A 144,179-nucleotide genomic window follows, 5' to 3' on the forward strand; every position below is an offset into this window, starting at 1 on the left:
ATTAACCCGGTAAATTATCTAATAAAGTTGAGATATAATGAAAATTTTCATTACTTTCTTATTTATATTGGTAAAAAAGTCTTAAGACAAGACTTTTGTTTAGAATTTATTAATTTTAAATGCATATTTATATTATTGGGGTTGGTGGGCATTTCTTTGGTATTTATACATAAGTGAAGTGATTCTGACCAGAGACAGCAATCATACATAAAACTGGTGGATATACTCAGTGAATCTTTGATTTGTGTAAAAACTTATGAAGGTCAAATCATAAGAGCAATTGAGACCTGGCATGGCCAAGTGCGTTAAGGCGATCGACTCGTAATCCGAGGGTCGCAAACATGTTCGCCCTCTCAGCCGTGGGTGCGTTATAATGTGACGGTCAATCCCACTATTCGTTGGTAAAAGAGTAGCCAAAGAGTTGGCGGTGGGTGGTGATGAGTAGCTGCCTTCCCTCTAGTCTTACACTGCTAAATTAGGGACGGCTAGCGCAGATAGCCCTCGAGTAGCTTTGCGCAAAATTCAAAACAAACAAATAAGAACACTTGATAAAATAGATTAATAAAGATATAGTACTTAATTGGTTCCGTACAGTCTGTTTTGTTCCAACACTTATGGTCTATTTTTAATACTTTTACTGTGGACATCGGCTAGAAGCGCTAATCACTGGCTAATATTTTTAGCAGTACTCTTAGCTTTGACAGCAAGAAAGCATTCCTAATAAAGTGGATGAAACTGAAGAATAAATTACAAATAAATAATCAGTTATCAGGGGTTTCCCCTCTATTATATTCAGAATATGTTTAATGCATGATATTAATATTGCAATGCCCCACATTATAGCACTTATAATGTTCACGTGTACCATGAAGTTACAAAGCAGTTCCAAGTTTTAAATAAAACAAACATGAATGAAAACCAAATACAGTTATGAAATATAAGGTTTTCAAAAGTACATAGAAAATGTTTAAGATACTTATATGAGAGAAATATAACTAAGTAGATAACTTTTAAGTTCTCTCTACACTTATATATATGCAAATCAAACACATTTATTTAGTGTATACACAGCAAACCTTTAGTCGGTTTCATAGCTTCTAAAATACAAGAGTTTTTTATGGGTCAGCAGTAAGTATACATACGGATTTATAACGTTAAAATGGGAGGTTTGATTACCCACGGTGGGCAGAGAGCCTGTTCTTTTGATTTGTGCTGAAAACAAGCAAACATCAGAAGAATAAAAATTTGTAATCGGGGTTTTGATTATCGAAGCAATAAAGTTTAGTTATTATTACTCTTTATATTTAAAACGTACTTTTATTATAAAATTTAGTAATGTTACAGGGGAGTTATGATAATGGAATCTCCAAATATCGTTGTTTTGCATTTATCACTTCTATTTTAAAAGAATGTTCAGAAAGCAAAAATCCAAAAAGTCTGAAGTCTGTAATATAGATTTTGGCATTATTATTTTTGTTTCCGTTTTTCTTTGATGACGACAAAATCTAATGAATTTATATCTTTAAAATCTCTAAGATCTGCTCCTGGCTTTATGGGTAGAGGGCGCTTTTGATAATTGATCCACTTGAGATGTGTTTACTTGTGACAAACAAAATCAGCCATCATTTGCTGATTCCTGACTATGTTGAGTGAAATTAGAAACTTCTCAGTTCATTTAAATGAAATGAGATGAATTTCTGAAATGCTAAATGATAGTGTTATTTTCACATGTTATAAAAACCAGCACATAATTTACAGAATTGAATAACTGCATTTTACCAATCGTTAGCATACAACAAGAACTGCGATTTTTGGGTTTTCTTATTGTCATTTTACAAAAGTTTGACACAACGAGCTGAACACTGGTATTAAGAGATTGAGAAATGATGCCCTAGGTCATATTCGAATACATGCGATTTAGTTGGGGATCTGAAATTCGCATGTTATTTTACCTTGGTTAAAAATCTTCTTTTAAGAGATTCAATACAGCCTTGTTGACAGTACGTACAACTAAATTTATAGACTAGTGTTGATGACTTTAATACAAGAATATTGTCCTTAAATCTAAAAAAAATAGAAATCGTGCGCAACATTTAACATTTAATCTCAGTTGTATTTGAGGGTAAACTTTATGATTGTTTGTTTGTTTGTTTTGGAATTTCGCACAAAGCTACTCGAGGGCTATCTGTGCTAGCCGTCCCTAATTTTGCAGTGTAAGACTAGAGGGAAGGCAGCTAGTCATCACCACCCACCGCCAACTCTTGGGCTACTCTTTTACCAACGAATAGTGGAATTGACCGTCACATTATACGCCCCCACGGCTGAGAGGGCGAGCATGTTTAGCGCGACGCGGGCGCGAACCCGCGACCCTCGGATTACGAGTCGCACGCCTTACGCGCTTGGCCATGCCAGGCCCAAACTTTATGAATTACATTTCTTTACCTTTTATTTTTTTTTTTTTTTTATATAAGCAAAGACCAATTACCCCTTTATAGCAAGGTAATAGTTAGTAAATTATCTGCGTGTTTTATTATAGCAAAGCCACATCGGGCTATCTGCTGAGCCCACCGAGGGAATCGAACCGCTGATTTTAGTGTTGTAAATCCGAAGACATACCGCTGTAGAGGGGCAGTAGATTATCTACCAAATGTGTTAGCATTTCCACTTGTTCAGTCAATATTGATAAAAACTGCTTCAAACTTGCCACATTAGGTTCACTAACTTTTATAGTAACACTGATATTTTAATACAAATTAATTTATATTTAACTGAATTTAAATTATTATTGAATTAATTACTTGATACAATGTTACTGCTCAACGTTTATGGAAAAGGGTTCTTGTTTGGGTGCCAATGTAAAGGTCTAAAATACGACGCTACTACCTACATGTCGGGTTCGATAACAACAATAACAACAACAAAAATATCACTGTGCAACAAATTTCAGGTTAAAAAAAAGTACAAGTTAAGTAAGACTTGTTTCTGGGTCACAAAATTGTCCTGATTCTGAATCTGACCTTTATTCCTCCAGATTAGGCACCGTTTTCCTGTACCATGAACCATATGTTTTATAATATACTGCAAAATGTCGCGTATTGAACACAACATTGCAAATACTGAAAGTTACAAAAAACAAAACAAAAATTTAGTTGGTATAACAAAACATTTATTGGTTATGAATTAAAAACACACACCTGTCAGTTTAAACAACTTTTGTTCTTCTAAGCCTCTTGTGTGGAGTGTGATCTTCTTTTTTTATACCCCAGCAGTAGTCTGCCAACATGCCAGGGTTCCATTTTCCTTTAAATCGTCGCTCCATCACTGAAATATCCTGATGGAATCTCTCGCCATGTTCATCACTCACATCACCAAGATTTTCCGCAAAAAAATCCAAATGAGAGTGGAGCACATGAACGTTTAGAGACATGTTACATCCAATATCATGATAATGACTCAGCAGATCATTCACAACTTGCACATAGTCTTCTGAACGATGGTTCCCCAGAAAGTTATCACAAACTTTCTTGAATGACTCAAAGGCAAGCTTCTCTTTTCTCTTGAGATGTGTGATGAAGGTTTCATCAAGTACAAATTTTCGAATTCGGGGACCTGTGAAGATACCTTCTTTAATTTTAGCTTGACTCAGGGAAGGGAACTTCTCTGCAAGATATGCAAATGTGGAGGATTCCTTGTCCAAGGCTTTCACAAATTGCTTAAACAAACCAAGTTTAATATGCAAAGGTGGTAAAAGAATTCTATCACTTTTCACAAGTGGTTTGTGCATGATGTTGTGCTTTCCTTGCTCAATTTCATTTCGGATCAACCAATCCTTGCGTACATAATGTTCAGTTCTTGCTCTGAAGTTCCATAAGCACAGGAAGCAGCAAAATTTAGTATAGCCAAGCTGAAAGCCAGTAAGCATGGCCACAACCTTGAAATCTGCATAAATATGCCAGTTATGGTCATCATACTGTATGCTTGTTAGAATTGCTTTCAGATTTTCATATGATTCTTTCATGGTTGTGCTATAAGCTATGGGAACAGAAGGCAGAGTATTACCATTGTGTAGCAGAACAGCTTTGATGCTGTCCTTGGATGCATCTATGCAGAGTCGCCAGTTGGTGTTATCATATGGTATTTCCAGTTGCTCAAAAGTTCAGTGATGTCATTACAAAGCATAAGTCATCCTTCATGGTGAATAATGCAAGCAGATCCTCTCTACGTTTCCTGTACAGTGTTATCTTCACTCCTTTCTCAAGAAGATTACGTTCTTGAAGCCTTGATGCCAGAAACTCACTTTTGTCTTTGGTCAAATAGAGATCCCTGCACAAGTCATTAAGAGCCTCTTGAGAAAATGGTATTGGTTTATTCTCGCTTTCTGGATGATTGGGCTCTACATATTCACCACTGGAATGTTTATCTGCACTGCTGGAACTCTGCATTTCTTGATCTGGAGGTTTGGGCACAGGTAAATTTTCTGAGTGCTCTACTGGGCGCATTGCTGATTGCAAATTTGGGTAAACAATGTGTTTCTTTGCTGTAGTACAGCCTGTAAAGTCTTGCTGACAGAAATAGCAATCATTAGAGTGATCTTTCTGCTCACGCCAAATCATTGGCATACCAAACTTCATGTGAACATTTTTCCTGCATACCAGGCACTCAATGTCTTCACACATGTAAGGCAACACACATGAGGAGCCCATGACTTGTCCTGGTCCTAAGTCATAAACGAAGTACGCCTTGTACATTTTCTTGATATGGCGTGTAATACTGCGCTTTTCTTTAGCAAAAGTTAATTCCCCACATATGTAACAGAATCTGTTTGGATCATTTTTGCACTGTCTTGCACTCATTGTTGAAAACAAATAAGATCTGAAAAAAAGAAAATAAATAACATTAAACACAAGCTTTGAAGTATAAAGTATTAAGTGATAAACTCAATTAAATATAAGCACACAATAATAAACCAGAAAATATGATTTTAAACTGTACTGTGCTATTTATCATATCACATTGTAGGTGTTACTAAGATTGGTTACTAAGATCTAACCCTGGGTTGAAAACCATTTTACAATGCGGTAGAGAATTTTATTTAATAATAATGACAAAAAGGGTATACAGTGACAATTCTGCAAAAAACATGCCTATCTCGTAACTCACTTTATGAAGCTTATAGCAGGGTATTTATTTATGGTGTTAGGTTATGAGAATACATCTCATGTTATTATAAATTACATAATATTCTGCTCGTTTGTTTTTGAATTTCGCGCAAAGCTACTCGAGGATTGTTTGCGCTAGCCGTCCCTAATTTAGCAGTGTAAGACTAGAGGGAAGGCAGCTAGTCATCACCACCCACCGCCAACTCTTGGGCTACTTTTTTACCAACGGATAGTGGGATTGACCGTCAAGTTATAACGCCCCCACGGCTGAAAGGGCGAGCATGTTTCAGATTATGAGTCGAATGCCTTAACCAACCTGACCATGCCGGGCCGTAATTTCGGAAATTCAAATATAAATGGCTTACTAAAACTTATTCAGATTGTTACGAAGTGTTCTATCGATAACATAAGCAAAGAAATAATGTTTGCATAAAAATTATTTGATTTCATTGAATTATTTATGTAAAGCTTCATAATATAGAGATATTTTTATATACACGATGGAACAAAAGTTTAATAATGTTTTGTTTAAAAACATTTGTTATAAGACTTGCAAACTTAAAGTACAAAGCAGGAGTCTTTAAAAGTATACTTCGCTTTGAGAGTGACCTTTAGAAATAAAGTGTCAAAAATGAAAATTTATTTATGTTTATATTCAACAGTGAATTTTGTAATTCTGAGTCTATTGTTCAAATACTCAATAAAATCGAGAAACCCCTTTTCCGTAGCAAAAACAAAGAAACAAAACACATGGGGTTATCTCCTATGTCCACTGTGGAAAGTCAAATCCTAGATTCTAATATTATAAGTCCGTCAACTTATCGCTGTCCCACCAGGAGACTTTGAAAAGTTTACTCAGAATTCCTAGAAATTGTGTCATCCACATATTTGAAACAGTGAAACGGTTTAAATGATTTTGGGCAGTCTTCCAACTATTGTTTTGCATGATAGCACAGAAAAGATTGATCAAAGAGGCGCTAGTCTAGAGGGAACCAATCAGAGTTTCGCCAACTAAACAACAGACGCCATGTTGCTACTTATTGCGAACGGAATCTCAAACGTATTAACGCGTAAACTATTTGTTTGCCGTAGAAATGAGTTTATTTTACTCAATAATTGAATAATTTTACTTGTTGAATTTAATTAAATGAATTAAAGTTCCTACCAATGGTCATGCAATTGTTAAAATAAGAATCTACTGCCAGTTTACTATAGTTTGTTTGCTTTTTTAATTTCACGCAAAGCTGTAAGAGGGCTATCTGTATTACCCGTCCCTGATTTAGCAGTGTAAGACTAGAAGAAAAGTAGCCCGTCATCACCACCTACTGCAAACTCCTGGGGTACTATTTTACCAACGAATAGTGGGATGGACTTGTTATATTATAATACTCCTACTGCTAAAATGACGCACACGTTCGGTGCGTATGTGGATTCGAACCCGGGATCCTGAAATTACGAGTCAAGCACCCCTAACCACTTAGCTATGTTGGGTCATTAAATAAAGAAAGTTTGTCTTGTGAATATAAACATTAATTAATTTACAATGAAATATCTTCCAACTGCTAGAAAATAACTCTCTGGCCCCGTAACTAAAATTGAACAAACTGTATATAATTTAGAAATCAGTAATTTTCATATACGTTAACGATTTATCGATTTTTTGTTTTTTTAAAATTCAAATACACTTTCCTTATGATTAACTTAGCAATATTGATAATTTAATTAACTACTACCATGAAACTGTGTTTATTTAATCCGATTCAAAACTGTAATTTAATTAATATCACAAGTTAATTGGCCCATATTTGGTTTTCGTCTACTATAGAAACCTCGACACATGAAAGACAAGAAAATTCGGCATCTTTACAAATTTCTAGCTCAAACATTACGAATACAAAACGTACAAATGTAATGATAATTTTTTTTAATTAACTAGTTTTTTACAAAAGAATTTCTTTCTTGTTTGTTTGGAATTTCGCACGAAGCTACTCGAAGGCTATCTGTGCTAGCCGTCCCTAATTTAGCAGTGTAAGACTAGAGGGAAGGCAGCTAGTCATCACCACCCACCGCCAACTCTTGGGCTACTCTTTTACCAACGAATAGTGGGATTAACCGTCACATTATACACCCCCACGGCTGGGAGGGAGAGCATGTTTAGCGCGACGCGGGCGCGAACCCGCGACCCTCGGATTACGAGTCGCACGCCTTACGCGCTAGGCCATGCCAGGCCCAATTTTCTTTCTTCCAGTCGTGATTAATTTAAATTCATCCCCATTGTTGCTGTTATTGAGCGTCTATTATCTTTAATGTAAGTTAACGGTAACTACATTCATAGATGACGCCACGTCTTAACACCAAAAACAAAACTATTAAATCCGTACATTATCGAAAAGATAAAAATATGTGTGTCTGTCTGTTTGTCCCTTATCTAACTACACTTAGATTGCTGGGCAAATCTCAACCAAACTTTGTGGTATGACAAGTAGAACGAGGGATGTGTTAATAGAAAGTTGACAGTTGTAACATCCTGATTATTGGTGTTACTGCTCATTTATTATCTTCCACTTAAGTTAACTATAATCATGGATAGCACCACGGTCTTACACTAAACAAACAACTTTATTAAATTTTCTATCCCCTAGCGAGAAAGCAGTAAGTCTTCAAGTTTATAACTCTAAAGTCCGAAGTTGGTTATCCTCGATGGACACAACAAATAGCTAAATGTCGCTTTGCACATACACATTATATTTTGTGTAACACAACATACATACAGTATAGAGGATGACAAACGAACGTCTTATATATTTTACGTGTGCATCTGTTCTCTCTATAGAAGAATGCAATGAAAAATGGCTTCCACTATTGCAATAATACATAAACTCAGAAAAATTGGTACTACAAAAGCCACCATAACGCTGATATGAAGAGCCGTTTCTTCAGTTATGCCCACTTCCTACCTTACATTTTCGGATTGTAAGACACTTTTGTGGCTTATGACCGTCAATAACTTTAAGTAATGTGTAATACATTAGAAAGTGGGTGTTGTAAGCAGGTAACATAAAGCACCCCTACCGCCAGTATACGTACAAAGTCACCCTGACCATCTCATAGTTTATACCATGATTTCTCTACATACCTATCGAATTTTCAAAGCTTAAACGAAACCTTTGGTAAGGTAATAATAAATACTATAATAATATGTTGTGTTATAAATAAATTGCGTGAAGGTTAAGACTTTTGTGTTATTTATCAAAGCAGGCACTCTCTACTTTTTTGACTTTATAACCTGGCCAAATCTTGTATTTAAATAGATTCTGAATGGAGAATTGAAACAAATAAATATACAAAGGTATAAATAATCTAATATATAAAAGAATAATAATGAATAAAAAGCTAGGCTTAATCACCGAACACATACACACACAAAGAGTTAGTGTTTGATTTCCAGTTATCACGACAAATTTTATTTCTCATTTTCCTCTGCGTTCTGGATCTTAAAGGAAAAAACCATGCAACATCTTTCCACAGCTATATCGGTGTCAACATCCTCAACCTGAGCAACACAGCACTTTTTCAACGGAAATTACATTAAATGCAAGTCATATATACTTATTACTTTCACTAAACTAGTTAAATAATGCCTCTTGCTGAGACGTGAGCGCGTCCTACTCAGTCAAAATCTTACTCGATTTAAACTAGGTTAATCAAACTATCTTTATTTACGACTCTAGAATATTCAGTGATACAATCTCTGATTGTAAAGATTGCAAATTTTCGCTAAAAGGTATTCTTTGTGTGGTGGTACAATACAGAAACTCAGTATGAAAGTTGGAACAGTGAACATCGCTACCAAAGTTTATTTGTTGTATCTTTGCAACAAGATACAGTCTGTGTATGTGTGTAGGGGGATCGCGTCGACTTGTATCTGTTCTGAGGATTACACAAAGGCAAAAGTTTCATCCTACCCTTTGGGGAACCCGTGAATTTCCCTAAGACCCTTTTTTCTAAACTACAAGACTCACCAACTTCTAAATGGTGTCAAACAAATCGTCTCGGCCTAGAAGTTTGCATAAAGTAAAGTTAAAACTCAACACCTTAGGGAACCCGAATATTTCATAAAAACACTTTAAAGGGAATTTCCCCTAAAGAGATCCCACATTTGAAATTGATTTACATTATAACACATAAATAAGTGAGTCTACTAATCATCTTGGATAACTTAGTTAAAGGAATTAAATTTGAATTGTTAGGGCCGGGTAACTGCGGGTAATATAGGTCAACCAACGATTTCGTTGGTTTCCCTAGAAAATTTAAATCTACCTTTCAACGTGCGTTCGCCGGTAGTGAAAATTTTCAACCCAAAACTAAAATTGTACTAAATTCTAATATTAAAAACTCTAGGTCGCAATGAAAACTTTTCTATATGAATTTTAGAAAGACCACAAATATATTTCTGGATGAATACCCTATAGTCTAATGTTCACGTTTAGTTTTTCATTTAAAATATTGTTATTTTCAGTTTTAATACATATTTTGGCAACTTTACATTTTTATCGGTTGAATCATGGTTTAGCTTCAAAAGTATAGTTGAATCATTTGAAATATCGTCAGCTTTACTTGAATTTTAATATTTGTTCAAAATAGCAATACAATTGGTTTTATCAGATTTAGAAGTAATGACACTGTCATTCCTGCTCAGGTTTTTAAAAAATTTTAACTTGTCTAAGCTCAAGTTACGGTCCAGTTTGGTCGGGTGGTTAAGGTACTCGACTCATAATTCGAGGATCGAGGGTTCGAATCCCCATCATACCAAATATGCTCGCCCTTTCAGCTGTGGGGGCGTTATAATGATACGGTCAATCCCACTATTCGTTGGTAAAAGAGTAGCCCAATAGTTGGCAGTGGGTGGTGATGACTAGCTGCCTTCCCTCTAGTCTTACACTGTTAAATTAGGGACGGTCAGCGTAGGTAGCCCTTATGTAGCTTTGTATGAAATTCAAAACAAACAAAAAAGCTCCAGTTAATTTTGTTATATTTATTCACAATTAGAATCATCGAAAAAATGTCACTATTATGCTATCACTCTAAGTTCCTACTGGTACATTAGTGAGCGATTGAACAGAAAACCAAATCGGTTGATGCAACAACAACTGCAAAAATTGTTAAATCTGTATGAGTTAATCTATAAATATGAACGTGATAGGAAAATTAAACGTTAAGCAAAGAGTTAAAAATTCTTTTCAGTGTCATTCAGAATTTACTTTTAATAAGTTAACGACAAAAATAATCAGGTTATTTTTAAACAAAGTTTTACCTAACTGTCTCTTTAAATTGGACAACTTAACCAATTATACATTGTAAAATAAGTTTATTACCTTGTGTTTTAATAATTTTTTGAAATATAAAAAAATCTAAAAACTCTTCTTGATTTTTCAGTAATTTAAACGTGTCTGTAAAATGTCTTGTTAAGATTTGAGGAACTAATTATTTTGTATAATTTAAAAATACACTGTGTGTTTTTCGTATAGCAAAGCCATAAAGGGTTATCTGCTCAACCCACCGAGGGTAATCGAACCCCTGATTTTAGCGTTGTAAATTGGGAGACATACCACTGTACTAGAGAGGGACTTCAATATACAAACATTCATTTTGAGTTTTGTGATCTTTTTTTATAATAACAAAAGTGCGGTATTTAAATTTTATAGTTCAAAAATCGATAAATTTTTAACCCTTTACATTAATTCAAAAATATATGTGTAGTTTTTATTTTTAGACAATTTCAGATGTAGTTTTTCGGCTTTTCTAAACTGAGTTAAAGATAGGTGTGTGTGACGTGTGCAAAGGTCGTATAATATGGACCCCAGCTCAGAAATCATAATAATATTTCCAGAAGCTTCTAAGGCCGAAAAAAAATTATTAATAAATTTAGCTTGCTACAAAGCACAAAATATCAGATGTCTTTTCGCTTCCCAGTGACTTAGCGGTAAGTCTGTAGGCTTACGAAATTAAAAATCAGCGTTCAGTTCTTGTGGTTGGCAAAGCGTTACAAACTCATTGTGTAGTTTTGTGCTTAATAACAACCAAAAAAAGAGAAAAAAAAACACACATCTTAAAACAGGAGAACATTTTGTTAGAAAGAAACACTTGTTTCTTAAAAAGAACGTTTTGATGAAAGAAACACAAAACACCACATGTCCTTAAAAGGAGCGTTGTGGCAAAAAAAGTACAAAACACGTCTTTTAAAAAGAACGTATTGCTGGAGAAATATATATATTTTGTTTAAAAAGGATCGTGTTTGAGGACTGAGTCTCAGTCAGTTGTTGTTTTACAATGTATAACATTTATCTACATGTTGTTTAGGGCAAGAGCGAGAAACTGTTACTTTAAGATTTATTTTTCTTTGTGATTTAAAAAAGAACTTTTAACGTCCAAACACATATAGTTCGAGTTAATAGTTTTCGCCGTACCAAAGGTCAAAACTGAAAACTGTGACCGTAGTTGTATAAGTAGCATAATACTTTCTTATTAGTCGCAAAACGTTTTTTTTATTTATTTTCAGAAAGAAAAAAAAACCTGAATAGTGAATTGAATGAAAAACTGCAAGACCAAACTTTTGATTTTCATTGTTTTTTTACGTAACTAGATGGTGTTCGACATACGCATTTTTTGAATAATGTGTTCTTTACATGATATCAGTTATATCATACGAAATACTTTAGGTACTTTCTAAAAATTTCGTTTGACAGTTACTGCTTCGAAACCACAACTACCTCTTTATAACAAACATATACTTTGTTCTCCTCTTAGGTTAACAGCACTTAAATGGTACACTTCAGTCTGTAATCCTGTTAACAGCAAGTTAACGCAAGGTTAAGAATAAGCTATCGCTTTCTTTATCGTTATAGTATCAATAGCTGTTGCGTAGGCGGCCCAGAGTGAGCGCAGTAATGTAAATTAATGAATCGTTAATAATTTATGACCTCTTTTTTTTTTCTAAAGCGCAAATAATTATTAATATAATATATATCAACATAATACGATAAATACATCAAAATTATTTAGATCCTGTTATAGTATAATCGTTGTTATTAGCTTAACAAATTTGAAAACGTGTAGTATTAGATTTTTAAAATTACTTTAATGAAACTGCAGATAGTGTAACCAAAACTGGAAACAAACTTGTTGCTTTAGTCATGTCCACGCAAGTTAAAATGAAAGAAGTTTCAGTTTTCTTCCTGTGGCCCTTAAATACTCCAATGAGTCTTGCCATAATGGTCGCACCGTCTATGTCAACTTCTATATATGTAACTAAAACTCCTACATCGTCTACTGAATGACATCACAAAAAAAATTTCCATAAAAATTTCGCACTTTGGGTATTCAAGATTCAGACAATTAGAGAAATAACTGTGCTATGTTCAACAACCATTTCTTTACAACACCTTGGTTTGAATTTCGCGTAAAGCTACACGAGGGCTATCTGCGCTAACCATCCCTAATTTAGCAATGTAAGATCATCACCAACCACCAACAAATAGTGGGAGTGACCGTAACTTTATAACGTCTCCGCGGTTGAAAGGGGAGCATGTTTGGTGTGACGGGGATTCAAACCCAAGACCCTGCGATTACGAGTCGAGTGCCTTAACCATCTGGCCATGCCGGGCCCTTTATAATAGATACAGTTTTAAATAAAAATACTCTCCTCAGAACAAGAACACAACGTTCAGTAGGACTATACGTGAGGGTTTGATTATATCTTTATTAACGTAATTTCTAAATGTAATACTGAGAACCTGTAGTCCTTTATTTTCTCAATAAAAGGTAGCACTTCCAATATATAAAAATATAGTTCATATCAGTAAAACTGATGACAATTTTGAGCTCTGTACATTGAATCATTTTGATGCAATGAGTTGCGTGTAGCTGACGAGCACAGTGTGAACACTCTTCCAATGCAATACTTCCCAGAAAAACACACACACCTTTTTCTTAGAAACTTTGAACATTTTCTAAGTTTTTTCAACGGGGTATGAATACTACGAATTGTAATTACCAGCACAAACTACCGCCTGTAGGGCGACGTTTTTGCTAGCACGACATACTTTGTTACTATATCTTTGCTATTCTCTTAATTCTCTGTAACACTGATGAATGTCGCACTTCCATTCGTAGTTTATAATACATTTTTAATCAGATATGTTTGTTATGCATGTACTATGACATTTCTATTAATCGAATATGGGAAAGCTATAAACATGTATGGTTGGCAAAGTCTGATAGCACTCAATTCGCAATTTACAGGTCATGGGCTTGAATCGAATCACGTCACCAAAAATGCTCGCCCTTTCAACCACTGGGGCGTTATAATGTTATAGTAAATCTCACTTTTATTGGTAAAAGCGTAGCCACGGAGTTAGCCGTGGGTGTTGTCGACTATCTACCTTTTTTCTAGTCTCTCACTCCAAATTTAAGAATGGCAAGTGCAGTTAGCCCTGAATTAGTTTTCACAAAATTAAACCAAATAAACAAACCATAAATATATTCAAAGTAATCCATTTACTTGCGTAAAACTTGCTATTAGAAGTTTTATCCGCTATAAATTCTAAGAATCCAATAGTAAAAATAAAGCAAAGTATGTTGTGATATGTCAACCACACTATTTCTGGCATATCTTGTGGTGACGATGTTATTTGGAATAGTCGGTGACGTATGCAGCGCGTGAATTCTAATACATCTACTTTAACATTTTTTTCTAAATTTGGATAGAAATCAGTTTTTATCTTCGTTCCATACGGATGTGGGTAGAAAATATTCTTCTGAATCCTAGCAGCTAGATGGTCTAGTCTGATAAATAGATGGTACACAGTAACTGTCCCAACATATTTTGCTTTGTTTGTTAACTCGTGTGCTTGTTTTTATTCCTGTTGCTGTTCGAATTTAAGATTATTCTCTGAAATATATTTCCTGAGCTTGCATTTTGCGAATACCCTTAAACATATTTGTTGGACATCAGTGTATGAGTACTCCTTTGTGTTGCTTTGTGTTTAACTACAAACAAACATCAGTGTTTTCATTATGAGTATGTTAATATCATGTATTACCTATGGGTGAGCAGCTCGTATGTCGCCATTGCCTAGCTTGTATTGCTTCTGCCGTTTGCTATTTGAAGGAAGTTTGTTTACACATTTAAAAATATTTTATTGACATATATTAAATAGCCAAATTAAAGCTACTGTGTTCCATAGCTAATAACTTGTTTCCTGTCCGTGGTTATTGAGCTTATTTCGTGTTTAGACATCTTCAATATGTAGAATAATAATAAGGAACAAAGAAACAGACTCAAACATGTTCCTCGATGACTCAGCTGTACAACTTGTAATACTAAAATTCAGTTTTTGGTTCCTCGGGCAGACACAGATATTTCTTTGTGCAGGTTTGTGATAAACAACAAAAAAACGGAACAAACTCAAACAAAATCCGTTAGCGGTAGTGTGCACAAACTATTGTTTTATAGATAATAAGAGGTTCTGAGTCACAAAATTAAATGTGGCATCTTACAAGAGTGGCCATCGTTATAGAACTATATTACTATGTTTGTCGTTTCGCAGCTGGCCTGATGAGCCTCGGCATTTGCGAAAGGCCTCATCGGTATTGTATAAGGGAAGCGTAGTATGGTTAAGATATTATTAAATATTTTTCTTTGATTTCTTTCGTAAGTTTTTTAGAATTAAAGGACAAACAATAATCCATAGGAATGGGCTTACCAAGTAAAATCCTCATTTGAGATTTAAAGTAACTTTATTTTTGCTTTTTCTGAAATCTTTTACACTAATAATGAATAAAACGAAAAAGAAATGCGATTAAAATTTATCAGCCGTACTCTAATGTGTCGTCCTTTACCTACTATTGATGTGATATCCCTTACTAATTATTGAAGAGCACTCCACCAGCTTCATCAGCTTACTAAAACCTCAATAAATAACGCTGAGAACCTTGTAATATTTAATATATGTCAATAGTTTTCTATGAGTAGTTTTGGTCTGACTATTGCCCCCTAATTTAATTCAATTCCTTTACATCAGAAATAATTTTTAAATCTCATAATTTTCAGATATGTTGAAAATAGTTTGTTTTCATACTTGTAACAAATTAAAATTGGAAAATCGTTCAGCAGACTATATATCGCCTTGTTCTGAAATGAACAAAATACTTTTGTTTTTGGTAATTCATCCATTTGAATATCGTTGAAATATAATGATATCGCAAACTGGTTATAGACTTCTGTATAAGAAGAACACGAATATCTTGTAAAATCTGTAATATATACACTATAGTCAGTCAAAGTGGAAACTGTATATCAGATTAAACAGTTATTATGATTACCGACCCCCGCTGGGACAGCGTTAACTCTTCGGATTTATAACTCTAAAATCAAGGATTCGATTCCCCTCGGTGGACACAACAGATAGCCCGATGTGGCTTTGCTGTAAAAAACACTCACACACACACACTTATAATTACTGTATCTATCTGTCTTGGTGTTTAAATTCGTATGTATGCTGTTACAAAAGAAATATTAATGATCCAAACCTGGTTCCAGGCAACAGTTCCTTTAACCATTTTCTTCAAATTAGTTACTTTCCATTGTGACTTTTATCAAGTGAATATTGATGAGAGTAGAAATGAAAGTTCATTTATTGATTTCTTGAAAAACCTTTCAAATCATATTAAAACTATTAAGAAAAAATCACACGTATAAATTGAAATATGTGCTATTTCTGACATAGTAAATTTAACTAACTCTCCTGAGGTGTCAAAACCTGGTCCAGTTCGCATTAGATGAAAATACACCAAAAACAAATCGAAATATACATTTATGCTTAACTACGGAAAAAACGTTTTTTAAGAAACAAAGGGCCTACAATGGTTGAGTCTGTGTTTGTGTTTTCTTATAGCAAAGCCACATCGGGCTATTTGCTGAGCCCACCGTGGGGAATAGAACCCCTAATTTTAGCGTTGTAAATCCGTAGACATACTACTGTACTAGCGGGGGGCTGGTTGATGTCAATAATACAATCCAATGACAGTGGTGTAGATACGAAGTTTTTAAGTTTTAGAAAACTTTAATATATTGCCTAAAGTTCATGAAATGTATGAAATATAGGTGAATCTTTATAACGGAAGCTTTCTGAGGTATAAATATCGACCTGCCACTCACCTGTTAGACGTGCATAATATGAAACCCAGCGTAGTGGTTTTGTATCCGTTATTGATCAACCTACTTTTGCAGCCATAGTACTTGGGAAGAGAATGAAATGTTGCAGACAGAATGTAGATGTTTCAAGTGTTTTTGTTCTTTTCAGTTCTCGGAGACTTGACACGCGAAGCCTCGTCGTCACGGGATATCAACTATCTGGAGATTCCAGGTGTTTGCCCTTCAAGGATAAAAATTATATTCAAATCTAAATGGACTTCGCGCTGTTGCTCATCCAAATCTCGCGTTTACTAAACTGTAGATGCTATTATTTCTTTTTAAAAATATACGTTTTTCATAACATATCTAATTTCTCGAATTAATGATTTAATTGGACAATTAGTATGTGTTTCGCAACAAGCTAATGAATATACGTGGAGAATGCTTTCATTAAAAAACTACAACCTGAACAAACAGAACACGACACTATGTAATGATAATGATACTGCGACTTAAGTAATCAGTTATAATAACTACTCTAAAAAGAATTCAAGTTCAACTTCGTAGGCGTATATTTTAGGTACTTATTATATTACATTACACAATACACTATAGAAGGTTTAGTGTATTGTAATATAACAACTGCTAAAAGAATCAATATTCCAGTGATAATTTATTTGTGTCATAAAACAATTCAAACATTTTTATTGCATGTAATAAATTACAACTTAATTTCATGAATTTGTTAGGTTTTTTCCACTTGGCCAACAGTATAAAGTATCGGAATTATCCAATACTAACAACTGTTGATAAGTTCTCAATTTTAAGACTGGCCGTTTAGTTATAATCTTTATGTTGCGTCATGGGGACCTTGATAACCTATAGACATACCTAACTCAATTGTTTTCGATTTAAAAAATCAAATCAAATCGTAGATATCTATAGTACGCATGTTATTAAGAACAATCATACGATGTTATAAAAATAACAGCGAAACTTTTCCTTTAAACGTGATTTCACATTTCTCATGTGATGACTGGTTGTGTCTTTTTTTTTAACTTCGCTGTCCTTAATTTAGCAGTATAAGACTAGAGGAAAGAAAGCTCTTTGTCATCACCCATTGACCAACTTTGAGATACTCCTTTACCAGCTAATAGTGGGATTGACCGTAACATTTTAACGCCACCAATGGCTGAAAGGGCACACATGCTTGGTGCCGCGGGGATTCGAGCCCGCAACCCTTAGGTTACGAGTGGAACGCACCTAACCACACCTAGCCATGCCGGGCTTATGCGGGTGAATGAGTACAATGTGGAATATTGGAATAATAATTACAAAAAAGATGTGGATTACAAAGGATTCTGGGATTCAATGATAAAACATCGCGTAAATAAAAGTGTTTCATTATTCAGTCGAGCAGTCTCTAAACTTGTATTTTCTCAAAAGTGGATTTGTCATCACGTTTTAAAATATGGGGCATTTCAATTTTCAGAAGGGTCACTGAAACGCAAATGAACTCCGATTTTCATTAAAAAAACAAACAAAAACTGCATTTATATGTTAGTTTAAAAGTCACACTACTAAAGTATTTTATTGTTCTTTACTACTATGTTGCCCAAATAAGGATACTATCTAATCAAATACCATGCTTAACATTTTACAGCTGTAGGATCTATCTACCTTGAAAACTTAGTAATTATTTGTTTTGTGTAAAAAGAAATAAGTGACTCAAATACTTCTTATACAAACAAAAATAAATACTAGAACTAGATGGTGTAAAGTATTGTGAAAGATAAACAGACATTCTGATAACAAACGCTTCCGCTATATCAGATAAAGTATTTTGTTGAAACGCTCCCTTTTTCTTCATTCTTTTAAAGGGCATTTTAATTCTACTTCTTACAACAACAGGTGGTTCTTAAGTATGACACGTAAAATGGAACATGATCAAGTGGCCACGATACCACCCTTTGGGTGGTTTTTCCAAAAAACGAGCGGAATGTTTTACGTAGACAGTGACGTAGATAAATATATTACCACTTCCGCTTCCGTTAATCTTGGGGTTTAGTGATAATAAGATTCCATTTTCGGTAATGTACGGTTTTTTAGTAACCATAAAAACTTCTCTTTACGTCGTCTCAAGTTTTGTTTCGATAGTCGCGTAAAGCTACACTAGGGTTATCTGCGTTAGTCGTCCCTAATTTTGAACTCGGTTTAAATGAAACGTAATTTGTCGACACCGTTAACATTTGTCTGAACAAATAGTGGAATTTAACAGTTAATCATAAAGCACTCCCATAATATTCCTCCCGATATATGTTTTAAGTGGGTTCAAACTCTGGATACTATTCGCATCGTAAGCAATCTTCGTTTGTCACCTAGAAATTAATCATGCCAAGTGCACTGTCATGGGAAGTTTTGCAGTAGAAAACAAGGAAGTCTTACGATTATTTCGGCAAGGTCAAGTGCTTTCCAAGTCTCATTATGTTGCAAACGGCACTTCCTATTTCCAAACACCCCTGCAACACTCTAGCAGAAGGTCAGATATATTTTTAAAATGTCAGTAGGGGGTCAGTAATAAAACTAAGGAATAGTAACATTAGCAGAAACGAACAAAGTCTTATGAAATTGTGAGAAAGAAATAAGTAGGCCAAACAAATCAGACGCTTCAGTACGCTAGAAGTCGCTGTGCACGTTAACACAAGAGAGAGGTATAACTGAACAAAGTTTTCATATGATAACACATTTCTTTCTGTTTGTGGCTTTCATTCAAATTGGTGAATATTATTTTTGATGTTTGTTATGAATAAAACTACAGTTATAATGTTACTTTTCTCCTGTACTAAAAAAATGTTAAGTATAAAATATTATATTGATTCCTAAACTCTAGCGAATTATGAACCATGGTGCCCTCAGCGAGACGCCAAGTTTTTTCAGAGAAGTCGATCATTAGGAAAAACAAAATTCCTGTGTTGGGTAAGAAACTTATCAGAGATTGTTTGTTGATAAACTCTCTATGTTGTTATCTTTACTATTAGCTTTAACGGCATTAGACTGACAAGAAGGTTCACGTGTTTCTATTAAGATAATAAAAGTAAATAACGGTTGTTTTGGGTTAAAAACCTTCACATTCTTTGTCACGGCGAATTTCAAGTAATTTTAATGATGTGTTTCTATTTCGTAAGTAGAAAGATTATTTTTAATAACCCGTGGCGCCAGTGCATTAAATTCGCGTGTAACGTTCCATGACGTGATATTTGCACCCTGATAATGGAGAAAAGCAAAGTTCACTGTGATGGGAAACGAGGAGAAATAGGAAAATCGCGACCCCTATTGGAAATCTGCATGAGCACAGAATAAAAATTTCGCGAAGTTGATGGTTGCACATTGCGTAATAAAAATATTTTCCAGTATCATATAAGCAAGAGTTCCATTATAGTGTTATACCCAGTGAGCTTTGGAAAAAACAACAGACATTATAATCCTATAAACGGTTGCTATTTAATATGTATGTTTGCACTTCAAACAACACTTTAGCAACATCTTCTGCTAAAATCATTACAGATTATTTTGCCTAATCCATTACATTTCTAGACTTATTCAGCTTAATCCATTACCAGCTGTATCACATTTTCAAACTGAGAAGTTATGCTGTACCAGTGACTTACAGTAAAATTCTGTAATGATGGACTTTTTAAAAACTAAGATCGAATTACATTTTAATAATAACATTGCTAACAACAAAAGTCTTGCTATGCTGTGACTGTAACTTCTTTAGAACAAACTTTTAATTACCATGTAACACTAGCGTCACCTACAACAATATTTTTGATTTATTGTAACTGTTAATTTTCACTATCTACTGTAATAACATTCAGTTTTTGTCTGTCCTGAAATTATGCGCGCGCCTTACTATCTAAATGTGCATGTAAAGGTGGATGTAAATATAATTTAGTATATATTTTATATAACACCATATTAAGAGCTTATAAAAATTAAAAATAGTCTGATGTTAGGTCTTATAATAATATTTTATGTTTATTTATTTATCGTATTAAGTAAGATAAAATTTAGCCCTAACTAAACTAAAACAAAAATCGTATCCAAGTTACAGTGTACCTCTTTCTCGATCATAGGCCGTACTTAATAAGGACCCAACATAAGTTGTTTTAGATATTTCGGTGTCTGTGATTAGAACTTTTACGCACTACTGTAGAGATTCTGCATTTAAAGATAAAATTTTGCAATAAAGATAATAATTTGAGCATAAATGTTTTTTCGATCTCTGCTAGTAGCACGTATTACACTATATCGTTCACTTCTTTAAAACAAGTTTTGATACATTGCAACTATGACTTCTTTAAAATAACACAAATTGCACTGTATTGTACACTCCTTTAAAGCAAATCTTGCAATAGACTTTATAACATTTGTATTATAACGTTTAAAAATAAGTTCACTGGGACGAAGACTGTAGTATGTTATTTCTTTACACATGTTTTTGCCGTACGAATCAAAAAATGCTGCAGTAAACCAATAATTTGTGTTTATTGTTCTTCCCTCAGACTGCTTAATGCTAACAACAAGCTGCAATTTTCGACATATTTTCAAAATATTTTGTGTTGTTTTCTTAGTGCGGAGTTACACAATGAGCTATCTTCACTCTATCCACCATGGAAGAATCGAATCGTACTGAGGTACTTCATTGTTATTAGGAAAGTATTACTACGAACACATAAAGAAATACACGAAGAAGTAAAAAAAAAAAAGCTATGGATAAACACATTATGAAATCTATTAATAAATTTTCACTACATGAATAAGTATATGAAGAAATACATAAATATATGAACGTCAGTAAGTGTACACTGTATTTAAATTTTGTGTATTAGTTGTTGTTTTGAATTAAGCACAAAGCTACACAATGGGCTATTTGTGCTCTGCCCACCACGGGTATCGAAAGCCGGTTTTTAGCGTTGTAAGCCCGCAGACATACCGCTGAGCCACTGGGGGGCCTGTGTATTGGTAAGTTGTGTGTTAACAAACTACTGTTTTCTGTTTTGTAGATAATGCTTGCTCTGTTTTTATTGTTGTAGTTAATTTTGTTAACACTGAAAATATTGAATTTATGGTTTAATGTATCCTAACCAGAATGGTGTTAGTTTTTTAATGTTCTGATATATGTCATTAATCACTTTTACTACGTCTGTTAGAACAGCATTACAAGTTTTTTATTAATAGCATTAAGCACGATAAAGTTTAACCCTAGCTAAACTAAATCGAAAACCATACAAAAGCTATAGTGTACCTCTTTATCGAATATAGGCTGTAGTTAATAAGGGCCGAAAACAAGTGGCTTTCTTAATTTTAAATTACTTTTAATTATGGAACGAGTAAGTACTATGCTATTACGTTTTCTTTCTCTAAAGAAATAACAAGAAACATATGCCTTTCTCTAAGATAGAATACTATCATTTTTTAAATAAAATGCTTTTCAAACGGAATTTAAAAAAACGAACAATTATTTTAAGGCTTCGAGTTTTATTTTACGTGGTTATAAGATATTCTGTCTGTATTATTTTATACATCTATATAATTAATACGCTTGAGTTTCTCTGTTCGAAACTCTTACCACTAATTTCTCATCAAACGTTAAAAACGTCATATTTTTAGGAAGACCCTTGCCCGAGGAGTTTTTACCACATATTGTCTTTTTAATTCAGAATCACCTTACCTGTATTTTGCTGAGTCAAATTTTTTAATGTAACCAATATGCTACACGATGGCACAACATCGTAATCATCATGAGACGACTGTCTTCGATTTCAGTTTTTATTTGTAAAGTATTTCACAGAAACAATACTTTATCCACATGTAATATCTTAAAAAAAGCACCTTACACTAAATATAGTTTATGCTGTCTTTGTCGACGTATTTATGTCTAAAATACCCATACACAATTTTTTAAAATCATATGCTTATCATTTTATGAACACACATTTAGACGTTTCTGCATAATCAGCTAAGTTAGTCTTCATTACAACTTTACATTTACTCTACAATAATTTAGCTACAGTTAGTTTCAGCTACTTTTTCTTTGATACGGGTTTTATTCTTCGTTGTTTGTCAGTTTCTTTTTTTCCACTCGTAAAATTGTGCCATACATTAAATGCTCATAATTGTTTCATACCCTGTATACATATATAAACAAGGCTGGCGTGATCAGGTGCCTAGGGTGCTCGACTCGCAATCTGAGGGTCGGTGGTTTGATTCCACATCACACTAAACATGCTTGTCCTTTCAGTCGTGGGGCGTGATTATGTAATGGTCAATCCCACTATTCGTTTGTAAAAGAGTAACCCAAGTGTTAGCGGTAGTTGATGATAATTACCTGCCTTCCGTTTTGTCTTACACTGCTAAATTAGGGAAGGCTAGCTCAAATAACACGATGCTAAAACCTAAGATTTGTTGAGTAGAATAAAGATAGTTCATTGCTTAGTTTTGTGCTAGGCCTGGCATGGCCAAGCGCGTAAGGCGTACGACTCGTACTCCGAGGGTCGCGGGTTCGATCCCGCGTCGTGCTAAACATGCTCGCCCTCCCAGCCGTGGGGGCGTATAATGTGACGGTCAATCCCACTATTCGTTGGTAAAACAGTAGCCCAAGAGTTGGCGGTGGGTGGTGATGACTAGCTGCCTTTCCTCTGGTCTTACACTGCTAAATTAGGGACGGCTAGCACAGATAGCCCTCGAGTAGCTTTGTGCGAAATTCCAAAAACAAACACGTTTTGTGCTTAACAAAATCCAGCCAAAGATCAGAATAATATTAAAATGTTTTTAATTAAAATCGATAAACAAACATGACAGCTTATGAATAACCTGTATTTTTCGAATTAATGATTATAAAATGTAGTAACTTGGCACATAAATAAAGACATTTAGTAAAGAAAAAGATTGCGAAACACGTAAGAGGTTTTAGGGTTAGACGTCTTACATCACAAGTGTGTACGATTACTTCATCAACTTCTAATCGACGAGTGCGGCAACGGGTGTGGTATGATAAGATATCTCTCTTCCACGTGAACAAGAACGTTTAACTTTATTTTAGACCGTAACTTAGAATTTGTAATAAGCGACAGTAACATTTTTAGTGTTAACACGTGAAGAAGAGCTCTTAGAATACTTCATGTCATGTCAAATATCTTATTGTTATATTGTAAACATTTCATCATGAGCGTGACCATTTTGTCAGTCATAACGTAGTTCCTTGTATTGCTTCTAGAAAACAAACTAATCAACCTCGATAGTTTTCACCAATAGTGTGTGTACACTACGTGAAAAAGTGAAGAAAAAATATATCATTTGCCCTTCTAGTGGCTAAAGTGGAAGGATTGCACGACACTTCTGCTCTATGTGTTAAACGCCTATGCATGCTTACTTTTACTGGAACTAAGATTACTTCAAACTTTTCTCATCTGTACTGGTACCCAGAAGAAACAGTGTGGCACGTTTCCTACATTGTGAAGTTCAGGTGTAAAAAGTGCGGGCCGTCATTTGACCTGTTTCTTACGCCAACTAACTGTTGGCCAAGTGAAGAAAATCAGCACGAAAACTTGGAAAAACACTCGAAGCATGTGCCATGGGACTTGAGTATTCTGAGATTCTTGTGTTTAGGATTTTTTCAATAGGTAAGCAGAGCAAATGTATATTTTATTTCATGAAGTCGTTTTAGTTTGTTTTGTTTTTTATTGAAATGCGGAATAAAAATATTTACGGTGAAATATAACTTGCATATTTTATTTTACAAAATTATTTCAACATAATGAGTGACACTAAAGTTTATTGAACAGTTTGAGAACGTCAAACAACAAATAACTATAGATAATTTATTATATGATTATCATAAATCTGTAAAGAGCTATGGGATATTTACAGTGAGGCGAATCAAAAGCCACTGATGAACAGTGATGCAAAAATGAACTTCATCAATGGAAACTTATATAATGTGTTCCATACAAATAAGTGGCTAACTGAATAATATCCAGAGAAACCCTAGTGATGGTGACTTTCTAAACAAATAAGTAGTTAGCTAAATAATGCCAAGGAGATCTCCAACGACGAGATATTTCATACAAATAAGTGGCCAAGTCATCGAAAATTTCAAGATGGCGGTATTTTCGTTTCTATCATGGAGATTTATTGCTATAATTTCCATTTATTTGTAATGCATCAATTATTTGGTTTAAGTAACTTGTTGACTCATGCACCCAGTCCGTTCTTACAAAACCAGTGGGACAGGAAATGTGATAGTTACTGTTGTTTATTAGATTCCAATCTTTTAATTCTAAAAACTTGAAGCACTATACATACGATTAGTATAACAATACCAAATAGAAAAACTCGCATGTTTTTTTCACTTAAACTTAGACTTTTCGTAACGGTTATTCTGTCTATGTTTCCTCTTTTTAAGAGTTGTTTCATATTTCCACTAGCTACAGTAAAAAAATAATGCAACATTTAGCAAGTTTTGGATTTATTTTAATAATATAGATTTCTGACAGAATGTGGTTTATGTCAATAAGCGGAATTGGAATTTTCAACCAGAATCTTTAACCGGCATGGGCGAATAGATTATATGCCAAAGAAATATCTGGTGATTCAAGTATAATCATCCCTTATTTTGAAATGATAATAAGAAAATAAGGCAGCCAACCAGCATTAACTACTGCCAAAAGGCCTTGATTCAGCTTCTGAATCCAATATTGGAAGGTTTTTCACTTTTATAACGCGTTCACAACTGAACCCTATGATGAACAGCCCAACAAGTAAGCAACTAGGCCACGCCCAGTCATATCAATATTAAGTCAGACTTTATATTTGCACTAACAAAATCTGCTTATACTTCTCTGTAAACTACTTTACATAGATAGGAACAAACAAAAAGCACAAAGAATCAGTTCTCTTTGAGAATCGTAATTGCTCGATGCTTCTAGGCTTACCTGCATCTATGAAAATGCATTTTAGACTCGTAGCTGAGGTCATTACTGACAGATTTCATTTCATTAGTCTCCACATGCCAAAAATCTTTGAAGATTAAGAAACCTCATAACGTTTTTGCAAATTTCAGAAACATATTCGTGTTAATTAATCTATTATCCAGAAACTTTTGAGCAGTACAGTAAAACAAATTTATAGATTGCAACATAAATATGCCCTAAGAAGTATACGAAAACTGTCTGCATACAGGCTGTCTTGATGCGTTTGGAAAATTCTATAATAAGTACTTTAAATAGCGTATAGTGAAATTTGTCCATATCGTATATTATTATTGTTACTGAACACGATATAAAGTTAAGACTGAAACATTACTCTTAAGAAAGAATAAGTCAGTTCTTACATCGTAAATATTTATGTTAAACAGTTTCAGAGTGACTGCTTATTCAGGTGAACATCTGCTTATACAGCATCGGTAGAATCATGTGATTGAATACCAACTGTCTATTGTTATAAAAGTATCTTTCTGGCAGTAAAACATGAAGTAACAAACAACAGAATAGAAATATCAAGGTAAAAAGGTTACTAAATATTTTTAGTACAATATTTTGTTTCAACTTTGTGTTTTTATTATTGTTTCTATTAGTCCTTTTTATTCCATATGTGAAAGTTTATTTTTCAAAGATTGGAATGATTTCTTTTTTTTCTTGGTTTCTGTTTATTTTAGTTACTATAAATGAAAGATGTTAACTCGATTTATTTTAAAAATAATCAGTAATTTTTAAAGTATTGTTTGTTGAAGAATAATTCTCAGCATACAACAATACTATTATTCCAATTGTTATGTATTATAGTCAGCTACGGACTATTTGGTTTGTTTTGAATTTCGAGCAAAGTTACATGAGGGCTATCTGCACTAGCCGTCCCTAATTTAGCAGTGTAAGGCTAGAGGGAAGACAACTAGTCATCACCACTCACCGCCAACGAAAAGTGGGATTGACCGCCACATTATAACGCTCCCACGACTTAAAGGGCGAGCATGTTTGGTGTGACGGGATTCGAACCCGCGATCCTTGGAATACGAGTCTATTGCCTTAACCACCTGGCCACGTCGATGTGTATTAATTTTGGGATATTGCCAACAAGATTGACATACACAATTTTTCTTCGAAACACAAATATATTTTAATATACAAACACGACAAAATTAATAAAAACGGTTATATACATAAATTTTACAAACTTACAAACAATACTGAGTCTTCTATCTGGTTTGGAACTAAATATTTTATCGATGAGCGAATTAATTGAGTTGATATTGTTACACTTCTCTTAATGACCAGCTTAACGTTCTTTATAAGCTGACTTTTCTCTGACGAAGATATCTAACGTCCTCGTAGAAATATTAACGTTCGAAGTTAATTCATCGAAGTTAAGTGGTTGGTAGTGTTCAAAATATATAAACATTCCTGGTCAAATATCTATAGTTTTCTGATTAATAAGCGTTTATCACAGTTATAGCTTCCGAGTTTTATAGTATATTAACTGTAGCAAACCAACAATAATATTAAAACTGTCTCTTGGCGCTTCGTTTTGCTAACTTTAGGCAAGGTCCTCAAAAGCCCTTTTGGCAACAATATTTTACTTTCACTCGAGAATTTTCTACAAATTGAGAAAAATATTTAACACTTTAAATTACATGCATTTCTAAATATACACTGCTGGCCAAAATTGTAAGGCCAATGAACATAAAGAAAAAATATGCATTTTGCGTTGTTAGACTCAACCACTTATTTGAGTAGAGCTTCGAAAGATGAAAAATATTTTATTTTTATTTTCCCTTTTCTTATTTTCATCTTTCGAAGCTCTACTCAAATAAGTGGTTGAGTCTAACAACGCAAAATGCATATTTTTTGTTTATGTTCATTGGCCTTAAGATTTCGGCCAGCAGTGTATATATATATATTTAACTAAAACAAGCATCGATATTAAGATAAATATATAATGGAAATCCGTTACACATTCCACTCGTGATAATAATCTTATTCTGTATAGCATATCATTGGGGGTTATTGCCACTCTTTGTCACCAACACACGTGTGTTAAGTTTTAAAAACAACAAAATAGGGCGTTATTTTCACCATAGTTATATATTTTCATGAGTCATTCATCCATAAAATCTAGGTCCCCGCTGGTACAGCGGTAAGTCTACGGATTTACAACACTAAAATCAGCGGTTCGATTTCCCTCGACGCACTGAGGAGATAGCCCGATGTGGCTTTGCTATATGAAAATGCACAAACACACATAATATTTATCACCTATACCTTTTCATAGTAATGTAACGATAAAAACTATATGAGAAGAGAGTACTAGTTTTCACTGGCAAGTCAGGTCAAACTTCGCGGACACACAATCCCTTATTTTTACATTTAAAATGTAACGACTGAAATAGTTATAAATTTCATCATCCCATAACTAGTGTAGAATATTATTTTATTCAGTTTTAATTATGTAATATTTTCAAAAACTTCCATGCAGTTACTGCCAGTAGTTGCAACATTCTCGTTGACTGACGCCACAAAATCATAAACGTGCTAATTCTATTACATAGTTAAAGGCCATATACTGCATGCTGCCTTTGTTCTTGAGTCTAAAACTATCGTGTATCTGTTTCTATATGGACTTTTTAGAAAGCAACGTATTTAATAGGTACTACACAAGTTTGTATTACCTGACTTAGCCTAATATTGTGTATAGACCATTAATTGAAGAATGAAACCGGTTAACACGAGAGATGCCTGACTTTCTTTGTATCGCAGAAGGGCTTATCAATAAGTGTTGATACTCATACCAAGCGTACCGAGATATAATTTTATTTTCAGTGGGTTTCTCATCATCAAGAATTACCTGACTTTCTTTGCTTCACTATAGTATATTTAATTAGGTATTATCATAGCTTATTTTATTTTGATTCTTTTTATCGACTCCAGCAATCAAACCAAACAGCTTTTGGTAATAGAACACCGTGGTTATTAAATAAATAATTTTGGTCTTTTAAAGGTTATTCAGTTAGTTTTTATTTTAAAAGTTCTGAACTTGTGGCTTGGGAAAATTTTGGGATTTGCTGCCGGTCACTGTGTACTTAAGTACTCCAAAGTGACTAAGATAAGAAGTGAACGTCGCATGAGAAAGATAACATATTAGAACTGTATACATAATACTACGTTTCCTCAATCTATATTTCCTTCTGCTCTGAAATCCATGGAAGTTCCAGTATCTTGTGCACTTGTCAATTTTGTTAAAAGTTTAAATATTGAATAACTGTTGTCTTCATTATGTCCAGTCCGATTTTCTGCTCTAAAATCAGTAAATGAGAAGTCAGCATAACTCTATAAAACATTTTCTGTCGATAATATTATCTTACAGACTCACCCCTTTACTCAACGGATCGGCACGTTATTCAAAAGTACTTAAATGTAATATGTAACTAGAATTGACCAATATCCTATTATAAGTATTAGTCATATTAAACACTTTCAACCAATAATGGACTACATAATATTTTGAATCAGTTATTTTTCTATCATTAGTCTGTACCGTGTGCACAAAGTTATGATTATATAAAATTAATCTACATTACGGAGGAATAGAATTAGACCTAAGCTTTCCAGCATTTAGTATTTCTAATACACTAAACTCAGAGTCACTAGTGTAATCAAACATATAAAATTATCAGGCATTTCAAACTAGTAAACTGGTCCGTATTGAAAATTTCTGTCTTTCTTGTGAGAAGTATGTACAGAAGCTTGTTTACACATGTTTGTTGAAAATAGTTTTAGATTTAATCCTTTCTTTGTGTTCTAAAAACGGCTGGTAGGGTATTAACACTTTATCTAATAATTAACTAAAGCACAGAACGGCGTTTCGACCTCTTTAGGTCATCTTCAAGCTAACAAAAAGAGCGTAAACTTTTACACTCTCCTCTCTAAGACCTGTGCTCAGCAACGGTCTGTTGCAAACATTCTTTGTTAACATTTCATATTAAACCCTTTTAATCTGTGGTCGAAACTACTCATTATTAAAATTCTACTATTATTATTTTTTGAAACTCTAGTGTACAAGCATTTTCAAGTATTAGATAGATAAACTCTTCTAACAACCTGCTGACTCGTCTTATAGACAGTACACATTGTATGATTTCACTAGAGCGGTACATCTATTTGCACAGTTTTATTCTGGTCGTTCTTTCCGTATGTTTGGATGAAAATCACCGCGGCATCAGAAAACTACACTAATTTTAACATATTACACTTAACAATATTGGTATGATTGATAATTCATTGTTTTGAAGATTTTGAGATGGAAGTTTGTTGTTTGTTTGATGTTAAGCATACGAACTACACAACAGCTTAAATGGGTTATCTGTGCTTTAATCACTGCAGGAATCACGACCAAGACGTTTAGCATTATTAGCTCTCATGCTTACTGCTAAGCCACTGGTGAAGGGCTGGTTGAAATTTAGTGTTGGAGTTGTGTTCAAAATGCAGAATAACAAAAGAGTTTTCTTATTTTTGTAGTTTCATGCACCCATAAAAAAGTATATCTAAACGTTTTTGTCATACTCACAAATATCTTAAAGATCAAAATTGTCATTATTGCATAATTCACTATTTTGAGTATTCACTGTATGAAAAGAAAGCTTATATCGTTTATCTTATACGAACTGCACGAGACACCAGAGCACTAGAGGCAAATTTGTATGCTTTAAGAGTTGAAAACCAATGAATTGGTAGAAGCATGTTTCCATTCGTTACTCAGCATCTAAACATCCCATCATTTGAGGAATATATAGATCAAGAATGACACATCGTTTCCTTACTGCAACGTGTTGAATAAGAAACAACAACAAACATCACGAAATAGTTAAAGTTGATTTTTATGTCTTTCACATGAAGAAACAAACATCGAGAAAACCATGGTTAAAACAAAGGTGAGAAATACGTATTATTATGGACAGAGAGAAGTGAGAGCAAACTAAAATTAGATCGAAGACTAAGAAATCTTAAAATAGTTCTCATATTTTAAATTTGCATATACCACGTGTTTTTCAATTTTCAACGCGTTGCACCACGTGAAGGCGAACGTTACTACAGGTAATTAATCATGCAGCTGTGACGGTACACGAAATAACACAACCCAGAGCTTCTACCTCGTGTGTCTGATATTAGAGGCACTCGTGTGGCTGTGCTCTTGAGCTCTCGCGAATTTTCTGAAAACATGTTGGTGGGTTGACGATCGATTAGCAACAATAGGGTGACCCATATTTGTTGCTATGAGTTTTTTATTACCTAGTCCCCAACGTATGGTTAGGAAATTATATTCGATCTATTTTTCTGCTTGTCTTATTGCAACTGTGGGTAACGGCGTCTCATGATGAGAGGTTTGGGAATATAACTAAAGCCCCCTCTACAACGAAACCCAACCCACTCCTCAAATTATCAGGCTTGTCAAAATTGCTGATCTTTAGATAATTATTCTAGACTTAGTGCTTGTGGGAATTTTTCATGTTATTTTGGTAAAATGGAGATTTAAGTAACACTGTTGTGAGTAAGATTTCAAATAATTTGATTGTTTTGATATATAGTAGAAGAATTTTGAAATAAGTTTGTTAATCAAACGTAACTTCTGAAGATGTGCAATTATTATTTTTCTTGAATCAATAATAGAGATATAAAGTTAACTCAATGTACACTTCACTTCTCACTCCGGTATCAAGGTCAAGGTCCCAACAGGTGATCCCAATGGCCCGAGGGAACAGCTGACCAGTCATCAGACAACATTCCTTCCATGGTTGTATGGCATACTTTGTAGAACGCCTTGTTTATGACGCTCTTAGCATAACATCATAGACCCTCAAGTCTATCACGTGATCCATCCTGGCCAATTGGAATATGTAAAGTTAAGTCCTGCAGTAACTGCGTTTATTTTTATGCGCTTGTTGAAGTCTGTCTGGTTTTCATTACTTACTGTACCTAGAAAACCGGCTGCTGTGAGTTTTGCTATTGATCCAATCGGTTTATAAATCAGACTGCTCGAACATCGTCTTGTCTGAGGAGTTCTAGACGAAAATTTTGAACAGTTACAACTTGTGGAGAAGAGAGCGTTAAAACTTAGATTCCGTTCGCAAAATTTCTGATACCAGTGTTAAGCCTATTTGGAGGTAAAGTAAACGGATTCCAAAGACCTTACAACACCTGTCACATCTGCTGTTAGTGATAAACGAAAGGTAAATGTTTTGTAGTTTCTTTTAATATTTGGGGCTATAACTGAATGAATCTTAGCACAAAACCTGTCAGGTACATACGTTTTTTTAACTCGGCTCGTTTAAATCTTGTTTTCTGAGGCTGTACTTCATAATTGTATAATGGAGATGGTAAAATATAATAATATAAAGTCGTTAAATTTTATTTCCAAATTTTTGCATTGGGTAAATAAAAATATCATAAAGTAAAATACACTTAGTGTCGAAAAACTTTCAGTACAAAGAGGTAAAATATATTGCATGGATCCAACAATTTCCTCATTAGAGCCTACACACTGTTGGAACCAGTATGACTTCTTGAAAATGTTTTTGTCTGCTTTCAAATCGAAATGTATTGAGAAGTAATAAGTAGTTGATTCTGTAAGTTGTATTGATAATGAATGCTCTCCTACTGTTTCGTAAATCTCCCACACAGTCTCTACCCACTGCTCCTTGACGTACATGATTAACTAAACCTAAATAATAATTAACACAATTGATTCGAGATCTCGTTTGAAAACTGGTCGAAAATAAAATACTACTACTGTGTAATCAACAATATTTTAAATTTATAGTATTACCTCGTGAGGTTAGAAGCTGAAGTTCGAGGACTGTTAAATATGTAGAGATGTTTAAAGTAATAGAGGGTCATGTGCAGTATTAAAAAACAGTTTTATAAATATAGTATTTAAGTACTAAATCATTCAGTGCTGGCAGTATTTTAGTATGTCATACAGGGTAGTTCCACCCTATGTTCAGAAGCACAAACCAAAAAAAAAAAAAGAAGTTAAATCAACTGTTACACAGAATTTTTGTTTCTCTAGACTTGATATAATGAGTACAATATGAGATTATTAAAGTATGTTTTTATAAATTTGGTTGTGTTATTCAGCAACGGCTGCACATGTTATCGGGTTGTTTTGATTAGCCTATATTACTCTGTCTATACCGTTACATCTTGTTACAAATGGGGGACCTATCTGGATTTTTTATACTTGGCAACGTATGAAATGCATGGAAAACTGTGCTTATATGTTAAGTTTTACAACTTCTTAGTTGCGATAAGTTTATATATGCTCTTAAAATATCCGTCATCAGAAATTGTTGTACTGACTTAAATCTGTTTTGCAACCGATAATGTCTGTTTGCGGAGAAGAGGAGAGGTTACGAATTATACTAGAAATTCTATTTACACGTAGAATTAATTCTCCAGAATCTTCTCAGGCGTAAGATGCGTAGAAGAAATTGTAAAACTTGAATGTTTCTTTTTTTTTCTTTTATGTATAGATAAGTACAAAGTAACACTATTCACGAGTAGCGTACTACACGTTACGAACAGAACACACGTTTTTATGGTTATATCTACTGCGAAGTGTTGTAGTTTAAAAAAGAACTGTGTGTAGCTATTTCTGTACACGTATAATCATAGTGTAGAAACTCTTGATGAAAGTGCAGTTGACTTGCCAAGATCAGTAGGTGCACCAGTGTTTGTCAGAAGATCTTTATCTGGGAACGTGCACCCTCCGGCAAGGTATATTGAAGAAGCTCGCACAGACCAGTATTATTTATAGTTTCTCATAATGGTTTTTAACAGTTTTTGTATGGATACATGTGGAACTTATCTACATTTTTATCCGTGTTTTAGTAAGGTAAGAAAAACAAATTAATTTGAAGTACCACACGTTTAAAAATAAATAGGGAATTTCGTACCTTACCCTTAATGTAGCTGTCGACCTTTCATTATGCCTTTACGTGTAAGGTATACATGTATGTCGTCTAGCAGTTGTGGATAATCACCACAGAAACAGGTTTGAAGCGCCAACGCCCTGCTGGAACTTCATGCTTTTTTGATCAAGCGGGTAGAAATGTACACGTATGCGTGGTCTTTTGGTATGGGTAATATCATTGGGCCATTGACTTGTATGGCGAGGCTACACACATACAAAAACTGTTCAAACCGATGGCTGCTTCAAGGTGAACCAGTCTCTGAACATAGTGTGTTTGGCTATGTAAGTGATTAACTGTTGTATGCACGTTTGTGTAAAGAAATTAACAACAACAAATCTGCATGAGCAGGCTTTTTGTTCGAAGCACAGAGGTAATTAAAAACATCAGCGGTATGACATGTTTGCCAAAATCGATGGTTTAATTGTCTGGAATAAAGCGCAGCAATTATTATTAGCACAGTAAACTACAAGTAAAATAAACTTGTTCTAATTCTGATTATGTTCACCTAATAAAATTCGTTACCGTGTGGCTTGAAACGGAGAAAGTTTTTTACATTATGGGTCGTAGTTTCGACTTTATGGTAACCAATGTTTTTTCTCTTGTTTGTGATAAACTTTCTCGATCTAGCAACACTGTATTTTCATCTAGTTTACACCCCTCCAGTGTACAACATCACTTTGATTATTTGGATATTTTTACATATTGAATATAATTGCCAATCGTCTTTCAGGCAAATGAATATTAAATTGTGACTACATGGGTAAATAATTATTTTGAATGTTGATGTCTGTTTTACTGTAGCGAACGTAGCTTATAGATAATCTCATTTAAGTGCTATTATTAGTTATAACTTCTTTATGAAGTTTAAATTTAATAATATTGAAGATATCGTGAACTGCCTACGAGAAATAGCATTTCATTTCATAAAGTAGTTTTAGCCTATTTCCCGATTAGCTCACCTGTGGCAAAGTGATATATAGAACTAAGGTTTCGACACTTCAGTAACTGCATTTTATTAACAATTTTCTCGAGGAATGTACAGTGATATTTTATGATGGCTTATTGATTGAAGAGTAATTTCAATGAACCTTTCGCAAGGAACTTGTTTTATAACTACAGCATTTTCTCGTGAAAACTTTAAGTGGCTTAAATGAATAATTCAGCTTCCTTGTTTGTTTTTAATTTCGTGCAAAGCTACTCGAGGGCTATCTGCGCTAGCCGTCCCTAACTTAGCAGTGTAAGACTAGAGGGAAGGCAGCTAGTCATCACCGCCAAGCCTTGGGTTATTTTTGTACCAACGAATAGTGGGATTGACCGTGACATTATAACGCCCCCACGGCTAAGAGGGCGAGCATGTTTGGTGTGACGGGGATTCGAACCCGCAACCATCGAATTATGAGTCGAGTGCCTTAACCACCTGGCCATGCCGGGCATCGGGTAACTTAAATGTTATTTTATTTTCATGGAACTAAACTTTTCGTTATGCGTTAAATAAATTCTACATTTCCCTAATTATAATAACTGTTTGCTTTTTATGAGTCAAAACTGACATTGTCAAATACCTTCGATTTTTGAGCGTGTTTTACTTGAATACGTAAATACGTACTATGGTTCAAAATTATCCCTTGGATCACAATTCCTGATGAAGACTTGATACTGACTCTAACTTATGTCAAAATATAATAGCCAAAATAGATTGGATTTTTTCCATCTGGTTTAACAAGACATTTGAGCGTCATTAGAAGCAAGGTAAGAATATTAGTTATGTGCAAGAAAAGAACCTTGGTGTTTAAAACTTCGTGTACACAACTGGTTAAATGAAACTAGAGTATAGCTGTGTGTGTATGGTCTAATCATGACACGAGCCTCTGCTTAGGGACTTGCCGTTATTCCTATTTAACTTTTTCAATGTAAAGAGCACACGTAGGTCCTCTAGGTGCAACTTCTAAAACTAGAGAAATACGTAGTGTAATGATATAATTTGCAATTTTAAAGTAAAGTAATCGTATGATATTAAAACACTCCAGTGTGTAACTGAGAAATAGAAGTTTTTAATTGGAGAACAAAAGTTTAAATACGTAATTGGATTTCACTAATCCAAACGTGTAACGAATAAACCAATTATTAATCGTTTTTTACGTACTTCGAAATAATTATAATCACTGTAAACCAAAGCCCAATTACAGTTTGCTTCTATGACTTGCATGTTTATAGGAGAGGCTTAGGTACGGAGGTTTTTTTGTTGTTTCTTTATATAAGGAATCGTATATTGTTTACACTCTAAGATTTTGTTCTTATATACTTCAGCATCATAGTTGCTGTTTATGTGACGTATGTTTTTCATTTATGATTGTGTCGTGTTCAGCGACTTCTAATTTTTCTTAGAAGCCAAAGGAACTTTAAGTTTTCGTGAAATTTGCATTTGAGCTAGCCGTGAAAACAACCACTCTCTCAATCTCTCCTGGTTGGTCTAACTTTGGAACATTTGCTGATCGTGTTGCGATGAGAACTTTCTTTGAAATTATTCTATGTAGTTCTCAGTTTGTTATATCTCTTCCATAAAAGTGGAACTTTGCTGTTTATTGTTTATGAGAGAAATTTACTGAATTATTTTTTAACGATATGTTTATATAATATTAAACGATACCCGTTGTATGTTATGTCTGTATACTCATGTCGTGAAGAGTAATGCTAACTGTGATCTTTCTGTTTGCAGTTAGCAGTTGAATAACTTTAAGGTCTGTGTTCATAAGCTTGTTTTAGGTTATACTGAGTGTAACTCAAGCTCTCGCTTATTTTGTATAGTCATTAATTTTGTGAGGTCTGGTGATGTAGTGACGATAGGTACTGAGACACTATTTTGTTAAATGTGTCTTCATGCATTGATTTTCTATATACAAATTCACTGTGTAGGAACTTACTAAGTATACTTAATTATAGTGCTTTGTCATTTATGTTATGTAATCCATAAAGCAGTGAAATTTAACCTTTCCACATGATTTCACGTCAGTGTTTCGCTTCAGTGCCAGACTGCAAGTCATATGAAGAATATTTTGTTTATAAAACACACTCGAGCATCCCAATTGCATAATGGTATGTCTGCGAGCTAATATCCTATAAACTTGGTTTCGATACCTGTGGTGGACAGAGCATAGAGAGCCCTCTGTGTAGTTTCTTTGCTTAACAACACTTGTACATTCGTGTATAAAAACGTGCTTGTGCATTGCTGTGCGAATTACGAACTGTTGTGTATTAGTGCGTTTTAAACGAAATTCAGATTACTTTTTACCAGTATACATATAAATTACATAATTTTTCAACTACATGTTCGTACACTAGGACTTATCAAAAAAGTTTTCCTCTGTGCAATAAACATCAAATGCACATTGGATCTAGCATGACTTTTTTTGTTTTTTTTGCTATTTATTTATGATTTATAGCCATATTTTGTATACAATCGCAATATTTCGCGTGTGAATGCATATATTTTTTCATTTGTAGTTTCTTTGAAACTTTGTAAATTATCATCCGCCACTAACATACCGAATTTGTAAATATTTTCAAAATTAGTGATTATTTCTCTTGCGAGAGTTGTATTGTTTTCAATTAAACTCCATTTCTTCTCGTATCTGATATCAGAATTTAATTAGTTAAAATCAAATGCGAAGTATTAAACGCTAGTAGGGTGTGAGGCTAATAGAAAGAAGAAACTCAAAATCGCGGAGAGGAATTTACCTCTGAAAATCGACAAAACTTGTCATTCAGTGATAACAATTACAAAAAAATGAGTTTGCCTTATTGAGTTTTGAGTCATTGGTGAACGGTCACACTGAAATATTTACTCTATTTTGGCGTGTTTCTATTTTTAGTAAGTGTATAACACCTCCCCCCCACACACACACACGGGCAGTCAAACTTGTCGTTGTGTGCACCTGCATTTTCAAACCGTCAATATGTTCAGACTTTATTGTTCACACGATTATAAAACATATATTTACATTACATGTGGTATTTTACAACTTTATTCTCATAAATGCTATTTTAGAAAAGAATTATGGTGGAGTGGCACGTACAAGGTTGTTTTTGAGAAGCACTTTTCCTAGTGGCGATATGTGGAAGTTAAGACAGGGCGGGATGGTGTTTAGTGGGAGGGGAAGGGGTGCATCTAAGGGTGCCACTTAATTTTCATGGCACGTAAAGTGATTGTGTTTAATTAACTTAATTATTTCTTGACTAAAATTAACGTTTAGACCGCGACTCGTATGAAATTTACGAAAGACGTAAACTAGCGCGTTTCTCTGAAAATGTTTTAAAAACCTAACGACAGTTGGACATGCCTTAAGAAGCGAAAGCAGTGTTTTGTGTAAGGTAGTGTAGAAATAGTGCTGTTGCCTTTTATTACCACTACACGCTTGCCCCATCGTATGCAATGACTGTATTTGTGTCATAAATATCAGGAGTTGTGTGCGTGTGTAACCTGAACTTATCCCGTGAATTTTTAGCCAGATATGAATAAGTATCGTTCTGGATCTATGCCAGAGGCTTAAACACATTTTATCACTGGTGCCGTATTCTAACTTGCGTTGAATAAAGGATAACATGTACAGCAACTGAAGGATGTTCTTTGTAATAAACACGAATTCATTATCACTGGATTTTATAAACCCATTGCACACTTTTTATATTAAAAAATAATAATAATAAATAATTTTTCGGAAAGGATTTTGGCATGGGGAATTTTAAGCTAGGGTTGTAGTTGATAAATTGTAGAAGAGAATAAAACATTAAGTGACATATGAACCTACCCCTGCCCAATTATTGAAGTTTTTAAATTTACTACACTTAGAAAGTTGGATTGTTTAGAAACCTTGTTCAGGAGCTTATTTGTGCTATTTTTTCTAGGTATATTATTTATTTCTTCGGTCAAAAAATAACTGAGATGTAATATATAAAATGTAGCTTAAAACTCGAAATTGAGTGCTTGAATTGTTTTTTACTCCTTTTGTTTACCTTTGTAATATTCCAATAATTTTTCAGACATCATTTAATTTTAAATATAATACTTTTGAACTACTGTTTCAGTACTAATAAATGCAGTAGTTTTAATCCCTTAAACTTTTAATTCCAAGTACTGGAATGTTGCTGACGTAAAAAGTGATCAAACATGATACAGAACACGTATTGCTTGGAACTAAGATATCAGTGTGTGTTTTTGGTGGTTTTTTTTGCAGTTATTTTGCTCTGCTATAAAAGTATTGAAATGCATAGATTATCGTAACCGGTGATGTTTACTAGTTTATTAATCATTACGATGAAAGACTTGACCTGTCGTATGTTGCACAGTCATGACCAGGTCAACGTGCTTTGGATCACGAAGGTCTGTAACTACATGCGTTGTGTATATAGAGCAACTGAAATAATTTTCCTGTTGTTACTGTCACTGATAGACCTACTTTTCTTGTTGGCATCTGGACTTATTGTGATCACATGCTCTGATCCATCTTAAGAGGATGTAATGGGAAATAGGGAACAGTATTTTCAGTCAGTCTTGTGGAAGCTCTACACGATGTGAGCTCCATGGAAAAGCATGTTCTTTGTTTCCTGAGATATCGGAAGCTAGGTCATGCTCTTTAGAACTGCTATTTAAACTTTTTTCTGCCTAGGTGTTGTATTTATGGTACCATAAAAAGATGTGGAGCTGCTGACTTCCAGATAAAACTTTTATTTTGTGGTTGGAAAGTAATTGGACTCCCATAATGTTCCATCAGACGGCACTTTTACGTTTTCTGTTCAATAATTGTGAACTTTTGTAATTTTTAGTTCAAGTATATTGCGATAATTCTGAAGGACTTAGAGTTCTTGTGAAAGCTTTTCCTTTACCCACCATTTTAATGTGTAATTTTAGAAATGACAAAGTGAAATGCTTTCTTATTTTGTTTGTGATTACAATTCTCAACATAACTCCTTAATAACCAGTTTAAGCATCATTGTAAAGTAGATCTTGTTGATGCACTTGTATTGATGCACTGAGCTATTTTCAAGAAGTGACTGTTTTCCTTCAAATGTAAAAAAACAAACAAACTAGTTGTTAGTAGGTGTAGACAACCTACTTCTATTACCAAGTTTAGCTGTACTGGTTTTAATATCTGCATTTAATGTTGCTTACGGTGAAGGGTATTCTTTGCTTAAGGACTCTTGTATTCTAGACAAGCAGATTTTATTTGTGTGTAGCCTTTGTAGAATTTTGCAATTCAAAATAAAAGTGTGTTTAAAGGATCCAAATTTAGTTAAACTTTTATATAATTCGTCGTGTTTTATTTTGTAACTGCCTGGTTTGTCATAAGTGTTCCTTCTTACAAATGATTGTTTCTAATCTGTGCTCTTGTTCTGCTTTTGGGACTTGAAAGTGGTTTTATAGAACCCATTTTCTGACATGCACTTCCTTTTTTTTTTTTTTTTTTTTTTTACCTATAGTGTAATGCATCCCTTCTCGCACTTGCACAAAAATTCTAGTGTATTTCAATATATGATACATCTCAACTTATCTTTTACTTGTTTGTCTTATGTTTGCTTAAGATGCTGCAAATAAATATCTGATATAGAATTGAATGTTTATAGAAAATGTAACAATTAGCAATTAAATACTAAAAAAGAGCAAAGTTCAACTGTGTAAGGGGTAACATTATCATGTGTTACATGATGTTTCTTGGAGACGTGCAAATGGTTTAAAGTTATTTCTGATATTATTGAAATATATTTTGCATAAATATTGCTTTAATTTTCGTGTAACAATAGAATTGAATATTTAATACAATCGTTGGTTTATTCGTGAAATTTAGTATTGGAAATGGCTGAAAGAAGAGCACAAGAGCAATAATCTCACTTTGGACTTTGTGTTTAAAGGAATTAATGGGCAGTTGCGAAGGACATACAGTTCATGATGTGTTTCGTACCTGTCACAAATCTCGATTTCATTTGTGTTTGGGGATACAGTAAATATAACGTAATATCAACTGCGATCTGCTAGACTACCTACTACCTGTCTACCCAAGTAATCTCCAAACATGCAAATCTCTTTAAAAATAATTAGTAGTTTTTTTCTGTAGGGAATGGGCAACGAAACTATGAAATATGCCTTTTTTTTTTTCTGCATCTGCTATTCGACTAAATTGTATCTGATTACGCTTATATGTATGTTGTATTTTCTGTGATTTTTTTGGTTCAGAAAACACGTGTTGGTCATTCTTTAGCTATTTAATTTATTCCACAAGAGAACTAAATATATTTTTGAACCCAAACCGTGAACTGATGGGAAAAATTTTATACTCTGAAACTGATGTATGTTATTAATGTAAATAATCAGATATTTAATTTATTCAATACCTGCAAACGAGTATTCAAAGCATTTCGATTACCAAGCATACTGGAAATAGTTGTCTTTCGTTATTGTATGGATGAATTACAATGAGTTTGTATGTTTGTTTTCCTTTGTTTGTAGTTAGGCATAAAATTATATAATAGATTATTTGCGCTGGCCCACTACGGATATCGAATACCAGTTTTTATCTTTATAAGCTTTTTCACTTTCTGTTGAGCCACTGGGAGGGGGGATATACTTGTGTGTTTGTGTATACGCACACAACTGGTGTGTGTAGATTCTTGTTTGAAGCCTCGGGTTTTAGTCACGGTAGTCACGCGATTATTATACTTGCTTTAAATGACTGTTTAATCTCTCTCTCTCTCTCTCTCTTTAATGGCAAATAAGATGTCTATGGAAATAACAATATTTTTGTATTTGAAGGTGCCGCAAACTGTACTTGTGTTTTTTTTTTAACCTTAACAATGTAATTACTTGGTAATGGTAACGCATACGTTAGGCTACGTGACTGAGATGACATTTATAATGGCAATTTTAACTGCGATTACAATTTGTGAGTATTTCTTTTATAATAAAATTGCATCATTTTGGAATAGAATCAATGTATTGTTAATGCGTGTATGCATAATAAAATGCAAAATCAACAGCAATGCTTTTTATCTGATTCATGGTGATATTATTTTCTTTGTATACTAGCTGGAGGTTACAAGTCTATAGACCCAATCTGAAATGTTAACTTGTCGACACCATCTAGGAATACTAAACTTACTTTGTGTTACTCTTTTGAATACATCAACATGCCAAGCTAGCACTTCGAAAGGACGGACTTTTGAAAGTATCTCTTTTGTAAAATTGTTACTTGCCGACAAATACGTACTTAAGGGGAAAATTGCTGAAAATTTATTGAATTGCATGGTGACATTTTAAATAAAAATGGTAGTTATATAAAATTATATACAGAACTACACTGTTCAACACCACACAAAAGTATAAAGACTCATAACTATTTCTATCGCAGATTCTTAGTAAGTTTTTTTTTGTTTTGTTTTTCTAAATTATGCCTGTAAAGTTTCCGTGATGAGAAAACCCACTTGTAGAGAAGAATATGTAAAAACGACTGGTGTGGGTAAAGAAAAACTCTATGTAGAGGAGCGAACAACGTTTCGACCTTCTTTGGTGAACCTGACGATGACCGAAGAAGGTCGAAACGTTGTTCGCTACTCTACATAGTTTTTCTCTATCCATACCAGCCGTTTTTACATATACCTGTAAAGTTTGTTACTGCAAAAGATGCACGTATTATATATTTCGAACCGTGGTGTGTGTCCGAACTTCTTTTTGTCTTTTATTTTGAAATCTTGCGATGCAGGCAAAGTTCAACATTCTATTTTGAAATGAGAACAGGCATGAGTGATGTTGATACCATTTTTTATTTTGCACGTGGGATATTCTACACTGTGTTGTTAGGAATTAATCACACTGTAAATGTAACGTACAGTTAAGTGTATATTAACAGTTCTTTAGTTTTTAATATTGTAGTAAAAAAAAAAGATTGTTGCGGGGATGAATAACAATTAACTAAAACGTATTTTTACTTGAGCTTGTGTGTCACTCACGTTATACAACTGTTAGAATATTTATTGAAAAGGCCAAAGTCACTTTCAAGCTGGTGAGCTATTGAAGAATAAAGAACGTTCTGAGTGAGGTTAGTGTGAGACACAGTATATTGAGCAAGAAGGAACATTTATGAGGCAGAATTGCAAGGCATTGAATTACTGGATGAAAAGGGACAGAGGGGTGGCAGAGTATTGTCTGCTTCCTAACATGCCAGGCTCACCAATAGTCTTTTCAGATAGCACAGAAAGCCCTATTGTGACTTTCAAGACATTTGTAGTTTTTGGACCGACCAAGCTCTTTATAATTAGATCGAAGCAGAATAGTTTGTGGTTATGGAAAGCATCACCTACCGTCATAATGAAACAGTCGATATTACCTCAAGAGCACTTTGGACTAAGTAATCTAAGGACAACAAGGGACTTGTTGGGAATTGTCATGTCCATTAAACTAAAGTCTAGGGATAAAATGCTCAGAGCCGTTCCTTGTCATTCAAATATCTTGTGTCTTTCATTAAACACTGTCAGCTTAAATTTACCTACCACATTTGAAGACAATCCATTCCAAAAAACAACCTCTCTATTAGAAAAATGAAGTTTTCATTACGATGGTTCTTATTCTGGCAAACGTTATCTTTGCATCCTTTGTCCTATCATTCCTACCAGTAAGTAGGAATAAAAAATGATGATGCGTTAATATCCTTTTTAACAATCTTAAACACCTCAATAAGATCTTTTATTATTCTAGAGGAAAAAAAAGTTTCGGGGCTTTTAACCTAACTTTGTACGACAACCTTCTAATTTCGGGTGTCATTCTGGTAGCCCTACTTTGAACTTTTTTTCCTCCAACCACTCCATGTTTTTACCAAGGTAGAGAGCTTAAAAATAAATGTCATTGCCCTTAATGGATAAACCCAAGCTTTTCCTTGAATTACATCAATCGTTTCCCCCTGTTCCAAGATAAATCGAGCTTCTGCAAAATTTTGTTGTTTAGATTTCCATATTTTCGTACGTTATTTTGTGTGTAGACTATAAAGTAATATAACAAACAGTTATTAGCATATACATTAGAACTTGACATTGTGATTTTTTTCCAGCAAAACTGAAATATCTCTTTTACAGAGCTTGCTCAAAAGCAGGCACATGTTTTTAACATTTATTTTAAGACACTTTTCTACCAAAATGAATCTGACAGGCAGAATAATGGCGAATCTAAGGTTTACCGATATCGTTAAGATAAACGTGTGTGAAATTGTGCGAGTGATATTCTTTTAATTTGAGCTTCATCACACTTTACAGGAACAATGTCCAAGTCCTGTAGTGCCTTTTGAAATTGTACTCAGTCTGTAGTCGCCTTTGGTATGTAATTTCATACCAAGCATCTCAAACTTTCTATGGATACTCCATTGTATGTGAACATCAGCTTCTACAACTACGTTTAAGTAGATTAGAGACAGAAAAGTCCATTGAAGTTGCATCAGGAATTTTTCAGGTATATGACTGAATGGGTTTGCTATATTTCTAGTTTTATTTTTCAATATTTCTTGTCGAAACAGTTGTTAATTGCGAGGTATGGCAGAAAAGTTGTGAACATATTGTGTGTTTTGGTCAACTTCAATTCCTTTATCTGAGGGGGGAGGAGGAGGGTACCAGAAAAATTGCTTTTGGATGGGAGAGTTCTATTTCACAACCATAGTCTTCATTTTGTGTATTAAAGCAGTCCTCCGTATCTCCGGATTAGATTGATTTGTGGCTTGAATCCAACTGCTGTTCTAAAACGCTACTACAGAAATATTTCGTTACCGTGGAGAACATTTAAGACCCTCTTCTTCGAAAGTTTGTACCTGGTTTGCTTTACATAATTTAATAATCTCTGTATAAGAATAGTTACCTTTTAGAAAAATTCTCTATCTATAGGTCAACTGGTAGCGTGGTAGGATTACATTCAAATCGTTCAAATGGAGTACAGATAACCTTCTTTATTACTTGTATATTTGACTATTCACTTTTTATATTGTTAAGATCTGCTTAATTTGGTTTCTTTCAGTAATTGTAGATATTTTATTTTTGGTCTTTATTCAGAATAGTTTATTTCTTTTGGCTGGTAAGTTCTTAATAGTTGAAGAATTGAGGAAAACAAGTACAATTGTGTGTTTGACAAATATTTCGTTTAAGTTTCGATAGTAAATTCATCACTGGGTGCAAAGTTACTTAAATCTTGGAACTATTTTGTGAACCTGAGACAAAAAATGTGGCTGTGCCTGTTAAACAACAGTCACGGTAAATATCGAAGTTTTTATATAATAAGAATGCATGCGTTCTTATTGTGAACGTGATCTTTTGAGATATTTTGATTAGATAAATACAGGGTGTTCGGAAAGTCACTGTGTACTTATATATTTATTAACAGACATGTTTCAATATAGAATACAGGAGGTAAATATGAATGACAATTATAAACAATGTTGAAAGTGACCCCGTTGGCATCAATACAGGTCTGGATCCTTCTTATTTTGGTTCTAAACACCGCTATCTGTTGCTGGCTTGAAATAGACTGAATGAATGCTGTTATCGCTGCTTTCAAAACTGCTCAGTGACTTTCCGAACACCCTGTAGAAGCGATAGTGAGAAAATAAGTCAGTTGACTTAAACTTTCAAAATAGTTGTACAAAAATAAACGAAGATATTGGAAGTGTTAACTGGGAAAAAGAAAGGCTTATTCATCGGTCTAATCTTACGACCCACTTATTTTAATATGACTAATGTGAAAGACGAATTGAGAATATCTTTATTCATGTTATACACTTGGTATTAAGTAAGTTGTAGAGGACTCCATTTTTTGAAAGAAAGTGACTATTGATTACACTAGTCAGCAAAGTTTTTGTTGCATTTATATCAAACACTTGGTATTACATAATTTCTTGCCCTGATTTCAGATCTAAAGTTAGTTTTTCTTCAGTGCTCTACTTTTTTTTGCAATCAAGGTATTTGAAAATCTCAAAATTTCGTCATCATCACATTGACGTCGTAGTCTATCATGAAAAATATGTGATAAAATATGTTAAAACTCTTTAATATAGCTGGGTAATAAAAAAGAAAATACAAGATAGTATAAATGTATTCAAGTTATTTATATAAATTCAATTTTATATCAAGTTATAATTCAATTTATTTATATAAAACTGATTAGTAGATAAGACATTTGCTACTATGAGGAGGCAAAGCTCAATTGCAGTCTACTCAGGCATGAATTTCCGCTTGTAGCTCTTGCGTCTGTGGACTGTCTCAGGGCATTCTCGTTTAATGCTCCAGCAGTAATCTGCCATCATATGTTTGTCCCATCTCCCTTGGTAACGCTCTTCCATGGTCTTGAGGTCCTGATGGAACTGCTCGCCTTGCTCGTCACTTACAGCTCCTGGGTTCTCAGGGAATCTATCAAGATGACTGTACAGGTAATGGAGTTTGACACTCATGTTACATCCAAGATCGCGAAAAGCTGACAACATATTCGCTACAAGGGTTTCATAGTTGTCAGCTTTTTTTATTACCGAGAAAGTTTGCCATCACCGCCACAAATGAAAGCCATGCAGTCCTTTTCTTGTCGTTCATCTTTCTGGCAAATTCTTGATCACGCACAAGTGCACGAATCTGTGGTCCATCAAAACACCTGCCTTGATCTTCTCGAAGGACAAACCAGGGAGCACAGAAAATGTGTTGGAAGCATTCACCGTCAGTATTCAACGCCTTCATAAACTGTTTCATCAAGCCCAGCTTGATATGGAGAGGAGGAAATATGATCTTTTCTCGACTGACAATTGGATTGTTGACAATATTTGGCACACCTGCCTTCAGAGTCTCACGTATGGGCCACTCCTTCTGGTTCCAGTGCTTTTCTCGAGCTCGGCTGTCCCACATGCAAAGATAGCAGGGGTACTTTGTAAATCCTCTTTGTTGACCTAGGAGGAAATTAACCATTTTGAGGTCCACACAAGTTGTCCAGTTGTGCTCGTGGTATTTTAGTAGGTCAATCACAGTCTTAATGTCATTATATTCCTCTCGTAAATACACAGTGTCCAATTGGAACAGCTGCATAGACATTGCCATTATGAAGTAGAACGCACTTCAAACTTTGCTTAGAACAATCTAAAAATAATCGCCAGTCATTTGTATGGTATTCTGGCATCCCTAATTCCTGGAGAAGACCTGAGATATTATGACAATAAACAAACATATTCTCCTCTGTAAAAAAAATGGCACAAAAGCTGCTCCCGATTTCGGAAGTATGACATTTTAGTTGTATGGCTCAGCTGATTCTTTTCTTGCATCCTGGAAGCTAACACTTCAGCTGCATTTATGGAGAGACTCAAATCACGCACAAGGTCATTCAACTCTGGCTGGCTAAACTGTTGAGGAGTTAATGACTGTGGGGTCTCATAAGAAGGATCGCCAGATTCTGAAAGTATTTCTTGAGTTTCATCAGCAGTCTCTTGCTCTTGGTCACTACCCACATCTTCAGATGGAAGAAATCCTTTAAAAACTGGGATTGGGAGCTCATCAGAGTGCAGAGTAGGTCGGATTGCTGAGGGGATACTAGGATATGAGATTTTGTGTCTGTTTTTCTTGCCAATGCCCTTTGTATTGACCAGACAAAAATAGCAGTCAGTTGTGTGGTCCATCGGTTCTCGTCAGGTCATGGGAATTCCGAAAGGTAAACCCTTACGTTTCCCTTTTGTCCAGTCACGCAGCATTTCCTCGCAGTTATGACACACAATATGTGGGGCCCATTTCTTGTCTTGGTCACCAAGAGCAAGTCTAAAGTACACTTTATAACCACGCCTCACAAACGATGTTATATTACGCCTTTGACGAAAAAGCGTGAAGCATCCACAAATATAACAGAAAGCGTCCGGCTTGTTCTCACATTGACGTCTCCTTGTAGCCATGATCAGATCTGAAACAAAATCAAAACAATTTTAATATCTCTGTTGATAACATAAACGTGTAAGTAATTAACACGTTTCCTGCGATGGGACTCACCGGTGTCCCACTATTGTCTTACCTTCAACTAAGTTGCAGGCTAGAGACAAATGTAACGACAACCTCACGTTATCATAGCTCATGCAGCACTGAAGCTGTCAGATGTACAAGAACATCGCAGCAGTTGCCGGTTTGCCAATATAGGCATCGCAGGAAACGTGTTAATTTGACCACAAACGGCTAGAATGAAAACTTAAAATTGCATTAAAACTAGAGCATGTAGAGCTGAACCGTTTTCATATTTGAATTTAGCAGGTCACAAAGGGTAAGAATGAGTAAAAAAATCTTATGCAACTGAGATTTCGAAAAAAATTTGTTGACCTGTGAATTATTTGTTACCTTTTAACCTTCTGTTTTACAGGAAATGAAACTGTTGTAGTTGAATGCTAAATTTTCAGGTAACTGTAAATAAAGCAGGAAATTATTTTGCTGATTTCTCAGTGTATGAACAGTGTTTCTTCTAGAAACAATAACTATATATAATTTACCAAAATACATTTCCCAAAAATTTTGTCTAATGTAAACCTATACAAGTTTTTAATCCAAAGAAAGCGTTATTTTCTCCATTGTATTTTCATAATGTGCGCAGTAGTGTTAATATGATACTGTTCTGAAGAATCGGTTTGATGGATATACAGGGAGTGTTTTGAAAGAAACGGATTTTTCTTTCACGTTCTCGGAATATAAATAAATTGTACTGGCAGACAAAGAATGATAGTGTTTGATATTAATGCTCGGTCCAATAGTGCTCATCGTGTAACAAATTCATTCGAGAAGTTTCAATGGATGGTTCTTCTCCCCTCGCATTTCGTCCCGATTTTGCATCCTGCAAATTCCACTTATGGTTTTCTCTAAGCCTGTCTGCATGGACAACCATTCCTCGTAAGTAGTGCGCTAAAGTAGTTGGACCTAACTGCATTCCTAATACCATACTTTTGTTATGATGGACTAGTTATCAGTGATATGGTGAAACTTTTGTTTAGTCTTAAGTACCTAGAAACAGCTTAAGTCGTTGGATTTTGTATGAAAAGTGAGAACACCAGGAGAAAAAAGCTGCATCTCTTTCATGTTGAAATTGCTCACAACTTCCACACAGTTAATATACATTTATTAATTTTAAACTCAAGTGATCGGCCTAAATCTCTATCATTTACCCAGAATCACTTCGTTAAAATTAACAAATACTTCTAAGAACAATTCACGTTTTTGTAGGTTCTGTATTTTCCCAAAAACATCTTATGAAGTAATGATTTAGTATGAAGATGCATATAAGACCAATCTCGCTGCTACTTACCAAAGTTTACTCCGTCAAAGTCGACATCCTGCCTTTGTCTACTGCATCTTCATTATAACTTCTTGATTCCTTTAACTATGATAAAAGTGCCTCGCTGTCTCAACGTCGAATTAAACGAATAATGGTTCATATCAATAAAAATTTCTGGTCCCAATACTACGACATTCATTGTTTTTTCTATATCTATGTCGACATATACACAAAGAGCATTTCCAAAAGCAGTTTCATACCTTAACAGTGGGAAAAGTACGAATAATGCGCTTCTTATTGTACATATCCTCCTCTTTTAACCATCTAAGTCAAAATAAAACTTGTAAACCCTATATAACCACCAAAGTTTACTTTCTATAACTTTCGATTTTCTAACAATATTTTAATGAAATTTTGCATGATTTTAATAGATGCAAAATAATTTTTGCACAAAAACTCTTAGAGTATATTTCTATTAGAGATAAATACATGTCTGAATTTATGTAGTCAGTTTTACTGGATCTACAACAAAGGTATAAGCGCCTTAAATTTATTTCACTAGGTGGTCGATGTGAACACGACTGTGATAAATTTCAATCTGAGAGTGAGATAAGTTAAACATTCCCACGAGTTGTTTTTTTTATCTCTATACGTCATTTCGTAAATTAAAACTGTCTTTGAATTTGTTATAAATAACTTAACTTAAAGGTCTGAGGGAATTATTGGCAATTTGAAGATGGTCTCAAGGTGTGTTACTTGTAATCAGTTTATATTTAAGGTATATAAATATAGGATAAGGGAAAACTTCTAAGCTGTTTTGTTTTACATAGATAACTCTTGTTACAGCTGATCGTGGCAGAAAGTGAAAACAAAGTACCAGAACTGTTTGCAGAGTCATAAAATTTCTTGATAAGAAAAAAAAACTCAAAAATCAGTGAAGGTGGAGCACAACACATTGAGTAAATGTAGGGGGGGGGGAAGTCGGTCAGATTAGGGAATAACACGAAGGTGAAGAATGGAGAACAAGAATGAAACAGTCCAAAGCCCGAGCTGGAAATGGCATTGTTCACGTGGTGCAATGACTTTGTAAAGGATGATGGAACAAGGATTGCTCTCGCCAAAGATGGTTTCGTAGCTAAGGCCGTAGGTTTTCCCGAGAATATGGATCTGAACAATTTTGCAAAAAAGGAACGGCAGGTTCTCCACTTTAAAACTCGACACAGCCTATGCCTGTTATTGCTCAGTATGTTGCGTTGATATTACGCGACAAATATTTAAAATGTAAACTTGTTTCACCAGAAACGGAACCTATCAGAAAGTACAATTCTGTACAATTCAAGTATATCAAAAGCAGAGTCGGTTAAACAGTGTGCAACCTTATTGTGGAGAAACTGCGAAAATGGAGGAGGATATTGTTTATTGCTACATTCATTATGTGAGAAAAATGTGGGTTTAAGAGATACGATACCTTACAACTCGAGTGATTCGAAAGGTGCACTTTTCTTCTACAGGGACAAGCTAGAATTATTCCCTGAAAAAGAAAGATCCACCTGTTGAAAATACTCTACTCTGGTTATACAGTATCGTATTTTTGTATTTTGCTCCATGTGACTTGTCGCCATCCTGAAATGACAGTGTGGATAACCTCTTTTGTCATCTAATTTTGGATGGATTCAACAGCGTCGACATAAACGTGTCACTATACTGTACTAACACAGAAGGTAATGTTAGTAACCTGCTATTAAGAAATCATAAGTAAGACTGCAGATTAGAAAGTGTGACTAGGTAACACCCCTGATGTAAATAAGCCACATCTGAAAACCCGTTGTTAAACTTAGTCTCGATGCACAAACGGAATGTGTATATTCAAATTCATGTAATACAAGTTGCAACGATAGACCTTTGGTAATACAACAGCTGTTTTTATCTCGCCTCATGTTACTAGATAGCACTGGTTTTGTTAATGAAGATAAACTAGAATATTGTAAATGGTAAACTGAGATTTATCTTTCCGATATATTTATATTTGAATGAAAGAGTGTGTGCCCATGCTTCTGTAAGTGGGCCTAAAATACTATTTGTCACCCGTAAAAAATGTAAAGATATTTTGACCAAACTCTTGTTTTCGCTACAGTGTTTATATTTTTAACTGATGGATATAGATTAAGTGCTCAATTACTATATATTTTATTAAACTTTATAAATTATATTTTTTCTCTTGAAGTTGTAATACATCTTGTATATCGTGAAAGTAACGAAGTTACTATAAGGCATGATCTGTTACTTCCATAAAGGAAATGGATATTACATTTCCCTCTTTGGTTTGACGTGGGAATGTGTTTTGAAGATTAGTTTTAACCTGGGTATAGCATACTTTCAGTGAATATGCGATGAAAATACGGTATTGGGAATAACTGTGGAAATATTATGAAATTGTTACTCCTCTATTATATTATTAAAAAAATGTGAGTGAGCAATGTGTTGATAGCTTACCCTGTGGCTGACTGTCATCCAACCAATCGTACAATATTAAACTAGCATACTACTTACAAAAGCACAGACAGTCGTACTATAATATATATGCAAAAACGGCTCGTTTGGGTTGAGAAAATATTTTACATAGAAGAGCGAACAACGTTTCGACCTTCTTCGGTCATCGTCAGGTTTTGTGAACCTTCCTTCCGGATATACCACATATTCCAAGGTATTATATAGTTCCCCAAACTACAGTTTGTGTTCTCCTTCCTACTTTGTTTTTTTAATAGTACAACTTATTTTTTTTAAATATATAACATATGTACAACGTGGTTTTGCTGTTTAATATTGTAAGTAGTACGAAATATAATTTTTACTTTTTATTAAACTGTTGTGTTTAATTAGCTTCGAGTCCAGCTTTTCTCAACTGAGTGGGAGCCCGGCATGGCCAGATGGTTAAGGCACTCGAATCGTAATCTAAGGGTCGTGGGTTTGAATCCTTATCGAACCAAGCATACTCGCCTTTTCAGCCGTGGGTCTTGCAATGTAACGTTTAAACCCCACTGTTCGTTGGTAAAAGAGTAGTCCAACTGATGACTAAGCTGTCTTCCCTCTAGTTTTGCACTGCTAAAGTAAGGAAGGCTAGCTCAAATGGCTGTTGTGTAGCTTTGCGCGAAATTGAAAACAAGCTGTGTGTGTGTATGTGTGTTTTGAGAGAGAGAGAGAGAGAGGAGTTATGTCTAAAATTATATTAATGGGTCGAATTCGAATTAACTGGGGGCGCCAGCGAATTTATAGGGGACGAGATCCCCCGTAGCGCCGACCCTGGTGTGAATATTTAAGTTTTAAATCGTGATCTAATGTGTTCTACACGTTAAACATCAGTTTAAGCTGTTTTTGTTCTATCATATCGTGTTATCGTCACTTGAACACATCCATATTTTCATTTTCCATCTGTGTGTTTAGCATTTAGTTCACCTTGAAACTGCAATTCTTATTCGTAAAAACTATATTTGATTTTCACCATCAACCATGCTGTAAAAGACCTTTACCCCTTAAACAGGAACAACATTCGTGTAATCATAACGAAAGACAGTTGCAAGTCGTGTTACTTTTCCTTAAAGCGGGAATATAAGTACGAACGTCTAAGATAACAGCTGTCCGTTATCGTCTCCTCCCACTACTAAATGGGGATGTTTTACACAAAAGAATGAGAAATTGTAAGAGAAGTCAAGCGAGACGAGAGAGGAAAACCGTTAGTTTGGAGAGAGAGAGAGAATGAAACTAGAAGGTAGATAGAAGATAGTGCCTTTTTGTTGAGAATAAACTAGGTAGAGATGAGCCAAGAAAGAAATACGTTTAAAAATATAGCGAATAAGAAAGTCGGAGAGAAAGATAAACAACTGATCCAGAGAGAGAGAGAGAGAATTAGAATAAAGAGGTAGTGAGCTAGAATGAGGAACGAGTGTTAAATGCATTTAAAGCGAGCTGGAGGGAAAGACGGGTGAGTGGGAAGAGGGACAGAATGGGAAAAATGCGAACCAGAAATAGAGGTGAAAGGGTAAAGAGCAGAATAGCGAGAAAGGAAACAAAAATTAGGAATTTAACAGAAATATTGGGAGAAAAGAAGCGAATGAACGAGAAATGTGTTCAGTACGAGCGAGAATAAAATAGTTGAGTAAAGCATTGTATGTGTGAGAGTATTGAAACGAATTAACTAAAGACGATGTGGGGGTGACGTCAGAATAAAACAGGTGTAGATATAAAAGCTACGTTTTTGTATGTTTCCGTTGCGTTCCTGTTATCCTTTTATATTAAAGTCAAGATTATTTGATCTATAGATCCCACCTGTTAAGTTTCGTATAAATACTCTAGTGATGTATAATTTCCGACTATGTACGGTTTGCGCAATTCTTGCTTGCTTTCTGACACTTTCCCACTCCTTAAGTCTGGTCTTGCAGTGTTCGTGAGCCTCTATCTCTTCTCGGGTCGAATCTCGTGGTTTATAGCGAAATTCCTACAATGCTCATAACCCAGCCCAGCCAAGTGCTTTCTTAACTTTGTAATGCTTCATTGTACGTGAAGTGTGTTGCACAGTTAATTTATGATGCGTTTTGCACACATGTGGTACTGATCGTCTACAGGTTAAGGATACTACATTTATAATATATGCTAGATGTTTCACTCCCATAACAAATAACTTGCGTTTTGGGTTGTACGAGCAATGTCTTATGGGAAATAAATTTCAAACAATCGGGAGAGATGTGTACATATAACTCCTGTCGTCTTCCTGTGCTCTTCTTGTCTTATTTTGAACAATTTAACCAAAATAAACTGTTTCGTACACATTCGCCATAATAACTAACTGCAGTATAAAATGTTAACTTTGAAGAGTTACGAAGGATGTAAAATGTGCGTTTAAGTAAACCAACAACTATAGATGTTGCTGAAAAAAATGGCGGAAATTCGTGATTAACGTTACAGAGGAGAAAGAGACAGCAATACTACAGTTATCCTCGCCAAAAAAAAAAAGAAAAGAAAAGCGAAACCTTATTAATATAACTGTGACAATGGTAACAAAAGATGTTATTAATTGGTGACAAAAATCGGAGAGAAAGAGATGCTAAGTTTATTTGTACTTAGTGGTTCAACTCATTATATAGGAGACTAGAATAATAACATAGCAGTCGATGGGTTTTAGAATAATTTGTGATCGGGACAATAGTTGTGGAATATAGTACTTAAGAAGAACATGTGACAGTTGACAAGAAAAAGGACAAAAGCATAGTTTCAATGATGTTGGTTAAGGTGGAATGGATACATAAAACTTAAGATCAAAACTGGTGGGGGGAAAGAAATAGGGAGGAGTATTTAAAACACGAGTACAGCTGGCGAGGGAAAGAATTCTGTATATACAAGTTTTGAAGGTAAGCTAAGAATAGGGAACATTTAACATTACTGAGGTGAGTAATTTGAAGAGGATATACTAAAATCTTTTGGTTTTGATAAACTGATAGACTTTGTATTTCAAAATTTGTCCATATGTTGCACTTGTTTCATATCCTGTTATTTTACTATTATCACTTTGCTCGTTTCTGCTTGTGCGGTTATTTGTTCTAATATTTTGTAATATCTTAAAAAATTACACAAGTGAAAAGTTTTGAATTAAGAATGCAATTCATTGTGTGCGTTTGTGTGTGTTTAATGCCCTCGCTTATTAAATATTAAAGCTTTCTGAATATTTCACCTGTACAATTGATTTTTATCTGTATAACATATAATTGAGTGCTGGACATGTCCTAGTTAATGTATCGTACTGTGAATATGGTTATTCATGGTACGTGTCCTGTTACTGCAAAATCGCGGTCTGCGTTTTAAAACTGAGTGTATTATAAGTGTGAGGGTCAAATCCCACTCTTCGATTAGAGTAGCCTAAGATTCAACAGAAAGTGAGTACTGGTCTATCCGTTTAAAATTGACTATTAATACAGATAACCTTGTTGTAGTTTTGCGCGACTATCCGAAAGGGATTTATTACTTTTGTTTCCCCCTATTACAACTGCACTACCAAAAATAGGGTAAAATACAGTTATAATTTCCTTATGTTATGGACTTTGTTTTGAGGATATGTTTTTCTTTTATCACTTCTTCCCCACGAAGCTGAGTATTTTCTTCCTCGTTCTTATCAGCTTTTCAGTTACAAGGATTCATTTGTTAGAGAAGTCGTATATTCTTAGCACATCTGTGCAATAACGTTTATCACAAACGCTAACTGTTGTCTTATACATCAAGACCTACAGCCCTTAGTGAAGGTACTGGAATTAAAAGAAAGCTACAACAATGAAACCAACTGCCTATCGTTTAACAGTTCGTGATCGTTGTTATTGAGGAAAGGGGGGGTGTACATACAAGAGATAGATAAGCCTCAAGTTTAATCAGAACCTAAATATAAGAACTATTAAAAGAAAATGGCAGACTGATTCATTTATCCAAGCTATATTTATCTAAGATATCAGCTTATTATTGTGAAAAAGGAACATACCTAAGATAACGTGCACGACGTTCTAGTCAGTATGGTAGAATACTTGTTTACAGTGTGATATGCATTTGCTTTCCGTTGCGGTTCAAATAGAACGCTGATATCACCAGTTTTTGAAATGAAAGGATTTGAGCCCTCGTGTGAGTATATAGAGAGAATTCTGGAAATATATAAACCCCGTTTTTTGCTATAGCGCTATTTCTGAAATCCTGGTGTTCTATTGTAACCATTTTTTTTATTTTTTTTTTCATCTTTCATGCTCGTAACGAACGTGCGTTGATATTAAAGTTGATTGTACGGGTGACGTTTATATTTGCTGTGTAATATTTGTTCATTGGTAACTTTTCCCATGGTAAAATATTCTACTTTTTTTACGTTATCTCTTTATTTATGTTCCTTATTTTGTTGTCTTTAGGATTTTCTGTAGTAATATTTTCCTTGTCGTGTTAAGTATAATTTCATTTCATAGTTGGACTTGATGAAAACAATCAAAATAATAACACAAATGGTGTTTATCGCATTTTAAAAGCACAAGCGAATTAGAGCCACAAGAATATATAGATTTAAATGTGTTGACGTATTGTTTGTGAATTAGCAAACCTTCTCTCACGTTTTAAAATGTTGGTCAGCCGTGTTTTAAGTGTTAAATACCACTTAAATACTAAATGTGTGTCAGAAAAACAAATGTGGTAAATTTAATACTTTTAAAACTTGTGACAAAAGTAATCTTTTAATTTGTATTCTTTATCTTTATTATTATACACTTAAACATTTTTATAAGAATTTTAACAGTTAAGTGACAACCTTAGTCATGCAGTAATTACATGACACGTCATGCGTTGTCGTAATTCTAATGTTCGTTAACGTATTAATAACTACGAACCGCATTTATAACCACGCATATAACGTGGACCTTTACATAAATATGAAAACACAGTTTAGTGTTAGCGTTTACATGCTCTTGTTTGACAATGAGACTAGCTAGGAAGTTATTCTTTCAAGTTTGAAGATAAGATATTTGGAAGTTTTGATAGAAATAAAAGCAGCGGAGTGAAAGAACGTTGCATGTTAGTTTATCTCATTCGTAGAACCCGTATCATAGAACAAGCTCGCGCTTGTTTGTAGTACTAACGTTCACGATCTGGTGAGGTTTCGAGGACGTTATTTTCCTTTCGAGATATTGTGTATGACGTCGAGAAGTGACGTTTCATTTAGTTCTCTTTATTTCAATTGTCATAAAGTTATACAAGACTGATTGTTCTTATGCTAGGCCATAGCAACAAGGAAAGGTGGTGTAATTATTTTAACAACAATCCAAAAATGGCTTACGCAAAGAATGCATGTTAGCTACGAACGGGTCAGACTTTTTTTGTTAAAACTGTTGTGTATGTGATAAATAATGACCATTCTGTTACATAAAGTTAAGCAATAATTTATAAAATGAAACTAGGTAATAAAGACAAGGGTAAAAAGACAAAATTACTCAACAGTTAAAACCAAAACATCTTTTAGAAAATAGTATCAATAACAACTAAACCAAGTCTAAGCCATTTATTGATATTATGTAAATCAACTGAGTTAATAATTGAGCTGTTATTCTAATCAGTAACTACTCATTGTGTAACACTTGCTGTTATTAAACCTTACTGTTCTGTTTAACCTTTTTTATTGTAACTTGTTTGCTTTGCACATCTATTTTTCGTGTGTGTATGCGCGTGTGTGTAATATCATTTGCTTAGATAATATGAAAATAGTTTGCTATTCATTTTGAAAGCGTGTGGTAAACACTAACAAATATAACAGCTTGCAGTTCCTCAGTATTTCACGATGTATTATCTATAAATATATAAAAAATATCTGGCACATTAACAGTAGTAATTTAAAAAGTGAGATAATATTTGAAAACCAAATAACTCTTCCTTTTGACTGAGGTGGGGAAGGGTGAGTAAAAGATCGGGAGCTAAACGAACAAGTCTGTACATGTGTGTGTCGGAAAAGGGGCGAGGTCTGAAGTTGCTTTCCACAGAAATTAATCCATAAGCGATCTTTTATTTCATATAGTCTGATAGAGCAAGTGCAGTGACATTTTTTACATTATTTACGTAGCTCTCCTTGTTTCTCATAGGGCTTGTCTTAAGATAAACTTTACTTTTTAAATGACTAGATAGAACATAAATCTCTATGTGCAACCTACGTTAAGCATTTTGGATAACTTACCGCTATACCAGTGCCAAATGTGGTTGCTTGGTGTTTTAGGTTCATCCAGATGTTTCAGTATCGTTGTTTTGACCTAACAAACTGTAATGTAAGTTTTCTGGTTGACATGATTATTTAGGGGAGCAAAGTGTTTGCTCGTTTGCACAAAATAAAAAAGAAACACAACGCAGTTATTTAGCAGTCTACTCCACCTGGGAGATCAAATTTCCTTGGTAAACAGTGTGTGGTGACTGATTCCTTGACAAATAATTAAATGGATATGACTTTAGACCTAATTTCAGAAACAGTCTGCGCGTATGGCCTGAGTCGGTGTAACTTTGTACCTAAGTTCAAGGGTAGGTTACTTGTGTATGACGAAATGGCGTATTTTGAAATGAGTAAACTTTGAACCCAAGTTCAGTGGCAGGCTATTTGTGAACTGGAAAGTTTTTTTTATTTGTTTTAGCAGACGTAAACTTGATGATACTCAGTTATATTTAGTTGGAAGGTTATTGGGCCAACTTAGTTTCCTGTCATGAAGGTTAATTGAATTTATGTAGAACAGACGATTAAAAATATTTGTTAAAACATTAAAATCGTAATCGCGTCTCCAACTGTTTAATGTGTGTGAAGTAATTAGTAGTCCTATGTCGTGTACTGCTGTATTCTGTCATAATTACGAAATAAATCGTTGAAATGTGTATTATTCTGATTCTGTACATATTAACTACTTTAATAGTCGCTTAAGTTGTGTGTATTTTTGTATATTCTACTTGTGACTATTCTACAGTCTTTGTCATGTCTTGGAGTTGTATGACCCTTCTACGTCTTTGATGCACAGAATAATAATAGCTTTTATAAGATAATTTTAATAATTATCATATTGTTTCCACGAGAGTTTTGAAGGACGTTTTTTTGTTAACAGATTAATTATCGTTGATTCGTGACTATCACGAGTAGACTTGCACTCCCAGGTTCGATCCGAAACGTGTTTGTATCTGCTATATATTTTTACTTAGGCAGGTCAGGGCCTAAGTAAATGTGCAGTTCATATAGCCATGAAGAAAATGGTTCGAGAATTTTTTGTTTCTGCTGACTATTGTTTGATAAACTGGTTTTTACAATTTGACAAGGTTTTTAAATCCTTTCTTTTCGTGACATGGGCTCACTTGGACAGGTGGTTGTCATCATGGTGTAAGTATGTCCTGTTTTATATTGCAGTCCATTCCAAAACTGCTTGTTGTCTGTTTCGTAAGTTATCTAGACCAGGATGCTGTTTTCAGCATCGACTTAAAGGTTGCAGACCTTTAAGGCAGACATATTAGTGGAAAGAAACGTGATCTACAACTCGTAACAAGAACAGAGTTAAGGTTGAAAGAATAAACTAGCTTGTGTAAGGACACCCAAGTAACCATGCTGGGATGACAAAGGTGTTCCACTTTGTACAAGGTACGTTGAATTTAAGTGTTAGCTTTTTGAAATATTAATTGTATTTATTAACATTCCATCGGAGCACACAAACCATTAAAATGTCGAGATATCACACACTTATTAAAATCGATATTCCAATGAATGAACCGTTTTTAGTTATATAACAAACAAGTAGAATTTCGAATTCTGTTCACTCGCATCTCTGAACATCAATGATCCCGGACTGCGTTATTAAATCATAATTAGTACTGCGTTTGCCATTCTTTTATTCGTTCGAGTTAGGGTTAGTTGTTTAAACTGCAATACCTTCAAGTTAGTGTTGTAAATATTTTTGTAGAACCTCATATTAGTTTCTGACTTTCAAAACTCGATTTTGATTACCAAATATATTCATTGAATTTCTCTTTCAACATCTGAGGTCATTTACTCTGAATCAGTCTGTTCAACAGCTGTGGTGTAACTGCTTTTCTTTACTTTCACCTAGTACACGGTGTTCGGAAAGTCACTGTGCAGTTTTTTAATCGTATTTTATTCAGTCTATTTCAAGCCAGCAACTGATAGCGGTGTTTAGAAACAAAATAAGAAGGATCCAGGCCTGTATTGATGCCAACGGAGGTCACTTTCAACATTCTTTATAATTGTCATTCATACTTACCTCCTGTATTTTATATTGAAACATGTCTGTTAATAAATATACAAGTGCATAGTGACTTTCCGAACACTTTGTATAATGCATTAAGTTCATTTCACAGGAAACTCGTCATTCGTTACTAAAACAATGTTTTATTTAGAGGAAGACATTCTTTGAGTGTCGTTTATAATAACTCGTTGTAATGGATTATTTAATTCTCTTTTATTTTCAAAGTTATTTACTTTGAAAATCTGGCGAATTTAGTTTTTACTCGTATACATAAGGAGATTAATAGCTTTGTGTTATTTATTACATTAAGAGTATTATATTTTTGAGAAGTCCGACCGATAGTAATTACGATGTAAATGTCGAATATGTTGCAGCATTGAGAATACAACAGATGCAAAGACTGTTTAGCCGTTGGTATTGACTTTCCAAATGGACAGAATTACATTGCTTACCATATGGTATTATGCGACTTTATCAGTAGCATTTGCTATTGAAATTGTCCAACTTTACGTATGCGCGTATTTAAATGTTTGTATATGATAAGTGACTAGCAGAAATTTTAAAACTTCATTTTATGTGGCATATTTAGTCTTTGTTGAGATTTACTGCTGGATGAGCAATATTACAGAATAATCAAACAAAAGTTGCATAGTATCTTATTTGCAAGAAAAAAATGTTAAAATATTTTGTAGTAATTTTGAATATGGTTACAAGTAGACTTGTAAATAATGTTAATCCTGAAGGAAACGTTAGAGATGTGTTTTAGACATTAGTGTTTTTATATTGATGGAAATACCGAAACACATCAACTGGTAATTATTTTTCTTTCATAAAAACGAGGCCTCAAGAAATGAACATAGTCGGTGCCTAATTCCTGTAAGGACAATAGTTTGTCCCTATAGGGCCAACATGAAAAATTCTGTCACTAGAACATCCGCACATGAATTTGTTCTTTATGGGTACAACTTCTTCAATCTAAAACACGGACTTTTATATTTCATTGAACTGTTTTAAACTCCGAAGGCCAACATTATTTGCTGAGTCATTGATCTAAATCGCCCAAGCTGTTCAGTGGTTCTTGACATTCAGTTTAACCTTGAATTACATTAATTGAAATACAATAATAAAACACTATCATACATCCATCTCTTATTTTTGTAAACACCTTTTTTAGAAAAAGCTATCGCTTGTTATCCAGTTGAATCGAGATATGTGAACTTTTTGCATTGAAGATGAGAAAAAAAAAGGTTTTTAACTCTGTTGGAACATACAGAATAAACACGGTAAATATATATATCTTTCCAAGCTTATCAGGTAAGTGAAGCAAAAGAAACCTGAAATATTTAATAATGCAAAGGTAACTTCAGCACTGCGCTAGTTGATTGGAGAGATCAGCTAGGTTACAAAGTTAATCCAATTAAACACGGTGGGAAGTGTGTGTGTGGGAAGAATATCGAATGTGAAATAGTGACCTTTGGTAAGGAATTAAACGACTTACAACTTTGTTAACCTGCTTTATCTTAACGCTGTGTTATCACTAATTTTTGTTTGAAATATTTGTTTCAATGGTCAGTCACATAATTATCGTAAATAATAAAATCGCTTACTAGCTAACTCTTCTGTAAGATTAGTGATAGTCGTGGTTTATATTCCGTACAGATCTATAAAGGTTGGGTCCGACATGGCCAGGTGAGTTAAGGCGTTCGACTCGTAATCCGAGGGTCGCGGGTTCGAATTCCCGTCGCACCAAACATGATCCACCTTTCAGCCGTGGGGGCGTTATAACTTTACGGTCAATCCCACTATCCGTTGGTAAAAGAGTAGCCCAAGAGTTGGCGGTGGGTGGTGATGACTAGCTGCCTTCCCTCTAGTCTTACACTGCTAAATTAGGGACGGCTAGCGCAGACAATCCTCGAGTAGCTTTGCGCGAAATTCAAAAACAAACGAGCAGAATATTATGTAATTTATAATAACATGAGATGTATTCTCATAACCTAACACCATAAATAAATACCCTGCTATAAGCTTCATACGTGAGTTACGAGATAGTGAATTATTGCCATTTTGTTACTCGATATTGTTATTAATATAGAAAGGTAATATTAGAATAGTGATTTGTTGTTTGTTTTTCGAATTAGATTATTTTTCTTCTGTTTTTTTTTAACTCTTACCTTAAAATTTTAAATACTTAATATTGATGTTTGTTTTATTTTTCATTAACATTAATATTAAGTTCTTTCCAGACAAGTTCTTATTAAGTGTGTTTCTGGTAAGTAGTCCATTTTATTCCAAGCGTTCCTACAGTTTAATAAATTAATTTTGTTGTTGTTATCGAACCCGACATGTAGGTAGTAGCGTCGTATTTTAGACCTTTACATTGGCACCCAAACAAGAACCCTTTTCCATAAACGTTGAGCAGTAACATTGTATCAAGTAATTAATTCAATAATAATTTAAATTCAGTTAGATATAAGTTAATTTGTATTAAAATATCAGTGTTACTATAAAAGTTAGTGAACCTAATGTGGCAAGTTTGAAGCAGTTTTTATCAATATTGACTGAACAAGTGGAAATACTAATACATTTGGCAGATAATCTACTGCCCCCCTACAGCGGTATGTTTTCGGATTTGCAACACTAAAATCCAGAGGTATAGAATATGACTCGCCATTTTTATACCCCACGATTAACCTCATAATTGCACATAGTCCAATTATTCCACTAGAAACACATTTGACACAGCCAACTTTGTTATTCAAGTGTTTCTCTTTACGTTAATTATTTAAAAAAAGACAAATTATGTGCCATTATTGTCTGTGTTTTAATATAATTTAAAAACGCGATTTACATTTGAACAGCTGGATAGTTATTTGCATCCTTGTTAGTTTAAATATGATAGTTTAAACTATGTAGTTGTTATAGATTAATTTAGTCTTGTACGTTAAATTAATATTTATTGGAAGGTGATGCATTTTTACATTTCTTTATTTTTCTGCTATCGTAAAGAAATTTACCATCGTAAATTTTAGGACAAAACAAACTTTGTCTAAATACTATTGACATGCTCCATTTTTACCGGTAGTTTCGTAGAAAAATCTTCTTACATTTAACATTCCTTAAAACAGAAAATAAAGATAAGCGGCATGATGCCCTATTTTCTAACCAACCATTTATCAGTTTTTATAGTTTGAGGTTTCATTTTATCTATTGTCACACTTTTTTTTTATTCTCAGACTTAGTATGTTTTCTTGCTTCCCCTAGGTTCTATGACGTCACCTTTCATTAACTTGGTTTCTTGTACCTGTCTCAACAATGCGAGATACGCATATTTCGCGATATTCGTTTTTTCACGTATACTTGCCTGCTGACTTAGGTGTTAGAATCTGTACCTTTTTGAAGCGTTATAAACGTACAAGTTTAACTTAGGACAGTGTAATTTTGGTGATATTCTGATAGACATGAACTTCAGAATTCTTTACTTGTTTTCATGTTGCATAATTTATAGTTATAACCCCGTCTTGGTGTCTAAGGTTTAGAACTAAACGGCCACTGCTTCTTCTGCTACTGAGATAAAAGATGAGAGTAATTCCCGTGATCCACGCGGTTTTAAATACAACAGAAACAAATTTGTTTGCACTTGTGCTCCATCTTGACCCTCAACAACAAGACACTTTGCGCAAGCGTGCTAAGTTAACATGGGATATTAGTTGCCTTTAAGGAGGTAGAGTTAAAGTGTTCAATCATTAGAAAATTATAAAAGCATAGTCGTATGATAAAACGTAAAACTTCAATGGGCAGCATCACAGACAGACATACGCAGACAGAAATGTACTATTGGCATGTGTGTGCGAGGTAAAGATCAGAAGTGTGGTTAGCTATGTTTTGTTTTGTTTTCATTTTAGTCAGTAGAAGATGAGCTTGAATCTTTTATATTAAAACATAAGCTGAGGTACACGTTCTATATTCAGATTAGAAACGTAATAATAAATTGTTGGGGTGGATTCTATGATTTTAAATAACTCAAATCTGACTTTCCCGCAATTTATTTATATTACTACAGTATTCATTATTATTTCACCAAAAGTATTATATAACATTCTTAAAACTTGGTATACGGTATACACTGCAATGGTCAGATGACTTTGTAGGAAGAGGTAGTGAAAAGGTGGTGTGGTAAGGGTGCTTCCCATTACCCGCTTTCAACATTCAGCTCTTATTACTGTCCTGTTTCACGATTTTGATTAATTGGTGATGGTTTGTCGCAGAAGTCTTACGCTCGGAAGTTGTAAGGTAACGAGTCAAAACAGATATAACTCAAGGAACGGCTATTCATATCAGCCGTATCTTGGCAAGTGGCGCAGAAACTTCATGAGTAGTTTTATGTATTACAAGCAAAACTACTTGTCTCCAGTGACGGGAAAGTTTAAGTTAATCTATCAATCTAAATTATTTCATGGATTTGAAAAAGGCTAATTATGTTGCATTCTTGGTTTCACTCGGAGCCAAAACGTTGCTTCTTATACCGCCCACAGTGAAAAGTAATTCGACATTTCACTCACTCTGAGAACCGCTCAATAATAAGATACACTTAGAGTTTTATTCTGTAAATTACATCACATTTTGAAATGTGAAATATAGTATGATTAATTCCTATCAGTTTGATGCAGAATACCCTGCTTGCGAAATAAAATTTGGCATGTACACTTTTCATGCCTGTTCATTCATTATTTCAAAAATGAATGTAGAGCTTTGCCTGCGTGCGCAGCTTTTAAAGTGGGAGACACCATGATTCGCATTATATGACTAGCAGCGTTATTCTGCGTTGCCCAGGTTTTCGGGAAAAACACGCTCACTTTCTCTGTTTCCTTGTTTCACATTTCGATAAGTAAACAATATTTTGTGAATTTATATAGAAAAAATACAAAAGTAACAACAATTTTTTTTTTTTGAAAATAACTAACTAATGTTTTAAATCGGGGCCTTTTTATGAACAATGTTTTACTGGTAAGGATAAACGGGCCTTATGGAGAATATTTAGATTATCTTGTACACGTATGAGTACCAATTTTGGTGAACAGGATAATCTAACTATTCTTTCACATACCCCATTATCTTTCCTCGGGTATTAAAATTTCAGATGTAAATATTTATGTAATATTTTGTTGAATTTGCTTTTAATGTAAATTTTAATTTTACTACTGTGATATCGTTTTCATATTAACATTAACGTATGAAATATACTACAAACAAAATGCAATAACGTACTTTATAATGTATGAAAACGACAATAAAAATACAATCCACTTCTTAGGTATTAAACCATCCGGAGGAAAACAAAAGTTGAATATTGTAGCTGACTTGACATTAATCTCATTTTACACAATTCTGCATAGATTACTTTTGTGTGCGAGGTTAAGTATTTGATGTATTAGTAGATGCATAGTTAATAATCTGTAACTAAATGGGCCTACAGTGCTAAATCAGATCTAACAGAAAATAAAAAATTGTTTTGTGCACCTTTAAGTGAGGGAAATGTGAACTGTTCAATGAACGCGGCGGGAAAGCAAACAAAGAAACAAACAGAAAACAGATCTAAATTAAGTGTTAACTCATTCACCAAAAAAACGTTAAGTCTGCGTAGAATTTATTCGTGTAATATATGTTAACGATAAAATTAACAATTCAGCTAGCGGGCGATAGATGCGTATATCAATAAAAAATTGTTTTGTGCACCTTTAAGTGAGGGAAATGTGAACTGTTCAATGAACGCGGCGGGAAAGCAAGCAAGCAAGGAAACAAACAGATCTTGATTTTCATATATAGACTGTAATAGTAGCGTATATCTTGAGTGCAAAATGTTTTTGTACTCCTCTCAACACTGTGCATCTTGTGTTATAATTTTTTTTTTTATGTAAGGATTTGGCGCCATCTACGAATGTAGTTAACCTTCACATAGTTAAAAATAATAAATGCTCAGTAACAGGAATAATGGGGTGGAAGGGACTAGGTATCTGTCATTAGCAAACCCCTTGTTTTAAACTGTCATCGCACAAAATTTGGTCGGGATTGGCTGAGCAACCTAGTAGTAGTTAGATAACGGACAAACAAACGCACTGATTTCTGTTTTATATAAATAGATGTTTGCCCTAAAATTATTACAATATCTACTTTTAATTAGTGTTGTATATTGTGTTGATAGTGATTCTTCTTTGGCTATCGTCGCGTGGTATACATAAAGATTCAACAGTCTTGGAAACGGCACGGAGCCGTGATTTTCAACTCGTTCTGCGCATACGCTATAATTTAGATTTTTGACTAGAATACACGGAACCAAGGGAAAATGTCGTTGCGATGTGTGTATGTGAATTCATTATCTGATTTTAAATGAGTAAAAAACGTAAACAAATGTAGGCGTGAGCTGGAAAACTGCGTCAGATTGTTACCCCATTAATTTCTTTGTTTCGGTGCTCAACAGTTGCCGACATTTAACGTGGATTTCTCTCTTTTTGTGTTTTTAAAAATGGAACGGTATATATTAATATGCATACACATATGCTTGGAAAAGCGAGATTCAAGAAACTGTCATCAGAATTCGTAAATTATGATTTGAATATTTCAAGGAAGTAAGATTAAATACGAAATCCCTGACAAGCTTAAGTTTCAAAGAAATATGTTGTTTATTGTGTACCTTCAGGTTGAATATCTTTGCACGATGGACTTACTTTAGTTTTATACGTAGGTAGCGAAGTGCTGGGGCCCTCCCTTCTTTCAGGGACCTAGTAGACCTATTTTCATTGAAGTGTTTATCTTCGTTTTTTTCCAACTTACCTTAGACATACAGGGAATCAAACCATTTCCTGGAACGGTGGTTCTCGAACTTGCAAGGTTTTACTCTGAAACTTCGTTGTACCATTACTAAATGTACGTGTATTATCAGGTAAATTGTTAGGGACAATTACAAGTTCTGACGTTTAACAGAAACGTCGGTTTTAATCGAACACTCCTGGTTTACGCGGAAAGAAAACACTTCCCCGAACTTTTTTTTTTGTACGTGTTTCGAAACTGGTAAGGAATTTAGCATCATTTTACTTTACATAGATTTTCCAGTCTTATGATATATTACCCTTGTGCTAGAAAATTTGAATCTATAGATATACCTTGTTGTAATTCTGAAGGGCATCTCCGACGATGGAATAAAAAGTTCACCTTTTTAATGAATTTTGAAATGTTTTTCTAACTTTCGTAACATGCATTCTTCGTGTATACACGATAACATAGCGTTTCCTAATTATTTCCTTCCACGATAGTTTAACTATATATTGAGAGCATTTAAAATAGTTTCAAGAACACCTAGTGACACTTATTAGGTCTTTAAATAATAGGTTAATAAATATATACTATCAAAGCTACTATCAAAACTGCGCGAGTACAAGGTTAAACAGGCCAGCCAGCTGTTAACTTGAGCTAATACTGTGTTACAGGTGCTATGCCAAAGCTCTGTTTATGTAAATTGGTATGGAGTAGTGTGCATTTCCAGAATACATTGCCTAACAGACATGTACAGGTCTCAGGTAGTGAAGCATCGCTTGGCGTAACTTGTTCAGATTTAGTTTTTATTGGTGCTGTTCTGTGGTAATTTTCATCAAGTAAGTTTTACAAAGATAACTAAAATTAGATTATAAAGTGTGTGGTGGTTATACATTAGGTTAAGCAAAGGTAAGTACGTTGAATAAATACTTTTACAAAGCTATAATACTGTGTACTATTACATCCTTCAAAAGTTCCATAATATTCCACTGTGCTCGACTCTCAGGAACTTGGATTAGTTGGTTGTAGTGAGGTGTTCGGAACTTGACATACTACTGCTGGTGGCTATCTGATACACAATCACCATAAAGTATGTACTTGCACCATGATTTCCTATGGGCTTAGTGAAATAACCTTTAGAAATTAGGGTGGCCAGAAATTCTGCGTCAGTCCTCGATAACGTTATAAGAATGTGTTCCATTCTGGAATCCGATCTATTGATTCGGGGGAACTCCTTGGCTATGTTGTCTTGCAACAACATTATAGTCTGATGTGGAAGCGCATCCTTCATGGGAGAAAAGTCGGTGCTGGAATAATTCTGATCAGATTCGTCGTCACCATGTTATTTACTTGCGAAAGCTTTATTTTTGACCCGAAATGTCAGAACTTGGTTTTAAATTATTGTTGCTTGTTTTACTACTATTCATGATAATTGCAAAAAAAAAAAAAAAGAACATCCTATAATAACTGAATGAAATAAAAATTGTCACAAATAAGTACAGACAAAATTTTTGTGTGTGGGGGATTAAGGAAATGTTAATTAACGGAACGTGCAGCAAAAGATCCGAATCTGAAAAGAACCTCGTCAAACGAATGTTTTGATCGTGGTGATAAGTGGTCATTTCTCACAAGTTGGCCGTATTTAATGACGATTAATTGCTACGGAGATCAAATAGTTTTCTGTTGCAGCATTACTGTATCAATAGCTATTTAAAGGTGCTTGTAGCTAATTCTTGTGAATGAAATACGAAATATAAAAATTGCTTATGACTTGCCATATTTTAAAATAAAATATTTGCTAATACATGTATGTTTGTGAGGTAATATTTCTTTCCATTTCATTGTATTTTTTACCTATTGAAATCAGATGTACATACGATATATATTGTATGCATGGGGAGGGGTGGGGATAAGAGATAGATGAAAGCTGAATCTAAGTTTCTAGAAAATATCATTTTGGGTTTAACTTTAGTTATGTCAAAGTCAAGGTTATATATCTTTACAAACAAAGTATTGCTCGGGCAGAAAGTAGTACTTCACTGTGTGGAACAAGACCTATGTGATATAACGTTTTTACGAATAACGAAAATCTAGTTTCAGAGTAAACATCGCAAAGTACCATTGTGTTGAAGAGAAGCTGCTAATTTGTCGAAAAGATGTCGGATCAGTAAGTTATTCCGTTGTATGGAAGATGTTGGTCGAGTCATCACATAACAATCGCAATCAGTGTGTCAAATGAATAGTGCTATTATGAAATGGAATTCTTAAAAACAACAACAAAAACACCCTATGATTATAATAACCTATTTATTAAACAGTTGGTTTAACTTTCCATATTATTTAAATTCAGAATCTTAGTAGTAGTAGAGCATATTTGATACATGGTGTTTGAATAAAGAAATACAGTATTACAAGTGACATAATGTCGTAGGTTTTTAATAGTTTGTAGTGTTTTGTCATGTATAACAGTTTAATATACTTACTTTGTGTATTGGCATTTAGTTGCGAAGTTTAAACTTCTGAAGATCTCGTCAGGAGATTGGTTTGACGTGCTATCTAACATTAGAAATTAACAACAATTTAGATTTTATTATTACTTGGTATGCACAGAGCTAGTTCCACTAGCGTGTTATTTATTTAATATGCTGAAAATGGGTAAACATTTGTCTCCAGCAGTATTAGGCCGTACGTTTTGAATAAACGAAATGTGTGAAACGCTTTCTTTAGGTTATACTTGATGTTATATCCGCTGTTATGTCTTTCCCACTAATTTTAGATGTGTCCTTATATACCGTTTTATAAACTCTGGTTGTGTCACTCAGTAGTGCTGACGCCGTATAGTACATTCACTTGCCACCAGAGTGTAGTACTTGTCAGTCCATATCACACGAGAGAACCCTGATAAGTCAAAACGATCAGTATTTCAAAAACAAAATATAAACAAACTTGTCATTTGGTGATCGGAACATAATTTAAATGATAAATTAACCTATTCAGACAGCGTACACGATTTTTATTTTGTCAAAACTGAGACCCTGTCTTTGTGATGAAGTGGTTTTGCTTATAAACATGTTTTCTACGTCCATACCTGAGTACAGTATTCACCAATAAAGTTGTTTGGCTAGTTAGACTGGTTTGGCTTAACGTCTCGAGAGTCATTGCACGTAGTCACAGTAAAACGTAATCAAAGGAAGAAAATACCCAGCGCGTTTCTCGAGGCAAGAGACGTGTCATGACTCGCACGTGCAGACATGCAGGTTTAGTGAGGTAGATATATAGAGCTGATAGTGGAACGTTTCAGATAGGGCGGCAGACTTCCACACATCCAACAGGTGTCTGGGTCGCTATTACACATACCTCAGCATCCGGTGGTACCTCTTCCCTTGTTATTGATCTCTGTTTACGTACAGATAGTTTCAGAATAAAGTAGGTCGCTCCTCCCAGACAGTGCGCGTCGTGTCTTCACTGAAATTATTTGTCAACTGCATGACTGCTCACGCTATAAGATCTGCACATGGTGTCTGCCAGGTGACGTCACCTCTTTTGTTCATTCAGTTATTGACACGCCCTTATCCGTCAACCTTTTTAGGCTCCGCCCTCATTCTCATTAAAGAGCCAGTAGAACGTGTAGTCAAATGGCGGGATTTTCAGGTAACTACCTGCGTAACCTTTGGGGATGTCCTAACCGCTGCGCAGTCGCACAAGCCGGATGTGTTTCATTATTGGTCGTGCACCACATCGAATTTGGCCAACAAGCAATTCTCTGTGAATGGATAGTCATTCAAAACCGGCGAACGGGCCGGACCGAAGCAACAGGTTGTCTAGCGTACTCGAGAGTACTTGATGTACACCTAGCGGTCAGTCTTTGTAGCTCCTTATTTTCTTAGACATACGCTTACTATATCCAGTCGGAATGATAAATTGTCACTTGAAAACACCAAGCAACAGGTCGATCCGTTTTGAGCCTCGACTTTGGACAGACTTTTCGTCTAATCACAGAAGGAAAAGTGATTGCCTAGCCTTGTCAAGTAGGTTTTTTTCCTTCGCTCACGTGTCTCTCGGCAATTTGAGTGTAAGCTACGGTAGTATTGCAGGGTTTAGTGGACTGACAGCTCTGAGTAGAAGTAAAGTACACGTAATTTTCTATCTCGAACTAGTTTTGAAGCCACGTGCATTTCGTGGCTGTGTCATAGTTAAACCCAAACCTCGTTGTGATGAAACCAGAAAGAGTAGGAATAGTTCAGAAATGGCACGTTTCAGTACTTTTTTAAATAGAGTTGTGATTTGTTTGTGCATTGAAAGTTTGTTTTTATTTTAACTCTTTCAGATTTACAGAGCATTTTCTTTGTGTGCGTCCTTAGTCTGGTCCCCTTTAAAGCGATGAGCGCTCCTCTAGGATCTGGAGAAAGGCCACGGTGGGTGAATCCATGTGGCCTTCCGGAGCACTTATTGGATCCTGACTCAGACTTGCAGAATCTCCCGCCCTTTACAGCGAAAGAACTCGTATCAAAGGTGGTGGAGGTTACAGAATCCGCCAAAAACCACGCGGAGGCCGTGGAGCAAGAATTTGTGAGTATTTAAACTAATTAAACATATGTTACAATCAGAAATTAATTTATAAATACTGAAGCTTTTTACGTCCTTTTTTTGCTAATTGCTGCCCCTGTCTGCTTAGAAAAAACAAACAAAAATTAAATAGCCATAGAAAGGGTGGAACCTTCTGGGAACGAGTTCTTGAACTAGTCCAGAGAATTTTTCTTAAAACTGAAAGGTATACGTAGGCTGTTCTTGGTATTAAAGCATCAAGGGATAGGTTTTTACTTACCTGTGGGGACTTACTAGACGTTAACATATATGAAAGTTGTTAAGACACGGTAGAGAATTTACGACTGGATTAGCGTATTTAACGGCTGCTTATGCGTGGAGATTTAAGGTACGACAGGAGCAACAAGTTCTTAGTTTCTCAGTTATATAAATGATGTATGTTTTAAAGGATGTTATTTAACAAAAAAAATGCGATGTTCTCATTTTTCATGCTAGTGGAGATCAAATTTTAAAAAGGGTTGTACAATCTGGTTATAAATTTCGGTTGACATATGGTATTAAATAACGTCTTTGCTCAAGTTAATTCTCATCATAGTAACTTTTATGATAAATGGAAATGAGTGATTTATTAGTATATAAATACGGTAAGTTTTGTATTACATTACTTCATGGGTGGATGCGTGACATCGTGTTGCTGATCGCTATCTATGACATTTGAACGAATCTATTTACTTCTTTTTTTTCCTTTATAATATTCGTATTTAAATATCATCCGAAATAAAAAAATAATTTAATAAATAATTTTTCTTTCTTTTTTTATAACAAACGAACTGTTTCTCTTATGTTTTGGCGGACCATCATTCGACCCTAATTCTCCAGTAACGGAAATGTTTACTTAACTGGCAAAATTAAGCTTAAAGAATCGCGAATAGAGGGCGCTAATCGCACCTGTGGCTATCTAATCTGATGTTGCATCTTGGAGAGAATGACTGCTCCGTGATTTAAGTTGCAACACCAGGTGTTAGTTTTTACAACGTGAAATTCCTTAGAGCGATGTCCTCTACCTCGTCATCGTCTAGTTATGCAGGGCATTTGTTTGCGCTGGAGTTCTGCAGAATGCCCTGATAAATCAATATATATTAACCAGCAACAAATAAAAACGTTTTCGGTGAAGTTAATTTGGAATTCCCATAAAGTTTATCTATATATTCACTACAGAGAAGGTCGTTTTTTTCCCCTTGCACTTTTATGGCATCACGTGATGTGTAAATTACATGGGGCATGCTTGTTAAGAACTATAGTAGTTGTACACGATGTAATCCAATGTTCATCTGGTTGGCCTTGAGATATCCGAATACAATAAAGAATCCGATGGCAGTATGTTTATGTCTTCAAGCTAGTGAGGGAATTAAAACTTTCAGTAGCACTATGGAACATGCAAAATTAGATTTACACGAGTTACAAATTTTGACGGATATAACCCCTTAGGTTCCGTTATGATTTAACTTGCTTCTGCTGTTGGTTTTTTGTTTGTTTCAACCCCACGAGTCTGATTCATATTTATACGTCATTTTTACCTGTATAACTTGTAACCCTCTTGTCATCTGGTCGAAATCACATCCTCTGTAGCTTTTTTGTTCATGGCACGCGCTGTAGCCAAGGGCTGTTTAAACGCCCACGCCACTACTGTGAGATATAGACAACTTTCTCGTGCGACCTGTGCCCCAATGATGACTCCTCACATGGTGGAAAGTGACTCACATTATACACGCCCTTTTCAGGGTGAACAGAGGCCATTCCCATACATTGCTTTGTTTAGAAAATGTTACGGGTCTTTTCCCACTAAATGATATGGCTGTTTTTTTTTTTTTATTGATATTACGAAATGAAGTTATGCTGATTAATTACCTCACAAAAAATAAAGGCACATAATGTCATAATGAAAATGGCATTTACTTTAATATAAAATGGAGTTATCAAACGCCTTATTGTATATCGATTCTTGTAAAAATATAAGTTTTTACAAATGGGAATATTAAAACATTGTGTGTTAGTTGTTATGTATTAAGCGTGAAACGAGGCTTCACTGTTAACTGGAATCATCGCTTGCTCTTGTTAGGGTGTCAAGAGTGGCAGCTATTGCTGTACACTCACTACCATATTTATGTACTAAATTGCTTGTTGGCTCGGTGACTTTGGTTACATGAACCCCGCCAGAATATAATTAAAATTGTGAAAAAAATACTGCCAGTATTGGAATTATGCCCTCAGTAATTAAGGGAGACTATGCATCTCGCATAGAAAGAGGGATTTTACGAAACGTTTCGGCCAGTGTTTTATCGTAGAGTTCTGTAAAGTCTGCTATATAGGAAACTTAGTTAACAAATTATCCGGGGCGTAGCCAGCACTAGGTAATCTGAGAGAGATAGAGGGGGGGGGAGATATTTTCTGCTACACGGAAGACTTAAGGAGTTTAACTTATCCTAAATGAGACTTGAAAAACGTAAGTATTCTAAACATGAGAGCAAAAAATAGAGAATTTTATGAATTACTGTAATAAGATGCTGAGTTCGAAATTTCTTGGGTAAAGCTTTTCAAATCAAGATACAACTTTAGGTTGATGTACATGGGAATAATAAAAGAAACAAACGAAAAGTCGTTTCTCATCGAATACCTTATATAATTGTGCAATTGTAAGAAGTCTGAAAGATCTAGTTTTTAGAATATTGAGGTAGCCGTTTGAACTCTTCCCTAACTACGCCCCTGTACTATGACATTAGTTATTTATAAAAAGTAATGTTATATAATTTTACTGTAGAACAGGAAATAATTCGAGTGATTTGGAACACAATGCATTTTTTCTTTGTTAGAAGCTGTTAAAACAATAAGTTTTTTTTAAATATTTTAATCAAATAATGCTTGAATCTTGTTTGGTGATACAGATGTGACGTAAATTCTCGATAAGATATTGCGACAGGATATCAGGTTTGTCTATTATGAATTTCCTAGCAGGTAAATATGTAGTGTTTTTGGGATTGTCTAACGATGAGCCATATAATTTAATTTTTTAATTAATGGAATGATATCCACTAAAATTATTGTATGAAGCATGTACTGCTACACTTTTTTTTTTTGGTTTTGACTCGTACCCACTATATCACTCAGTAACGAATAAAATACAAGCGTGAATCGTCAAAATAATTTAATTCTTGTGTAGATACAGTGGGGAAAGTGAAGTTTCTTTTGATATAGCAAATTACGGAGTTTTTCCTACCTCTGTACATATGATTGAGTCTCGGATATGAATAAAAAATTTATGGTGGTTTGGTATTTTCTAACGTGACTTTCATATATAGTTTATTAAAGTAGGTTTTGTTGACTATTCACCTGCTTATCGATAAATGACGAACAGTTGCATCGTTTTATTTAGCGTGGACTTCGTGTGAGTCAACTTTTGTTAGGGTAATTGGCTTTTAAACAGAGAATCCTGTAAGCCACGTACAAGTTGAAGCATTTCACAATTACATATTTGATATAAACACGTTTCAGGAACGTACATTACTCATCGAATACTTCGGTTTTTATCAGCTGGATCGGATGTATTCGCACGTAGACAACAGACTAGATTAAAAAGTTTAAGAGCGCCCCGACGCAAGCCTGTATACGTGACTAGACTAGACAGTCTGATTGTTGGACAGCTCTGCATTTTCTGTGACTGAAAACCGGTCCGATCTCGGCTCTTTTGAAACCAAAACTTCAGGTGTGGAACAGGAAGGTGAACTGGGAAAGAATCTATCTATCCTTCTCTCGCACAGTGAGCGTAGTACCGAGGCAGACTTGAAGCTGCAGGCAGGTTTGACATATAAGGCAGACTAACCCCCTCTTATACACTTAAGTCTCCTTATGTTGGCCAAGAATGGAATGTTCAGGGTTTCGTACAGTCACTAATACATACTCGGCATTAATATAGGAAAGAGACCAAGGTCGTGTTGATAATTTCGATCCTCGCCACTAAATAAGTTAATCTTATACTCTACTCGTTGTTTATGTGGGGGCATTGTTGTCGTCCTTTTAAATGTAATGTGTCTTTTCGAAATCGATGAGTCAAAGAGTTGAAATACTTCACTGTGTAGCAGTTATCATTACGACATTAGCCGTAGCATATACGACTAGCATCCAGTAAAATCAACGATGATATACGAAATGGATGTATAACAGCCACAGGGCGCACGTTTGCATTACAAAAGCGGTAATTATCTAGAAGGATAAATTCCTGTGATAACATGATCACTTGTTACCATTAGTTTGTGGACGTGTCCGGCACCCACACCCTTCCTCCGCCTTATGACAACCACAATTAAAGTACCTCACGAATGATGGTTGTTTTCAAACTATACAGTATTTTCAGAAGAATACTGGTAAACAATTAACCTGACAGAAATGACAGATAAATGTTAACGTGTTTAACCGTCACTAGAGTTATAAGATTTTGTGATCGGACATGCGAGTGCTCACTGTATTGCTTTTACTACAGTTTCATCATTTCTTGTAGTAAATACATATTGCAATAACATTTATTTTTCCTAAATTTTCCCGTAGATCCTCAGGATATGTCCGCTTCCCAACTTTGAGTATACTTATAACAGAACGTTGACAATATTTTTACACAAATTCCCAAGATTCTAAATTTTCGATTATGGTTTGTCCATCGAGTATTAGATTTATATATCTTAAAATTTTGAACACCTTCTTGTAAGAGACTTAGTAGTTCTCCTTTTAACCAGGAAAATCTTTCCATTTGTGTAAATAAGCTCTGTTATTTCCGTGCTAATAATCCAGAAAGAGTGAAATCCAATTTAGGGATGCTCGTGCGCACACGTAACACAGTGACGCTGTAACTGTCCGACAGTCCAGTTTAATGATTGGTTTTTCTTCCGTCAAATCTTGTGTGTAATACGTTTCCCGTTATTTAATAAGTTTTTAAAAGATTAAGAAGCTTTATCTTAGAGCATTAGTTTGATACAAAACAAACTCACGTTTCAGGATATTAAGAACTCTTAAGTGAATTAATAAAACATTAGATTTGCACTTCAATGTTTCACTAGCAAAGCAACTTAAATCTACAGAGGTCATATCTATCTGATTTTTTACTTTGTATAAGTAGGTATAGCCTAAAGAAGTATGTTGTTTGTAAACTTAAAGCAGGTGTTTATCGTATTTCGCGTTTATACATGCTGTAAATTAAACTATCGTTGGGACCAGAGGATTTTTCCAGAAATAAACTGTTAGTGTGAAGTAGATCATGAGTGGTTAACTTGTGATCATCTGACACATGTTGCAAAATACTGTACGATGGGAGTTAGTGTGTATTGGACAACTCAGGTTGTTTCATTTGTTTTTAACAACATTTATTGCACTTAGTGGCACTGGAAAGAAACGACAAATGTGTCAAAGTTCAAACTTACCTTCATTATTCTTCCTCTCTAGTAATAACAGAATTTTTTAATCCACTTTAGGTGAAATGTAGACCTATTTAGTTCCATTATTGGATTTGCTGTATTCGGTTAACAGTGTATTTATAGTTGTTTTTGTGTGATGAAATTGAGATTAACTTCTGCCACCCTCTAGAAGTTATTTTCCACACAGGGCAGGTCCCGGCTTGTAAAACATTACTGTGATTTCGAAAGTGTCGCCAGCATTTTCAAGACTAACAAGCTACTAGGTGCGATGTGATGACGTCATATGATTGGGGAAGTATCGAACGGTTCTGACGTTTTTCAGATTAGATCCTGATTGGAAATGAAAACATCTTCTGCTACAGGTACAGGATGTTGCAGAATCTTTCATGTACTGGCCCATTTTTCTCTGTCAGATCTACTGCGTGGGAGGTTACATTCACTGGTTTTTTGGCACGCTAGAAGACAGTCCACTTCTCACCTGGGTACTTGTACTGTTTATTTTCAGATAATCATTTCCGTTTTATCAGTCACCCACAAATGACAAACACTACACCATAAATTATACACGTCATGTTTTGGTGTTATCTTTTGAGAATTAACTCGAAAACTGGCACTGTAGTGAAACTACACTCTCACGAAGTAACTTTTTTGTAAAACATAATGCTACTTATCAGCGACTTTTTTAGTTCCAAAATGAGTATGAACTGGTCTTTATCGCTTAGAAACAACAAAACTAAACTTCCAACCAGTTGAGTTATTATAAATGCGTTGTTATGGTTCCTGCTTTCCTGCGTTTGGGAAGCCTAAATATAATTTTTGTTTCCTCCTTAAATAGTGGAGAAATCCTGTTTAATGTGTTTTAGTCGTTGTGTCACTATCGTAATAAATGTAACTAAATGAAATTGAAACCTCCAACATCTTTAAACGTTGGTTTATGTCCAAAAAATAAAAAAGAAGTGACTTTAGATTCTGAGAAGTTGTTAAATATTCACGTTATAGCGAATTGCAACTTCTAGGATATAAAATCTCGTCTTTGCAGTACTAGATTACGTTGTATGTTGCCGACTGTATCATTTTTTTTAATGTGCATAACTTCTTTTTAATGTATTATGCGCGCATCCCAAGAATAAAATTTATAGTGGGGGTAATTTCATTTCATCTATTATTAATACATATCTTTAGTATTTTTTGTTTGTTTTTGTTTTGTTAAATAGAATGTGTAAAAAATTTGCTTTGGTTGCGTTAGGAAAGAATATCATGGTACTGTTCACTAAGTAGAACGTGTAATCGTATGTAACCTTTACAAACGAAATAAAAACGGCCCCTTTCGTTATGTAGCAAAGGGGATGACCACCCTGATACTGTACTCTTAGACTCCAATCGTGAAAGTATTCTGAATTGTGCTTTTTATATAATTACAAAGTTGTTAACAATAAAATATTGCATTTGGATTAAAAAGTTGAATTGTATCAAAGATTTTCATAAAAAGAAAATAGGCTTTTTGTATATGATTTTTAAAACCGGAAGTGACATTGTATCTATTACAACAAAGGCTTTAATCTGTGTATCTAGCGTTATTTGGACATTAATCTATAAGAATTTTAAACGTATGGTTGGAAGCTTGAAGTGTACAAACGGAACTGAATGCAGATGTTAACGACGTATATTAGTGTTTAGCCGAAGCCGGAAATAGTTTACAAGAAACTAGTGATGTCATGCATTCATTATATCCTAATTAAAGCAACAAATGAGAGTATAATTTCATCACAGTCTGCAGTCATTTGGTAAAGAGGTTGAAGGTGATTTTATGATCTTTGTTTAGGTAAAATTCATGGAGTTTGTTCGTAACCAGTTTTATATAACTACGTTGATAACTTTGGGTTTATGCGCATGTAATGTAAAAGAAACGTCCAGACTCTTCATGCGAAAATCATTGCGTTCGCTTACTATGCGTTCAGTTTTCTCAAGTCTTTAGCAGTTGATAATATAAAAAGTTTCTTGCTCACAACTGTCTATTGTATCCCAGCCGGCCTGATGAGACCTGATAATGTGTGAAAGGCTTCTTCGGCACTTCAGCAGATATATTACAGTTGACATATTACTACATTTTATTTTCTTACTTTCACTGAAGTTTTTACGGTTGTAAATGTGGCTCAACAAATGAGAGAAAACTTGCTATTTGTTTAATTTGGAAATCTATTGCAGAGAAAGGAAGTTTTCAAAGACTCTGCCTTTAACGTAGACTATATGCGGCAAGAGTGGCTGCCCGTCATTCCACCCACTTCCGAGGATCACTTTGAGGGGATAGATGTAAGTGTTTTCACTTTTAAACTTTTTTATACGTGGCGTCTTTGTTGTATAATTATATTGACAGAAACTTTAAACTTAAGTGTGACGTGCAGATTTTTTACGATATTTAAGTTTTTAAGTAATAAACGTATACGTGTTTCTGATGTGGTTTCTATTACAACTGTTGCGTCAGTTTAAATTATTTGTGTTTGTCTGTGGGCTCCTCAATCACCGTTAATTTTATATTAGTTTCCTGCGCACGCTGATCTGAAGTTTAGTAAAATGCATTTCTTATGTTAAATGTAAGTATGCATTTACCTACTGGCAGAGTTGGACGTTAAAAAACACATCTAATCACAATGAAAGGGATACCTGTGCCAAACTAGTCTTATAAGAACTAATTCTAAAGTTTCAGCCATGTTGAGTTTGAACATTGCATCCATGGCCTTGCTTGCGTGCTGTACTATTTTTGTATTTTTTTAAATTGTAATTTGCGTGATGTGATGCAGAAAATAACTGAGTTTACAGAGGGCGCATTGTTTTTATGTGTGTGATGCTCCGAAATTGTATCAACTTTTTTGACACTAAGTTCAGATAGCTACAAATGTTTTTCTAACTCGAATAGGCTCGTGCCATTGACCTCTTTCTTTCAAATGGATTTCATGAGCACACAGACTTGACACAATTAAAGGAACGTTTTGAAACATAGGTTTAGTGACAGGGATTATTCACATATCAATTATAGCAATTGATGGTTTGGTATAAAGCGAATCATTTAGCCTTTAACTTGGTTTAATTTTTTTTTTTAATACAGTATTTATGACTTGTGAGTTTTACTGGAAAATAATGGTCGATGGTGATCGAGACATGGTCCCCTAAACAAAATTATATAGAATTGTTTTCTCGAAAGTGTAACCCATTCTATCTCTTCTTTATCCTTATGCATAATATTTGGGCAGAAAGTGTTTCTTGGCTCTTTCACTTTAGTTCTAAGTCTGCTGAACAACTTTAAGTTGTTTAAGGCGGATTATAAAAACAAACAAACAAAACTCCCTTCTAGCATATGATTCTCATCCTGCCATTCAATTTAAAAAGGAACTAATTTTTAGTGTATGGTTCCTATGCAATTAGTATTTAAAGAGGTAGAATGTTGGAACAATTTTTTTCCAATCATTAATTTGCGAAGCGTAACGTTTCTCGTAGATTCTTAATAGAAACGGTTATGCATCATTCACCAAGTTATGCCGGTAGCATTTCATTAATAGAAAAAAAGAAAAAGTCCGCTTCTTATTTATCTTTTGTCATCTTGATGATGATAAAAACTAAAATTGGAACACTCCAGCATTAATGTAAGAGACTTGTTCAAATATTTGCAAGTGGTAAATCTACTTGAATAAACACTGTACAATTGTCTATTGTGTGTCAAAATGTTAACTGTCTCTTGTAAATCGTGAGTGAAGCCCCAGAGGCTCTTTGGCATGTGTGATTAGGTTTTGAGTTGTCGTTGAAAGTTTAAAGATGCTTACGAAAAGACTGGTTGAAGTAACTTAACTCTTTTTACAAACAGGTTAAAGAAGCCTACAAAAAAGCGTTCGAATATCTACAGTACTATGCTGTAGGGGTGGACGAGATGAAGATGGACCAAGTCCTTCATCCAGAGAGTGGACAGTTTCTTGATCACTTCCAAGAAGTGGAAAACAGGATTCGAGAGGTGTTATGTGAGCTTCAGTTGGGCATGTACACGTTAAAGATCAGACAGAATCCAGACGTGATGAAAAACGTCATGTCTACAGAATATAGGGATATTCCAGAGGAGAGTAAGCGGAACTTAAGAGACTACCTCATTCTCCGCGATTACTTGAAGAGTATTACTTATATTTTGGAGCTTTTCAAACACCTTTTGAAGATATCGTAGAGATGTCTTACGCTGGAGCGTCCCCTGGTGGGAGTTTGTTTCCAGCTCCTTTGTAGCAAGTGATATGTTTTCATAGTTTTATTTATTTATTTATTTTGTATATATGTATAAAATTTTTAACTTATAAACTTACTCAAAATATTTATATTCAAGTTGTATAGAAATCTGTATTGATAAATAGCACTTTTCTTTATGTGATGCCGTCCGCAGTATATTTCTAAAGCATTAACGAAAAATTATCATTATTTTTAAGTCGTAGTTATGCATTAAAAGTATAATAGCTACTTTAGTTCGGCAACTGTTGTATTTATATCATCTATTGTAGTTCTGATTATCATTCATTTCTGTTTTTAACCTTTGAAACATATTCAGAAGGGTGAAATAAAGCAACAACACAGTGTTGGTCAACTTTTAACACGCACGATCATCTATAACCCTAAATTTGTCGTATTTAGGTACGACAAATGCAGAACTTAAGCATAACATCAAACTTTCTAAACGTTATTGTGCTTAAATTGCACATGTGCAGGCAGAATGCAGATAAGTCACTCAAAAAAAGTCGATCAGCATTCATTAATTGTACTGTATTTGAGACGAAATACGAGACCAGACGTCGCTGTATGAGATTGAAGTTGTAAATAATATGATCCGCTACCCTGCATTAATCTCATAAATGTGTCAGATTCTCTCTTTTTTTAATTATAGCATTCAACTCAATCTTTCAGGTTTATTTTCCAAACTACTCTCAATCAATATTGAAAACACTAGGATGATATATCGAAAAAATGCAAACTGGTTATTTAAGTTGTATCAGTTATCCACGAAAACATTTCAACATTATCTTCTATGAGTGTATTTTCAGTGTAGTAACTCGTGGTCATCGTTTCATAAATATCTGACCTTGGTTAGGGTTTAATGAACCATAGGAGTTCTGATTAAATTTAAACTTCATTGTTCTTTACAAAATTTAATCGCCGCCATAGCTACTGAAGCTCTGCCCACGTGATTCAAGTGAAAAGGCAGGGTTTGTCAGGTGCGACTAATGCGACTATTGTAGTGAACAGCCCTTTGTAGATAGTGTGTTAAACCAACTTCCCCGAACAGGTTTTTAGTGTTTTATATTTTTCGTTTTGACATATACGTTTACCAGCATATTTTATTTTCCGCAGCGAGCATTATAGTAAATCATAATCTGTAATTTGAGGGTGGGATAACCGAAGTCTTAAAGGCTCTACCTCAGCCATCTATTCTATTCTTTACTTCGGAGACAGTTTTCATGTCATTGGCCGGTTATCAACCCTCTAATATAGAAGTGAAAAAGAATTACGTTATCACATCCTTGTCCTAGTTGTGTATTACTCAGGACTTAATGGGTCAAATGTAAGATAATGTAATTGAAATAGTCGTTCAAATTGATTATATATAATATTATTCACTTGCTTTGAGGAAGTAATGCTAATTGAATTTAACAAAAAAGGATTTTTTTCTCTTGAGATGAATTAGTTTTTGATTGTATAAGATGGACAATTAAAACGCGACATACAGACAATTCTTAGTAATTACAAAATGCAGGAGAGACAAAGTAGTTGCGTTGCTACACTCCTTATTGGTACAACACGATACATGGATAAGGTAAAACTAAGCTTGAGCAGAAGAACAATGTACTTTTTTGACAAATTTACTACACCTTCCTGTTTTAAAGCTCCCCATTTTTGTGTTCGTGGTTAATTTGTTGTGCTTTTATTCGACATTTTGTTTAACTTTCGTACGTCGATCGTGATCTATTGTTCATCCTTATTAGTTGGCACTTAAGCCCGAATATGTGGACGTAATCAGACAGTCTTGTAATTGTTTTTTTATATGCTGTTCAAAACTGTGCAATTATCACAGCTAAATATTGGTATACATTTGCAACGCTTATACAACTGAAATGTAATTAACCCTACTGTAACCCCCCGTTATTTTTGTTTTATTGTGTGTGTATCGGAGCAACAGTTGTGTCTATTTAATATGATGACTATATATCATCCGTCACGCTGCGGACTCCGAATAATAGAATTAGAGCATTAAATACACTTTTCCCCCTTTTTAAGCTGGGAATAAAGAAAAAGGTGTACCAACTCGATAGGTAAGCCATCTATCGGGTAAAGCGCTTACAGCTGGTGAGCTTGTTACTGCGGCACTTAATCCTGTGCACTGTTTGAGTTGATCTTCGTCTATTGGACAAGTTAGTTATTGAGGCATTTAATCCAGTTCATTCGCGCAGCTGATTTTGGAATGGTGGATAAGTTGGTTGCCAAGGTATTTAGTTTAAATAAATTCTTGATCCAGATGTGTTCAGTAACTTGGTTACCGAAGTATTGATTCCTGTTAGTTCTAATGAAAATGAAATTGATTCAGTTTTGTTACTATTTAACTTGACATGATTGTGGTTTCTTCGGATATGTTATTATGGTATTTAGCTTAGACCGTTTTAAGGACTGACGCAAGACGGTTAGATGGATCAGTTATGGAGGTATCCAGTGTAGGGCTGATCCAGGAGGGTTAAGTTACAAACCTTATCTACTACAGGGTGTTCAGAAAGTCACTGTGCAGTTTTGTTTGTTAATAAATATACAAGTGGACTGAGGTTCCATCCTAAAATATCAAATCTGTGTAATAAGATGATTATTCCAAAAATGAACTTTTATTTCTTAAGTACTTCACTTTTCCGTGACACTGTTTGTGTTGCTCTGTTTCCATTAAAATAGTATATTGGTGGAATGGGAAAACAACGTGTAATGGGGAAACTATTAATGGCCATCTAGTAGCGCATAAACTTTGTGTACATTATTCAAAAACAAGACACCAGATGTAAAACATACATTAATAGATTGCCCTGAACGTTTGATTCGTCAACGTACAGTTTCCTGTAACTCATTTGGAAGAAAACAATGAACGGGATCTCTGAAAGAGTTCGTTACGTGTTTAACGCAATAAGTTTTTTTTTTTTTTGTTATGAAGAACAGGCAAGGAATATCGACAGTGGAAGCTGTACAAAGGACTTCCTCAACACGCGCACGAAACCTTTTTTAATGTTTTCTCTATTTTTTCCTCTAAAAGCTTCCAGTGTTCTAAAGCTATCTGATTACATTTCAAGTTTTCCGAAAAACACCACGTATATCTCGACACGGTAAAAGGCTATTGGATTTATCTCTGCTGGCATGTTTAAAAAAAACAACAAAAATTGCAAAAGGGATTGGTGTGTGTGTGTACTCGAACATGGTTTTGTATCTATTCATTGGTGTGTGCCGTGATTTTTGTCATATTAGTAGTTGTGTGGTCTGATTCAACGGTCCGTACCATCATTCAGTCTGTGTTCTCGTTTACCACATGTTCAAAATCCTTTTACGCTTTTTTAAAACAACAGTACCCATTCGACTGTTTGTTTCATCAGGCTAAGCTCTTAGGTTTTTTGTTTTCTACGGGAAATTTTGATGGCATGGTTTGGAGGTTTTCAGTTAATTATATCGTACAAATATTTAACGCATCAATTCCAATCTAGAAGTTTTTAATTCATTTCCAATACAACTTGAACAGTAGTTGTCCAAACTTTTTAAGGCTGCGTATAATGAATTAAAAAATAATTTGGTTATTTAGTTCGTATCGTACGGTAACACAATAGTTGGCATTTTCATTTAGTAGTAATCGGATAAACGTTTTAGAATTCATTGTATTCTGTTTAGATTAGTCAGTTTATCAAAGTTATGTACTTTAAACTTTTAAAGAAACACAACAATAATGTTTATCACGTGAATTTTTCAGCCAAATCTTTTACGCATTGGTGAAAGATGAGTCCTATTGTAATTTGATAATATGAAAATTCTAAATACAAGAATTCAATAATATGTCTTTCAAACAGATTTAATCACTAGTTTAGAAGATAATATTGAAAAAAATTCGTGAAAGGCTTGAAGTTGTCTGGTCATATTGCATCTCATTTTGGAAGTGATAGTTGAGAAATTTGCTGATATAAATTGCTGAAGATCTGCAACCATTTGAAACCTTTAGGTCAATATAATTTAACAAGAATCAAAACGAAACGCCGTAATTTTGTTTTATAACAAGTGGAAAAATTGAATATAGCTTGTACAGATGTTTGATTACTGTAACGGGTTCTTTTGTTCTCGCTTGAGTCTTACGATTAGTTCTAAGGACAGAGAGAGAAAGTCGGTCACTTTTAAATTATTCTAGTGTTAAGGCAAGTAATTCAAGGCAATAATTTAATATTGATGACGTGCATACGAAAAGGGTATTGGAGGTATAAATTTGTGTTGTATTTTTTTACATACTGTGATTGGATGACGACTTTATGAAGTATTTATTCATTATTTATGAACTTTATTCAAGTAGATCACTTCTTGTGATACCTGACAAAGACAGGCTTATCTTTAACCATTTTCTAAAGAACCGTATATAATGGTATGTCTCTTTTTTTTTTTTATATATAGTATTGTCCCAGCATGGGCTAACATGTTCAGAAAAAAAGCTCCCCCAGTGGCATGTCTTCGGACCTATACTGCTGAAAACGGGTTTCGAACCCGTGGTGGGTAGAGCATAGATAGCCAATTTGTTAGCTTTGTGCTTAATAACAAACAGCAATATTAGAAAAGAAAGAAATGCAAATCGTGTTGTCCCTTGGTAACTTTTTTCAGGCAGATAACGGCAGTTTATTTGCTTATTTGAATTTTTTAAAAAATGCAATAATTCCAATGACACTGTGCAGTATAGATCAAGGAAAATATTTCTAAACAACAAAACGTATAATGCAAATTATAATTATTGCCAGCCTTCCTTTTTTCAGTTAGTCTATCTAAATTTTTTACCACACGTTCTCTACAAATGTTGTTTTAGTCACAAAATACCACTTCTGGTATTAACGAAGATGACGTCTTTTTAAAACCACGCCGTATTAGTCAGGCGTGGCGGGCTGCGGTAAAGCAAGCTCAAAGTTCGAATCGCGACATGTCACTGAACATGTCCTGTACTGTGCTGATTGGTTGCTTTTCGTCTGTTCACCAATTTTAAAATAGGAATGGTTTAGTCCCATCTCTGGGGGATTTTACCAAGCCGTTTACCTCGGGTGTCGCATAAGGTACTGTCATGGTTGAACACACCAAATACGTAGTATCACCTTACACTTACTGAGAAGCTGCGTTTCTTTTTAGTTGTACACCACATTTTTTGTATTGACACTGATAAACGCGTTTCTAATATACCACAATTCTTCTATTGAAATAGATGAACTTCTTTTCAATACCAAAACCGTTGGATACCATTCCTATCATGCATATTGGATGTTTCATTTGCAAAAGTACAGAGCTTAAAACTGACATACAAGTTGAGATTGCAGTTAGGTTGTGCTTACGATATTGCCGTGATGACTGTCTGGGAAGTGAGGATGTGTTTGCAACATTCCGTTTTCACTGTGACCATCATGAAGTAGTCGGAATGTCATTTGTAACATTACGACAGTTATGACTGGATGTCACCTTTGAAGTCAGAGCGTGTTTGCAACATTGTCTTGTGAGTGGAGCGACGTTTATATCACTATGACTTGCTATTCTATTTTATTCGGCAGTGCTGTTTAAGTTATAGAATAGTTATTTTGTTACTTTTTTTATTGAAGATGCTAGGAGAGCAAATATGGATCTACTGAAAATAATAAATGTATTAAAGTAATACATAAAAAGACGTAGGTGAAGGCGTACTAATGTCAGGGTCTGTCAAAAATGTACCTCGCAAGAAAAATAGGATGTCATACAAAACTCGACGTATAAATGGTAACTACCTAGCATTCTCTGCATAATGTGTTTATATGAAACACAATCTGGAGATTCTCAACAGTAGAAACGTCATACACATTCCAGATTGTCAAAGCTAACATTAAATACAGGAATCAAATCTTGTTAAATGCAACATGGGAAGTTCTTAGCAAAAGTTTATTTTCAGAATATTGATTGGCGGGTTACCAACATCCTCATTACCAGTAACTAGATGTATATAATTCTTCAGCGTTGCTTTTGTTATCGAAAAGTTAAGCATTTTATGCTTGTCAAGATAATGTCTTATTTTTGCCTTATGAAAGTTTACTCAGATGAACTTTTAAGGGATTTGTAAACTGATCACAATCGGCTTATGTAGAAAAGAAGTACGAATTACACGAATAACAAGTGTTGAGCTTTTTATATATTCAAGGTTAAGTGTAAAGTTATCAATAAACATTTAATGACTGGGAGATACAGGATATTAAGTAACACACGAGTCACAAACGACGTAAATGAAAAATACGATCATTATTTTAAGTATTCACTGATTACTGCTGGCTACATATGTACACCAAAACCTTTAATTTAGGCTTGCATATTCACTTTTATGCGAGGATTATCGTCTTTATTTTGGATATAAAACAAACGAAAGTTTGAATTGTCTACATACAGATATCTTAATTACGAATGCTCCATTCTAAATACCATAACCTTGAAAATTTAGAGCATTCTAAGTTAATTCTACTCGAGCGAGATAAATAATACTTTTTCTTCCTTTTGGAACTTAATTTTCGAACACCACCGTGAATGTAATTGTCAGAGAAGTGTCTGCGTATTAGGTTTTAAATATGTATTCTAAAGACTGCTGGTATGGGAACTGACCGTTGCTGGCCACATGTCTTAGGAACGAGTGTGTGAACGGGGACGAGTTTGTAGGGGGCGTTGCAGTTAGATGTTAGGTTATTAATTAATATAGGTATGAAGACGTTCCTTTAAATTTGCCGATTCTTTCAAATTATGCACGAAGGAAAGAAAAATTAAAACATGAATTTAACCATGGAACAAGTTAAGGTTATACATTATTTACAGTATGAAAATACATAAGTGATGGTTGTTAACATGAGCGAACAAGATCGCACATAATGAATTATGACCAAAACATTCCCAGTTAGGTTGAATCACATCGTAACATGACATATAGTGTTGCCAATCACTTGTATCTAGGTTTTTGTTTGTTTGTAAGGCACAGAAATATATAAAGGGCTATCTGTGCTCTGCACAAATAAACTAGCAGATTCATTGCAATACCTTTCACTATGAAATAACGCAGAAAACCGGAGGAAATTGCTTCAACACTCCACTAAGATACCAGAACAAAAAAAGCAGGAAATGTTAGATTCAACACACTCCGCTAGAAAGCGTGGTTTTTGAAAACATCTAAAACGCATTAAGTATATCTCTGTTAAACCGCACATTAGGAAGTTTGTGGTTGATATTCGGATAGTCCACAGTGAACAAAGTATACATCTATATTAAACCAAACATTAACAAGAGGGTAGAAACGTATACGAAATTGAGTAGATCTATTTAAAATTAAACAATAGAAAAAGAATGGACGATATCCACAGTGATTCAAGTTGATCTAGTTTAAACTAAACACTATACAGAGAGGGTGTGGTGTGGGATGAGGAAGGTGAACACCTTTTGTGTTGGGGAAGCATGTTCACTTCGAAATGAAATTTACAGGGAGTGTGAATCTACCCACTTTTAATTAATGACAGTCAGTTTTGAAGACCATGGACATATAATAAATTTTATGCCATGGATATAAACTACAAAATGCCATTTTCAAATTTAAGGTGCTTTGTAGTGTCATTTCAGTGTAGTTTGTATAAGCGATGAATAAAAATTTCCACTGAAACGAAATGAGTTGTTTTTCCCAGACAAAAGCCATTTTACAAAATTTAAAACTTGGACATCGATTTGTTTGTTAGTTTGTTTTGAATTTTCGCGTAAAGCTAAGCGAGGGCTATCGGCGCTAGCCGTCCGTAATTTAGTAGTGCAAGACTAGAGCGAAGGCAGTTTGTCATCACCCTCCACAGCCAACTCTTTGGCTACTCTTTTACCAGCGAATAGTGGAGTTCACCGTTACATTATATCACCCCGGTTGAAAGGGTGAGCATATTTGATGTGACGAGGATTCGAACCTGCGATATTCTTGGTGGGCAGAGCGCAGGTACCCCTTGTCTAGCCTTGCGCGAATATCAAACCAAACTAAACCTGCGAGCCTCAGGTTGCAAGTACAGCGCTTTAACCATCGGGCAAACTGGACATCGAATTCGATACACACTCAGATTGAGTTCAAAAATTTGTTCTCTCAGCTGAATTACTGTAATAGCAACTTCCTCTAGTATCTGCAGAACTGGCAACACAACAACAAGCTCCCAGTTTAGGTCGTACTTAACTAAAGTTAATTGATATCTCAAAGAAACTACACATTTGTTATTACTGTAGCTGTGATACTGCTTGGAAGTGTATTTGCATAATTCCAGTCAAATGAATTAAGTGTTGAAATCACAGGTTTTCTTTTTGTTTAATGCTCATTACGTATCAATAAAACCTTTGATGGTTGCCAGACATTTTGATTTTTTTTTTAAATAATTTTGAATAACGTCTGAAACGTGATTCACGAGTTGTCTGGTATGTAAGTTGGATGCGAGACAACCGACCACGCCGTCTGTTTACAACAATGCAACGATCATATTTATTGACGTCTGCGCTAACAAACTTTTAAATTAATCACTGATTTGTTTATTTAGAAGGTGTGGTTTCGATACTAAAAGTAAATCTATCAAACTAAACTGATCAGTACCATTAGATTAATCTTAGAATCACCGGCGGAAACACAAGATCAAACTCTTTGCGGCAGGATGTCATGCCTTAATGTCTAGTTTGTTTGTTTAGAATTTTGCACAAAGCTACATGACAGCTATCTGCGCTAGCTATCCCTAATTTAGCAGCGTAAGACTAGAGGGAAGGCAGCTAGCTAGTCATCACCACCCTCTGTCAACTCTTGGGCTACTCTTTTACTAACGAATAGTGGGATTGATCATAACATTATAACGTCCTCACTGCTGAAAGGGTGAGCACGTTTGGTGTGAGGGGGATTCATATCTGAGACCCTCGGATTACGAGTCGTGCGCTCTAACCATCTGGTTACGCCGGGCCCCTAATGTCTAGTTATAGTTAACATTACTCAACACATCCATTGTGGATCGCAATGATACCTACGATGCCAAGTGTGAAACTCAATTATTTAGTGTATCAGTTTGTCAACAGACGATTAATAACAATGAATTGCTATTCGTTCTCTAAAGATAAAAGTTTGATCCTATCTCTTCAACCCCGAGAAAAATAATTCGATTTTGTCTCTTCACCGTTAGGATAAAGAAGATTGATTCTACCCATTCATATCGGGTAAATAAAACAACTTAGTCCTACAACTTCAACCCCAGAAAAAATACGTTTCATCCATTTCTTTATTTTGAGAAAGATATATTTAATCTTATCATAGTTCCCGTTTTTCAACGTGAGAAACGCAATTATAGTGTTACATTGTTTGCTTCTAGAGGAGATATATTAAGTCCTGTGAAATTTTTCCTTCTCTTTACCTGCGTTGTGTCATCATTCCTAGTTTTTAAATAGAATTATTTATATGTTCACGTTTGATATTTTAGTATTTATTGTAAAATATCAGTTGTTTCAAATTATAATATAGTGTGAACTGTTAGTTGTAATATGCACCTCACTTTTCTCCTATCAACTGTCTTATTTTTAACTAAGATGACAAGAGTGAGAAAGGAACTGAAGGTGATTCTTTAACAAATGGTATTCAAGCTCGCATTCGTAAATACTAGTGTAAGCGTATCTGCATTAAAGTATCATACTTGAAGCGGTAAACTTAATGTACGTTTCCGTTTAGGCGGAAATAAAAACTGGTTTAAGAACAATTATATCTAAAATGGAATTTGAAAAGATTATCATGGAAACTAAACGGGTGATAATGGACTAAAACGGCTACTTATGCTAGTACAGAATAAACTGGCATAATTTAAGAAAGGAGGGAATATTTTCAGATTTGACGATAGTAGGATTTGTTTGAGGTCAAAGAGTGAGCTTGAAAGTGTTATTATCAGTTCGAAAAAAAAGCTAAAAAGAAACATTTTCAACTGGAATAATGCCTTGTAGTTCTGCTGGATTTGGTTTTATTTCACATGTTCCGTTCCATTAATATTAACTCTTAAAGGCTTAATGACGTTCAACTATCATTACAGTTCAAAGTTTCTTGCAATATTGCTAAAAATACCGATATTATCACCTTCCAGGAGACCATAATGTAACTGTGCTTCTGGTAAAGTTATATACAAACCTACTAAAGACAACGAGAAAGATAGGGATACTAAAGATATTAAAACGTACTGCCACATTATCCACCAACGAATATTACCTTGTTATTTAGCACAAAAGTTTGGAATGCAGTTTCTATTATTTATATTTCATTCTTGTTTAAATTGACGCTGTTCATTGCAAACATTAAGTTATACAATTTTTAGATATTTACAACAAAATTTTACTTTTTTAAAAAGCTCCAAGCTTTTGACAGCTTAGTGAGAACCTAAAGATAGCGTGTGTTTTCCTCTAAAATGAGAAAATTATAGAATTTTTCCATTCGGAACAATCGCTAGTTTCTATCTGCCCATAGAAAATTCCGGCTGAGCATAGCAAAAAAGAAAAAAAAGTTTATAGCTCAATTAGAGTAAAACTATGAAATAAATAATCGAAATTATTTATAATTTAGTTTTGTGTTCCATTGTTTAGTTCTCCAGTAGCAAAACGATATGTCTGCGGACTTACACCGGGTTTCGATATTCGTGGCGGGCACAGTACAGGTAGCCCATTGTATAGTTTTGTGCTTAATTACAAACATCACCCATTGTTTAGTCTGTCTTTCTGATCGTTAAATTACATTTGCATAAATTTCATATAATGGTATAAGATTCCAGCCGCAATTATAGTTCTTTACAGGAGTTAAATTCAGTTTCAGATGTTTTTTTTTTCTACTACAGTTTCTTGTTTGTCCGTTTATACATGTTTTGTACTTGGCCTTAAGTTTTGGAAAATAATTACGCAGTGTGGCTTACAAACACGCTTACTCACAACAACTAAAAGCTGAAGTTCTTATGATTCTGTTCAACAATAAATTTTCTTACTGCTTATATAAGAGATAAAATAATTCAAACACATCCCGTAAACTTTAATCATGACAGAAGTGTGAACTTCTATCAAATACCATAGAATATTGTGCAGTACATGCACACAGTATCACGCATCATACATTAACCTATTAAAATCACTGCCTATCGTTTGAGTGCCTTAGATGTTTTTGGGTGTTCATTTTTTCGTTATTTTCTGTTAGTGTAACATATATTTATATCTTCCAATATTAAACTGACCATTGCTGCACATGAGAAAACTGGCCATCAGTATTTGAAGATCAGATGCAACTCGCTCATTCAAAATCTAGTTAATGATTAGCGTGCCAGACTATGAATCAGAAAGTCAAAGGTTCTATCTTACAATAAGCCTCTAAACACTCGCAACAGTTTCATATGTATAATTGTTTGAAACAGTCAATCTCACTATTCGTTTGAAATTAGCCTTGTAGGAAGCGGGCTTTACTAACTGGTTGTTTTTTCTCTCTGGTCAATTTAAGTTCACGGACAGCAAGATTAAAGCATTCCAGCAATCACTAGACAATTCTGTGAGACTGAAATAAGCTGAGCACTTGCAACATTATTATGGTTAATAAGTAACAGTAATTTGGTGACATTTAGTAATTATGTGTTGCAGTGTCGAATATGTCTGTAGCAGCAATCATATTGAAACTGTATCCGTTTATGTAGTTCAGTATACATTCTTTCATTCCATACTTTTTAGCCATCTTTTCAATAATAATTTCTGAGTAGCGTAAAAAACTTAGAAGTTTATAAGGGTAACAGTTTACTTGACACTGCAGTAAAATTCCACTGGTATTTCTTTTTGTTTGGAACTTCGCACAAAGCTACTCGAGGGCTATCTGCGCTAACAGTCTCTAATTAAGCAGTGTAAGACTAAAAGAAAGGCAGCTAGTTATCACCACACACCGCCAACTCTTGGGCTACTCTTTTACTAACGAATAGTGGGATTGACCGAAACATTATAACGCCGCCACTGCTGAAAGGTCGAGCATGTGGGGTGTGACGGGGATTCGAACCCGCGACCCTCAGATTACGAGTCTATTGCTTTAACCACCTGGTTATGCTGGCCATTTCTTTTTGTATGTTTATAAAAAAACCTAGTTTACAATATTACAAGTTTAACAGATTACTGTTGTTGTTTTGAATTAAGCACAAAGCTACACAATGGGCTATCTATGCTCTGCCCACCACGGGTATCGAAACCAGGTTTTTAGCGTTGTAAGTCCGCAGACATACTGCTGAGCCACTGGGGGGCAACAGATTACTGAGGTAAAAGACATCGTTTGTACGATAAAGAAATAATAAAATATACAGTAAGTTATTATGCTTGATTCATAAAAATTCTAATAGAAAAATATATTATATTAAATATGACTCAAAAACCTACTAATATCAGTCGAATTAAAGCGAAATGAACATTCTTGTAGTTTAGGGTTAGCTTATTTATTACTTTATTAGTTTAAGATAACGAACAAAGTAAAATACCCATTACATGAAATTAATGTTTTCGTAATTTGTCACACGCGAAGTTATTATCTTTTTTTTGGGTGGGGGAGAGCGATTACCATCTTAGGCACAATCGTAAAAAAACCGTATCTATTTTCACAAACGCTGTTACGAAAGGAAATGTAAATCTTAGTGGTCTCTATACTCAACATAATTATATATTACATAGCTCTAAAATGAATATTGAAACTAAACCAAAAGCTTTTAACGACGATAAAAAAAATCACATAAACACTTAACTACTTTTAAATATATATATATATATATATATATATACATATATATGTCTTGGATATATACCTGTGTAAAATAGGGTTATGCATGGACGGTCTTTGTAATTTTTTTAATGACATGGCATACATAACGATATGACGTTTTTACACAAACCAATCATATAAAAACACAAACTCTGACAAATAAAACATCCATTAAGTTCTTCACATTTTTTACCATAAATTGAAAAGCTTTCTGTTTAAAAAATTAAAATAAAAAAACAAAGAAATATAGATGGCTTTATTTGAATCTATGTTGCAGGTTAAGAAGGGTCATTTTATATTTTATTATAATTTGCAAATATTCAAATAAACGTGGTACTAAACTTTAAACCATTGACCAGTACTTTCAGTGCGCTCAGCAGTAAACCTGATAGCTTAGAACTCTAAAATTCGGTGTTCGATTCGGCGGTGGGTTCATTGTGTAGCTTTATGGTTAACAAAAGAACTATCTGTTAACCAGGTAGGAGTGATGTAAACACATTTTACGTTATACAGATAATATCAGACTGCGATGATAGTTTGTTTTGTTGAATTTTGTGCAAAGTTATTCGAGGGCTATTGTGTTACTTGTCCCCAATTTAGAAGTGATAAACTAGAGGGAAGACAACTAGTTAACACCACTTAAGGCCAACTTTTAGGTTACTTTCTACCAACGAAGAGTGGGATTGACTGATGATTATAACACAAATGGCTGAAAAAGCGAACATTTTCACAATGGATTTCGATCTCACGACTCATTGATCGTGTTTCGAACTTTCTTATCACTAGGCTTTGTCAGGCGAACGCGATAATAGTGAGCAAAATGGTAATGGAAAGTTGAGTTGCTAACCTTTTTGAAAAGGCTAATTCTTATTCATTCATGAGCAGTATTGCACGAAATAAGGGAGGGTAAGGGGTTATAATGGCTTCCCATATTGGTAAAGCTTAATAATTCTTTTTAAGCAGCAGTGGAATGTCGACAAGACATTATTCCACTGACTCCAGACACGAACCACACAGTGATTAGCTAAAAATACTGTTTACTGATTGGAAAGTTAACAATAAAAAAGTAAGGAACACTAAATATTTACTAGTACAAAAAAGGGTAATGCAGAAAAAAGGGTTAACACAATTTTTTAATGTTTATATATACATTTTTGAATTATGTTTGATGCAATATTTTATCGACTCATTCTAAGAAATGCACTATTCATTTTCCAATGACTTTGGTGTTAGATGTTTATTCATGGTGTGTACTATATTTTTGCTTTTACAGTAAAGCTTGGCTTTTATTTGAGATCTTGAGTATATGTAATACTCCAGCTTTGACGTTTTATTAGTACAGATTGGACCTTGGTGACTCAGCGGTAAGCCTAAAAGCTTGTACTCTAAAAACCTGGTTTCGATACCCACTATGGTCGCTCATTTACATACGTGTCTGTGAAAGGACAGCAACTATAGGAATCTATGCAGCGTACTTGAAGTTTTTAATGTCATCATTTACGATAACAGACATTTTAACAACTATTACTTCACCCAAAAATCCCATAAATTTTAATAATATGCATTTAAAAACTCACAACCTCGCCAAAAAAGGCAGTCATAAAGCCATCTTATCTTAGCTATGATTGAGTCGTTCATATTCATTGGCCGAATATGTATCACATAGCTTCCATCTATCTTTCATTATGGAAATACTACGCGAAGAATAGCGCATAGGGGTTAAAACGGAGAAAGCTTGTCTGTATTTATTTGGTGATAACTGCACATTAAAAGTTCAAGCTTTATGATAAGATACCAGGAAATACTCGTATTTTTATGTCTGTTCTTAAAATTAATACATCTTTTGCTGAGAGTATATTTCATGCGACCAAGATGAATTTCCCGATATATTTTAAGACTCTATCATTTACTTTTGCATAATAACTTCTGATCACAAAAGAATCAAGTTTAAAATATATATCAGTTATGCCAGAGCTTATATATATTTATTAATACGGAACAAATAAACTTAACATTTAAAGGTATATGAAGTTTTAAATCTACACATAATTATAATTACATGCACATAATTATAAAGAAATATATTAAGCTTAACATTTAAAGTGAGTATAAAATTATTCCATTCAATGTTGTGTTAATTTAGGCCTACAAGTTACCCTACTCGCAGGAATAAGTAATAGTTAGCCATAAGTTTACTACAGAACAATAAGTGGGAAATATATATATGAAAAATACACATTTAAAACAAAAAAATCTGCATGACGAAAGCCGAGAATCTTCTTTCAATTTACCTGCCAGGTCACGAATGATATACAGTGCTATTCAATTATAAAGCAATATTTTGTATATTACATGAAAAAACACTTTAGACAGGTAGCAAGCAGAGAAGAGTAAAAATATATTGACCTCAAATATTCAGACACAGTATGCTGTCTTCAAATGTTTCGTATCAAAATTAGAAATCCGCTAAAATACTGGACAAAAACGTTAATAGTCTTAATCAACACTTGAAAATCCCACAATTTGCGCAAACTTCTAGAACTGAGTAATCGAAAACACAAAAGTTATGAATATATTTTAGGTATTATCTTGGTTAAGTAAATTTACTGTGTAAAAATATCACAAGTAATTTAAATGTAATTTGCAAGGCTCAATAGCATTTTCCTAAGTTTAAAGTTTAAACCTTAACTGTTTTTTGATGATTGAAAAGACAATGTTATAAGCTTATATTACTCAAGTTCTTTAGAACTGTAAAGTAGATAAAAAGTATGGTTTACAAAGATTATATATACATAAAACCTGAGGGTTGTTTGATTGTTTGGAATTTCGCGCAAAACCATACGAGGGCTATCTGCGCTGGCCGTCCCTAATTTAGCAGTGTAAGACTAGAGGGAAGGCAGCTAGTCATCACCACCCACCGCCAACTCTTGGGCTACTCTTTTACCAACGAATGGTGGGTTTGACCGTCACATTATAACGCCTACACGATGAAAGGGCGAGCATGTTTGGTGTGACGGGGATTCGAACCCCGCTCCTCAGATTACGAGTCAACTGCCTTAACCACCCGGTCATGCCGGGCCAAAACCTGATGAAAGAAATGTTGATATGAATGAGGGAATGACAGGTAATATTTGTTTGGGTGACACCATATCTCCATGGCCCGGCATGGCCAGATGGTTAGGGCCTTCGACTCGCAATCTCAGGGCCTCGGTTTCGAATCCTTGTCACACTAAACACGCTCGCCCTTTCAGTCATGGGGGCATTATAATGCGACGGTCAATCCCACTATTCGTTAGAGTAGCTAAAAGAGTAGCTCAAGAGTTGGCGGTGGGTTGTGATGACTAACTGTCTTCCTTATATCTTACACTGCTAAATTAGGGACGGCTAGCGCAAATAGCCATCGTGTAGCTTCGCGCCAAATTCAAAACAAATTAAAACAACAATAACATATCTCTACAGTTAATCAGTTAACCTGAAGTCTTGTTGCTACACATGCTATTTGGGTTGGAACTTTCGAACTGAGAACTGTATAAGCGATTCGAAGTGTTTAATTCGAATTACATAAAGATCGTTGCACTAACTAAATTCTACCACCACCATTTATTCACCACTTAAAACTCCTTTTAAACGACAGAGTGAATTTGATTTTATTATTACCGTCATTTTTTTAGAAGGCATAAAGCTTGAACGTATTTACTTAGATTTATAACCGGATTTAAAGCTTGAAGTTAACAAGGAGTTGTCCCCAAAATTGTTGGTGCTGTGGAACTATTTGGAAGTTATCAGCTATAGTGTTCATGTGGTTTACAGTTAAGATACCTGAAGTTCCTAGACATTGAGTCTAGGCTTAAATTATTCAGTGAAAAGGGTTTTACTGTGTCAAAAGAAACACGCTTTAAAAGATTAGAAGTTAATTGATAGCATGAAACATACAGTAAGAACAGAAACAACCAAATAAATATTGAACCAGAAGGGTAAACTTAAACTTTATTTATGTTGAATTAGGACAGGAACGTTCATTAGAGAACAATGGTAACATTGTAATTACTAAGGCAGATAAAAGGAGGTCAAGTTGTAATTTCGGATACAAGAGTTTATGAAAACAAATTTTACAAGTATTAGAGGATTGTTCTTACGAACAGTTAAAAGGGAACCTACCAGTTTGATACATAAGAGGTTAAAACTACAGTACAATTCTCTCATATACCTTCAAATACATTTTATGCAGACTTTTCACACTACTGAAAATACACAAAACTGTGGATAATAGGGCTCATCGTTTAATCCTTAGACAAAATTTATTTGTGAAAAATATTCCTTTTTAACAAAATCCTCAAATATATACTATAAAAAAAGATCGTTTTGTTTTGTTAACAAAATCGCAGGGATTTAGAAACATCGAATAAACTAGTCTTTTTCGACATTATTTGCTATTTACGAAATGAATGTTCCAGTTAAAGAGACACTGGATTGTCTTCAAAACAAATTATTAGAGAATAACAAATTTTGTTTGTTAGAGGTGAGTGAAATCTTGATGCTGACTCTTGAGTGTTTTTCAAACTCATTTTAAAGTATTGAACAAAGTATTTGAAGAAATGTTAGGTTTATTAATGGGATCTTTTTTTTATCGAGTTATTTTCGTTCAGCTTTGAAGTGAATACGTATAATATTTATGAAGGTAAACCTTTGGCGAGGCTGAGATATGTAGATGACATGCTTTTGGCGTAGAAGAGTGATGTTAAAATACTATTGTAGTTTGAAAGACATTTAAATTCCATCAGTCCTACTATTAGATTTACACAAAAGATGAAAAAAGGAGTCAGTTAAATTTCCTATACGTGACATTTAAAAAGGATAATGGGTTTCTCTCAAAGTTTGTTTGTTTATTTTTTGAATTTCTCGCAAAGCTACTCAGGGACTATCTGCGCTATCTGCCCCTAATTTAGCAGTGTAAGACTAGAAGGAAGGCAGATAGTTATCACCACCCACCGCCAACTTTTGGGCTACTCTTTTACCAACGAATAGTGGGATAGACCGTCACATTATAACGCTCCCACTGCTGAAAGGGCGACCATGTTTGGTGCGACGGAGATTTGAACCCGCGACCATAAGATTACGAGTTGAACGCCTTAACTCACCAGGCCATGCCGGGCCTTCTCAAAGTTTATTTATGGACATCCATTTTCTGTAGTTGTTCCAAAACACAATAGATCGTGTCACCATCCGAATTTTTCACATGTGTATGTGATGTCACAGTTTGTGCGAGAAACTGGCTGAACTAATTTGGGTAAAATTTAGTTGAAAACCTTGCGTGCCTCCACGAAAACTTAGTTATAATGTTTAAGCAATCAGACTACCGGTTCGTATTCTACTGCAGTTTAATTTTTTTCTGTTGATACTACCTTAATGTCTACTTCCAGAACTTTAGTCGGCCGGGTTCAGCAGACTACATGACGAAAGATACACACTTACACACACCATACAGCCATTCTCCTGAAACTAACGAAATATGTGCCGCACGTTGCGTGGATACGTCTGCTAATTAACTGAAGCCTAGTCATCTTTTCCATATTATTATGGTTTTGTATGGTTTGTTTAGGGAGCTAGATTCGTTTTTCACATGTTATCTACTACAACCAACTCATAAAATAAACCTAAAGGTACAAGAACTTTAAGACCAGTTAGTTTATAGTTGTCCGCCATTTTGTGCCTCTCTGGAGTTTTGACGTTAGAGCCAGTTGTAAGGAATTGAAAGAACCAATATATACGAAATCCAGTAGCGGAATTATTCAGGTCACTCAAAAGTAGAGTTAAATAAAAAGCAACCGAAACGAAATAAGGTGAGAGTTTGAAAGCCATTTCAATTTTTGTACTTAAAGCAGACGCCAAACAAGGGTAATGTTTAACATTGTACCTAGCACGAGTTCTTCAAAAGAGCGACTTGTGTAATATTGCTCAAGGTTGTGGGAGGGGTGGCTCATGCCCCAATTTATAACATTACTTTTTATGTCCGCCATTTTCGACGACCTTTTTTCGTATATAGATACACATTTCACTTCAGAATACCTGATGTGTAAGGTGGATGGCTATATAAGGATTTACAAATACACATAATAAGCGTAGCACAACGCGAGGTTAAAGGTTAAACAAGGCTCTTTCAGAAGTACGCAACTGTTATAAATAACTTTTGGTTAAAGCACACTAACAATATAGATAAAAAATAAACAAATATCAGTAAATAACGTAGCTAGTTTTGCGTACTGGTCTAACTGGGATTATAAGTGTTATATGCTTATATGGATATTGTTGTCAAATTTATTGATTTGTAAAATATTCTATACAGAAGAAACAACTCTAGTTAATGTGGAACAGGAGGCCTGCAATATTTTAACCGTAGTCACAAAAGTAGAGAACAGTAAACCAGGTAATTTGTTTTAGTCATTTCTAATAATTTGTACATGAATTCGAATCATCAGTCTTTCATTGGTAACGCCAGAGAAGGCCTAATTTCTGTTTGAAATATAAAAGTCTGATATAATTTCCACATCAAGACAAGTTACCACACTTTTCAACCAAGTTGCTAGACATAACTTAATTGTTTAAGTACTTAAAAACACTGAATAGTCACATAATCGTTAAAATTGTACCTGCCCTTCATCACAGTAACTCTGTGTGCTATTTATGGTTTTAAACTCTTTTTCAAATTATTTTCATCTGTTATTTTTAAAAACTTTTAAACATACAGTTTCTAACACACACATATTTTCTCGTAACTCACAGTTAACTTTATATTTCATTAGCTCGGATGGAGAAAAGTCTCTCTGAAGGACTTACAAATATCATGTAATTAGAACTATTTTATTCATGCGAGATTACTAGGCAATTGTTTGTCAAAGGCAGTAGGAAAATAACACTATGTAACACAAATTTTGTTCCTGGATAGTATGTGTTATTTTTAAATTGCTTATGTTGTAAAAGTGCAGAAAATAACCATTATTCCCTTCAAACATTACTTTTGTGAGCTGGATAATGAAATTTAGAAATTAACCTATTTTCTATGTAAAAACGGGCAAATCTGCACATTTTCATTTACATAAGGTCTGAATAAAACAACATATGAATCAAGATTTACATGTATTTATACTAAAGTTATACAAAAATGAACAGCAATGTTTAGAAGTGAGTAAGTTTTCGAGATTTGCGACTGTAATGTAAATCACTTTCACGTATCAACCCTCAAATATAGTCTCTCATCATGGTTTCGTTATACGTTCCTTGGTGCCTGCGTTCAAAATCCTGTATATCTTGGTGGAAGCACCCGCCTTGCTCCTCTGAATATGTTTCCTTGTTCTCCTTGAATTTATCAATATCAGCGTTAAGGATATGGACTTTCAGGGACATCTTGCAACCCATTTTGCTGTAATTTTTCACCAGAGCCTCAACCAGTTTTACATAATTTTCGGCCTTGTGAATGTTCAAGAAGCCCCGAACCACTGCGACAAACTGCCTTACGCTATTTTTTCCTTCCTACTGAACTTCTTGGGGAATTCTGTGCACGCCAGGATCTTCTTTATTTGTGGTCCAACAAAGACACCAGCTTTGACCTTTGCATAGGGAAGAAGTCTCGAAGGTACTTAAAGGTTGCAGACTCCTTATCAAGAGCTGTAACAAATTGTTTCATAAGACCAAATTTTATGGACAATGGTGGGAATAACATTTTTTGGAGGTCCACTAGTGGCTCACACTTGTCATTGTTCCTCCCCACAGAAAACTTGGTCTGTTGTGGCCCGTGCTTCCTGTTCTAGTGTACTGCGTTGTTCCTGCTGTCCCAAAGTCAAAGATAACAGGGAAACTTGGTAAAGCCTCCTTGGAGACCCATCAGAAATGCCACCATTTCGAAGTCTCCGATAATCTCACAGCCATACTCATCATACTTCAAGGCTTCTAGCAAGGTCTTGACGCTGTTATATTCCTCTTTGAGGTGCACCGAATGAGCCAGGGGAAGAGACGAATACATATTCCCGTTATGGAGCAGCACAGCTTTGAGGCTTCTGGATGAGCTATCAATGAAGAGGTGCCACTCATTTGGGTTACAGACAATTCCAATTGCCTCGCACAGACCAGATATATTGTGACAGAAGTAGAGCCCATCTTGATGAGTGAAGAAGCTTGAAAAATGTCGGTGGCGCTTCCTCTGACTTGCGACTTGCACATTTTCATCTAGATGTCAAAAGCTCGGCATTCGACTTTATTGGACCAAGATCTCTGATCAAGACATTGAGATCTCTTTGGTTGGGGTAGTATGGGTTTCTCTCATCAGCTGCACTTCAGAAATTGTAATCTAGATTTTCAACGTTTACTTCCTCTTCTGATTTGCTGCTCTCTTCTGAGGATGGCTGCTTTATCTTTGACGGAGTGGGTACACGGCACTTGGGCGATGGATGATGGAAGGTCTGGATACATGATAGCAGATGCATTTCTGCCAGTCCGACGTTTTGGAGGGTTCACCATGCAGATTAGCAATTGCTTGTGTGGTCAGTGGGTTCACGCAAATTCTTGGAATAGCGAACTTCATGGCTCTCTTTTCCTCTCTGTACCATCCTGAAGAATAAATTTATTTTATCCACACTTAATGTGTAAGAGTTTTTGTTTTTTTGGTTTTTGAATTTCGCACAAAGCTAATCGAGGTCTGTCTGTGCTAGCCGTCATTAATTTAGCAGTGTAAGACTAGAGGGAAGGCAGCTAGTCATCACCACCCACCGCCAACTCTTGGGCTACTCTTTTATTAACGAATAGTGGGATTGACCGTCAAATTATAATGCTCTCGCGGCTGAAAGGGCGAGCATGTTTGGTGTGACGGGGATTCGAACCCGCGATTCTCAGATTAGGAGTCGAGTGCTTTCACCACCTGGCTATGCTGGGCCCTTGCAGAAAGATCTTAGCAACAGTAATTAACGTGTTGTCGTTTTATATCAGCTTTTATGTTCTCAACAAAAAGGTTTAACGTATTATCTTTCAATACCAGCTTTTGTACTCTTAGCAACATAGTTTATCTAAAATATTTTAAAAGAGGTTACGAGTCGAACGTCTTAACCGACCTGACCATGCCAAGCCCGATGTGTAAGAGGTTTATGCAAAATATTATATGTGATATTTTTTCTCTATATACTATTGGAAATTAAAAACTAACTAAAAAAAGATATTTAAATTTTGAAAGGTCTAAAATTTGTATAATATAGAAACTTACTATTCAAGCAAGCAAAAAATGTCCGTCTTACCTTCTAGAGTTTTTTTTCAGTGTTCGCAGGTAAAATGAGGAGCCCAGGATTTGTCTTGAACCCTGACAGGCATGCCGAAATATGTCTTGCAGGTTTCACACATTTTAGCAGATCATGTCACAGAGAACTTTTTCGCTCTTGCCTTGATAAATTGGACACATTCATAGCAGAATGCATCTGGAGAATGCTTGCAGCTTCTTGATGCCAACTCTAATGAAATCAGATAGGTCTATGTGTTCACTATGGCAGCTAGAACTAAACTGAAGTGGTGAGTGATGAGCCCCTGTATATATATATTACTATGGAAAGTTCTAGAAAATTCTAAGAGGTTCTTGAAAATTCTGGTACGTTCTACAACATTCTAGACAGTTCTTTAAAATTCTTATAAGTTCTCTATCAGCTACTCAGCACTGAATCTACCTGGAATGTTCTGGAAAATGGGTAAATTTGAAAATTTCATTACCCAGGTCACAAGAGCAAAGTTTGGAGAGAAAAATGGGTCTTTCCCATTTACTTTAGGCATAAGCAATTGGGAAATAACACTTCCTGCCCAGGAAAAGTAAAAAATAAAAATTTTGTTACGTTGTGTTATTTTAGATGTTTTGATAACATGTGACATACCAACACTGATGATGCTTAGTGTAATGTTCTATATCAACTGCTTTCAACGAGCTGCATGACGACCGGTAATTATTCTAAGTAACAATATTCTCGTCACTAATTGGTAAATGAAAACATACAAACAAAAATGCCACCCAGGTTAGAAAAACATAAACATGGGATTGGGAACCAGATAATTAATTTTACCCACCATTATTATTATAATCGGATTGTCTTACCTGAAAATGATAATTAAAACTAATTTATAACAAATGTCTCCACCCACCACCGAGCATGTAACTTTTGAAATTTGTTTTTGGAATTTCGCGCAAAGCTACACGAGGGCTATTTGCGCTAGCCGTCCCTAATTTAGCAGTGTAAGGCTAGAGGGAAGGCAGCTACTCATTACCACCTACCGCCAACTCTTGGGCTATTCTTTTACCAACGAATAGTAAGATTGACCATCACATTATAACGCACACACAGTTGAAAGGGTGAAATGTTTGGTGTGACAGGGATCCGAATCCGTGATCCTCATATTACGAACTAAGCTCCCAAACCACCTGGTTAAACTTTTGAAGTTAATAACCACAGCGTTTCTTATAAAAATGAAGTTGTTGTATCGAATTAGGGGAAAATGTCAGCGTAAAAAATACATCTTTAAATAAAAAAGATAGGAGCTAACCCTGTTCCTATAAATAAAAGGTTTGTTATTTTCACACGCTGACATAATCAAATAATTCATGTTATGGATTTCACGACTATCGGATCAAATACACCTTTACGAAATAGGTCTAAATGACTTAGAGTTTTATTTTACAAAACTTGAGCTAGATCAGCCTTTTAAATTTGTTTGTGTATAGAAAGATATGAATGCACTATAAAGTGATAAGGATAAAATAAACCTCATAATAATAATATCATCAAGTTAAAAACGACTTTGATACCATAATACTACCCAAGTTAGGCACAGCTGATCCAACTCCTGTAAGGTACGCGAAACAAAGTAACTAGCATTTTCTGTAGAATGATAATTCAGTTTTATTCAACTTGAATTATTTTATAATGTTATGTGATTAACGTTCCGTTGAAAGTGACGTCAAATTAAATGAATATAAAACATATGATACCAAGTTTTGTATGATGATTAACAAACTGTCGGTGTATATAAAGGAAAATGGAATATACTACTTATCTTTGAAATTTAAATGACCGAAGCTATTTGACGTGTTAGCACTATCATTAACTATCTAATTGGTTTCACTTTTAATTCTTCAACATGTTATCAAGTTCAAAGATCAACATGCTCTATGGAGTTCTGTAAGAAATTAGCACAATATTATTTATCTCTCTACAGGGAATTTCCATTGTTTGCTATGATAAAGTTAATATTATGGAACACAAAATGGTCCATAATATTTAATCATCATTTTTGATGTATAAATATTTTGCTTGATTAAAATAAAAATATCCCCTTAAAAACAGGTTTTTGTTGGAAAAAGTTTCATCAAATTCTTCAATAAATTATAATAGTGTAAATTTTAAATCAACTTGTAAGTTTTCATTGTAAATTTTTTAATACATTCATTCATGTTTTGTAATAAAGAAGTAGTATTTTTTTGTAAATATTTTTACAACACATACTCTTCCCGTATCTTTTACCCGTGATTTTGAGAAGTATAGTTGTGCATGCTAAAGCGGAAGTGTCAAGCAAAATAAGAAGGAAGAGATCCGACTGAATCTGACTTCCCAAGTCACATACAATGGCCAAACACTGATGGAGCAGTGACGAAGCGGAAGTGCATACTTTTAAAGAGAAATAAGACGATCAAAACAACCAGATTTAATAACTTCCTCTCAAGTTTTCTGATGAAAATATGGGCCCAGTTATGACGATAAATATATCACAGAATACCAAAATGCGGCATTTTACTTAATTTAGTAAACTCAGTATGTGCCATTAGATGGCACATTTTAAATAAAAAATTCCTCATAGTCGTCTTCTCTGCCATAGTAAACATGATACCTTTGACTGATTACATAACGTCACATGGCAGTAAGTCAGCCAATAACAAATTATTCCGACAATTGTTTACACGGTAACAAATTACGAGACGATACAAGAGAAAAAGGAGGTTTGTGTTTACATTCGTAAACGGTTGTACCACAAAAGTGAAATGTATACTGGTTCACTTTATTCAGGCAAAAGATAAAGGAGGTAAAAATATAATATTTTACCATTTCATCTTCTTAAATTAATCTGTTATTACTCAAGATAATTATTTTACTGCTCCATTTTATTCAGTAGGCAAAAATAAACCAAAAGATATTTCACCCATACAACAGTTAAGCTAATCATTTATTATCAGAGATAACTTTTATCGGGTTATTCAATTTGCCATGTACATGTAATATCGATATTGATTATATAATACACTGTGTTTTAGTATGCGAAACGTGAAACCTTTTAAGTAGTTGTGAAGACATTTGAATGTCTTTTAAAATATTTTAGATAAACTATGTTGCTAAGAGTACAAAAGCTGGTATTGAAAGATAATACGTTAAACCTTTTTGTTGAGACCACAAAAGCTGATATAAAACGACAACACGTTAATTACTGTTGCTAAGATCTTTCTTCAAGGGCCCGGCATGGCCAGGTGGTGAAGGCATTCGACTCCTAATCTGAGGGTCACGGGTTCGAATCCCCGTCACACCGAACATGCTCGCCCTTTCAGCCGTGAGAGCATTATAATTTGACGGTCAATCCCACTATTCGTTAATAAAAGAGTAGCCCAAGAGTTGACGGTGGGTGGTGATGACTAGCTGCCTTCCCTCTAGTCTTACTCTGCAAAATTAGGGATGGCTAGCGCAGACAGCCCTCGTGTAGTTTTGCGCGAAATTCAAAACAAACCAAGCTAAACTTTCTGCAAAAGTGAAAATTTTTGATGGACTTTCTAAGAGCGATTGTCCTCCCATCTAGTGTTCAATTACGTAAATGTTAGCTATATAAATGTACTTTTGATCTTTATTTGATGGATCACCACTGACTTCTTCATGCGTTCGCTGAAATAGCGCTACCAGATAAGTTACATGGCTGTAATGAAATATTAAGTGTTAAGCATTGGAGACATGAACAGAGTCACTAACTTAAAAGATGATGATGAAGGTGAATCGAACTTTACTTTTATCATTACAGATTAGTGTTGAATTTGTTTTAGAGTTAAATATACACTATGTTATCGGTTGTTTCGGTGTTATTGCAAAGCTTTACTCAAAGGGTACCTGTAATGATCGTTCTCAAGACTATCAAGAACCATCAGGGGACTAGAAGAAGAATTGGTATGTGCCCCCCCCTCCTCCATGAATAATTTTTGGAATGATGTCTTGTACACGCAAAAATAGCTGAAGGTACATTTAATGTTTACTTAAATATTTCGAACTGATTTGATATACTCTGTATAGATTTCTTTTCTGCTTTCTGCCTTCTCAGTGGGCCTAACTGTTTACTCTTAATTTTTAGCTGATAGCCTAGAGGGAGGATTGCTAATCAAGAGTACTCAATGCCAAACTTTTATGCTACTTTAAATGAATAGCAAGATATGACATTTATTATCCTAATGCACCTCTGATCCCAAAGTACGGAATGAGTTTTATTATTTTTTTTTGGGAGAGGTAAAAGATTCAAACATTTACTCCTTTTAGTCATTAACTACTAGGTCACGATAAGTGTCTTATAACTTATAAGATATTTTGTGCAACATGAAAATAAGCAAAATGGAAACTCAGAAAGCAGACAATGAATACATTAATTGATATGTTTCTTAGTAAAGTGTCTTTTATCTTAGTTACTGATTTTATGAAACTTGAAGTCATTCTGGTAATTCTGCGTTAAAAGCATGCTAAAGTTATAGATTTTTCTAGTACAAACTTGTTAGAATAATATTTTTTTAAAAAAGAAATAACTTAAAAGTGGACAAAGTTAATACGTCGGACTTTTCTTGTTCTCAAATTGGGATTTTAAAAACTGTCTAGTAATTTATCGAAAGATTTTCATAAACAGTTAGCTCTTGATATATTCATTCCTTCGCTTTAAATGATTTTACTCCTTAAATATAAAAAGAACTTGAATATTAACCCATGCTAATTACCTGAACTTAATGTGTTTTTATTTACTAATTACAAGAAGACTTAATTAGCTCCAAGGAAACGTCTCAATACTAGAAGAGTGGTATCAAATCTCTAACAATTCTTAATGGCTTGTTTTATAATCGTAACAAGATTTAATTCATTTGAGATGAAATTGTCAGGAAAGAAAGAATTAATTTGGTTTACCTGAATCTCTAACTAATTAGGTTTCTATTTTATCTTACCAAACGAAATGATTTGATTAAAAAATATTAGGTTGTCAAGTTTTCCATTTCGTAATTGATCATTCAGTCTTTGGTTTATTATGTGTTAAAATTACAGTGACTAACATGAAAAAGAACAAGACAATAGTATAGTCAAGCAAAGCATCATAGGCATACGAGACTGGGGACGTCGTACTCCCCCTTCCCATTATTGCGATTCGTACATCCAAGTTGGCCAAATTTAGAAGGAAAAAATATGGTGATTCGGATAATTTTTACCTTAATTCAAGAAAAACTGTTAGGAGAAGTTTATTACTCATAACCTCATTCGGACAAAAATTGTACAGCCGCCCCCTCTAAAAACCTCCGTACACATATGTAAACCATTGTTGTGTGATTATATTCTGTGTTCCGTAACGGTCTTTGAGCTTTACGTACTTCCAAGCGGCACATAACACCATTTAGAAACAAATTCATAAAAAAGATAATTGATTAAGTGAATATACTTTATCTTTATCACATTCAAAACTTCAGGCACTTGCAACCTGTTATGAAAAAGTTGAGAGAAAATAAAGACAATTTGTGTTAATAGGTAAAAACATCGTGTATGTGACATTTTACGACAATCTGCACTTCAAAAGTTTGTAGCTGCTGCTATCTGCTGTTAAAATATTTTTCAGTTAATTTTTAAAAGTAGAGACAAACAACGAGTATTAAGAGCTCCTTAAAAAAAGAGTCAGCTCTTAACAACCGCCTCAACGAAAAACTGAACAATCTAACTCCATTAAGAATTGTCGAAGTTGACTAGATTTTCCTAAATCTAAACGCCGCCCCAATGAGACAATAGTAAATATTTGGTTTGGTTTTAGAACTTCTCGCAAACCTACACGAAGGATATCTGCACTAGCCATTCATAATTTAGTAGTGTAAGCTTAGAGGGAAAGCAACTAGTTATCACCACCCACCTCCAACTCTTGGGCTACTATTTTACCAACGAATTATGGGATTCACTGTCACTTTATAACACCATCACGGCTAAAAGAGCGAACATGTTTAATGTGACGGGGATTCGAATCCACGACCTTCAGATTACAACTGGATCGCCCATGTTAGGTTGCAGCTAAAATCAGGAGCTCGATTCATCTTGGTGGATACAGCAGATAGCCCGATGTGGCTTTGCTATAAGAAAACACACACATTTAATCAAGACAACCTAGGTTGTCCAGTGCAGTTTAAAAATTAATGTATCGTTACAAAAACTTCCGAATCCACATTAAGATATAGCCTTAATAGCGAAATAATTTTATGCGTACGTTATTCGTAATGAGATTTTTATGTATTTAGATATGTTTTATAAATTACATTCATTCATAGGCTTAACTTACAAATACAAATTTAAGAGTCACTTAATTGTTTTCTCTTGTTTCTACGACACAAATTATTAACTGACTAACTCACTCATCGATTTACTAAGTACCTACAGTACTAAGTACCTAAGTACCTACTCAGAAATTTTCTAGATGTCATTAGGTATTATTACTAAATGCCAGAACGTACTCTTAAAAACAATACAAAACATTTAAAACACTAAAACCACAGCCTATAACGATATCCCAGATTTTAGTATTATAAAGCCTAAACACATTGATAATCCATCGAGGGACACTAGAACTATTTACAAAACGACTTTAAAAATCAGACTGGATATTTGAAAATTGGTAAAATTCATTAAGTTTTATTTCATTAGTTCAATAGAAATCTATTTCAACGTCTGAAGACCGCAAAATAATGCGTCTTGTTAGTATTATCCAATTTAATTTCTTTCAGAAACATTTTTGGTTAGCACAATAAAACAGAAATCATGACTAGTGGTTTTTAATGACGTTCTTACAGTTTTTTCCTAAACTAGTGGTTAAGGCACTTGACTCATAATCTGAGGGTCATGGGTTCAAACCTCCGACACACGAAACATGCTTCCCCCTTTCAGCTGTTATAATGTAACGGTCAATCCACTATTCGTTGGTAAAAGAGTAACTCAAGAGTTGGCGGTGGGTGGTGATGATTAGCTGCCTTCTTTCTAGTCTCACACTGCTAAATCAGGGACGGCTAGCACAGATAGCCCTTGTGTAGCTTTGTGCGAAATTCAAACCTAGATTTTGTTTTGGGAGTAAGAAAACCATCTCACGATTAGAGAAATTAAAATGTTTTACAGATTCAAATTGGCAAGGAAAAATAGGTCTATGAAGAACATTTTTAGAGTGATACACAATTTAAGCTTTAAAAATATAATAAAATTAACAAGGTACAAGTCTTTTCAGGTTAATTGTAGTAATTTTTTATGATAATACATTTACTCAAAAACAACATAGACAACACGATTAGTCAGCTGGAATGCTTCCAGTACAACATACTCTAATGATGCATTGGAAACGTTGAATGATACATTAATCAATATTAGTATTATGCTAAAATAAAAAACAATATACTGAGTCTTCTTTTAATAAGACACTGAGAAATCCTACTTCATGTGTCAAAACAATGTGAGCAGTTGCCAAGAAGGTATGACCCCATTAGTTTTAAGAAACTACAAAGATTGGGTACATTTGCATGGTTTGTTGTCGCTTTCCCCCAACGTTTCTTTTAAGGAAAACGCAGAACTGCGCACATGTCCAATAGAGTGCCTCTACCAAAAACTTGTTGCTGTAATTAAAAGATACTTGATTTGAATTTGAAAATCTGAACCCACTTCGATTTACTTCTGTCTGTGACCGAATTAAAACAGTGATTTTGGCATGAAAGTTAAAAGTCAAGCTAGAACAATATGATTCTCGTCCGACAGCGTATGTGTTACTGGATTTTCCTGGCGTTTGATTATTGAGCTGAATGTTTTAAGTGTTATTTCTGTTCTGTAGACATTGTTTATCAATGAAATTGTTCTATGGCATTAGTTTAGCATTATGCAAATATAAAAGCAATTTAATGACGCTTTGTTTGACTGCGAATATATTGTTAGTTGTTGAGATTGCTTCACATTTTAAATATTTTATTTCGAACACATTCAGTTATTTGTAAAGTAAGTGAATTTTATGAATTTTTTAAATATACATACATCAATATGGATACTGTATGTGTAGTTATTTTTCGAGTTTTCTTGCGAAACGATTTTTGCTTTTCGAAAAATAAGTGTAAGATGTGAACAATCTGACATGATTAAACAAATAAAACAAACTTCCGGGTAACCTTAAACATCAGTCCCACACCATCATGAAGAAGAACAAATCTTCCTTGTCCTTACCCCTCAATCACTATTTACAACGCTGGATCACCCACAATAATGCAGCCTGAGAAACAACAAGGGTTACTAAAGCTCCAGTCCCTGGAAATGGTGTCACAAACCATTAACACAGCCTCTTCAGTGTAGTACTGATCCACTTACTTTTGCCACTCCTAACTTTGCCACATCATCAGAACAGAAGTCCACACAAGACAGTTCCAGGCTCAATATCCATAAAGAAGGTCGTCACTATGCTCGATGCATGTCTTACTTAAAATATTATAGAATTGTCAAACAGTTTACTAGAAATTCCAAGCTTGTGGCATTTGCCAAAGATTGCAGTAAAGTTTTTTTGAGATGACGCAGTCAGTTGTCATATAATGAGTGCTTACCATAAGAAAGTGCTGCAAGTATTGCGGTTGCAGCCAGTTCCTCCGCTGCAAATAGCACAATCTAGCCAAATTGAGAGAACAGTGTTTTAAGTAATGGGAAACTAGCTGACTGGTGTCTCATGATATAGATCTAATATGAAGATAGGATTTTCACATCGTCTGCACATTCATTTTAGAGTAGAGTAGCAGTAGCAGTGATTGCAAATGCTTTCAAAATGAGTAATAATGGACAAAAGAAAAAGTAAAAATTGTAGGCAAATAATTTCAGACTTTACTTTAAAGGACCACCGAGGATGTATTGGGGAGAGTTACAGGCAGTTTATGACAGACGAAAAGCTCAAGGAGACTTTGGTATTATCTTTCCACTTGTTGTTGAAACAATGAAGGGGGAACAGGATGTCCTCTCTTATCACAGATCGAAAAAACACCAACAGTGAGGCGAAGTGAGGTCTGTAGACCGTAATGGAACGCATGTGAATGAACAAACAACTCAGCTACATAGCTGCTACACTCCCGAAGATTTGACATTCGATGCATAGTTGTTGTATTACTTCTGAGTGTTTGTGTATTTGTTTATAGAAAAGCCACATCACGCTATATGCTGTGTCCACCGACTGGAATGGAACCTCTGATTTTTAGCGTTATAAATACGAACACTTACTGCTGTCCCACCGCTTCTTCACAAAATTGAATTACTGGAGTCTGTGGCTGCTACACTTGCTGTTTTCTCTCGATATTAATGACATTTACAATTTGACTCTGTAACCATACAAGACATGGATAGACTGATATTCAAAGTGAATTTCAAACTTATTTCATTGAACGAGACATTTCTACTTGGAGGTTGGTTGCTACATCGCAGTAGGAGATGGAACAAAATGAAGAGAATGGACAAGCACATCTGAAAAATGTGAAGTTCTACAAAATGACGTGACAGCGCATAGAAGTTTGTCACAGCTCTGCGGTCAAAAATGACGTTACAGATTCATCCATGGAGTTTCTCAATCAGAAATTCTCTTTAGATAAAGAGCGCCTGTTCATTATCAAATCCTTTGTCAATTTACAACCAGACAAAGATCTCAAAGCTATACATGCAGTTTTTTGCTCTTATTAGGCCTTGGAAAAGTTTGGGCTGGAATATGGTGAGCTGATGGAAATGGATAATGTTAAGGTAGACCGCAAAAAAGCCTCATCGCTTTCTGAATCTGAACAATATATAATACTGTTACGACTAATCCACACAGTGCAGACGTTGAATGCCTGATCAGTTCCAGTAGTATCTTCAAAACTCCAGACAATTTGACTATCCTTTTAGACACCGAGAATCTCTGTCTCTTTTTTCTACAACAGCATTCCTACTTTGTAAATGTGAGACCTATGACTCGCCTTTCTGTTTTGGTTAAAGAAGCGCAGTAACGGACTTATACATAAATCAACAGTAAAATAACAGAAGTATTTCCGCAGTGTCTTTCCAGGTACACGTGTTTAAAGAGATAATTAGACATTGGAAGCAACATTTCCGAAGATGAAACCAGCAGCAAGGGCAAGACGAAGATCTGTCGTTTGACGTTCAAAGTGTAGGTCTAGCATTCAGTAAATCTATAGCCCCCCGCTATTACAGCGGTAAGTCTATGGATTTACAACGCTAAAATCAGGGGTTAGATTTCCATTGGTGGGCTCGGGAGATAGCCCATTGTGGCTTTGCTATAAGAAAACACAAACAGTAAATCTAGAAATAAGATATTAATTAAATTTCTTTTTTTTATACACACCATAGTTTAGTACTACACAATAAGTTTCAGAAGCGCACGTTAAGAAAAGCCCTGCTTTCTTATATTTTATACTCTAGAATATGTTTACCAGAATCTTGCGAAACCTTAGAATTTGTAATACCTGAAACAGGAATAAAATCCAAAGGTGGTAGAAATTCAAAAACTAATTCTATTGGTCCAAAAATATAATGATACAGCAAGTTATACTGTAACACGTTTGTTAACACACTTCTCAGCTAGCTCGTTCCGTATTTTAAACCAGAAATATGTAGAAGTACCATTTCAGATTTATGTTTTCTACTACATATTATCTTTTGTTCAGTATGAGAACTTATTAACTGAACAGTATCTATACCACTTAAAAGTATGGTACGCAATACCAGAAAGTCGTTTCTTTAATTTAGTATCATTCAACCAAGAAAAAATGCTATTAATTAAGACAGTCTTTCTGAATAGTGTTTCACAGTATTTCCGAGCAAAACAATTTCGTATCAGGAAACGTGTTGATTAAACTAGTAACTTTAAATAGTATCACGTGGTTTAAACACAAAATTACACATAAGTAACAGGGTTTCAGTCACGACGTAATTAGTTGTAAGTTTCAAAATATTTGCATTTACCTGTTTTAGAAAAAAAGATATATTTGCCAAGCGCGAGATGTACTATAGAAATGAGGTCAGTTTCGTGCTGAGGTAGCTGTATAAGAGTGTTTTATATTTAATTTAATGATATTCCAAAGTATAAAGTTAGCACTTTCTTAAAACGTTCGTGTTATTAGTTTTGTGTGTGTATGATCATACTAATCTTTGCGACCCTCTTTCTATGTGTCACATTTTGAAATATTAAACTTGTAATAAAAACTCATGGAAATTAAATGAACTGAAATGTTAGTCATGCAATATATTTTAGTACAAATAGGACGTTTATAGTATTTTTTATAGTATATAGTATATATATATATATATAGTATATAGTATATATAAATATAAAGTATATATAGTTTATAGTATATATAGTATATAGTATATATAGTTTATAGTATATATAGTATATAGTATATATAGTTTATAGTATATAGTATATATAGTATATATAGTTTATGGTATATAATTTATATTTCAATATATTGAGTCTTGATATTCAAGAAAATACTTTAGAACCTTACATGGCCAGATGGTTAAAGCCTTCGATTCGGTATCTGGTGATTACGGGTTTGAATTCCATCCCACCAAACATCCTCGTCCTCTCAGCTGTGGGGGCGTTATAATGTGACGTTCACTCTAATAATTTGCTGATAGAAGAGTTGGGGGATTGGTGGTGATAAGTAGCTGCTTTTCTTCTAGATTTTTTCTGCTAAACTACAGACGGTTAGCGCAAATTACCCAGGTAAAGGTTCAAAACAAAAATAAAAATGGTCTTGTTTTTATCAGAGTGTAAGGTGTCGTTTAAATCGAAAATACACTGCTGGCCAAAATTTTAAGGCCAATGAACATAAAGAAAAAATACGCATTTTGCGTTGTTCAACTCAACCACTTATTTGAGTAGACCTTCGAAAGAGGAAATAAGAAAAGATAAAATAAAAAAACAAACAAACTTTTTTAGCATTTAATGGGAAAAATGTGAACATTATGAAATTAGCCTAAATAGTAGTTGGTCGAAAGTTAAAGACCATACTGAAACGAAGCGTTAATCGGTAAACACATAACGAAATTTATTCATTTCTGTTCAAGCATTAGCGTTGTCAACATCTAACACTGACATTTCCTGTGTTACACGGGGAAAAAATATGGCAAAGGCTAAAACGTTGACAGAGTTTGAACGTGACAGAACTGTCGAGCTGCAAAAGCAAGGTCTTTCTCAACGTGCCAACGTTGGTGAGATTGGGCGTAGTAAAACTGATGTTGCAAATTTCTTAAAAGACCCTGAGGAATACGGAACGAGAATTTCAAGTGGTCGACCCGAGAAAATTTTGCAGGCGTTGAGCAGGAGGATTTGATGGTAAGACACCAGCCGATTGTTAAACCAGATAAAGGGCTTTAGTGACGCAGAATGCAGCTCAAGAATAATAAGACGACATCTACGAGAGATAAGCTTTAAAATCCGTAAACATCTTCAAAGGCCATGCCTCCTTCCACACAACAAAACAGCTCGGTTAAACTTTGCTGAGAAGCAACAAACATGGGACGTAGAACAGTGGACGAAGAATTTGTTTTCTGATGAGAAAAAATTTAACCTGGATGATCCAGATGGCTTCCAACGTTACTGGGACGATAAAGATATCCAATCGGAGACATTTTCTACACGACACAGTGGAGGAGGTTCCATCATGATCTGGGGTGCCTTCTCCTTCTATGGAACAATGGAGCTTCAGGTTATACTTGGGCGTGAAACAGCAGCTGGCTACATTTGGCATGTTGAAGAGAGCATCTTTATTGACTGAAGGCCCTCGCTTGTGTGCAAAATGACTGGATATTTCAGCAGGACAACGCTGCAATCTACAATGCTCGCAGGACAAAGGACTTTTTCATGGAGAATAACGTGATCCTTTTAAACCATCCAGCGTGTTTGCCCGAATTTAACCCCATTGAAAATGTTTGGGGGTGAGTGGCAAGGGAAGTCTATAGAAATGGACGTCAACTTCAAACAGTGCATGATCTTCGTGAAGCCATCTTCACTACTTGGAATAACATTCCAGCCAGCCTTCTGCAAACGCTTATATCGACCATGCCAAAGCGAATGTTTGCAGTTAATTGCAATGATAGCCATGCAACTCACTACTGAGACCTCTTGTTGGGCATTTCCTACTCTGTTTAGGACTTCTTTTTGGTATGGTCTTAAACTTTTGACCACCTAGTATTTAGGCTGATTTCATAGTGTTCACATTTTCCCTATTAAATGCTAAAAATGTTTTTAATTTTTGTTTTTCCTTTTTTTATTTCCATCTTTCGAAGCTCTACTCAAATAAGTGGTTCAGTCTAACAACGCAAAATGCATATTTTTTTCTTTATGTTCATTGGCCTTAAGATTTTGGTCAGCAGTGTATTAATTCCAACTACTTTTAATACACCGAAGTTCTCTGTCCCTAAGGAAGAAACAATAAGGCAAAATATTGAGCAACAAGAGAGAACTGCATGTTTTATATATCAAGTATTAATTTACGGGTACATGAAAGCTGTTTTTATATTGTTCCCCATATTATTATCTATGAAATATGGTGTTGGCCAATATATTAGGTATTCAATGACTTCACAGGATTGGTACTCCTAAAACGGTTTGGTGACTTTTAATTACATCATGAGATGGCGCCACACACACATGTTCACGAAGGAATTGTTTATTGTGTTGCACCAGAAAACGAGAAATATCCAAGTAAACGAAACACGACAAACGTATGCCAACTAATACGTCAGATGGTAAGTCTATAATATTGTCTTTTTACTTAAAGAAAAGGTAGAATGCATGATACCTCACGAAATTAATATTGTGGCTGCAACTACAATGTACCAACGTATTTGATTAGTTCTATTATAGTTTAATTTTGCGCTTATCAACCTATGAATGTTATTTCAAAATACGTGTAAAAAATTCAAAATAAAGAAGAAGGATTTTCATTTTGTACTAAATACTGTGTTTTGTTGGTTAATGTTAGATGTGTATTTGATATGTAGGTATAACTCTTTCCATTTGTTTTTTCAATCGATATGAGCAGGCTGGAGTTCCAAAAATAAATATCGATGATTTGTTTGTTGAATTTCGCGCAAAATTGCTTAAGGGCTGTTTACGATAACCGCTCCTAATTTAGAAGTGATAGATTACAAGAAAAGCAGATAGTGAACACCACCCACAGCCAAATGTTGTTATAATCTTTATTATGAAAATGTGGGATTTACCATCAAAGTATAAAATTCTCCTTATCTGTAATACGTAAAATGTAACATTTAATAGACGCTGATTATTAAGTGAAACCATTTACTGTATTGGAGGTTTTAAAATTTAAGGCAAGGGAAAATATTTTTCAACGAATTTATTAATATACAGCAAGAAATAATTATTCGCGCGATCAGCAGGTCGAACAATAAGGAAATGATTATGGGTACTGCAGTAGGAACGAAGCTTGATAACGTGTTCTAGCTCGAAACGAATTTGGTTGAGAACCTCAAGATTGCTTTAACGTTTCACTTTCTCTGTAGCTGACCATTCAATGAAACGAATTACAAGTATCTAGAAGTATTTCTCTCTACGTGATAGTCAGAAAGTAGCTCACATACAGAAGGTGAGATAGGACACAATACAACCAACCCATTGTCACAATACAACTAACCCATTGACACAATAGATAGTTTCAAAAGCTGAATCCTGTTACAGAAAGTAACATTTGGAGTTGAATTAACATAACCTGTTTTTGCACGTTTCGACTGATGAGTTTCAATATTTTCAAGCAGTCTTTTCAGGTATGAAATGTAGGAAAGAGTAAAACATGTTTTTCTAATGAGTTAGGATAGAAGTAACATTTACAAGTAAGCTAAAAATATGACAAACAATACAGAGATTTCCGTATTGGGTTCTAACCTAGGTTTGACCTCTGACACTTTGTTTATTTTCCTTCCTTTATTGAAACACCCATTTTTTTTCAAACTTTCTTACTTATATAGCTTAAAATATGAAAGTTATGAACATAGACAAATTTGCTGAAAAAAACCCGTTATAATATGGGAATTTTTTTTTTTTTATTATGTGAGTGAATTTCTTCATTGTTAAGAGTTAACGAACGTATCAGTTAGATGTGTACGTAAAGAGAGTAACTGCAAATATCAATAAACACAATATATTATACCCTAGCGAGTTAGGTTACTACTACATTTATTTTAGAACTTTCTCAGTACAGCAGTTAGAGAATGAGAAAGAGTATGCGATTGGTTGAAAACAGCATTCAATCATTTGGGTAAATGCGACATTCATATAAGATCAAATTTCACTGTTGGTTACCGGAACATTAATAAATTTTTGAAGCATAAAATCAAAATCAAAAATTCAACCACGAAAAGGTCGTAATGGATCAAAGTTTTTTTTTTTTTTTTTAAACATCAGCCTTTTCTCATATTTTTATTTTCCGTAAGTAAACGAACATATATCTGGTGAAATAATGTAAACATAAACTAATATACTTTGGTTTTTCGCTATCCTATCACAAAAACGTTTCTACCATCTCCATTGAAATTTGTTTCGTAGATGGGATTATTAAAAACACATGAACTGATCAGTTTTTCGTCTTTCGTCTCAAACAGCTCTAACGGTTCTTTCGACTTTTAACAGAAACAAAGGGACAATTGATTCAAGGGGGGGGGAATTAAAGTTCTGTAGTGAAAACAATTACGATAGAGCCCTAATTTCAGATAGAAAATATTCCACGACTAGAGAAGCTAAGAAACAAAGTCAGAACATCATTGTCTTTCTCTGCAGTAAGATACCAGTTAAACTTTAAAAACACGTATGAACTGGTTGATTAACTAACTGTAGGTTAATCAAGGTCCGTTTTACTGTTCATTTGTTAATGACAGTAACAATTAAGGAAGTATCTTTTTCGTTTCTCAGAATATTCAGTGTGTACTGAAGATATTTAGACGTTCTGATAACAAAATCAAAGAAAAGAAGACATTTTGTTTGCAGATAGTAATGATAAAGCTGTTGTTGTTCTGAATTAATACAAAGCTACACAACGAGCTATCTGTGCTCTAGTTTCTTGTGGTATAAGTCTGCATATATAATACTCTGCCACTGGAAGGCACTGAAAAAGCTGTAAGAGTAAATTCGTTGGCTGAAATAAACAGTTGTTTTTTTTTATTAGTATTAACAAGAGTAAGTGTCGTTTCGTTTCTCTAACGGAGGAGGTATTATTCATTTAATTAATATATCTAAGAAATCCATTTTTTGTCCACTTTTAGTTTTTGTCCAGGTAATAAAGAAATAAAAAATGACTGTGTTAAACAAGAATGCAACAAAGTTGAAATGTTATCACAAACGAACAAAAATTGTTTTTGATATTTTCGGGTTTCAGAAACAGTACTGCTAATTTATTTTAACGGGTATCATAAACAGTATATGGTTAAACATACTTGAAAATATTTTGAGTGCCATATCTATAAAGTGTCATTGTTTAATCAGACTAAAAGAGAAAGAATTATTTTTCTTATTGTGTTAGGTTTAACAAAAAGAGAAAGTCCTCCATTATTATTACGAGGATAATCTTCTGAGACAAGGGTTAAGCGCATCACAGATATATTCACATATATTACAATTCAGCCGATTAATAATTTACATTTAATCTCTTACTTTAATTGTACAGTATGTCTATATATGATTTTAAAAGGGTTGGATACTGACAATAATAATGATGAAGTTTGTATCATAAATAAAATATAAATTCTGAACTACGTATAATTACTAAAGGTACGATATTATGTACAAATATCGAATTTGTTAAACCAAACACATACAACTGATTCTAATCAATATTCGCAACTTTCGGAGCTGTCAACTTATCATTGGTTCGCTGTTTATTATCTTAGTGAAACTGAAACACGTGGCCAGATGCGTATGCGTATCATAAAGAAAGTCAGTGTTCGATATATAACCAATCTTTATTAGTCAACGTCTTTGCGATACATATTTTTCCATTAAATATTTTTAATATCGCAGTAGTATATGAATCCTGATATATTGTATCAAATAAAGATTTTTCTACGTCAAAAAATTAAAAGTTTTTGTCCAGGTAAATGTCGCTCTGATAAAGCATTTTTGAAGTGTATAGAATAGTAGAGTTTTCAGATGAATTTGTGAAAAGTCAGTTCAGAGTTGTAATAAAATTAAAGTTATTTTTTTAGAAAAATACGTAACTACTGTTCCAAGTAAATCTATAACATTATTTTGTATTCAAGTAAATATTGCTCATTAAAGTCAAGATAAAAACATGGTGAAACCTAATCACGATCTCCAAATAAACATTATAGCCAGAACAGAAACTAGAAACCTAACCATGCTCATGATGTAAACGGTATAGTCAGGATAGAAAGAAGGTGAAGCCTAATCACGTCTTATAGGTAAACATTATTTTAAAGACAGAAAGAATGTGAAAGTTATCCACGACTTTCATGTAAATATTATAGCTTTGATAACAATATGGCCTAACTATATCCTCTATATGCACATTGTTGTCACGACAACAAGGTGAAACCTAACCACGACCTTGATGTAAATATTACAGTTAGGACAGAAAGAAGGTGAAATTTAATGATGACCTCAGTGTAAACATTATAGACAGAATAAAACAAGATGAAACATAAACATGGCATCCATGTAATTATTATAGCCAGGACAGAAAGAAGGTTAAATCTAATCACAGCCCATATAAATCTCATATTCAGGAAAATAAGAAGTTGAAAACTAAACACAACTTGTATGTACACATTACAGCTATGACACGTAACAAGAAGAAACCTAGCAATACCCTCTGTGTAAAAATTATAGTCATGAGGGCAGCAAGGCAAAGCCTAGCCACGCCCTCCATGTAAACATTATAATTAGGACAGAAGCTAGGTGATGCCAAATCACGACTTTCATGAAAAAAAATTGTAGTTAAGATAGTAATAAGGTGAAGACTAACCACGTCATCCACCATTAAAGACTGGGCAGCTGGAACCTAACAACGCTCTCCTTATAAGTATTGTAGTCAGGAAAGCACTAAGGTGAAACCTAACCACACTCTCTTTGTAAACAATAATAGTCAGCACAGAAACAATGTGAGGCTTCACTATACCTTCTATGTTTACGTTATAGCAAGGAGAGAAACAACGTAAAACCTAACTACAACCGTGATGTAAACTTTATAACCAGGAGTGAAATAGCGTGAAGCTTCACTACACCATCTGTGTCTAAATTATAGCGAGAACAGAAACAACGTAAAATCTAGTTACAATCGTGAAGTAAACATTATAGCCAGGAGAGAAACAGCGTGGAACATAAACAGGAATTCATGTAAACACGATAGTGTGATCAACAGCAAGATGAAGCCTAGTCATATTTTAAATGTAAACATTACAGGCATCATAATAGTAAGATAACGCCTCATAACGCTTTCCATGTAAACATTATTACCAGCACCTAAGGTGAAATTTAACCATGCCTTCTATATAAACATTATAACAGAACAGTACCAAGGTAAAACCTAATCACACCTTTCACGTAAATATTATAGCCAGAATAGTTACGATGTAAAACCCAATCACGCCTTCCATGAAAACATTATAACCAGGACAGTAACAAGTTGAAAATTAACCATCACCACCGTGTAAGCATTATAGGCAGAAGAGAAACAAGTTGAAATCTAATAACGCCTTCCAAATACATACTATGCCCAGGAGAGTAGAAGGGTGACTGCTAATCACACCCTCTATGTAAAAATTATAGCCCGCACCGTAACAAGAAGAATTCTAACCATCTCATTAATGTATACAATATAGCCAGACAAGAATAAGATGAAGCTTAACCAAGCTGTGCTTGTGTGCGTGAAGACTTGACACTAATGTTAATAAACAATATATTATAAATATCAATTATATTTCAAATAATGGAATCGGAAGAAAGAACCAGAAAACATCCAACTAAATTAAGAAAACCAAATAAAAGAGAAAACCCAGCAAAGACAATATTCCAAAAATAGCTTTCAATATTAATAACAATTTTGCGCGGTAAACAACAATAATTTATTAATTGCATCGTTCACTAACTATCTCTCTCTCATAGTGAAGATACTAGTATGGTATTTACTTACTGAGTGGGTTACGAGATTACAATCTCGTGTGATCATGCATTTTACATGTTTTTTGATACAGTAATAGTATCTGTACACCACCACTATGAAAGCTGGTGTCAGTTTCATCACACATACATATCCATTTAAAAACCAAATTAGCAGCTAGGAGATGAGTTAACGTTTTAATGCAACTAAAAATTAATAAAAACTAAACGATAGACGAAAATACTAAATAAACGATAAACACAACCATAATCATGAAACAACAAAAACATAAATAGTTTTTTTTTTAATTACGCGCAAAGCTACACGAGGGCTAACTGCGCTAGCCATCACTAATTTAGCAGTGTAAGACTAGAGGAAAGGCAGCTAGTCATTAAAACCCACAGTCATCTCTTGGGATACTCTTTTACCGACGAATAGTGGGATTGACCGTTACATTATAATACCTCCACGGCTGAGAGGGCGAGCATGTCTATGAAGCCTGACTAATCTCTACATGTAGACATTATATTCAAAGGAAAAAAAAAGATGAAACCTGTCCATGACTGAAATATAAACATTGTTAAAGCTTTGACAACAACAAAGTAAGCCTAACCATGTCCTCCATGTAAATGTTATGATCAAGACAGCAAACATGTGAAACTTAACCCCGCCCTCTGTGTACAAATTATAGCTACGATATCAACACTTTTTTGAATGTTTTTGAAAAATTTTAATACATACACAAACATTATCCAAAATTTACAGAAAAAACTACTTAAAGCCATGTTGAACACAAAATACAAAGAACTACATGACTTACAAAAACAAAAAATGAACCTAGACCATCAACTGGCATGCTGCATTAAACCAGAGATTTACGGACTTATACAACGAAACATAAACCAAATCAATACTAAGAACGACAGAAACAAAAAGATCTGCCACAACAAAAAAACTAGAAAAACTAAGAAGCAAACAACAGAAAAGACACCAAAACGACAAACCGTTGACTAACCTCATAATTAACAGATCCGACCGTCAATTAAACACAGACGAGAAACAACTACTTAACAAAGGACTCAACTTCGCAATAGCACCTAGGTACATTCCAACCATAGAAATCAAAACATGTTTAGAAGACCTAGCCAGGAGACTTGTGATACTTTTTTACAGAGAAGAAAAACAAGAAAACAACCAAACACAACCAACAGAAAAAAGACAACTTAGATAATTTTATTGACATCCAACAGCCAAACTTCCCAGGTAAAATTACAAATTTATATTTTCCAGAAACACCTAAAAACAACATCTTAAACGATTTTTTCAAAGAATTTTCTCACAAAACCATCAACATAATTTCACAAAACAGAAAACTAAAAAACAACCTTACAAAAAGAGACATTAATTCCATTAAAAACCTAAAACAAGATAAAAAACATAAAAATTCTAAAAGTAGATAAAGGTAACGCTATAGTCATAATGAACACGAATGAATACATCCAAAAAATGAATAACATCCTATCAGACACGAACAAATTTAAACCAATACACACAAATCCAACAAAGACACACGAGACGCAACTGAACAAATTACTACTACAAATGAAAAAAGCCAATACAATTTCACAAACACTTTATTCCTACCTACGTAAAACCGACTCACGCACACCGCAAATATACGGCATCCCCAAACCTCATAAACCAGATTGTCCATTACGACCAATAATGTCCACATATGAATCGTTTAATTACAATCTTGGTAAATACATAGCATGGGCATTCTCCAAATATGTAACATCAGTCAGCTCATTCATCAAAGACTCTTTTAATTTCAAGTCTAATCTAAATCAACTTAATCATAAAGCCTTAATGGCCAGTTTCGATGTTATATCCCTCTTTACAGAAGTTCCAACCACTGAAGCCTGCAAGATAGCCTTAGAACTCTATATCCGAGACCCTAACCCAACTATAAAAATTCCCAGTAACCAGTTAGCAACCCTCATAGAATTCACCACGATAAAGACAAACTTCATGTTCGACAACCAAAACTATATACAAACAAATTGCCTAAGCATGGGCAACCCAGTATCACCAGTTCTAGCCAATATTTTTATGACACAAGTTGAAACACAAGCAATTAACACAGCATTACATCCACCACTATACTGGTACAGATATGTAGATGACGCGGTTGCGGGATTCAAATCTACAGAACACATACTTAATTTTTTCAATCACATTAACTCTATACATCCCAACATTAACTCCACATGTGAACAGGAAGAAAGCAATCAAATATCATTTCTTAACCTCAAAATTACAAGAACTGACACACAATTCAAAACAGAAATCCACCGAAAAATCACCCATACTGGACTATACATTCCTTGGGACTCAGCACATGAAACAAAACAAAAACTCAACATACTAAGAAACCAAATAAACACAGCCATAAAACTATGCTCACCAGATAAAATTAACGATGAATTAGACAAAATAAAACAATACTTCATCAACATCAATAAGTTTCCTCCACAAACCGTAGAAAACATTATATGCACACACCTAGACAGAAAGCAAAATCAACCAACTAAAGTAAATACAGCTCACGAATCAAAAAACCACGAAACCATATACTGCTGTATACCATATATTCCTGACATAAGCAAACAAATAACCAACATTTGGCAAAAATCAGTAACAAAACATGACATTCCAGTTAATACCAAATTTATTCAAAAACCAGGCACAAAACTGACAAACACCACACCAATATTATTTATAAAATACAATGTGATAACTGCCACGACTTCTATATTGGAGAAACAAGTAGAAAAATTGAAACCAGATTCAAAGAACATAAAAAGTCACCTTCACACGTTTTCGAACACTGCAAGTCAAATAAACACAACATAACCATAGAAAACACTCAAATACTAAATAAAGAAACAAACATAAACAAACGCAAAATTAAAGAAGCCTTACTTATACAACAACTTAAACCCAAAATAAACCAATATAAAGGAACGCCTTTATACCTATATTAATATAATAAAATAAATAAAATTATATATTCAAACATCTAATACCGCCCTCTACATTTCGACACACAGTTACACAACCCTTTTCAAACATGTGGTCAGCTTCCGGTCAGTTACCTCTTTCTTTGTGAACCTGACGATGACCGAAGAAGGTCGAAACGTTGTTCGCTCTTCTATGTAAAATATTTTCTCAACCCAAACGAGCCGTTTTTGCATATAAATTTCTCAAAAAGTGGATTTCTCGACATCACTGTGAAACCTAATTACAAACTCAATGAAAACATTACATCCAAGACAAAAATAAGAAGATGTATAACCGTGGCTACTTTGTAAATATAGCCAAGACAGAAACAAGGTGAAATATAAACACACACTTTATGTAAGCATTAGAACCAGGACAAAAAGGAATAGCTTTACCGTGCTTTCTACGTACATACACCAGTTACATGTAGACATTATAGCCGGAAATGAAAGAAGAAAAAACCTAATTACAATTTTCATGTAAACCTTATACCCGAGATAGCAGCAAAGTGAAACCTATTTGCGACATTCACAGATAAATTATAGCAAAAAAGCAATAAGGTGATACTAGCCACGCCCACCATATTAACATCATAACCAGTACAGCTTCAAGTTGAAGCGTAACACGCCTTTCCTGTAAATATTATAGCTGAGACAACAAGAAGGTGAAACCTAACAATACTCTAGGGATACAAGCTACAGCCATGAGAGAAACAAGGTGAAATCTAACCACGACTTCCATGTAAACATTATAGCCAGGACAGAAACAAGGTGAAATCTAAGACAACCTATAGGTGAGAATTATAAACAGGATAATATAAATGTTAAAAATCTAGTCACGCCATTAATGTACATTTATTACAATATAGTAAGGACAGTGAAAAAGTGAAATTTAGTTATGCCCTCTATATTTATATTACAGCTAGGACAGAAATACCGTAAAAACAAAATATGACCTTGATGTAAACCTTACAGCCAGGAGAGAAAAAGGTGAAACAAAACCACAACTTCCATGCTAACATTATAACCAGGAAAGTAACAAGTTGAGCCCTAACTATAACCTTCATGTCATATTCAGGATAGCAGCAAGATGAACGTTAACCCATCCTTTATGTACGTATTATAGCAATGACAAAAAGAAGGCGAATCGTAAACACAACTTTCGGGTAAATATTGTAGTCACGACAGGGACATTGTGAAGCCTTACCACGACCTCCGTATAAATGTTGTATACAGGATAGATAAAAAATGAAACTTAACCTCTACTTTCATGGACACGTTATATCCAGAACAGTAACAAGAGGATACCTACCATCCATTTCCAATATAGCCATGATGATGTCTAGTCATGCCCTCTGTCTATAAAATTTGTTTCAAGAATGGAAAATGAAATTAAATAAAGCTCCAAAGACTGCAAAAAAAACAACAACGAAATTTCGACGGTATATTTCAATGAACGAAGAACAAATCCAGTTTTTTTTTTTGTTACACTATGATAATGTGTGAACTATAGAAAATTCAAAAACTAGACATTACTTCGATATTGTATTTTTAAATATTGCTACTTGTAATTGTGAACTGTGTGGCTTTCTGGTAGACTTCTTTTATTAATGTATGTCTTACCTGGCTGAGCGATATGTGTGAGGTCTTATAAGGCTAAAAGTCTTTACTTTGTGTTAAACAACAAACTAGCAAATAAATCATATAAGAAAATATAATTCACTTTTAAAGATAGTTTTGACTTTTCAGACAGAGCATAGATTGAAGTCTGGCATGGCCTGGCTGTGAGGGCGTTTCACTAGCACTCTTCTGGTCGCGAGTTCGAGGTTTGGCATCGAGAATGCTCGTTTTTTTTGCTATGAGGGGCTTTGTAATGTGAATTCTAAAACGTTGATGAAAAGTGACCCAATATTTTGGCAGTGGGTAACAGTGATTAACTATTTTTCTCTCTGGTATATGACTTTTTAACGTAAAGATGGTTAGCGTAGGTAACCCTGAAACAGTCTGCACGAATTCAATATCCGAACAATCACAAATGGAGACATGAGAAGATTCGATGTGGAATTTCTTTATATTAAAATGGGCGTTACAATGTCACGGTCAATCCCACTATTCATTGGTAAAAGAGTAGCCCAAGAGTTGGCGGTGGGTGGTGATGACTAGCTGCCTTCCCTCTAGCCTTACACTGCTAAATTAGGGACGGCTAGGTTGTATGCGTTTATGTTTTTCTTATAGCAAAGCCACATTGGGCTATCTGCTGTGTCCACCAAGAGGAATTGAATCCCTGAGTTTAGCGTTGTAAATCCATAGACTTACCGCTGTTCCAGCGGTCTACGATGACTAGCGCAGATAGTCCTCGTGTAGCTTTGCGTGAAAATCCAAAAACCAAACCAAACGGTTCAAACTCTACACAAATTTAATGTTCACCTTGATTTACATAGTGTTTGGTATGTAATGAATCAAAAAATCCGTAAATATACTCTCACTTTACACAGTAATACAAAACACTAAATGTATATTTTATTTCTAAATACATGATGGGTGTTTATTTAAATACTATGTAGTAATTAAAATATACTATTTCATTAGTTTGACTCTTTATTTATAAAATCAAGTGATTATTTCAAAGGTCATCAGTTTTAAGTTGGGGTTATGTGGAGGTAGTGCTAATGGATCAAAATATTCTCCATTTTCGTTTCGACCAAACTAAATATAGATCCAGTGGCTACTATGTTTATGACTCGGATGCAAATTGATAATGTACAACTGTTTTTCTACATTATGAGGTATTTGATCCTTGGCTAACACACCTTCAAACTTCTTTTATAAATGAATCTTGCGAAAGTATCGAATAAATTTCTAATGTATTTATAGCTTCTTGGTTATTAGATATAACATTTCTAGACTGGTCAATTTTCTAAAACTGACTGGAATTCTGCATAAGTTAAGACCTTCATAGTGTTCGATAAAGCACTACGAAAACATATTTTAATTCGTAAATTTTCCTGTTTCACAAAGTTAAAGCGAGAATTTCTGACACATAAATTGGGTGTAAGATCAAAGACAAAGAGTGTTTTTCCTCCTTCGTCATATCTTATTTCAATTCCTTAACACTGAAACTTTTTCTCGTCCTCTTAAATAATGTTTCGTAGCTTCGTGTGTAAAGTTCAGCATCAAAATATGTTTGTAAGGGTCGAATGAGAATTTATTTTTAATCCACAAAATTGATACTATAGTGTTTGCAATTATATTGACTTTCACAAAGATCCGTTAAATGGATCATTATCCAACACATTCTATAAAAGACGTGTAGGTACAAGACCTAAAAACACGTTGTCAGTAGATGCTTGTAAGTTTCGTTTTCTGAAATGCTTTAGCATAGAGAGAATGACCAATGAGCTGATCTTGACTTTTCTAACACAGATAGAAACGTATTATAGCACAATTTTGAATCTCAATTCATCGTTTGCCATGATACAGAATGAATATTTACTTTGTATAAGTCGTAGTTTTAAACTTACACCATTAGGTAAGAACGTGTTTTGTAAAGGATAGCTGAATGTGGACCAGCGATCATGTCGACTGTTTTATTGCCACTTGTATTTATGTGTCGATCTTTCATTTCGTCATTCTCACCATCGCTAAAATCGAGATCATCAAAAACTACCCGCCATGTGTTTTATCCCATGGACAAGTCAAATGATTTTTTAAAACTTTTCCCTTAAAACTTTTAATGGTACAAAGTGAGCTCGCTACTACTATTAGAGCTTAACAACAAAAACACAACTTATTCACAATAAAAACGCTTGGAAATAACTTCAATACAGTTAATAAACAAATGCCTGGCCACGACTTCACACTAATGCTCATAAATAAGTTATCAGAGATATTAATGAATAGGGGGGGGGGAACAACAATAAAAAAGACAAAACCTAATTGCCAAAACAAGTACAGTAATTACAGTACATTTCAATACTAATGACAATATATAGTGACAAACAACAACAGCTTCATCCCACCATATCTATCTCGTGATTTTATCTCGCTTAATAAATCTTCTGGTACGGTATTTATTCACAGAGTACAACATCATGCAGTCACAAGTTCATATATTCTTCTGGTACCTTAATAGTATCTATACATCACCACTAGGAAAGTTGGTGTTAGTGTCATCAGTCACACACACATATATATTTACTCAAAAATACATATAATTATGTAAAAAGAGAATTAGCGTTTTAACGTAATTAAAAACTCATAAATAAAACAACAGAAGGACATTACAAATGAACAATAAACATAGCCATAATCATAAATTAGAATCTGCTATCTCACCAGCTCACTAAAGTTTCCACGAAGGCCTTATATTCGTAAAGATCGTAAGACGAAGAAATGATCTTATCATTCAGGTGTACATCTGCTTGAGAAAGTAGAGAATGGAGAAACAGCTTAACAGTGAAGAAGTACCTTCATCCTTTTTTATGTCCGTACCATCAGACTTGACAATCTTTGCCTTTACATGAAGATATGATTGCGCCGGATCTAAATATTCATTTCATGATTCTGATATAGAAAATTCGATGGGTTCACTGTGGGTCACTGAAGATAGAGGACAATATTCAGTCCACTAATTTTCTCCAATCACTGTTTGCGTGGAAGGGAGGAAAAATAAGTCTAACTCAGATTTTGTACACGGACAGGACTTTTCATGTTGTAGCAGAGTTATGTTTACTTGTCAAAAAAGACTTGAGTCGACGTACTTTGTTATTTAATTCTAGTTGTTCTGAACATGAAAATTTTCTGTTTTCTCTTTTATTATGAGAACATTTCTAGTCATATTCTGGGCTTTGTGTATTGCTCATTGTTTTCCAGCATCTTTGTATCACATCAGATGCTACATCTCTATACATCTTCCAATTCGTATCCCCTTTGCCATTGACTACCAGCATAATAAGGTAAATGTTTCCCATTTGTTAATCATAATAGGCGTCACAGGTTTGTTTGTTTTGAATTTCGTGCAAAGCTGTTCAAGGGCTATCTGCACTAGCTGTCCCTAATATCGCAGTTTAAGACTATATGGAAGGCAGCTAATCATCACCACTCAGCGCCATCTCTTGCGCTACTCTTTTACCAATGAATAGTGGGATTAACCGTCACGATATAACGCTCCCACGGCTGAAAGGGCGAGCATGCTTGGCGCGACGAGGATTCGAATCCGTCACCCTCAGATTACGAGTCGAACGTCTTAACCCACCTGGCCATGCCGGGCCTGAGTGTAAGGAACTGTTATGTTTGCGAAGACGGAGCATTAGATCACTCTTGTTCATTCAAATGAGATTGATCAATCAGTTTTATCCTTTCATTCATCTCTATACTCTGAATTTTGAATTTTTTGTATTGAGGATTTTTAAACGTTTCATGTCTCCATTCTGACCTTGAACTTGAATAATTCATATCAGTGGTACATACACTTCCCGATAATCCTAGGTTATATAATATTTGAGTAAATATAGAGCAAATAAAATCCATCATGCATATTAACAATATTTGGAGCTATAGTGGGCTCTGTTATCGTATGATTTTTGTTAAATCCAGGAATAGCTGATAGTTAAGGATCTAGCGTAATACAGGATCCATCATTTATGTTCACACTTACATTTCGAGTGAACAAATCACAAGTAAATATAAATTATTTGTCTGGTTTAGGATGTGTATCTTCTACTTGGTTTAAGATTCTAATTAAATATTCAGATTCTTTATAATGACCTGGTCTAACATACTTTATTATGGTAGCGGAGTGAGATCCTTAAAAGGAAGACAACCATTCTCTATGTGGATATATTAATTATATAAAGTTCACTTTCCACAAAACTTCAAGGTTGATAGATTTTAGAAGATGAGTGATATAATTTTCCAGAGTATTATTAGCAAAAAACTATCAATAGGTAATGTCACAGACAACTGATCTATGCTGAATATAGATAAATAGAGTTATTCATATTATTTTATGACAGTAGGTAATTCAGACAGTTAAATTTATCAAGATATCCTTTCCATTTTACAAAATCACCGTCACAATAAATATACTCCCCCTTTCAGCCGTGGGGACGTTATAATGTAACGGTCAATTCCACTATTCGTTGGTAGAAGAGTAGCCCAAGAGTTGGCGGTGGGTGGTGATGACTAGCTGCCTTCCCTCTTGTTTTACACTGCTAAATTAGGGACGGCTAGCGCAGATAGCCCTCGTGTAGGTTTGCGCGAAATTCAAAACAAACCAAACCACTCATGTATTTTTTTTTTTACAGTCATCAGGAGACTTCATAACTCTTTGTAGTTCATGTTCATACCATTTAATTATTATCCGATATTGTTTTGGAGTTTATACATATATATTTTCTCCATATATACTATATATATATGGAGTTCTTTCTAATCTCTTGTAAGTCGTAAATATTTAATCTGTCCATCCAGGTGTATAACTTTTTTAAACTGACACTTCATTTTACTAATACGTACTTTATCTCCTACTTTGAACTTAAATTTTACTTTAGTGTGTCGTTTGTAAATTGTTTTTCACAGCACAGGTTGATTACGTAATTCATATAATTATCTATAAAGAGTAATACGTTATGTATCAGTGCTTCATAAATTTTAGGTTGATAAAGAGAATATATCATTTTTTTTTTTAGATTCCAGTTACTTTATCTGTCAAACAATCAAATAATAAAAGTATCTGTGTTATGTGTAATGGTAAAAATCTTTCTTTCGGTATTAGCATATTTCTTTTCTGTTTAACTAACACATCCTCGACAGTAAACTCTCGATAATGATTTGTATCATCCAAGTTTCTGGTTTTTTATGTTTGTCATGGGAATGTTACCCCTTAAAAGATTTAAAGCACACTCACAAATCCTCATGATAAATTCCTTTTCAGCTCCGGCAATTATTTCTTAAATCTGTTTATGTCTTGCTTTAGGCAATGCATGGATCACTCTCTTAATGTTGTTTAAAAACTTAATTGTTATGATGAGTAAATGAAAAGAAGTTGTAAACACGACATATACAAACTGTTTGTTTATACATCCATTTAGATATAACATGCACTTTTTTCACACTACAGAGATAATAATTATTAATATGAAACAGACAGAATAGAGTTAATTTTAGAAGCTGATTAACATTGAAGTAGTCAAATAATTCCAGATTGTAATAAAGTATTTTCAGCAGATTTATTAATATCTTGGACATTATTTCTGCCCTTTGTGTAAACAGTGGTAAACTTCTCACTCAACAGCCCTGCCATAATCCACAGTTAGGGATAGTTGATGTTACTAGTTTTTATGGAATGAGATGAATTTTTAGTATCACCAATTTACACTGTCAACGATCAACAGCTGAAAGATATTTACTTGAAAGTTGTTGTTTAAACGAAAACACACGTGAATATCCTGTGACTAAAAATTTGAATAGAAGTTCTTTAATTACATATGGTCCAGCTTTCAAATAAAAATCCTTCTAGTTATGTTACTGCATTAGTTATGATAATAAATGAAAATATATTCAGTTAAACAATATTTTAAACTTACATTTGTACGTACACTATAACTTTTTCAGGAAAAGTATGGCGTTTGCAGCTTGAAATCAGTAAGTAACCATATGTTTGTCTCGATAATCTTTAAAATACTTGGCACGTATTGAAAACATTTTTCTTGTTAAAACATTCAACTGACATTCTTAAACAAAATATATTAAGAATTGAAACAAATATTACGTATTTCTATACCTCGATGAACTAGTTTCTCTACAATTTAAAACAGAGATAAATTCAAATGGTGATTTCCATGAGTAAAACGTTAAAGCACTTTCACTCATAAGATTGTCAATGATAAAAAACATTTGGTTTATCAATTTCGTAGATAATCATAAGTACTATGAGATAAGAATTTGACAAAGTGAATGTTGGTAATATTTTACATTCATATGGTATAAATTGGTTGAATTATACTATAAAACCATATGATATTGTCAGAAATAGTATAAATATCTTCATGATGATAACTTAACACTTTGCTAACAAACTTGATTTATCACTTCTTGTTGGATCTGACACAAAACACGTAAAAGTGTGTAGTAGATGGTTAACCATCTCAAACTCAAATGAGAAATAAATTAAATGGAACTTTATATGAATCGTATCTGAATCTACTCGGGATCTTTCCTCAAGACCCTGCACATGCCCTATTTTCAGTTCATATATCATGTTGAAAATTCTTTCAATATCTCAATTGTGAAAAATATTAATATAGAATTTATGATTGAATTTGAACAACAGTCTAGGTTATCATTGCTTTAAACCATCTTATTGATATCAAGGTTACGTTCTTAACATTTTCGTTTGGATGTTTGTATCATTTATTACAGGAAGTTTTGGCATAATCTAATGGTGATACCGAAATATTTGCTGAGAGACTATTTTTGATGTGACGCCCTGAATTATCATGAGATTTGTGAAAAATAAATATTATATGAAAACATCAGAGCTAATCAGTCAGTTAGTGAGTCAGTTAGTTGCTAAGTAACAGTGCTTTAAATGTAAAAGTTGCGTGTCAACAAAGTAGAGAGTTTACAAGAAGTGGCTGTTTAGTTTTACTTGTGAGTTGGCCGTAACTTGTTGAACTTTAACAATCTAAGAAATGAATTGATTTTATTATCGTTAAATGTACTGGAATGCATATTATTTTTATTGATTAATATATGGAACCCATCTAACGATATAAACCGTTACACCATTGTTCTGGACATTACTCACATATCAGAGGTTGTTTTTTTGTAAGAAATTTGAAGTAAATTGTGTAAAAGCATTTGTAAATCGAGCTGACACAACTGTAAGCAATTATTTAAACATTCAAAATAAATAACTCGTAATAAAAACGTTTTGTATCCTGGCGAATTTTTTAGTATTTTCACGGATAGGAAAGTCTTGAAGTTGGATGTATTAAAGAAACCAGTTTCAGCAGTCGTATTTAAGACAGCACTTACAACGCACAAAGAATAAGTTAGCTTTAATATTAAGTAGAAGTTGTTCGTAGGTTCAAGTTAGATGCATTTATAGGTATATCGTCCAAATATTTTTTACTTGAAAGTAAATGGTAATTTGTTGTTTTATAAATTTGTAACAATAAGAAGTAATTTGCTGTAGTAAAACAGCTAGGCTCCACCATTATGTGAAAACATATTTATGGGAAAATTCACAGTTCGTCAAGTGTTAGTACATATCACATTTTAAATTGCACAACATATATTATGAGTAAGAATTTTAATATAGTGAATAAAGCTGATGATGCGTAAAAATTTGGAAAAGTTTTATAATTACAAATTTCAAGCTCAAAATTATTTAACAAAATTTCTCGCGCCACTCCTTTTGAAATTACAAGTGAAGATTTATTAGTAATCGAATTCATTTTCAATCTGATAATTCTGTTTAACGTGAAAAATTTCAAATATCGTAGTTTATCATTAAGGTAAAACACTTTATATGAAGTGCATTATCTTTAAATGGTAGAGAGGCCCGGCATGGCCAAGCGTGTTAAGGCGTGCGACTTGTAATCTGAGGGTCGCGGGTTCGCATCCCGGTCGCGCCAAATATGCTTGCCCTTTCAGCCGTGGGGGCGTTATAAGTGACGGTCAATCCAACTATTCGTTGGTAAAAAGAGTAGCCCAAGAGTTGGCGGTGGGTAGTGATGTACACTGTCTAGTCGTACAGTGTTAAATTAGGGACGGCTAGCACAGATAGCCCCCGAGTAGCTTTGTGCGAAATTAAAAAAAAACAAAAGAAACTAAATAACCAGGCTATTCCTTAACGTGAGAAGTTTGCATAAAGTGAATTTATAATGTGGTAGATTAATATGAAATGAGCTCGTCCTCACTTTCGTGACATCTAAAGGATTTCCGACAAAAAAAAATCATAGATCTCATATGTGGATATGTTTCACAACGGATGTGATGAATAGGCTAAAAAGAATGAAATAAGACACAGGTATATGAAAGGAACGAATATGACATGGAAATCTTCACAGTTTACAACGTAAACAACAATGCTCTATCATACAGTACGAGGCAAAATTACAATAATAAAGTTTATATGTCTTGGTTTGTGTGTTCCAAAAGGGGCGAGTTAGAACAATGAAGACTTTATTAGTAAATAATGGTTTTGCTAGTGCATATTCTTCCATTCTGTAATGTAGACTAGCGTATAAAAGAGAAGCACTTGAGGGAGCACTCCTAAATTAAAATGCAGCACAATAAAATTAATATAAATTTAGCCTGTGTGAAAGCAAAGTTCACACTGGGATTTTGCCATTAACAGTAATAATATGTACTTTAAATATAAATCGTTACTCTACTATTTAACGAGTCAAGTTGTATACAGTTAGCTAACTGATGAATGTAAATAATAATCGTTCGGTATTCGAACATTTGAAAATGAAAGCTAACCCTAAAGTTGTTAGAGAACTTGAGGAGTTGTTATAAGTAAAAACTATGTAAAAATAGATAAAACTGCTACCAACCATCGAAAACGAGGACTTTAAGAGTTTTTGTGTCGAAGTTTAACTTACAGAAATACTACAAAAAACTCTTTATACAGCCCAATCAAACTAACTCTGTTACGATCTACGCAAATCTCTTTAAAATTCATGCAAGTAAATATCTGTTTTATAAAATCTGCTGAAAATCTTTCGAAAATATTTCTTTTCAAGCCCCAATACTATTTTAATTATGACAATAAATTATAGAGTTTCTATCACAAGAAAACAGTGATTAATGCATTTTAGACCAGATGGTAGTGAAGGCCGTGATCATATAAGTCCACCTGCAGGTAAAACTCTATTTGCTGACAAGTACAATCCGGCGTGCCAATTAGAAAGCACATCGTTATTACTGTACGAGAATTCGACAGTTCATTTAGTTCTAGGGGAAAGTTAGAGCTTGAAACCCTCTTGAGCATGTTCTAACCTAGAAAACTATGGAGGAAAGAAAAAATATGTAAACTTAATTAAAACGAGTGAAAAATATGTAGTACAAACTAGTAATATACTTTGAAAACTTTATATAAACATTTGAGGTTTACTATTGTGTTGTTTTGTATAATGTAAATTATTTTCAATATGGTTGCTTATTAAGAAGTGAACTCTTTCTTACTTGAGAATTCAATTTTATTATTTATTTCCTAAAGAGCGATATTTCGAGCAAATTTTATTTTCAAAGCCAGAAACAAGCTTGTCGATTAATAAAAGAATACATGAAAATAGAATGCAGTACGAGATAAAAGCACGAGACTGAAACAGTATGATAACGAACATGTAAGAAAGCAGACAAAATAATGATGAGCAGTTGAGTAAGATTAAAAAAAAATAATGTATGATTAAAGTTATAAAATAGGTTAAAATATTTAAAGAAATATTTTGTTACACATTACAGCTTTTGCAGTAAGGAATATTATTTTAAGAACAATTACTAAGTTTCGATCACTGGTACAACCACTTTCAAGCACACAAACTGAAGAAGATTTCAGTATTTAAGTCAATATTCAACGATCTAATAATTTATTCAAATTTTAGAATTGGTAATGGATACTTATGTATATCATACCAATCCGTGTGTTATTCATTTAAGGCTGAAAAAAAAGAGTATATAAATAGAAAAAAATGTAGAATATGCAATGCGAAACATTTGAATAGCATTTATAATGTCTAGAGAATTAACAATTGAAGGACTATAAAGTTGTACCTGCATAATTCTTAATTTTGGGGTTGTTTGATTTTATTAAGACCCCCTGTCACGAAAAAAACAACCTCTCTAAACGTTGCCCCAAACTTTGAAACATTACGTCCAAGAAAGCGCTTATTGGTAGAAATAAACAACTTGTCTGTACTATTCAGAATGTCTTTTTCAGATATGAAATCCATGAAGTATGAAAAAATATACAGCTGTATATAGCAGTAATGGTTTTAGAGGTCTCAGCGTTTCCATCTTCACTAGAATAAATATCATACACCTTGTTTTATTCTAATCTAATTAGATTTTGACCTCTCAGGAACCTGTCCTTCTCATTACTCTTTTTTTCCACTTTCAGCATAATTTCTTTACTTCCAATTCATATGATTTGCTTTACTCGAGCACAAATCTAAATGTAAGCAGCATTTACAAAATGCCAGAGGTGAAACAGTCTCCTTTTTTTCTATATTTATGTTCCTGGCAAAGCATTTTACAAATTTCACTTATGTGTAGATTTTTTTATTCAGAAGCAGATTATTTTTTAGATGGTATTATTGTATTACGGTTACGAAGTCTGACGCCTCCATACACTGACTCCCCCTTCTAATTTGGGTCGGTTTGTCGTGACCGAGGGTGGTCATTATCAACTGATGTTGCTACCTACAACATTTACGCTGTTAAGGGTTAATAAAGCTTCACTGATCTTTATTCCGTTAATGACAGATTCTGTAACATTTGTGTGTTCTTTTTTGTTCATATGGGAAATGTTTTTTGGTAGCTTGTTTGTTTAGAATTAAGCACAAAGCTACGCAATGGGCTATCTATACCCTGCTCACCACGCGTATTGAAACCCGGTTTCTAGCGGTGTGAGTCTGCAGACTTACCACTGTGCCACTAGAAAGCTATAAGAAGATTTTTTTATGTTCTTTTCTACCTGATCTTAAAGTTACGTCTACTTCACCTACATAAAAAACTGAGCAATTGTTACATTTATTTTTAAGTGTTTTATATTTGGGGGATGATAGTAACTGTTTTACCAAAATTAGTCGGTTGTAACCAATTATAAATATTTTATTTTTCATTGTGCCAAAAATGTCGTTTTTTGTATTTTACTCTTAATATAGTAGCACAATGCGCCTGAAAAAATTATCAGGTATTTTAAAATTCATAAAAAGCTGCAAAGTTCATTAATACCGAGAAAACTAATAAAATTTAATCGGAAAATGATTTCTATTTTGATTATGATTTCTTCGTAAATGTTGAAGAACGCATATCTTAGGGCAAGTACTTTAAAGTGTTGAGTGGAACGATCACTTTTTTTAGAGGTCACTTTCGTAGTAACGAACGCTTCTTTTAAACACCTTCATTATTGTTTTTTAAAATTATTTTATTTCATCAATTGTTCTCATATATTTTGATAACTTCAATATTTTTTCAATAACTTAATCTTAATTATTAGGTCATGTTTATTTTTTCAGCTTTCTTATATTGTTATTATTGCATTGTTTGAATTTCGTGTTTGTATGTCGCGTTACGTTCTGTTCTCGTGTACATGTTTCTTTCAGAAAGTCCGGCGTGGCCGAGTGGATAAGGCACGCGACTTGTAATCTGAGGGTCGCGAGTTCGAGTTCCCGTCACACCAAATATGCTCGCCCTTCTAGCTGTGGCGGTATTATAATGTAACAGTTAATACCAATATGGGTTGGTAAAAGAGTAGCAGAAGATTTGGTGGTGGGTGGTGATGAATAGCTATCTTCCCTCTAATCTTACACTGTAAAATTAGGGACATGTAGCTTTGCGCAAAATTCAAAATAGAATAAAAAGAATTCTTTCAGCACGCCTTCCACTGGCACAGGGTATGTCTGCGGATTACAGCTCCAGAATTTGGGTTTCGAAATGGCGTAGCTTTGTACTTGATCACAAACAAACAAATCCTTTTAGAACATTCTGCATAGTTTGTCATTCGCAAACAAACTTTTTTTGTTTGAAAAACAGGGTGTATGCTCTAACTGTTGGTGCCAAGGGAATGAACAAATAAAACTAAAGTTTTTGTCTAGATGATTTATCTGAAACAGTGTAGTTTCTTTAGTTTGTCATCTTCGCATATTTTTCTTTCGCAATTCGCTTAATCTGAAACCTTTGTATTGAATTATTTAGATGAATTATTTTGAATATTCTAGATTAATATGAAGTAAACTGATATATGATAAAATCTATGATTTTTTAATGTAATCGACTGTTTTCTTCAAGAAAAATGTTAAAACGTTACTGTTTTAATAATCAAACTGCTGACTGTTTATACTGTTTATTGTTTGTGGGTCCATATATTACACATTATTTATTTATTTCGAATTTTTTTTGCATGAGTTGTATGTTACTAGGGTCATTTAGTCATCAAAATCATGGAACCCGATGTAAAACGAATAAATACATAAATAAATGAAACATATCTAGAATGCAGAATGGGACCGTAATTCTAGGTTAAGTTAGGATAAGGGATCGAGGATTCTAAGGTTAATAAGAAAAATGAGCTACTAATTCCAGAGTTAATTAGACGAACATATCGACAATTCCAGTGTTATTCAAACGTACGGGTCGAAATTACAATGTTAAACAGATTGGTAAATAATTCCCGGATTGGTATTGTTAAGTTTATAGGTTAATGTTATCTTATTTTCTCGTTTTTATATTGAATAAGGGAAAAAGAAACATTTAATTGTTAAAACTTGCTATAGCTGTATTTTAAATTTCAGTAAATCAAATTGTTTTGTTTCGAAACTTGACAAGTTGCTTAAGACTAAAGTAACTTTTTAAAAATAAACTACCATTGTTTTCATAGAACATTATATTGAAACTCACTATCTATCCCACTTTTAATTCTAAGAACTCATAAATGAGAGCAAAGGAGAATATGTTACAATACGTCAACCACTCCACATATGCCACATCAAGATGTATTTCGTTTTTAAAAAGATCCGGCACGGCCAGGTGGGTTAAGGCGTTCGACTCGCAATCTGAAGGTCGCGGGTTCAATTCCCAGTCACATCAAACATGCTCGCCCTCTCAGCTCTGGGGGCGTTATAATGTGACGGTAAATCCCCCTATTCGTTAGTAAAAGAGTAGCCCAAGAGTTGGCGGTGGGTAGTGATGACTAGCTGTCTTCCTTCTAGTCTTACACTGCTAAATTAGGGTGTGTGTGTTTTCTTATAGTAAAGCCACATTAGGCTATCTGCTGAGTCCACTGAGGGGAATAGAACCCCTGATTTTAGCGTTGTAAATCTGAAGACATATCGCTGTACTAGCGGGGGCGCTTAATTAGGGACGGCTAGCGCAGATAACCCTTGAGTAGCTTTGCGCGAATATAAAAAACAAACAAACAAACGTTTTAAAAAAAAGATACTATCTAGTTTTTTTTAACCAAGAATAGAATTAACTTTGATTAAAATACAAAATGTATTTTGTATGATGAAAACGTTCTACAGAACAGATTAGCATTCAAACAAAATACGTATAACGTTTTATATAATTCATCCATTAAAACAAAATAAATTTGACTTGATAGATAACATCAAATTTTATATTTCGGGCTATTTCAAGTTTTCAGTTCTAAATACTGTGTTAAAGTGACGCCCCCCGCTAATACAGCGCTAAGTCTACGGATTTACAACGCTAAAATCAGGAGTTCGATTCCCCGCGGTGGGCTCAGTAGATAGCCCGATGTAGCTTTTTTATAAGAAAACACACAAACATTAAAGGGACAGAAAATATGTATTTTCATAATTTCTGTACCCTAAGAAGTAGAGCACTGTATATATATACACGTTTGTTATAATCATAATTTTCAAAGCCAAAACAAAACACACTAAAATTAAAAAAATAAACAAAATAGGCTGCATTTTTAGAAACGATCCTAGGGTACAAGCTACAATGTGGGATCATAAAATGTATCCTGTGTTTTGGAGGTGACTGCGGATGTAGGACCCACATTACTAAAATTACTAATAATTATTTTTAGCCAAAAATAAGGTAATTTAAAAACTTGGAACTATTTTATGGAGATATACACCTTGAGCCGCATATAAAAGCACGACAGTCACAGTAAACTTATCATATTGATATGGTTCAATGTCGTGTTAATTTGTGCCTTTACCATATTGGGGCAGGAATGCTAACTTCAAGAAGTAAGTTTAATCTTACCGCTAAATAGTAGTACTTTACTTCCTTATTTTCTTTATTTTTTATGTTTATCTTTTTCTTATTCTTATTTTAACTTGAGTGAGAAGTCATATTCTCACAAATGTCTGCAGGCAGTGAAGGGTGATATAGATGTGGGACGTTGTGGGCTTGAGCACCCCCATCTCGCTCTCTTAATTTTTAGCCAAATTGTGTCTATTTCTTATGTGAGCCTAGCGAACTGGAAGTTAAGATTGACAGACGGTGTATCTCCATCACAATGTGGGCCCTACTTCTTCAGTCACCTCCAAAACCTAGGATACATTTTATAATCCCACGTTGTAACTTGTACCTTACGATATTTTTTTTTTAAATGCAGCGTATTTTGTTTATTTTTTAATTTTAATGTGTTTTGTTTTGGCTTAAAAATATAGTAATAATATAATTATTTAGCACTTCCTCGTGATTTTGTTTACTTATTTAACTTCATAACATTTTAAATTCAGAAATGTGGTATTCCAATCATAGAGTTATGAAAGCCAAACTAAAAATATATTCATTTTCATTAATATTAATTTTTCCAACATTTACAGAACATGTCACATACAATGCATTATTGTTATTATTTGTTAATTTAAAAGATGTTTATAGATTCTCTATTTTATTAAACACTGAATTTATATTATAATTATAGAGGAAAAATAAACCCTCCAAGAATATAAACTGTTGTATGCAAAATTATTATAAAGTAAGAAATATTTACTTCTTTTACCGTAAAGCAACGTTTAAAAATATGAAAAAGTTTAAGAATTGAGGGGACGTGTGAATTGCTAGAAGGAATAGAACAAAGTTCACGTTATTTTTAAAAATTCTAATCACTAATCGAATTTGTATCGAATAAAATGCTACTCACACCTCCAGTCAAGCGTGCTTTCTTTAATCTTTGTTTTAGATTCTACTCTTATTTGGAAGCAGAATAAGCTAGTAATTTATAGCAAGTAATAATTTTGTCATCTTTTCTTCAAAACAAGTTTGACTTCTTTGCTGTAAATTAAAGAAAAATGTCAGCTTTTTAAAATAAGATTTTTTGCCGTATACATCAACCTGAAGATAAATCATCAACAGATTAGTTTCGATACAAACTTTGTAAAATATGTATGAGAAGGTTTTGAGAAAGAAACAGGATTTTATTCTTTGTGTGCCAATCACATTAAGTTACTACCAACATAAGTAGGCCAATGATGCTTGGACGTGGATGATCTTAATTAATCTAGAATTTATGTATCAACCATATCAAATTACCATCAACATCGGATAATGATGCTGAACACGTGAGCAACACATCTAAGTTCTTAAACTACTATTTGTTAAGTACAAGACATTTTCTCAGTCGTTATGTGAAATTAATAACGCTAGTAAACGCAGTAGTGATGTTACAAATCAAACTGTCCACAGATGTTTTACGAATATCCGTTGTACAAAAGTGTTGTTCTAGCAGGCTTTCCTTAAGAATATCAAAAGAACGGAAATCTCAGGGTTATAAATCAAGACTGTATATGCGATAGTTAAAAGTGTTCATTCATCTAAAGTACTCGTTTGCCGTATAGGTTAGTCGTTCGCAGTTCGACTTTAAATCCAGTCACAAATAGGTTTATTTGAAATCTAGGTATACAGTCGACAGTGGAGTACACACATTCACCTACTTGAAGAAGTTTATAGTTAGAATACTGAACGTGACTGAGGGACTAGTATTCAAAACCACAATCAACGCTTTAATTCAATATATTCATATACTCAGCTGCATCGAGATAAACGAAGGTACCTTGAAAAGTTTCATTGCTAAAATTACTAAATTATTCAGTCTGAACTGGTAATTTTCTATCGGTTATACTATTGATAACACTCATTTAGTGTTTTACAATAACCAATATGTTACCAATTAACACATGTGTTCATACATAGTTTACTTTACGAATTCTCCTTAACACTACACAACTAACACCCATTTCCTTACTACGTTAATCGATTCAGAGAGTTAACATTGAGTACTTACATAGAGCTTGAGCAGGAGAAGTTTTTCTATATTCTCCAATATGTACATCTTCATAAACTTTGGAGTAGATGGAGGAATTAGGCTCTATCTGGAACAGGTTAAAAAAGAGATGTCTTGATAGTAAAGATCATTTTCATCAAAACGTAGAAGACAAGCTAGATGCTACGGGCTGTTTATCTTTAAGTATGCAGGCGAAACGTGGACCATCAACAATAATATGTAAGTGAAGCTAACGCATTTGAAATGTGGATATTTACAAAAATCCCGAGAATACCTTCAAAGACAGACTCACCAATGAAAAGGTACTAAGGAGGATCAAAGCTAGAAGAACGTTACTTAATGTATTAAAAAACGAAAAAAATAGTAAGGTCATGAGGTCAGAGAACAGACAATGCAGATAACATTATTGGAGGTCAAGACAAATGGAAAAAGACAAAAGGAGAGACCAAGAAGGAATCGGGTGAAATACATATGTGAATGGGTATAACTGGGCTAGCAGGATGCAATTGTACAGGAAAGGCAGACATGGTACACCATGACATCAAACCTTCTGTAAAAGGATGCCAACTCCAGACCAGACTAGACAAGACCAGAATAGTCAGTTTATTTATGTACATAACACATACCATTGATTTGTATTATAGCCTGGAATGAGTTTTAGTTTATACTAGTCATGTGCATTTCCTTTCTTGGTCAAGCGTCCTTATTTAACTTCTCTTACGCATTCACTAAATGTGCACAGCTTCTCTTCATATTACATGTTTGTATGTCATACAGGAAATTTTATCAGATTAAATTTCTTGCTCCTAGAAGTATGTGAAAATAATGTAAGATTACTCAAAATGTCGCAAATGCTTCACCCCTCTCTGTTGTATGCTAATTCTAACATTCCCAGGTTGCAGGAGAACATCTCCTGTATTGGATCACAAAGCTTCTGGTATATGGAGCGGTATGTGTATGCAAACACCATTTCTTTTTTAAAAACTTGATAGCAGTTTTTACTCGTAACAGATGACACAAGCAGTTGTCAATATTTAATTATTTTTACAGATATCTATTGTAAGAACAGAAAATGAATCAGCAGCAGCAACTAACTTTTAATTAGCGTATGGGTCTGTCAGTCGGTTTGATGACACCTGGAATTGAAGAAAGTCCTCGTTGTATCTTAAGGTGGCTGGTATGAGTATTAAAACGTTTATTAAAATAGAGAACAACGTTTCAACTTTCTTAGGTCATCTTCAGGTTAGCAAAGAAGTTCGAAACGTTGTTCTCTACTTTATTTTAATAAAAGTTTTAATATCCATAGCAGCCGTCTTAAGATACAGT

General features: G+C 34.3%; 1 protein-coding gene across 6 annotated transcripts; it reads left to right on the plus strand.

The window, feature by feature from the left end:
- Positions 1–18,525: 18,525 nt before the first annotated feature.
- LOC143244664 (uncharacterized) lies at positions 18,526–80,746 on the plus strand. 6 transcript variants are annotated; one of them, XM_076489756.1, is made up of 6 exons: positions 18,527–19,064; positions 19,244–19,329; positions 23,633–24,038; positions 70,584–70,825; positions 78,466–78,570; positions 80,117–80,746. In XM_076489756.1, the coding sequence occupies exons 3-6, from the start codon at positions 23,990–23,992 to the stop codon at positions 80,462–80,464; spliced, it is 744 nt and encodes a 247-aa protein (XP_076345871.1). In that variant the 5' UTR covers positions 18,527–19,064; positions 19,244–19,329; positions 23,633–23,989; the 3' UTR covers positions 80,465–80,746. The 6 variants fall into 6 exon arrangements, with proteins under 6 accessions (XP_076345868.1, XP_076345871.1, XP_076345869.1 ...); XM_076489753.1 differs by lacking the exon at positions 23,633–24,038 and having other exon boundaries at positions 18,526–19,064; XM_076489754.1 differs by lacking the exons at positions 18,527–19,064; positions 19,244–19,329 and having other exon boundaries at positions 23,384–24,038.
- Positions 80,747–144,179: the final 63,433 nt, after the last annotated feature.

Source organism: Tachypleus tridentatus, chromosome 2 (assembly GCF_004210375.1).
Source record: "Tachypleus tridentatus isolate NWPU-2018 chromosome 2, ASM421037v1, whole genome shotgun sequence".
NCBI classification, from domain to species: Eukaryota; Metazoa; Arthropoda; class Merostomata; order Xiphosura; family Limulidae; genus Tachypleus; species Tachypleus tridentatus.

Coding starts and splice junctions, on each gene's coding strand:
- LOC143244664 (XM_076489752.1), top strand. CDS start 70,170: ATGATAAATTGTCACTTGAAAACACCAAGCAACAGGTCGATCCGTTTT. Junction 70,826..78,465: donor AGGCCGTGGAGCAAGAATTT/GTGAGTATTTAA, acceptor AATCTATTGCAG/AGAAAGGAAGTTTTCAAAGA. Junction 78,571..80,116: donor ATCACTTTGAGGGGATAGAT/GTAAGTGTTTTC, acceptor TTTTACAAACAG/GTTAAAGAAGCCTACAAAAA.